General features: G+C 39.4%; 6 protein-coding genes and 1 long non-coding RNA gene across 12 annotated transcripts; 3 read left to right on the top strand and 4 right to left on the bottom strand.

The window, feature by feature from the left end:
• The first annotated feature begins 3,189 nt into the window (after positions 1-3,189).
• Positions 3,190-7,972, top strand: LOC112434902 (uncharacterized). Of its 2 annotated transcripts, none has more exons than XM_076874933.1 (13): positions 3,190-3,401; positions 3,757-3,794; positions 4,095-4,179; positions 4,279-4,369; positions 4,510-4,598; positions 4,718-4,806; positions 4,901-4,952; positions 5,792-5,889; positions 5,991-6,127; positions 6,211-6,276; positions 6,464-6,510; positions 6,676-6,824; positions 7,543-7,972. In XM_076874933.1, exons 2-13 carry the CDS (start codon positions 3,770-3,772, stop codon positions 7,863-7,865), a joined length of 1,251 nt encoding a protein of 416 aa, XP_076731048.1. In that variant the 5' UTR covers positions 3,190-3,401; positions 3,757-3,769; the 3' UTR covers positions 7,866-7,972. The 2 variants fall into 2 exon arrangements, with proteins under 2 accessions (XP_076731048.1, XP_076731047.1); XM_076874932.1 differs by having other exon boundaries at positions 4,679-4,806.
• On the bottom strand, positions 7,879-9,721 carry LOC143412964 (uncharacterized). The gene is made up of 3 exons (XR_013093498.1): positions 9,563-9,721; positions 9,092-9,199; positions 7,879-8,527 (listed from the first exon to the last, which is right to left on the bottom strand). It is a non-coding gene; the product is annotated as an uncharacterized LOC143412964 (long non-coding RNA).
• Positions 9,722-55,526: 45,805 nt separating this feature from the next.
• On the top strand, positions 55,527-87,497 carry cmss1 (cms1 ribosomal small subunit homolog). Its single transcript, XM_024805431.2, has 10 exons — positions 55,527-55,659; positions 84,083-84,216; positions 84,740-84,811; positions 84,939-85,074; positions 85,171-85,230; positions 85,319-85,421; positions 85,508-85,568; positions 85,666-85,753; positions 85,830-85,918; positions 87,241-87,497. The coding sequence occupies exons 1-10, from the start codon at positions 55,611-55,613 to the stop codon at positions 87,322-87,324; spliced, it is 876 nt and encodes a 291-aa protein (XP_024661199.1). The 5' UTR covers positions 55,527-55,610; the 3' UTR covers positions 87,325-87,497.
• Positions 58,396-62,899, bottom strand: LOC101468972 (filamin A-interacting protein 1-like). The gene is made up of 2 exons (XM_024805429.2): positions 62,650-62,899; positions 58,396-61,244 (listed from the first exon to the last, which is right to left on the bottom strand). The coding sequence occupies exon 2, from the start codon at positions 60,920-60,922 to the stop codon at positions 58,739-58,741; it is 2,184 nt and encodes a 727-aa protein (XP_024661197.2). The 5' UTR covers positions 60,923-61,244; positions 62,650-62,899; the 3' UTR covers positions 58,396-58,738.
• Positions 70,087-82,432, bottom strand: LOC143412926 (filamin A-interacting protein 1-like). 2 transcript variants are annotated; one of them, XM_076874801.1, is made up of 5 exons: positions 71,922-72,160; positions 71,320-71,357; positions 71,110-71,241; positions 70,818-70,988; positions 70,087-70,305 (listed from the first exon to the last, which is right to left on the bottom strand). In XM_076874801.1, the coding sequence occupies exons 3-5, from the start codon at positions 71,209-71,211 to the stop codon at positions 70,099-70,101; spliced, it is 480 nt and encodes a 159-aa protein (XP_076730916.1). In that variant the 5' UTR covers positions 71,212-71,241; positions 71,320-71,357; positions 71,922-72,160; the 3' UTR covers positions 70,087-70,098. The 2 variants fall into 2 exon arrangements, with proteins under 2 accessions (XP_076730916.1, XP_076730917.1); XM_076874802.1 differs by lacking the exons at positions 71,320-71,357; positions 71,922-72,160 and adding an exon at positions 82,254-82,432.
• Positions 87,498-87,632: 135 nt separating the features above from the next.
• Positions 87,633-91,877, top strand: tmem30c (transmembrane protein 30C). Its single transcript, XM_024805430.2, has 7 exons — positions 87,633-88,167; positions 88,395-88,511; positions 88,801-88,908; positions 90,460-90,550; positions 90,631-90,774; positions 90,844-91,056; positions 91,183-91,877. Exons 1-7 carry the CDS (start codon positions 87,970-87,972, stop codon positions 91,368-91,370), a joined length of 1,059 nt encoding a protein of 352 aa, XP_024661198.2. The 5' UTR covers positions 87,633-87,969; the 3' UTR covers positions 91,371-91,877.
• Positions 91,878-94,271: 2,394 nt separating this feature from the next.
• On the bottom strand, positions 94,272-115,098 carry dcbld2 (discoidin, CUB and LCCL domain containing 2). Of its 4 annotated transcripts, none has more exons than XM_004551236.5 (15): positions 114,966-115,098; positions 111,124-111,348; positions 109,150-109,287; positions 106,081-106,132; positions 105,924-105,996; positions 103,616-103,749; positions 103,404-103,444; positions 102,635-102,835; positions 100,173-100,297; positions 99,534-99,681; positions 98,446-98,586; positions 98,269-98,359; positions 98,109-98,158; positions 97,890-98,027; positions 94,272-96,167 (listed from the first exon to the last, which is right to left on the bottom strand). In XM_004551236.5, exons 1-15 carry the CDS (start codon positions 115,066-115,068, stop codon positions 95,773-95,775), a joined length of 2,055 nt encoding a protein of 684 aa, XP_004551293.1. In that variant the 5' UTR covers positions 115,069-115,098; the 3' UTR covers positions 94,272-95,772. The 4 variants fall into 4 exon arrangements, with proteins under 4 accessions (XP_004551293.1, XP_004551294.1, XP_076730894.1 ...); XM_004551237.4 differs by having other exon boundaries at positions 97,890-98,024; XM_076874779.1 differs by having other exon boundaries at positions 98,452-98,586.
• Positions 115,099-144,179: the final 29,081 nt, after the last annotated feature.

Genomic DNA, 144,179 nt, shown 5'->3' with positions numbered 1-144,179 from the left:
TTTGGTGTAATCTCAACTTGCGATGAGTTGACTTGTGCTAAGGTGCTGCATAAGTAAAATGAAACTGAATGAAATTATTGTAGGTTATTATAAAGAAGATAATTAAACCTATTTGACATTTTGAGGGTAAAATCCTGAGGAAACTCTAGTCAGACCTTAAAGAGAAATCAGAAAGCCCCAGTTCTGTCCTCATTCATGCCACTATTATTCATCATCTGTCTAACAGATTGTCTCTCATTATCTGAGTTTTTAGGTCTTTTTGTAGGTTAAGAATATAAAGCAATATGAGCTAAAGTAGGTGATGGTGATAATGGATCTTTGAAGAAGGCAGAACAGTTTGGAAAATAAAGTACTGGTGCTCAGTTTGAGATTTTTTTGGCAATAGAGCACAAGCTGCTATCTGATGTGCCCAAAGTCTCTCATCTGTACACATGCTGTTTCATATTCATTTTCATTTTATTTGAAACTTCAGCTATTACCATGTTGGCAGCATCATTTTATCTGTAGTCAATCTTTCGTTGTGTGATCATTATCATAATACCAAAAACAAAGGAGGACACAGAAACCGATGGGGATACAGATTGCAAGTTTTACTGAAGGTTTATTAAAGCCAAGGATTCTCTCAGAATGCAACAGATAAGTGAGAGACTGGAAGGGAGCGTGAACTCTGTTGACGAGGAAACACAAGTTAGTGATCTATGGAAATTAAACAATCAATTTCTTTCGTGTGTCCAGTGATGGATTAGAGTTCTTACTTGGATTCTTAGTAAGTGTAAGTGTATCTCCTTTCTTTCACAGATGTGAACTCGGGTAAATGTTTGCATGCAAAGAGTATGCATTATTTTCCTTTGCACGTGATGAATGGCTTGATAAGTACGCAGCTGTGGGTGTGGGAAGTCGTTCCTGCAAAGCAAATGACTTTCAGGTTTCCAGAAGTATCCAGTCATCGGGGTAAGTTTCACTGACTGAAGAAGTTTTGTATCAAACAGACCTGATTACCACTGCAAGGGCAAAAACAGTCTGGCACAAAGAAGATGTTCAAGAAGGTCCTTAAATACTGTGGATGATGAATGGCAACCCACTGGTGGAGCAAACACAGAGCCAGTCCAACTATCCACCTAAAGCAGGATTTAAGGTTCAGCAGGGAGAGCGCGCAGAGAGCTCTGCTGTCAGAGGGAGGCAGTGTACAAAGCTACAACCGGTCTTCAATCCATACTTGCTTGTGCTGTTGTTGGTCCACTACCACAAAGAGCTAAAATAAGAAAAGAATGTTAAAAATGACGAAAAGTGTCCACCGGACCACGTGTCAGTGCTTTTCATGCTGGATTTTTTTTTATCTTTGGAAGATTTTTCTTAAATTTCCTATTGTTGCTTCCTTGCTTATTCCAGCCTACTTGTCAACCAATCGCCATTCAGCAGATGCATAGGTCATTCGCATCTTGTGACAGGCCGTTACGATACTGGAGGACTGCATGAGAGCACATCTGTGATGGTTGAAAAAACCCTCTCTGTTTGCTTTCTGAACATAAGCGTGTAAGCTGACGGATGCATTTGCAGGACCATAAATTACATTTGAGAAAGCGAGAGAGAAAGAGCTGGAGAGGTGAGAGAAATAGAGAAAAAGGAAAACAAAGCCAAGATATCCCCAGCACATGACAATTTTACTCATCAAATTAGATTTACATTGTATTTTTCTTATGCAGCCCTCATTTGCCTTTTAACTGTCTTTCTGCATGCATACAGTATGTGTACTGAATGTGAGTATCTTCAATATCTTCAACACAAGTTATTCTCCTCTAAGAAATCGATGCTTGCCTTCGTTGATAGTTGAAAGGCATTTTGTCCATGAGGAACAAAACCAAACATGAGTCATAGAAAGTCAATGATGAAAGTCTGTGATGTCCCACTCCCAATGAACAACCAACATTCACACCCATAAACTAATACTTCACACCTTCACAACCAAAGTGACATGCACACATACGCTACGTTCAAACTGCAGGTCTTAATGCTCAATTCCGATTTTTTGATCAAATCCGATTTTTTTTGTCTGCTTGTTCACACTACAAATAAAATGTGACAGCAAACGCGCTCTAGTGTGAACGCTCAAAGCGGTCCGCATGCGCAAAAGAAGACGTCACACACAACGCGCTCTGTTTAGACACAGACCAAACAGTATTGTTTGACTGACGGCCCTTAATATAAAGACTTGTTTCTGACTTTACGTTTCCCAATTTTGCTTTAAGTTATAAAGTTATTTTGTTATTTACATATGGCATAATAATTATCCTTATTGCTGTTTTAGAGGAGCAGTGCTTCAAAGGATAGTTGCAGATTTCTGTCAGAATCTGCAGATTATACAGTGCAAATAAAATGTTCACGTTTCTCCAACGTTGTCTTCCAAACAGCATCATTGACATCTACATGGGATGGCCAGGAAGCGTTCGCGATGTCTTCGCGGGCGCTTCTCCGGCGTCTGTGTTGTGTCAGTGGCGTAAAAGACAGATTTAATGCGACATGACCATTCAAACAGCAGTACGGTGTACATTTTAGGACATCGTCAGGTATCAGACAAAAAATTGTCAGGTGTCAGTTGTCAAAAAAAAAAAAGTCAGGTATCAGAAAAAAAATTGTCAGGTGTCAGTTGTCAAAAAAAAATTGTCAGGTATCAGACAAAAAATTGTCAGGTGTCAGTTGTCAAAAAAAAAATTGTCAGGTATCAGACAAAAAATTGTCAGGTGTCAGTTGTCAAAAAAAAAATTGTCAGGTGTCAGAAAAAAAATTGTCAGGTGTCAGTTGTCAAAAAAAAAAAAGTCAGGTATCAGAAAAAAAATTGTCAGGTGTCAGAAAAAAAATTGTCAGGTGTCAGTTGTCAAAAAAAAAAAAAGTCAGGTATCAGAAAAAAAAATTGTCAGGTGTCAGTTGTCAAAAAAAAAAAAAGTCAGGTATCAGAAAAAAAATTGTCAGGTGTCAGAAAAAAAAATGTCAGGTATCAGAAAAAAAATTGTCAGGTATCAGAAAAAAAATTGTCAGGTGTCAGAAAAAAAAATGTCAGGTATCAGAAAAAAAATTGTCAGGTGTCAGACAAAAAAGTTGTCAGGTGTCAGAAAAAATATTGTCAGGTGTCAGAAAAAAAATTGTCAGGTGTCAGAAAAAAAAATGTCAGGTATCAGAAAAAAAATTGTCAGGTGTCAGACAAAAAAGTTGTCAGGTGTCAGAAAAAAAATTGTCAGGTATCAGAACACAAGGTACCAGAGAGAAAATCTTCCTGCAGGTGGCGCTGTTGTCATGTCCCACCCGAATTGATTTCCAAATACGTCATCAACGTGTGACCGTGGGAGAGCGTAAGGTCATTGACCTCACCGGAGTTTTACCGTGGTTCAGGCTCCTAACGACACAAGGTAAGTTTAACTTTTTCTCCCTTTTGTTCATATTTTTGCCACAGTTGTGTTATATTAAGTTGCAGTTATGTTGTGAAAGTTACATATCAGAGACGGAAAGCCAGTTTTGTACGAAACCAAATCAGTACTATTTTTGTCTGGCTAATTCATTCTAGCTAGCGACAGTGGTGAAACGTGATTCAAATTTAAACTGTTCAGTAATTGTTTTGTATACATTTCAGCAAATGGACAAGCTGAAAGCTCACGAGCAGCCTGCATCCTTTCTGTCGCTCTTTTTCTTTATTTCTCTTTTCTATATTGCTACTGTCGGGATATTTTTTGATCCCGATATGTTTTTTTCTGTTGTTGTTTTTAGACTTTGCTGCAATATGTCATCTGACGATGATGAAAGGAGTATCCGACTCTGGCTGGTTCCCATGACTGTACCAAAAATACTTTTTTTTTTTAATTAAAAAAAGAGCATTAAAAATAAATGACTAAAGTACAACTTATTTATTAACTACTGTTCACCTCTTTCATATCAAAGACGTGTATTTTTTGCTACACATGTTTTATTTGTGGGCACTGAATAGACGATGCTTTTAGTGTAATTGCCACATAAAAAGATTTAGTACTTTACTGGTTAATTACTTATGTTCAGTGTAAGAGGTGGGTGATCAATTAGACTGTTGTTGTTACACTTAACCTTTCAAGATATGATGATAATAACATTGTTCAACAAAGGCTTAAAACAAAAGGAAATCAGCTGTGCACTGAATTCATATGGGCATAAAATAAGGTAAGTCTGCATTTCAACAGTTTCCGTGACAACTCTCTAAAATGACAAAACATGCAGTTTGCATTTAATATAATGTAAGTCTGTGTTGTCTTTTAACAGTGAGAGGCATCTGAGACGAGTTTTAAAACTTCTAGGGTTGAAGCGAAGATGCCCCCAACGACCTTTTACTGAAATCCACAAAGCTGTGGAGGTAAGCGTTAAAACATCAGTGCAAAAAATATATATTTTCCTGAAGTCTGTGCCATGAGCTATTGTAGAAACAATAAATGTTATTTTCTGTAGTGATTAAAAAAAAAAAAACATTCAATTGTCTGTTTGTTTGTTTTTTAGAGTGAGATGAAACAGTGGTCTCCTGAACAAGGAATCAGGGCAATGGTAAAGCGGGTAAGGGATGTCAGAGGAGTGCGGCCTTGTTACAGGTTGGTTAAATAGTGTGTATATGATCAAGTGTTCTCTTGTTTTACTGTTGAGCTCAGAGTAAAATCTATTGTTACTGTAGAGACGATGTTGCGAATATAATGAGGTATATGGATGCAAGTGGTCTTCAGAGGAGATCTCCTGGAAAGAAGAAAATTCCCTGTCGGAATTACATCAGCCGTGGTCCAAATGACACACGGCACATTGATGGTATTTATTTTATCTTTTCAATTAACCTTCCAAACATGTTTTGATGGTACTTCTGTTGAAACAAATTGTAATTATTATTTGTTGTTTCATATAGGCAATGATAAACTGAAGTTCTTTGGAATGTGGATACATTTGGGGATTGATGGGTAGGTTTGAATATGGCATTCGCTACTTAATTTATTATATTCAGTGATAGTACAAAGTTGCTTCAAGATAAGGATGTGCGGTAAACTGAGGTGTTATCTCTCCTGAGTAGTCTAGGGCAGGGATGGGCAAGTCCAGGCCTCGAGGGCCGGTGTCCTGCAGGTTTTAGATGTGTCCTTGATCCACAGCTGATTCAAATGGCTAAATTACCCTCACAACATGTTTTGTAGTTCTCCAGAGGCCTGGTAATGAACTAATCATTTTATTCAAGTGTGTTTACCCAGGGTGATATCTAAAACATGCAGGACACTGGCCCTCGAGGTCTGGATTTGGCCAAGCCTGGTCTAAGGGACCAAGATAAAGTATGAATAGTGAAGGAGGATTCAAGATGGCGGTTTTTAAAAGGCTTATTTCCTGCTAGTCTTAAAGTTCCATTTCAGACTGGCAGTTAATTTCAGGGAGGGCCAAGACCAACACAACAAACAAAACATCCCTGATATAAAGTAAACAGAATTTAACTCCAAAGAAAATAAAATGTACAATTTACGATAACCTACCTAACCAACACATAAACAGGAGAATACAAGGGATTACAAAACAAAAGGCAGCTCTCCCCTCGCGTCAGTCTGAACACAGTCAAGAGTCACATTCAATTCCAAAGGCATGTAAGCCTACACAACTATGGCAGTCAAAATGGCTGGAGGAACCAGAAACAACGCCTAGACATAATACAATGGAAAACCAGCATACTCTTGGGGAATGTAACAAAAACCAAACATAGTGCCAAAACATGATTAAATCATATGTACAAGTGGCCACTTTTCTGTTTCTTTCTTTTCAGATTTTCCAGGAAGGTTCTATGGCTAAAGGTGGGCACATCCAACCGCAAGCAAAACTTTGTGGCCAGATACTTCTTTGAGGCTGTTCAAGAACAGGGTGGTATGCAATATACTAAAAAATGGGGGGTTAAAAAAGATTACATTTTGTTAATAAATTTATTTTTTCATCATTCACTAATTATCTTCAGTTTGTGTCTTTAGGCTGTCCTCAAATGATTCGGGGGGACAGAGGAAAGGAGAACCTTGTTGTGGGTCAAATGCAGATGGCATTTCACATGCGAGATCTTGGGAATCAGGCATGGAGGTGCTTCAGAATGGGGACATCAGTGCACAACCAGGTATGTCTTTAAGCTGGTAAATGACTATTTCTAAAGTAACAACCTGACAACAAAACTGATAATGTCATGTTTCTGTTGTTTAGAGAGCTGAATGTTTCAACAGTATTTTAAAGCGGACATGGATTAAGAAATGGCTGACAACATTTGAGGTAAAGCAAATCTTTCACCTGTAAAACCTATTAACAAAGAGTAGCCATCCAAATTTCGTTAAACATACGATGGATTAGTTTATCTGAAAACACAAGGCCAGAATCTGTGTTTATGTACATCTGTACCTTTTCACTAATGAAATTCTCACCTTCACAACTTATGTCTTTTTCAAAACAACATGCGTAGGCCATGATGGAGTCTGGGATCCTTGAACTGGACAATCCTGTGCACATGTAAGTCAATATTTTTAGACATGAAAAATAATCAAGCAGCAGTATGAAAGTATGTGGTCTAGGAATGCCTTTGTTTTTTGAGTACTGATTAAAATTTAGCTTTTACTTATTCTACCTCAAAGAAGCAGATGAACATATTAATTTTTTAATTCTCCTTTTTCATAGCAACTGCTTGCAGTACTCACACTTGCCACTGCTTCAAAGAGACTTAAAAACGGAGCAAACAGTTTGGAACACCCATGACATCCGCAAGCAACGCAATGCACCTGGTCCATTTGGGAAACCCGACCTTCTGTTTACCTCACCACCTCCTGGTATGTCATTTGAAAGCCTGTGGGGTTTTATTTTTTTGTTTGTTTTTTAACTTTCATTAGTTTACTTTTACTTTGATATAGCACTCTTCACAGGATAAAAACCACAAAGTGGCTTCACAATAATATAAAACAGATAAACATAAAACAGCACAATCGAACATACAGAATAAATGCAATCAAGGAAACGTAATGATGGAGGCAGAGCATTCCATGACCTGGGAGCCACCGCTTTGGAAGATCTCTTGCCTCTGGTCTTCTGGTGGGACTACTAACAGCCATTGATTAGATGATCACAGGCTGGGAGAGGGAGCGTGGGGTTCTATAAGATCAGAAATTAAGGCAGGAGCTTCACGATTCGGAGCATTGAAAGTCATTACTAAAATTTTTAAATGAATTTTCTAAAATATACTGGAAGCCAGTGTAATGAGCGTAAAACTGTTATAATGTGCTTTCTCTTTTGTGTCTTCCGAAGAAGCCTACTTGTAGTACAATAAGAGATTTCTGAATTTCTACTGTCAATACTAAAATGGCTTCATATTGACACCTTTAACTAAAAATTTATCTAAATGTTTGAGTGATATTTCCATCTTTAAGTTTCTGTAATAACATCTGTAAACACTGACTGCTTCTTATACAGGTTCTAGAACAGCTTTGTCATTATTCATTTATTTTTAACATTCAAAGTGAACATCTTTTCAATATTGCCTTTCATTCGCAGGATATGGCAATGTGCTGCACATTGTTGACCCAGACCTTTTAGACTATGCCAAGCAATTAATCTGTGAGAGGGAAGAGCCTTCACTGGTAGCAAACCAGGAATTCAGAGACATGTGCCAGAACATTTTAGAAAACAGCCAGTTTCCCTGCACACCTGATGGTTGCCTTGCTGCATACCTCATGCTAGTCCAAGAGCTCACAACTGCCATGAACAGAAATGCAGTTCCTACACTTTCTACGTTTGCCGAGGCAAATGACATATACATCTTTCTGAAGAGAGAGAGGATGGAAGGTGCACCAGTAAACATTTCCAATGACCAATAAAATCATACAACAGTGTTTGTTAACATTTATTTATCCTTGTTTAAAATCAACAGGTAATTTGAAAACTGTCTGACCAACAAAATGTACAATAAAATGTTGAAATACAATTGACAAGGTGCCATCTTTCATAATGATTCAGTGTTTCATTTACCACAACTTTTGTTAACAATAATGTAGAACATAATTCACATTGAAAGACTTTTGAACTGCAGACTGTAGCAACATTACCACTTGTAGCCATATCGGCTCGTAAGATCAAGGCCTGACTTGAGAAACTTAACAACATCAGATGCGGAAGGCCTTGAGTCTGGGTCATAGCTCACCAAACCACCAAGAAAACTGTTTTTGTCACTGAGATGTGATAGGGCATGTGGTGGGGTTTTGGTGGCCATTAGTGCAGCCAGTTCTCTTTGTTTTTTAACCATCCACGGAGCGGAACCCGTCAGGATCTCCAGATATGTGGCTCCGAGGGACCACATGTCTGTCTGGAACGAGGCCTCTTCAAACATCAGTATGCATTCAGGGGCCATGTAAAGATATGTGCCACCAGCTGGACCAGTAGCCTGGGCAGTGAACTTACTCCCTTGACGAAGCATCACAGTGTCTCTTATGTTTGCCATGCCCCAGTCTGTCAGGACTGCCTTCTTAGAAGGGTGGTGAACCTATAAGGTATACATATGAGAACTTACCAGGTTGTCTAAAATTTCACAAATGTTATCAAAAATGTCATTCCAAAGACCACAGCTCATAATTGGGGAAAAAAAAAAACCCTCAAAGCTTTTAGCACCCAGATCACCCAATCACTGCAGATTTATTCTGAGATTGTTTATTATACCCAACATTAAAATTAACAGATTGGTTAATGATCCAACCCGGTTTTATAGTCCTGTGCATTTTTTAATCCCCATTCCACTTAAGCAAGTGGTACAGACTAATAAAATAATAGAAACTTTCAGTTTGTAAAGCCTAAACTTACAACATGTTTGGGAATTTTGTAGGTGTGCAAGAACCAACATATTAAAGAAAAATTGGACTATTAAAGAAACAATGTAAGGCTTCTTACTTTAAAAAAAAAATCCTTTATATGAATATGCCAGAAAAGTTTCTCATTGTTCAAATGTAGTGTTTAATAGACTGAAGAGAATAAAGTTAAATAAATAATATACTATTTTTATTTTGATCTTCAAAAACAAAGTGGAGAAAAAGAAAAATACAATATGGCTTACCATGACATTTGCTGGCTTTATATCCTGGTGAATGATTCTCTGTGCATGGATGTACTCTACTGCCATGGATAAGTCCAGTGATATGAAACCGGCATCATCCCCTTCAAGCTATCAAGACAATATATAATATTAATAAAACAATGCATAGCCAGGTGTGACAATCTAACATGTCTACCACTGGAAATGTATTACTTCAAATAGGATTAGTATTCAAATGCAACTGCTCGTGAGCTTTCAGCTTGTCCATTTGCTGAAATGTATACAAAACAATTACTGAACAGTTTAAATTTGAATCACGTTTCACCACTGTCGCTAGCTAGAATGAATTAGCCAGACAAAAATAGTACTGATTTGGTTTCGTACAAAACTGGCTTTCCGTCTCTGATATGTAACTTTCACAACATAACTGCAACTTAATATAACACAACTGTGGCAAAAATATGAACAAAAGGGAGAAAAAGTTAAACTTACCTTGTGTCGTTAGGAGCCTGAACCACGGTAAAACTCCGGTGAGGTCAATGACCTTACGCTCTCCCACGGTCACACGTTGATGACGTATTTGGAAATCAATTCGGGTGGGACATGACAACAGCGCCACCTGCAGGAAGATTTTCTCTCTGGTACCTTGTGTTCTGACACCTGACAATTTTTTTTCTGACACCTGACAACTTTTTTTCTGATACCTGACAATTTTTTTTTTTGATAACTGACACCTGACAATTTTTTGTCTGATACCTGACGATGTCCTAAAATGTACACCGTAGTACAGCAGTCGCTTTCTAAAACATCAGATATGTATCGGATTCAGTACCACATACAAAAGTGACCCAGATTGGATTTGAAAATATCGGATTTGTGCCGTTCACACTGTCACACCATGATCGGATATGGGTCGCATAGGGTCAAAAAAGTCGGATTTGATGCGTTTTCGCCTGCAGTGTGAACGTAGCCATAATGACTGGTGATGTGTGATCAACCTGAGGAGCAACAACATACATCAAACCTGCTAGCTTTGTCAATAGCAAGATATTGATTTGGACCCCTGCCCAGGAGGATGATGATGTGTCTGCTTTGTTAAGCCAACTGACAGCAGTGATTTTTTTTTTAATTTCTCTCTCTAGCACCCACTCTTCAGTCCCATACATGCCAGACATCCCGTCTGTCGCCTCTCATCCATCTCAAAGTGCCTTTTCCGGTGTGAAGGGAGACCCGGGAGAGAGCGGCAGGGGCATCTGAGACATGGCACGAAGATAAGGGTTATAGTGCTTAACAGACAGTGTCTGTCTCCAAACCCCTCGGCCAGATGGCCACTGTCTGCCAGGGAGATGGCCAGTCCCCCAGGTTCACACGTGCAAATTCACACACACATGAACACATATTAAAAAAATTAAATATGCTACTGTAAATTGACTTTACAAGTGTATTATTCCAAGAGGAACGCAATAAAAAAAAATATAAAGTGGTGTGCAGAATCTTTTTAACTGCTAATTGGAGCTGCCATATCAGCTGAGCCAAAATTGAAGTCAAAGGTAATGAAGCCCTACACAAGTAAAAGGCATCATGACGTTTAAGCCATATGTGTTTTCGGCAGCCATATGCGGTTTTGTTGTCCATCCCGTCGTTGGCAAGCAATGGCTGTGACATGGCTGCCGTGGAGCGCAAAGCGAGCCTGTGTTTGATGATATCTGCCCAAGACTCCCCACTCTTCCAGGGGGAGATGTAACAGTATGTGAGCCCCTTGGATCCACAGACAGATGGAGACACTCATCTTTTCTCCTCCCCCTCCTCTCTATTCTCCCAGGCGGAGCCGTTCATCCTGCCCCGGGGAACATATGTGCTGCTTCAAGGAGGAAGTGCACAATCGCATACAGAGGCCAGTTTTAGAGATCTGGCTAAGGGCCTTTTTATTGTTTAGTCAGACCTTCTTTTTCAGCGGACAGGGTTGGATTTATTGTCGATGTAGCACACAGCAGGCTGTGACTACCTCTTGATGGCCTGTGACCACCTTGAAGTTAAAGTATATGCAGGCATAAGTCCTGCACTCCAACGTGAAGGATTAGTACAACACAAAGAGGTTATTAACAGTTAAGGTACGGCCTGTCAGGGGATGAGGTAACATTTTTTCAACCCTTTCAGAACACAGTGCAGGTTGTTGGCTCTTTCAGGTAGCTGTTGAAAACCAATTACGCCATCCAATATTCCTTTCACTTTGACAATGGCAGAGGATAATTAAATGTGATTTTCATCCAGGTAGTAGGCTATTAAATGTCTCCACCTCTGCCACTCAGCATTCAACCCTTCATTTAATTTTTCTTAAAAATTGATTGATTGATTGATTGATTGATTGATTGATTGATTGATTGATTGATTGAATCTTTATTTTGAACATGTTGAAAAAGTATAAAAAAAAAAATAGAATTAAAAGAGACAAATGAACAAAGCAAACAAAAGGAAAACGAGCAACCACAACTCCAAATAACGTCCATGTTCAAAAAGGAGCAGGAAGAAGCATAAGCTTATTTAATCCCACCCCTTTTCCACTATCTAGTATCAATAGACTACAGAAATACCTCCTTGTAATTACATTATATGTTATGTGTAATTTTTTTTTTTTTTTTTTTTTTTTTTTTGTAATATATACACATATATGTTTCTATCTATCCATACCTACGTATATACACACATACGCACATATACACATTTTCAATAACCCCATTAACACCTGAAGGATACACAACCTACAATTTTATATATATATATATATATATATATATATATATATATATATATATATATATATATGTACACAAGATCCATAGAGGCTGGGGTCTATCACACCAGGCAAGACCCCAGGTGCAGGCTGTGTAAAGATGCCCCAGAGACAATCCAGCACATAACAGCAGGGTGCAAGATGCTAGCAGGCAAGGCATACATGGAACGCCATAACCAAGTGGCCGGCACAGTGTACAGGAACATCTGTGCTGAGTACAACCTGGAAGTCCCGAGGTCAAAATGGGAGATGCCCCCAAGGGTGGTGGAGAATGACCGAGCTAAGATCCTGTGGGACTTCCAGATACAGACGGACAAAATGGTGGTGGCTAACCAACCGGACATAGTGGTGGTAGACAAACAGAAGAAGGCGGCCGTAGTGATCGATGTAGCGGTTCCGAATGACAGCAATATCAGGAAGAAGGAACACGAGAAGCTGGAGAAATACCAAGGGCTCAGAGAAGAGCTCGAGAGGATGTGGAGGGTGAAGGTAACGGTGGTCCCCGTGGTAATCGGAGCACTAGGTGCGGTGACTCCCAAGCTAGGCGAGTGGCTCCAGCAGATCCCGGGAACAACATCGGAAATCTCTGTCCAGAAGAGCGCAGTCCTGGGAACAGCTAAGATACTGCGCAGGACCCTCAAGCTCCCAGGCCTCTGGTAGAGGACCCGAGCTTGAAGGATAAACCGCCCGCAGGGGCGTGTTGGGTGTTTTATACACATACATACACACATACATACATACATACATATATATATATATATATATATATATATATATATATATATATATATATATATATATATATACACACACACACATATACACATATATACATACATACATACATATATACACATACATATATACCCATACCAACAAACCCGTGCATGCGCACACACATGATAATATTAGACAAGAACACCCTATCAAATCTCTACCTTTTCCCTGTACCCTGTAAAAACCATATCCTTAAACCGCTTTTTAAACTGCGCCATGCTTGGACATTGCTTCATATCTTTACTTAGTCTGTTCCACAGCTTCACTCCACACACAGAGATGCAAAAACTTTTTAATGTTGTACGGATACGAGGATGTTTTAAATTTAATTCCCCCCTCAAATTGTATCCCCGTTCCCTTTTAGAAAACATTTTTAGAATATTGTCAGGAAGCAGGTTATTTATTGCTTTATATATAATTTGTGCTGTGAGAAAATGAACCAGATCTGTGAATTTTAGAATTTTTGATTTTAAGAATAGTGGATTTGTATGATCTCTGTAACCAGTTTTATGGATTATCCTTATGGCCCTTTTTTGTAATATAAAGATTGATGATAGCGAACATTTGTAAGTATTGCCCCAAACCTCTGCACAGTAATTCAAATACGGTGCAATCAGGGAACAATAGAGAATGTGGAGTGATTTGTGGTCCAGAATGTGTTTTACTTTACTCAAGATTGAGACACTTCTTGAAATTTTGTTATGTATATGATTTATATGAGACTTCCAGTTTAATTTATCATCTATAATCACACCAAGAAACTTATGTTCAAGTACTCTTTCAATTTCCACACCATCTACATGAATCTGCACTTGTGCATTTCTAAGGGAATTCCCAAATAAGATAATTTTAGTTTTACTTAGATTTAGCGATAGTTTGTTCCTGTTAAACCATTTTTTAATTTTGCACATTTCTGAAGTAATTGTATCCAGCAGCTCCTTTAGATTCCCCCCAGAACAAAAAATATTTGTGTCATCTGCAAATAATACTAATTTTAATATATCAGATGCCTTACAAATATCATTTATATAAATAATAAATAATTTTGGACCCAGTACAGACAATGGCGTGTCCAGCGGGGTGGCCTGGGGGGGCACAGGCCACCCCCCCAACCAGACTGGCCACCCCAGGTGCCACCCCAAAGGCAAAACAATAAAATTCAATCAAATATCAAATGTCCGATTATGTTTTCACGGTGACGCTCAGATATCCGAGTGTAAGTGAATGCAGCATCGGCTTCTGCGCTATGTGCATCACGTTAGCAAAGGTAGGAGAGCCAAGCACGAAAGATGTCACTGCAGGAAACAATTTTTCGGTGAAAGAAAATGAGGACAGAATAAATGTCCCGGTAAGTAATATTAAGTTTGTTGAGTTTAGTAAACTTCGGCGAAATTAGAATACCAAGGAAAAAATAACACTTAAAGAATTATTGCAGCCGTGGAATATTTCAGACAGTATGCTACAGAGGGGAGCTAACATAAGAGTTATGAGTTATAAGATGTAATCTAAGTCGTAACATTGCTGTATGGAGCTGCAGATTTGGTTGCAGGTTAACATAGCTGGACTGGCCATCGGGCTTATTTGACTTATTTTTTATTTTTTTTGTAACGGCATGAACAATGAGAGGTGGTGGATTGGCCAGATGCAGGTCGATGTGTAGAAATAACTCCGTTGTTTGGTGGTGGCTATGGCGGGGCTTCCACAGAGGCAACAGGTGGATGAGGGAAGGGGAGGCAGGAGGAGAGCCCCGAGGCAGCCGCCAGTCCGAGTGTCAGGTGAACTGAACTTCAGGTAAGAAGTTATGACCTGCAGTCTCTCTGGGTCAGATATGAACTAAGTTTAGGTGGAGTTTATTTTCGTTGTGCTGACTTTTTACTGTCAGTTGCAATAACTCATACTGCGTTCTAGCCAGCTTGGAGTTTTTATACAGCTGTTCGGTTGCTATGATGTTACTGATAGTGAACTTTATTTTATTCATAAGGTTAGTTAGTAGAGTTGCCAACGGCTCCTTAAAAAAATGGAATGGTCCCTCAATCAGAGAAAATATTACACGTTTCGTATTGAGCTGAGAAGAGACGCAGTTTGTCCCGAACTTCAGCTAGAATAGAAAAAGACACAAAGCTGGATTTATTCTGTCGTTATGCTGCACAGCTGCCTCTTCTTCTCTCATTCTCTCCCCCTCCCTCTCCTGTTGCTACTTCAATCATGAAACTGATCGATGATCAGCTGATCGGCTTTTCTCTCTTGTTTGTTTATCGCCCACTTTGCGCCAGAAAGATGAAACCAGCAGATGTCGCGCTAAACAACAGCAGCACGTTTAAGCTTGATCGGCTGTTGTTAGAATTTATTTAATATTAATTTCTAGTATCAGCTGATGTTTGCTGGAGCCACAGCTGTAAAGCTGCTGGTCATGATGTCGGTTTGGATATCTGGTGAGAGGGAAACATGAAGACCACCCACCAGGATCCTTTTTTATGTAGCTGACAGCTGGTAACTGTGCAGGGGCGGGTCTAGCAAAGTTTTGCCAGGGGGCCAGGTAGGGCATTAACAGGGAAAGGGGGGCACAAAGAAATACTTTTCTTTCCTATTCTCATTTAAAATATCTAGCTTTTATTAAATAATTATCTAAATCTTACAACCAAAGTTTTTATCTGACGTAAAATGTATAGAAATCATACATATACCAAAAAGACTGTACATCACTGTCACAACAGGGTTTGTTTTCATTCAAAGGCTTTATGGCTTTAATACCTGGTGGGCCAGTCTGTAGTCAAAATGCCCGATTTTCTGTCCCAGTCCAGCCCTGCAGGTTATACTGGCAGTGTCACCATGCCAGCTGACTGTATTTCATCATCAGCCAGTGTTGTTCTTTATCAATATTACCAAAGTTTACCATAAGGCAGCATAGAAAGTATTTACTTGCTTTCAGGTTTTATTCAAATATTAGTCTTTTCAGTTGTTTCTCCACTTTTTTCCTGTTTCAAAATCAAACACCAGTTTGTGAGAAGATTATCTTCTTTTTTTAACAGGCAGAGAAAGTTTTGCATTGGAATGGCTAATTTGTCAATTGTTTGCTACAAATGTTCGTATTTTAATATTCAAAAATGTTTTTGCCCAAAACATATGTGCAGTATATGTCAGTAAAAATACTATGCAAATATTGATGTCCTTGAATGCTGAGTAAACACTGACAAAGCACTGATTGTATCTCTTGTACTTTATCAACGCAGTATCTAAAAACTTTGCACCGTAGTGGTTAAAATCTCATTCTAATAAGAGTTAAAAGTGCATTTGGTTATTAGGTTTATAGGATTATTGAATTATGGTTAAGGGTTGGTAGAATTTTTTTTTAAAACATTATCTGCCAATTAAATCTGCCACCCTTCTCCAAATCTGTGCCCCTACCTGGCCCCCCCAACAAAAATTTTCTAGACACGCCACTGAGTACAGAGCCTTGTGGAACACCACAAGCAATGTCCAAGCATGATGAGGAATGGACACCCAGCTTCACAAATTGTTTCCGGTCACTTAAATAATTTTTCACCCATTGCAGTACAACCCCCCTAATCCCATACCGTTCCAGTTTATTAATTAATATGTCATGATTGATTGTGTCGAATGCTTTCTTGAGATCCAGAAATACTCCAGCTGCATACTGTTTCTGATCTATAGCATTCGTAATCTCCTCAATTGATTCGATTAATGCCAGAGATGTTGATCTTTTTGATCTGAATCCATATTGACTGTCAGAGAGTAATTTATATTTATCTAAGAATTTGTCTAATCGTTTATTAAACAGGTTTTCTAGGATTTTGGAGAATTGTGGTAGTAAAGAAACAGGCCTGTAATTTGTGAAGTGGCGTCTATCCCCGGTTTTATACAGCGGCACAACTTTAGCTATTTTCATTTTGTTTGGCACTTTTCCCGTCTGAAATGATAAGTTGCAAATATATGTTAGAGGTCCTACAATTCCTTCAATGACCTTCTTGACGATTTTCATGTCAATATCATTACAATCAGTGGATGTTTTATATTTACACATGTGTACAATGTCAATTATTTCTTTTTCCTCCACTGATGTGAGGAACATTGAGTTAGGGTTCCTATCAATCAGGTTTTCACTACAGTCTACTGATGGCAGTGACTCAGGAATTTGTTCTGCCAGTTTTGGTCCAATATTTACAAAATAATGATTAAAGCTGTTGACCTTATCAGCAGTGTTTTCCATAATATTGCCATTATCGATAAAGTATTGTGGATAACTTTGTTGTCCAGAATTATTTTTAATGATACCGTTTAAAACATCCCATATTCCTTTCATATTATGTTTATTGTTGTTCAATATTTTACTATAATACTCCTTTCTACATACACGTATAATATTGGTCAACTTATTTTTGTATTTTTTATATTTATTTTCAGCATCTTTTGTTCTTTGTTTTAGGTATTCCCTATAGAGTGTATTTTTCTTTTTACATGCATTTTGTAAACCCTTAGTGAGCCATGGTCTATCTGAATATTTGTGCTTTCTGTTGTATTTTATTGTTGGACAGTTTTTATCGTACAACTCCATGAATATTCTTAAAAATATGCCATATGCAATATCAATATCAGCTTCTTTGTACACCTTGTCCCAGTCCTGATTTAATAGATCGTTCTTAAATGCAGTCATAGTTTCTTCTGTCCTTACACGTCTGTATCTCAGTTGTTCTTCATGCTGATTTTTCTTATAATTAGTGTCATAAACTGCAAAAACTGGTAGGTGATCACTGATGTCATTAATTAATATTCCGCTCACAATGTTGTTTTCCATATTGTTAGTGAAAATATTGTCAAGTAAGGTGGCACAATGTGGTGTAATTCTGCTAGGCCTGGTTATTTTAGGATGTAAACTCAAACTGTACATAGTGTTTAGGAATTCGTCGGTCATTTTATGCTTTTTTGGATTCAACAGGTCAATATTAAAATCACCACAGATAAACATAACTTTTTGATTTGTTTTAGAGAATATTTCCTCTATGAAGTCATTAAATACTTGAATACTAGAGCCAGGTGTTCTATATATACAGCTAATTATTACATTTTTTTCTTTTTCCTTATACATTTCAATTGTTATACATTCTAGTAAATTATCAATTACAGTTGTCATACTTTCTACCACCTTGTAGTTTAGGTTTTTATCCACATACACAGCTACTCCCCCTCCACTCTTGTTCCTTCTATTTACAAAATTCACTTCATATCCCTCCAGTCCAAAGTCCATTCCTTTCTCCGCATTGATCCATGTTTCAGAAATGGCAATAATTCCAAATGGATTTGTCAACTCATTTAGATATTCCTTTATATTGTTGAAGTTGGCATACAGACTTCTGCTATTAAAATGGATTATTGATAATTTATTTTCCGTGTTGATGGTGTGCTTAAACTGTTCATCAGTGAAGTAGCAGCAGTTACAGCTGATGTTGTAGAAGAAATTATTTTCCGGGTCTATATCCTTTTCTAAGTCTAGAACATTATGGTCTGTGTATCGAAATGTTCTCAGTTCCAGATTATCATAAAGAGAATTCCAATGAGTCATGTTGATATTGTTGCCGGATGCAGATGAAGTTCTTTTGGACTGTGCCATGTGTTGTGTTGTGTGTCACGTCACATGTGTATTCATACCTCCAGAGTAAGTTGACCTCAGTATTTGTCCAGCTCTTCCATATTTCTGATGACCAACACTTTGGCTTGTTCCGGTGTTCCATTGAGTTTAATGAATACTTTGCAGTTGGTGGTCCATGTATTTTGAATTTTTCCCTGTTTCTTCAAGTAACGTGCTTTCCTGGCAATGTCTGCATTTCTTTTTATCAGATGTTCGTTCATGAAGACATCGGATCCTTTCAGTTTCCTTCCTTGTTTTAACAGTGCTGTTTTCTGTTTTCTGTTTGCAAATCTCACAATGATGGCTGGTTTGTTACTGTCATTTTTTCGGGGTAGAGGGTGGCAAGCCTCAATGTTGTTATAATCCACTTCCACACCTTTGGACCGTAGAAAGGTAACCACTTGATGCTCCATGGAGTTGACATCTTCCTCTCCTGGCCCTCCTACATTGTCAGTGGCGACCGCCCGGGCGTATGACCGGGGTTTGATGCGAAGCCCCGTGATGATAACATCGTTCATCCGGGTGTACTGCTCCAAATCCGCCACTCTGTTCTCCAGGTACGCCAGCCGCCGATCCTTCTCGGCGTTCTGGATGCGGAGAGCCTTAACTTCCTCGACCAGGTCCAGGATGGCTTTCTGCTGCAGTTTGACAGTAGAAATCTCCTCTGTCATAAACTCCAGCGACTTCTTAATATCGTCTCCTTCCTCGGCTGACAGAACTTTTTTCGGGCCCATGCTGAGAGACGCTCTCGTAGCTTTGCCGTGCCGTGCCGAAAAATAAAAGGAAAGAACTGTAAATGCAAAATTATTGTGAGGTATGTGCAAAGAGAGTTAACCTAGGAGTCACTATTACAGTGCAGTTTATAGTTACAATTTCTTTTTTCTTATTGAAAGTGTCTGATAATTATTGGTCTTGCACCTTTTTTTTGTCTTCACTCAAATAACATTCACCTTAGACTTAATTTGCAGTACGCACACTAACTGAGTAAGCGCTGATTATGTTATTAGAATGACATGTTCTCTTATTACATTACATTTTATTATGTTGGCAAGGGGCTCATAAAATAAATTTAATGCAAATTATTCTGTTGAGATTAAACTTTTCAGATTAAACTTAGTACTGAAGACTTTGATTATGACTTAAAATATGTACATTTCATTTTTTTCTTCATTTAATTCGGTTTTTGCTGTTTAATCATTTGGTTTTTTGTTTGTTTTTGGATTATGAGGTTGAATAAAAAGCCTCTAAACTCTACAGCAAGGTTTCCTTTGGGGGACATTTAAGTGGTTCCGGTCCACTTGCTTCCTTAAGGGGAAGGGTCAGTGCAAAGTTTTTCTGAGTGACCTTCACTATCATATCAGACTATGCCTCCATCCAAAGGGCATGAACGGTCAGTGAATTAATCATATCATAAAACCTCCACAGTCACATGACCTCAACCCACCTGTGGTAGATTTCAGACTGGCGTGTTACACAGAGCACTCTCGTCACTGCCGACGTCAAGACACCAAGCGGGGGGAACGTATCACAATTTGTGCAAAATGTTTATGTTGCAGGACGCCCTGGAAAAAAGTTCAGTGTTTTTAATGAGCTCCTTCAGGTTAATAACAGGTATGCATTTGCAGCTGTTCAGGAAAGTGAGTGAACATTGCTTTCAAAGGTCAGAGGTAAGACTTTGTTCAGGTAAGATTTCTCTGTTTCTCCAAATGCTTGAGTTCAAGTAAGTGCTCTCTAATTTCCTCAGGTTTGAACCTGGGTAAGAATTCTCCTGTGGGGCTAGAGTGGGACTGGCAGGTTTTTCTAGAAACTAGGCAGGAGGGTACATCAGGGCAGAGTCTGCGATGAAGGAGGACAAGTCAGGTAAGCATATAGTAAAGGTTAGCAGGCAAGTGACATCAGATGACTAAGAGGCTCAAGTAATACTACCACGCTATGTGGCTTAACGATCCAGTGAGGAGGTGAGAGGAGGACTGTGGTGTAGATGGGAAACAAGTGCCAGTGGTATCTGGGGTGGCCACATTCACTTCTGGAAGGAGGTAGGCTGAGTTAATTCACTCACACCCAGACACACATGAGAAAAGGATAGAGGTAGAACAGACAGGGAAGACAGGTCAGCACCTGAGAGGACGGGGGGAACATTTCCTCTCAGGTGCATTTTGCAACTACGTTGTTCAACACAGCTCTGTGAAGTTGGAGGATGTAAAGTAAGTAAGCTGAAGTCCTCCTACTGGCATGTGCTGTTCCTACACACTTCATGTTGGTTTTTTCCATTAATTTGAAATGTTTTTGTGGCACCCGTGTGAGTTGTTAATAAGAAATTTCTGATATATTTTTTTTAAAGTGAAAATGTTTTTTTTTTTTTTAATAAAAGCATTCCTAATCTGCTGAGAGTTATCCAGAATGTCTGCAAAATTGCAAAATGCCTTCTGTAAACAATAATCCGTTCCCTACAATACAATTAATCTAAATAAAGGCGCCCTGGGATATCTGAGATGTCTCTGAACAGCTCTAGCTAATCCTTTCCATTCTACATGTAATTCTCAATTATGGAATATTCCATGTGGTTCAGAAAAAGCATCCACTCGGCCAAATGTTAAATTTCAATTTTTGTTCTGTTTTATTGCTCATGATCAGTGTTGGTCAACTTACTTTAAAATAGTAATTAGATACTAATTACTGATTACTTCTTCAAGAAAGTAATCCCATTACTTTACTGATTATGCAGTTTCAAAAATAATTAGTTACTTATTACTTAGTTAATTTTTAAAAAACACGATACACAACCTGAATACGTTATAAAGCAATAGACCTTTCAGCCCAATTCTATTTTTTCTGCATAATCCACCATATAAAATTAAATCAAAGGAAAAAGTCTATTTTTAAAACTTGTGTTATTAGTTTTAATCTTTTAACTTTATGCATATTGCATCAAGTAAAAATTAAATTATATGCAAGATTCTCTGACCAGAAGATATTTGTTTAACATTTAACTATTTTCTGCATATTCCATTAATAAAATAAAATGCAGTTTCTGACTCGTGCTTCCAAGAAGCAGTTTGCATGCCATTTAAAAAACAAGACAGATGTTAATTATTCCATGTACAACAGACAACTACAATACAAAATGTCTCCAGTCCTGCTTATCGATTTCTCATTTTTGTTACTATTATATGTAAAACAACTATAAACTATAAACTACTCTTCGCATGCTGACCCAAGTTCATACACCAGTTTACAACAACAACCTACACTAGTATCAAATGACCTGATTACCTCCACGAGGGCAACAACAGTCGGGCTCACAGATGATGTTCAAGAAGGTTCTTAAATACTGTGGCTGATTATTAGCAACAGGTGTGACCGCTGGAGCCCAGCGACAACCGCAGAGTAGATTAACATAAGCAGGATGAATTTAATAGAGTGCAATATGTTAAATTACAAAGTTAAGTAATCAAGATAAAATATACTACGAGCTACAAATTAAAGATCATAAGGAAAACTTTTTCAATGTGGCTCAATACATTTAAGCAAAATATTGGCCCTAATACAAACTGAATCATTGATGCTGCAATCAGGACTCTGGTGGAGCCACGCCTTCTGTTAAAGAATGCCTCTTTGTTTAATCGCTGAAGCTAGTTTTCTGTCACTCTGTTGTGTTTCCGCTGAATAAATCTGAGACTGATCAGATGGTATTGTTGCTTGATGGTATTATGTGATACAAACACCTGAAGTGCTAACACTTCTGGACAGTACTGTCCATAATTATAAATGAAGTCAGTCAATTAGTGCTGCATGTTTATCTTTAGCATGCATTAAAATCAATGTATTTTTTGGTAATGAGGGGTTATTGCATAATTCAACAGTGACTTACAGAAAATAAGCATTACCATGATTCTATGTAAAGGAGTGGTTTGGAATATATGGCTGACATGCAAGCGAACACATACAGTAGCCCTTTGCTGTATTTATGATGTAGGGAAAGGATTGATCATTTGCCAGATTGGTAACAAGAAGAACACAGAGTCTCGACTGGGGGTGGGCCTGTGTTGAGCGCAGATCATACGAGCCATCATGGTTCATGACTGAGTGTGATGCTAAGAGAGGAGAACGGAAAATTACCACACACCAAATTAACTTGGCAGAGTGTGATTAAAAATATTTTTTGTGAAACTAATTTGCACTTACTGTACCATAAAATTAAGGGTGCGTTGGAACAGTTGGTTCAATTTTCGGAGGACCATCAGGACTTTTGAAAATTTAATGAGGATCCAAATTGCCTCTTTCTCTCCTATCCACATCATGTATTTGTGACATCCCAATGCCGTCTCTGTCTGTTAAAGACCAAAGAGCCATTGAGCAGAGATGCATTCAGCCCAAGTGGAGCTATTTGGCAGGATTCAGAAAATATTTAAGTTTAACTGTTGTTAGTGCATCTTTTGATTTATTTTAATTGGATTTTTTACTTTTTGGTTTGTTTGTTTTTTAACATACAGAGAGATGCATTAGACAAAATTAGTACAAATATTCAGACTGAAAATCCAAGACTTTCCATCAGTCTTGAGATGACATAGCCATTACATGGATGACCTATTAACCCTTCAGCTACAACATAGAGTGCAGGGATCATTTGTAGCCCCACAGCAGCTTATTAAGCAACTTAAATGACTCCATATATGACTCCCATTTGCTTAATCTTCCTCAGGTTACGAAGGGAAACATACCAAAAGGAATATAATCTGAATAAATATGCACGTAATCAGCTATGATAAGAGAGCTATGCCATTAGAATTCCCGTCATTAAAATAAGTGTTTTGGGTTTTGTTGGTTGTTGTTGTTTTTTTACATATAAGACACTTCTAACCATGGTTTTAGGGATCCATAGCCGAGGTAAAGGCTTTGTGTATGTGCTGCATTGTTCCCTCTTGTGGTTGACACAAAGATCGGCCTACTTGAAGTGAAGGCAGTGGATCTCTATGAGCTTCTCATGATATGGCACGAAGACATTAGGGTGACGGGTGTTCTAACCTATTCTCCTCATGGTCATTGTGTGTTGAAGAGAAATGTTACAAGATGACAGCAGAGAGAGCAAGCAGAATATAATCATCCTTTACCTTTCCATGGCCTCAATCGAGTGTAGCGGTCCTTTGCGTGTCCGCTGCAGACATCCGTGGTCTGTCTGAAATGACAGAATAAGAAGCCATGACTGACTTTGATTTGCTGGAAAAGACACAAGTTATGAGCCCTGGTGGTATTTTTATAGGCTAACCTTAACCCTTCTTACCAATGAACCGTTGCTCACATCACAAATTTTTCAGTCATTCTGTAAGAGGCCAGTATCTGTAGAAACAACCAGACCGGCCTCAGTATGGAATGAGCATTATCTTCCTAGAAAAGCTAGCTAGCTATCTAGCTACATTAATAATACATTTTTTTTTTAAGTGGATACAGAGAAATAGCAAGTTTTAAAATCTTAAACCATCATTTTTTTAAACCACAAAAAGGCTGTAAAAATGCAGTACTGGGTGATTGGTTAACTGTCTGACTAAAGTAGAAGTATGTCCTGGTAGTTTTTGTTACTGGCCAAACCAACACAATTCATTTTCAAGTACAAATCAATCACCAAATTGAAATATGATGTTAGAAATGAGTAAAACAAACTGCTACTGCAATAATGGTAGTATCGATCAACATTGATGAAAACACACAGTATGTCAATCCACGAAGATTAAAAGTCACAAGTGATGAAACTGCATTTTTCATTTAAATCAATGCAAAAATAAATGCAGATCTACTGTGATGGCATCAGCCACACATGGGTAAAACCTGTCCATTCATTCGTTTCATTGGTTTGGTTTGCAGTTATTTCAGTAATATAATTCATTATTATTCTTACTTAAACCTAACAATGATATTATGAAGCGCACGCATAGTAGCATTGTGTGATTTTTAAAGATGTTTTCTGTTATATTAATTATTTTTCTCCTTCTTTGAGTTACCTGGTCTGGGGAGGCCGTTTCCTGTCTGGACAAAAGGCGTGGCCAAGGCCTGACTTTGAAAACACAGGACCAACTAAGTGTTTGTCAGAAACGGGGGCTGTTTTAGGTTTAGTCATGTTATTTTTGCGCTTAGTTGGTATTGGTGTTTGTTTTTGTTTCCCCTATTGTGTGTAAATGGTTTGGTGAAACCACTATATAGGTTACCCTCCTGTGTCTTTGTGTTTAGGTCAGTTTGTGAGTTAAGTTGTGTCTATTTTGTTTGGTTAAGTTTCTGGAAGTTACTCTTTGAGTAGAGTTATATTTAGTTGACCTCTTTTAATGGGCTCAGTAATTATATTTTGAACTTTGTCTTTTTGGGGTTAAAATTTTAAAAAGCCCATTTTGAAGACATTTTTCCTGTTTCCTCTATGCCGTTGCTGCTTGGTCCCTCACACCTACACATTACACAATAGTCCAGGGGAACAGGTGAAAAAATTGTTCTGGTGACAAACATTAACAAACATCATCAGTTCTTTCTCTCTTGTACCAAGACGTCTTGCAGCAGGATCAGAAACACCTGATCTCAGATGCATGGTTGTAGGTAACCTTGTACCTACAGCGAATAAGCCACAGGAGGGGATGTTTCTGCCTCAGGCTGGACACATTTAGTTGAAAGGACTGTCTTAAAGTGACGGATCTGAAAGGCCTAAGCTTCTATGAGGATGTGTAAGAGCAAGTGTATCAAATGCAGTAGACTGCAAGGGGGGAAGGGGTCTTCTCCAGTGCATTTGTAGAATTTGGATTGTTCTGCTGATACCAGATTTGTTTTAGTCTAAGATGGTTCAGATCTAAAACTTCATTGTTCTCAGTAATTTCTCTGAAACGTTATTGCTTTGACAAAACTTTTGACAAAAAAGAACTTTGTAAACTCTTGTACTTTTGCACAGAATATAAAAAGTAACCTTGGTCCTTTTAATGTTAAGATGAGCATTAAAATGACTGCTGCCAGAATTTCTTCTTGTAAGCTGGTAAACTATGATACGTCATGAAATTGATGAAGGTAAAGCTGAATTTGTTTGATTTTCCTATATTTCAGGAGGCTCACATTTGATTCAAGCAGCAGAATCCAGTCTAGCTCATAGCTCCCTGCCACTATGAAGTAAACAAAAAATGGGGAGTGTTGAGTAAAAAAAAAAAAAATACAGAAGTTAGCAGACATGCAAACAACACTAACATAACAGAGTGAGAAGTGTGAAAGTTGGCAGGGTGCATCACTATGTCATGCGAAGAGTGAGTCATGTTAGCATATGACACAGTGCAGTTGACTGCCTAAAGTACTCTGCATTACATAACATTATTATTTTTCCATGGTGATTTTAAGGTATTTTTTCATTTAAAATTGTGTCAAATGTCTTTCTTTATGAGAGGTTTGTGTATAATTTAGTAAAATGTCACTATGAATGGTGTTCCCCAGGGTTCAATTTATGGATCCTTTCTGTATCCATCATTAAATAGAGCCAGGTAATGAGCCATCATCCAGTTTAAATACACATTTGCAGTTGTGTATGCTGCCAAAGTGGGTTTATGGGTCTTGAGTGGGTTGGGCTGTTGCTCAGAAGCAGTGTTGCTAAGATTTTAGTTACACAGGCACAAGAGACTTGTTGGAAACTATCTAGCAACAACCAGTCTTGAGTAAAAATGTGTCTTCCCATCCAGTTGGTGAATGGTTGCTAGAAGTTGCTGGTGATTCCTTTGTTCAATAGCAAGTTGTCATGGTTGCCAGTGGTTAGCATGTCATGTCTGAAAATACAGAGTCACATTACAGTATTTGTATTGTATATATGTATTTGTACTGACATTAGATTACACACAGGTGCACTCCATTTAGTCATTAGTACTCATCAGGCAATGTCTATGGGCAACTGACTGCACTCAGACCAAAGGGGGCTGAATAATTACGCACTCCCCACTTTTCAGTTATTTATTTGTAAAAACAAATGTTTGGAATCATGTATGATTTTCTCACGTGTATACCACTTTGTATTGGTCTTTCGCGTTGAATTCCAATAAAATTGATTCATGTTTGTGGCTGTAATGTGACAAAATGTGGGAAAGTTCAAGGGGGCCGAATACTTTTGCAAGCCACTGTACTTGCGAACAAGCAGTTTTGAAACTGTAAAAAGTATAACACAAATGTTGTCTGTTTCTAGTTTGCATTGCACTTTTTCAAGTTTATCTTCAGCAGAGAAAACAAATGGCAAGTGTTTGTTCAGATTCTATTTCACCTGACTATAACCAGGACCCTCCAACAACCAGTGAAAGAATTCACATTTTTCCCTCGTGACTATGGTTGTCAGATGGTCACTGACTGGTCTCTGGATCTGTGTGACTGAGGTCTGGAGCATTAAATGTTCAATAACACTGAGTCTTGAAAAATGCAAAATAGAATTACCAATAAGCTTTCATCAAAATGCAAAGTCCAAACAACCAATTATAGAGCAGCTCACATACACACTACTTGGTTGCAAACTGTGAGCTACTCTCATACATTCACCCTAAAATGAACCAAAAACAATTGGAACAATTATTCTAACAAATGCTGGGTTGCATAAGTAACAAATTTCCATTTCTTGATTATTTTACAACATAAAGAATTGATTTTGCTTGTCTTGAAGTAAGTTTCTACACTTGGTAATTAAAAAGAGAGAGCAAACATGTACCCCATATTAACTATCTGTGTCTGCCAATTTGTGTGCAAAATGAATCAAAAATCACATGTTAAACAAATCAGTTCATTTGGTTTCAACCTTGACTCGTTGTCATTTAAGAAGTAAAACTGGCACTTCGTACATGCAAAACTGTTTCTGTTTAGTGTGTGTGTGTGTGTGTGTGTGTGTGTGTGTGTGTGTGTGAGAAATATGTCTTTTAAGATAAATTTTATTTTCAGTGGTTAGAGTCTCCAGAAATTCAATGTGACCCAGTATAAGCTGATGGTAATGCATGTAGAAGTTGTTTGTCGACCACCATTATACAACAAATATACAAGAAGAATGCCTTACAAGCTGCCAGACCTCAGACAATAAGGCATGGGAAGATTAACCATTACCACATGAACAGAAGATGCCAAGGTACAAGGGAATTCAGCAAGCCCTGAAACAAACAATCCAATAGTAAATATGTGACAATACATCATTTACATTCAAAATATCTTTGAAGTACAAACAGAAAATGCTCCTGAATCTCTAAAGGGGCCTCTGTAATAATTTATTGAGAAGCTGAATTGTAGTCATTGTAGGGATAAACCCAAACAGCATATATATATATACATATTGTATATTTTATCCAAAGTGCCCTACATTTCGACTCTCATGCACCAATTTGCACACTAATAGTGCAGCAAGCTTCAGTGCCATTCAAGTCATTAGCATAAACATCTGTAGGTTCTCAAGGACACTTTGACAAGACAGAAGAAGAATACTGCAATTAGCTGCTGACCTCTACCTGCTGGCTCACAAAAAGAAACACATAACAGTATTCCTATTCCCTGAACTCTAGTGGTAATATTTATCAGTCAGGTTTGGATAGCCACCACCTTTTCTTCTCTGCAAGGACAGCGCAAGGGCTTTTAATGAACAGTATAGTCATTCGATTTTTAACTAAGTCAAACACATGAACAAAAACATAACAACAAATTACTCCCAATGCATGACTGAAAAGTAAAATGTGCATTTTTTTTTTTTTTTTTTTTTGGAAAAAAGGGGAAGTCTTCATTAATTCAAAACTCTCAAGAAAAAGAAGAAAATTGCCAAATGATTGACTCCCTATCTTCTACATATTTTAAAAGTCCCCAAACCTTTGCAAATAACTTTTGTTTTTCTTTCTGGATATATGTTTGGAGTTTTTTAGTGGAAGATTTGATATTATTTGTCATATCCAGCATGTAATATTTGACCAGTGAGTTTGAATCTAGTGGAATACCATTATGCAATACTTTTTAATAGGGTTAATAATGAGTAATAAGTAATACAATACTTTTTTAAAGTAATCACACCAGCATTGTTGATGGCCTGGATTTTCAGTTGGTACTTTGCGGTACTTTACTACCCTCACTCACCACCACAAAATCCAAGACACAAACTACAACTTGTAATTAGTTTACTGTTAACATGAACCCTCATTTACACCCACAAATACAAAACAAGTGGAAACCACTTGTAGAATAAAAGAACAAGGCAACTATTATGCCTTAACACCATTAAAGTTTAGCTGCTCCGCTGATATCAGTCATTTATCTTCACTAATCATAGTAGGCTAAATTTACAGGTCCCTCTCTCCTCACAGAAGCAGTGGTGTGTCTGAAGACTCAAGCAGTGAGCGTTAACCCACAGCTGCTCTGACTTTGACGCACAGCGCGTGGTACTGCAGGTGGACAGCGCTCCACTAACACCCCCTGCAACTCTCGATCAAACAGCTTTTCTAGTGGAAATTCAGCATTTCTGCAATTGATTAATTTTCAAAATCACGTCTCATTGATTTTTCCACTTAATTCAATAATCTAATTTAGAATATTTGACATGAATAGTTGATAGCCCTACTCTCTATAGCCATGTGTCTCATCTGGACAGACTAATCAAAACATGAAAACAAATGAATCAAAAGATGCACATGAATTTTTGAATAAATTATCTCTCGTGTACATATATTACATGCTCTGTGTTGTAATTTATGCACTCTGTGGCCACTGATAGACTCCCTAGTGTGAATGCCATTGGACCATGGAAGGAAGCAGGAGGACCTTGAGAAAAAGCAAAGTGCCATGCAAATCTTGCCCAGAGACACAGCACAACATGTCAGCTAAAATCTAAATCTTTATTGATTTCCAATCAATAAAATCAATAAAATCAAAATTACTTTGATATATTTCTTTTGTTTTCAGATGAGGGAAATATTGTGAGCTGGCAATAAGGGGTAGCACTGTATATGTGCCTTCTTTCCTTACACTAGCCCCATCTCTGTGGTCTCTAATAACACACTGTCAATACACTACAGTTATGAAGTGCCCCTTAGGGAATCACATCATCCGTCCTTCAAAATAGGTTGTTTGTTTATTGTGCCCATTGACATAAAAATGAAAATAAAGTCATAAAATTCCAGACAGACAGATGGACAGAGAAATATAAAGTTTGGATAGGCTCAAATCTGGGACTTCAAAGAGCTTTTTTCATCACCGGCTTTAATGAAGCCTTCTCAGAAGGGAGTGAGCAGTGAGACTTGCTTTATTAAAGCACAGTCACTAAGGGCCCCCTATGGACCCACATAACAAAGTGTGTCATTAAAAATTAACTTTGGGTGGAAGAGACTTAGTCACAGAGGAGAGAAGTAGCACCCAATCAGTCAGGTCTAAAGCTAAGAGGCATGGCAGAGGTAAAGCTCTAGGTTTAGGCTACGTGAAAATCCCAGATATCACTGTACAGTGCAGAGATTAAAACAGATGAAAGGCTACTAGATTTCTGGAGAACAAAAGATATCTGGAGTAAGAAATAAAGAAGAAACTGGAAGGGCATCTGATAGTCTGAAATCTGGAAAGGGGGCAAGATCAGATCATTTTCCTGTTGATTTGCATGAAAGTGTTAAAATAAAATAGTTAGTACTACTGTTATCACCATGGCAGCATTAGCTTTCTATGAACGGTGCTCTAAGTATATTACTTTCAAAGCATGGGAAACTTTCTATCAAACATGAGAAAATACAAGTTCTGATCTTAAAGGGATATGAAGAATTTTACCAAGAACAAGTCTAAATGTGTCAACCAGTAATAAAAATAATAAACACCAGAAGTGATTTTTTTTCTTTCTTTCTGTTTTCACTGTAAGGCAGGGTTTTCATAATGCTAGAAGAGTAAATATTATAAATAAAAGTCAGATAAAGCACAGATACAGATGGCTCTGTTTGTTCAATGTGCTGGAAAATTTCTGTTTGGAAAAAATTCAGAAAGTGTGTTCAGCTGATTCCAAGCACAGACACTTTTTTGGGACAAACAGGAATAATTCACACCCAATTTCTTTTTAAAGAGTCTCCACCATGGTTGCCATCTGTCTGCACTGCTGTTTACAACTTCACTAACAAATCTATGGAACAACGGTGGGACCGACTAAGCATAAGCTATCATTATATGCTGATGATGCCAGTTTTGTTTTGCCTTATTACAATGTATAAAATGAAGTCAGAAATTTACTTTCTAGTACAAATAAAAGAAGGAACCCACTTGCTTTACTGTTTAATGTCATATAACAATTCCTATACAAATTGTGCCAAACACAGAACAGGTTGTTTGTGGTAATTATGGACCTGTTTTCACTGACTGGCACGTGTTGTGAAAGTTTCAAAACTACCTTCACATGCGTATTTATATAAAACACTGCAAAAGCTGGCTGGTAAGTATATTATTAAAAATTTTGTGTGAAGAGTATTCAAAATAATCTGTCTCTTTGTTAATATAAAGTCCCTTTTGGGGTAACCAGATTTTAGCCCAAGATGAGCAGATGCTACATTTAATTTTGGGTCCTTTGGGATTTAAAAGAAAAAATTTAGAATTAAGGTACAAATACTGTATACTGTTAAGTCGAATTGTTGAATGTTGTCATTGTGTTTCTTAAATTTGTAAAGTCTTAGTTCAAGCAGTAGGATCAAAGACATTCCTTTGTCTCTGACCACCTCCCCTAGCCACTCTGTGCTGGGGAAGGTTTTATTGCAGATACATCCTATCTGACAGATCTGTTTCTTGTGACCCTTTTGGTCAGCAGGAGGTCACACAAACACACCCCCATGACACACACACACACACACACACACACACACACACACACTAAACAGAAACTACAGAAACAGTTTTGCATGTACGAAGTGCCAGTTTTACTTCTTAAATGACAACAAGTCAAGGTTGAAACCAAATGAACTGATTTGTTTAACATGTGATTTTTGATTCATTTTGCACACAAATTGGCAGACACAGATAGTTAATATGGGGTACATGTTTGCTCTCTCTTTTTAATTACCAAGTGTAGAAACTTACTTCAAGACAAGAAAAATCAATTCTTTATGTTGTAAAATAATCAAGAAATGGAAATTTGTTACTTATGCAACCCAGCATTTGTTAGAATAATTGTTCCAATTGTTTTTGGTTCATTTTAGGGTGAATGTGTGAGAGTAGCTCACAGTTTGCAACCAAGTAGTGTGTATGTGAGCTGCTCTATAATTGGTTGTTTGGACTTTGCATTTTGATGAAAGCTTATTGGTAATTCTATTTTGCATTTTTCAAGACTCAGTGTTATTGAACATTTAATGCTCCAGACCTCAGTCACACAGATCCAGAGACCGGTCAGTGACCATCTGACAACCATGGTCACGGGTTTTACGGTGGGAGGTGCTTTTGCTGTGATGTGTATTGAACTGTTTTTCCCAATAAAAGGCAGCGAGCGGAGGCCGGATTTGGGGTCATTTTGTGGTAGGATTCGAAGTGCGTTCCTGAGATACCGACGAGGCCTCCCTTGCGCAAGTAAATCGATGGATTGCTGACTGTCTTGTTTTCTTCATGATGAATAAGTCTCTAAACTAGCGGGGCTTGTGGAAACACAGACCCAACAATACTCTAAATTGTTTTTTTGTTTTTTTTTAATTTCCAAAACTGTCATGGCCCCGAGTGCCCTTCTCACCTTCTTCCTCTGCTCTGTGTTTTCTTGCTCCTCTGTCCTAATCTGTATGGGCAATACTTACCTGCCTATAACATCGCCCCGAGGTGAGTCCTACCTGTCCTACTCTGACTGACACACCTGCCTTTCATCTTCTTCTTTGCCTTTGTGATATTTTTCCCTTTACTTACTGTGGTCTCTCATCTTCCTGCTTCAGGTTCCCGATCTGTCAGCCTGTCATCTGCCTCAAACGTCACTCCTCATCCTCAAGAGTTGTGTGTGTTAGATACCTGATGAAGATCAGGGATTTTGAGTTCTTCATTATCTTCACATTAGCATGTTGTTTGTGCAGATGCTATAGTGGACTTGTTTCATTCCAGAAGTGGGGGCACCAGCTACCATGCCTCCACTTCCATTTCAGCTACGCCTGAAACATGATTACCCCAACACCACTGGATCAAAGCACAGAGAAGACGAGTGGGGATATTATTTAGTGGAGGACAACACATATGTATAGATATATATCAATGAGTCAATAATTATGATCTAAGAATATCATGTGTATGATTCTGAAAATGGCCTTTTACATAATGAGCACATTGACTCTACATATTTTAAGTATATTTTGATGATAAAACTAAACTTTAAAATTTTTCTCACCTTCAGAAAACTATTATAAAACTCAAAGTTATGTTTAAAGTTAGTGCAGCACCATTTTCACATAATAAATATGCAATGGGACACAGAACCTGAACATTGTGCCTAATATTTTCTACTCCGGTTTTCTATGCTGGCTCTTATTTCAGATATTTTTTTTCAATCCTGGAAACACCTGAGTTCAAGTTGTTCAAGTACACAGAAAAAAATGTCTTTTTTTTTCTATCCATCTATCGGATAACTGAACCTCTCTAATGCAAGTATCAATGTACAGGGTGGGCCATTTATATGGATACACCGTAATAAAATGGGAATGGTTGGTGATATTGTGGGGATAGGTTAATTGGATAATCCAAATTGCCACTAGGTATGAATGAGTGCGATTCGAAAGTGAATGCGAATGGTTGTCTGTCCCTGTGTGTTAGCCCTGCGACAGACTGGTGACCTGTCCAGGGTGTACCCCGCCTCTTGCCCTAGAGCTGGGATAGGCTCCAGCGCCCCCCGCGACCCTGAAAAAGGATAAGCGGAAGTGAATGGATGGATGGATGGATGGTTATATTAAAGTCCTGTTTGTGGCACATTAGTATATGTGAGGGGGCAAACTCCTCAAGATGGGTGGTGACCATGGTGGCCATTTAGAAGTCGGCCATCTTGGGTACAACTTTTGTTTTTTCAACTGGAAGAGGGCCATGTGACACATCAAACTTATTGGTAATGTCACAAGAAAAACAATGTTGTGCTTGGTTTCAATGTAACTTTATTCTTTCATAAGTTATTTACAAGTTTCTGACCGCTTATAAAATGTGTTCAATGTGCTGCCCATTGTGTTGGATTGTCAATGCAACCCTCTTCTCCCACTCTTCACACACTGATAGCAACACCACAGGAGAAATGCCAGCACAGGCATCCAGTATCCATAGTTTCAGGTGCTGCACATCTCGTATCTTTACACCATAGACAATTGCCTTCAGATGACCCCAAAGCTAAAAGTCTAAGGGGGTCAGATCGGGAGACCTTGGGGGCCATTCAACTGGCCCACGACGACCAATCCACTTTCCAGGAAGCTGTTCATCTAGGAATGCTCGGACCTGGCACCCATAATGTGGTGGTGCACCATCTTGTTGGAAAAACTCAGGGAACGTGCCAGCTTCAGTGCATAAAGAGGGAAACACATCATCATGTAGCAATTTCAAATATCCAGTGGGCTTGAGGTTTCCATTGATGAAGAATGGACCCACTATCATTGTACCCCATATACCACACCAAACCATCACTTTTGTTGTTCCAACAGTCTTGGAGGGATCCATCCAATGTGGGTTAGTGTCAGACCAATAGCGGTGGTTTTGTTTGTTAACTTCACCATTCACATAAAAGTTTGCCTCATCACTGAACAAAATCTTCTGCGTGAACCGAGGGTCCTGTTCCAATTTTTGTTTTGCCCATTCTGCAAATTCTGTGCGCCGATCTGGGTCATTCTCGTTGAGATGCTGCAGTAGCTGGAGTTTGTAAGGGTGCCATTTGTGAGTAGCTAATATCTGCCGAAGGGATGTTCGACTAATGCCACTCTACAGTGAAATGCGGCGAGTGCTACGCTGTGGGCTCTTGCTGAATGAAGCTAGGACAGCAACTGATGTTTCTTCATTAGTGACAGTTTTTTTGCATCCACATTTTGGCAAATCCAACACTAAACCAGTTTCACGAAACATAGCAAGCAGTTTGCTAACTGTAGCATGGGAGATGGGTGGTCTCGTAGGGTGTCTTGCATTGAAATCTGCTGCAATGACCCGGTTACTGCATTCACCAGATATCAACACAATTTCGATCCGCTCCTCACGTGTTAACCTCTTCGACATGTCAATGGCTGTGAACAAAGAGAAACTTGTAAATAACTCATGAAAGAATAAAGTTACGTTGAAACCAAGCACACCATTGTTTTTCTTGTGACATTACCAATAAGTTTGATGTGTCGCATGGCCCTCTTCAACAAAAGTTGTATCCAAGATGGCCGACTTCTAAATGGCCACCATGGTCACCACCCATCTTGAGGAGTTTGCCCCCTCACATATACTAATGTGCCACAAACAGGACTTTAATATCACCAACCATTCCCATTTTATTACGGTATATCCATATAAATGGCCCACTCTGTACAATTATATTCTTCCTATAGTTACACAGGGAACAACGACTGAAGTTAGTAGAGTACTGTGTTACATTACAGAAAAATGTAACACTTACATTTTAATGTGTTACATTGTAACCCATTGACCATCAGTGCGATCACCAGTGTGGCTGTTTTTATAGTGCTGTCATAAAATCCTTGTTCCTTTTTTTTGGTACAATAGTTGGTTCATATTCCCTGTAGATTATAAAAACTTCATTTTAAGCTGGTTAGCTTACAATATTAGACACAGACTGCAATACTGGTTCTTAATGATGTAGAGAGAACTTTGAAATAAAGTGTAGCTGCTAGTAATTGCTCTCTATTGCTGTGTAGACTTGTACTTCTGTTCCTTGCCAAAATGAACACCTGGCTCTTGGCTTGATGCTGTAATAATGAAGGAGGAAAAAAAAAGACTGCAGCTGTGCTATAGTTGTATTTAGCACCTAAATTAATAAATATCTTCTACAGGTTATGCGGAAATTGATAAGACAGTTTATTGGATGTGTCTACTTTCTTTTCTCCCATTATGAAACATTGTCTTTTTCCTATTCCCTCATTTCTCCATTGAGAAATATAGGGAGTGTCATTACTTAGAGGCCACGCAACAGTGTCGTCTAAGTGACCACGGTACCTGGGAGCTAGCTAGAAAGATGGCAAAGACAGCACACTGGGGCAAAGTTAGCATATCTGCCTTCATTATAACAACCCCACTGACATAATATCAACTCTAATGCATGACAAACACAGGAATTATAATATTCAAGGAATCAAGGTCAAGAGGTCATTATAAGCAGCATTTTCATAGCTATGCTATTTTTTCCTATGGTTTAGCTACATGTTGAAGAGTATAGGAAGAAAAACAGATTGAAATCAGCAATAATATTAGCACAAGTTTCATTTGTTTTGGGTATTTTTTTTAATATATTTTTTTTTGCTTTTGTGCCCACAGGAAGTGAAAATATCCACTAAAGCCACTGCTCTTCAGAGGGAATATCAAATATGGAACAGTCAGCAGAGGGAATGACAAATCTTCCTTTAAATATTTACACTGCACTATCATCTGCACTATAGCCTCATGTACTTTTTTGGTGCTGGACACAGACCTCTGATAGCAATTTCCTGTACACCTTGAGCCTCAGTTGAACAAGCAAGGCTAACTTTGGTCACTTAATTATAATTTTCAGGTAGCAGGTTTTCTGAATAAATTATTAATTCTGTTATTAATCTTATAGAAAATGTTGAACTCTTGCAAAAACATTTTAAACATCCTTTAAATGAAGCTTAAGAATTTGAATTCTTAATTCTACATCTTTTACAATCTTTTATCATAGCATATGATATCAGCTGGTAATTATTTTACCAGTGTCGATTTAAATAATGCTAACAATTATGCGCCTCATGCAGGTTGTGCGCTGCAGAGGCAACATTCTGTCTCCATTTGCTTCATGTGATTTTGCACTCCCTCCTCACAGGAGGAGAAGAGCTGATTACAGTGTTCTCCCTGTCTTTTTCAATAAGCTCGGCACTGTCGCCTCCGCTCACAGTCAAACACATGTGTGGAGTGACTGTCAACCCGCCAAGGCCCATTTACTCCAGCACACACCACATCCAAACTCCCAGTGCTCTCTCTACATCACATCTCCTCCCCAGCTCACTCTCAGCTCATAGTCATGTTCTGTAGCTTTGAACTTTTGAATTTAGCTCACCGCCAGCCTTTACCCCACAGCCCCTTTCCACTTCCTCTATTTCTACTCTCCTCCCAATCTTATAACCACCCCCCCCCCCCACCCCACCCCCCCTCGAGCTGCACTCAGGGCTACATGATAACACACTTTGGAGTGAGCTGCTTTCCCCCAGAGCAGCCCAAACTGTGAGCATATTCACTCCATCATAACAGCACTGTAGCAAAACTGCTGTCACGCCGAGTTTGCCATGCTAATGTGGCTGTAGGCGACACTCGCCTGCCCTTAAAATGCAGTGATGGAGGTGTGGGGCGTGTTTTGTGGGTGTTGGAGGGGAGGTGCGGGGTGTTTGGGGAGCTACATGGCACAAATCAGGGTTTCTGAGGCAATGGAAAGAAATATAATACAGAGAATAAGATGTAGAACAACTCTAATGCACCCATCCAAGGAGTATTTTCTCTCCTAAACAAAAGATGTCTAGTTCACTACTAGATGCATGGCATAATGTGAAAACACTAATAGTAGTTCCGCGCATTCTTTTCCATCTACCCTTTGAGAGCGGTGATAGAAGAGGCTTCAAAGGGCTCGATTGAAACCTGGCAAAGCTTTGAACTATGTCCTTGGACTGTCATGTGGAAAGACAGACACTCCCTTCAGTCATCCACTTACAAACAGAATAGTATACAGACAAATGTACTCAGATCGTACCAACATGTCAACACTGCTTTACCCTTATACCTAAACGCACACTTGTTCAGCTGTGGCTGGAGCCAGGAACTGATTAGCGCAACAAGGATCTTACTATTCTCCAAATGAGCAATTACTTCCTACTGGTAACATGTTGCTGTTGTCTGCAAAATCACTGAGACTCCAATGAACCAATTACCATCACTGCAGTTTTCTGGGTTAAAGGTTCCAGTCTTTTATAAGGCACACGTGGGAAGCATGAAAGTGAGTCCTCCTTTGATGTTTGATAATACTTCTTGAGTTAATGCTTCTCTGAAATGGCTGGTAGCCTTTTTTTATATATGTGTAGAGTTAAGTGATGCAAATAATATTTGGACATTTTGAGAAAGAGACTTATTTGCTTTCTTGAGTGTTTGATAAGAAGATTAGTACCAATCTCATGTCTCCTGCAAATTTAAAGCCAGCAAACATCAGAATGACTTTTATAAGTCATTTTTCGAACGTCCACGTAAGGAAGCTGTTTTGTAACGTCAGGCAACGTCTTCTTTTCCAAGTCTACTGAATTCTATTGTTGACGTCTGTAGGACCTCTGAGCACGGGCTATCTTCAAGATGGCGCAGCTCTTGAGCTAAGTCAAAAGTGAGCAGCCGCTCGGTGGATTTGGAGCAGAAATGTCCGGAGCTTCTCACAGACAGTTTTCAAAATGTGCGTATTGACAAAGACTGTCGAGCAGATAGTTCAGGTTATACATACACACTTACACACTCTTCTCAGTCCTTCTACCAATCACAATCACATATACTTCCTCGTACAAAGCTCTTCACAATAAAACAAGATACCAACCTCACTAAAATAAAAACAAACCAATTATAACTCAAACGGTCTTTTAAACATATTAAACGCATTGTACTCCTTTCTAAATACTTCAACCATTTTTATTTTACACTGTAACATGGATTTCAACATTTTTAATATTTCAGCACTTTTTCATAAATGACCGTTTTAACCTTATTATGAACATTTTCTTTTATTTATTGTAGTTAAGGAAACACAGGAAAAGGTAAAATAACAAAAACCAACCCACATGTACTGAGTAAATCAATAAGACAACACATAATAAATTGTGTTTGTTTATAAATAATCCTTATCGTATCATTTTAATAACAACAATGCTGATGTTTATAAATAAAATATATTACATTTATTAATCAAATTTCCTGCACCTGTCATAGACATCCACATGACATCCCAAATAATTACCAAGTTCAAATGTTGAACTTCATATTCATGTCCAGGTTGGGTCACGATTGGACATCCAAATTTTGGACCAAACTCAGATGTGGTATAGATGTGCAGAATTGGCCATGGACCAACGGACCCAATATAGACATGATCTGCACGTCTATCCAACATCAATATTTAGTGGGTTAGCACAAAGACTAACACAAAAACCAAAACACAAAAACAGCTAGCTCGGTTGTGTCCAAAGCTGATAAAATATGACTGCCGGCACTTTTTAAAGGTGGCTAATAAAAAGAACTAACAGACTTAAAAACTCCTTTGTCCAACACGCCATCAGACTGTTTAACTCCTCCCTGGAGGGGAGAGGGAGGGGAAACAGGAGGACAAAGGAGGGGGGAACAACTAAGCTGTAGTGCCTCTTCACCTCACTGTGCAATACCTTTTGTGCAATACTTTTGTAAATAGTCAACGGTGCAATAGACTCAATACTTGAAATGTGCAATTCACTTGTATTTTTATTTTTTATTCCTATTTATTCTATTTATCCCCTTCGTATATTTTATTTATATTGTCTCTGTATTTATATATATGTGTGTGTGTGTGTGTATATATATATATATATATAATATTCTGTAACTCTGTAACTTCTGTCGGTGCTGTGCTTTTTTGGAAATCGAATTTCCCAGAGGAACCCACCCGAGGGATTAATAAAGTTCTATCTAATCTAATCTAATCTAATCTAATCTAATCTAATTAACATGTCATTTCTCATTTTATGATTTAACAGGTGATAGACTTGGCTTATTCCTGGTTATTTTTGGTAGGGAATTACAGAACTTCCTCTGATACACATAGCTATACCAACTATTTCAGTGTGAGACTCATCTTTCACCCTTCAAACCTAACTTGACTGGAGAAAAAAGACTCTTTAGCTATTGTTCGAGGAGGCTTTTTGAATAACTTTAAATTACCAATCTAAACTACAGCCACCTTTTGCAGAACTTCTTACACAGGCACACCTCTTCTGTTTATTGCTCCTATCTCCCGCTGTGTGTATTTTCCATTCACTTTTCTTTCTAGGGCTACTTCTGATGTTTCCCCCCGCAGCTGTAATTTGCTCCATTTTCTTTGTTATTGTTAGTCTTGAAGTATTTAACCAGATGATTTCCTTCACTTATTGAAGGAATGCCCCAACCAATAACCAGTGTTGGGGAGTAACGGAATACATGTACCGCCGTTATGTATTTAAAATACAAAATATGAGTAACTACAACAACAAAAAAAAAGGTGGTATTTAGAATACAGTTACTTTGTTGAAATAAATGGATTACATGGCAGTATTTTCCTGTTTCATATTGTGGCGGGTCAGGACTGTTTGGGTTTTGTTTGACAGCTACGGCAGCGTTATGGTTGCCATGGTTAGAGGGCGACACGCTCTCTCTGCGACTGTGTGTTTCCTGGGTGAGAGAGGCCTTTTTGTTGTTGTTGTTGTTGTTGTTGTTGTTGTTGTTGTTGTGCTAAGCTATGCTGAGCAGTTTGGTTAGCAGCAGTGTGTTTCTGTTGGAAAATAAACGGCTGTGCTCCCTGGCAACTCAGGGTAGCAAGACCAAACGACACCTCTGTCTCCTCCTTGTCTGAGCTTGCCACAATGTGTTTGGCTTGTTTCCTCCGAAACAATAAGTTCCGTTGGAGCAGCCTTTCAACGCCTCTCTCACATCAAAGTTGACCCAGACAAGTAAAGCTATTTTTCGGCTACGAACCGGACTTATTAGCCAGAGGTCCCTTTACTACGGTTCGGAGCCGCAGACCTTCAGTAATAGTAATAAATCACACAGCAATAGTACATTCATGTAGTTGTAAAAAGCATGATAATATATTGAGTAATCCAAAGTATTCAGAATAATTGAGTAACGTAACGGAATACGTTACAAAATACATTTTGGGGCATGTATTCTGTAATCTGTAGTGGAATACATTTTAAAAGTAATCTTCCCAACACTGCCAATAACACAATTTGTGTGAATATAATGTACCCAAAAAAACTAATGAAATAAGGATTAAAAGCCTGATTCTGATCTGTTCTTAAAAAGAAGACAGGAGCATATATGAACACTGAACCAGGTCTTCTTGCTGTTCTTTCATTCTATATATACAGCCATTTTAAAACCCCTTCCTTTCAATGTAAGTGATGTGAGAGACATTGTGCTCAAACATGTGGTCAAATATAGAGCAAGAAAAACCTCTTTTTATGTCATTATGGGCAACCAATACAAGCAAGAAGCCACAATGTGAGCCTGTCCATTAAAAGAAAATCGAAGTGTTCACAACAGCATTCAGAATTCTTCACAATACAAAAAAAGCATTAGTGAAGTTTATGAATCATCATCTTTTGGCCTCCAACAGTGGACTCAGCTCTCTGCTGGTCCTGCTAGACCGCAGTGCAGCATTCAATGATAGTCACCACGACACATGCGTCCCTTAAGCAATATAATCAAGTAAGGGCTAACATTCATTGCTATACAGATGATACCCAGCTCTCTCTATCATGAAGCCAGATAACAAACACCAGTTAATTAAACTACAGGAATGTCTGAAAGGTATAAAGAACTGGATGACCTCTAATTGTCTAACCAGAAACTTACTCTGCATGGCATAATCTTGACCTCCAGTAACACTTTGAGGAATCTTGGAGTCATTTTTGACCAGGACATGTCCTTCAATGCGCATATTAAACATGCATTTATTACTTGTAGGGTCTACTGTTGTACTTCATTGTTACTGGGCTTTCCTAAAAACTCCTTGAAAAGTTTTCAGTGGATCCAAAATGCCACAGCAAGTACTGACAGGGACTAGAAAACCAGAGAATATTCACCCATATTGCTTCTTTTCATTGGCTCCCTGTTAAATCCAGAATCAATTTAAATCCTTCTCCGCTCATACAAGGTCTTGAATAATTAGGCCTCATCTTATCTTAAAGACCTCATAGTACCCTCTCACCCCAATAAAGCACTTTGCACTTGGTCTACACAATTACTTGTAGTTCTTAGAGTATTTAGAGTGAGAGGCAGAGCCTTCAGCTTTCATGCCCTTCTTCTGTTGAACCCAGTTTGGATTTGGGGGGCAAACACTTGCTATACCCTCAGGTCATCTGGATCCGGTCTTTTATCAGTTCCCAGAGTCAGAACCAGACACGGAGAAGCTGCATTCAGCTTTTATGCTCCTTATATCTGGAACAAACTCCCAGAAAGCCTCAGATCAGCTGAAACACTCAGTTTATTTAAATCCAGGTTGAAGACTCACCTGTTCTCAGCTGCATTTGAATAAAGCACCAAATCCACACTTTAAGCTTAAATTTCAAAACTTACATTTAACTACTGATTTTATCTACTGTTCTGATTTTATCTGTTTTGATTTTATATACTGTTGTTTGTTTGTTTGTTAATTAGTTAGTTAGTTTATTTGCTTGTTTTATTCAATTTTAAATCATGCTTTTTATTTGTTCTTGTTTCTAATGTCTCTGTAAAGCACTTTGAATCACCTTGTTGTTGAATTGTGCTATACAAATAAACTTGCCTTGCCTTGCCTTGCCTATACTTTTAAGATTAGGCTTAAAACTTTGCTTTTTGATAAAGCTAATGCTGGATCAGGTGACCCTAAACTCTCACTTAGTTACACAGCAATAGAATTTGGCTCCTAGGGGCTTTCCGTACTGAGAATTTCTTTTGCACTCATCTCTTTTCACTTTCTGTGTGTTTCTGTGCATTACCGCTCCTCCACAGTGTGTCTTTTGTCCTGTCTCATTCCCCTCACCCCTTGTGGCAGATGGCTGCCCCTCCTTGAGCATGGTTCTGCCGGAGATTTCTTCCTGTAAAAAGGGAGTTTTTTGTTTCCACTGTCGCCAAGTGTGGTCATCTGATTGTTCGGGTTTTCTCTGTGATATTCTACGGTCTTAACCTTATAAAAATAAAGCACTTTGGGATTAATTACTGTTGTGATTTTGTGCAATATGAATATAATTGAATTAAAAATCGAATGGAAACCATCATTTAATATTAGAAACCATTATTAATCATGCATGCCATAAGGAGTATGAATTCTAGACACTGGTGGTGCTAGGGTAAAAAACACTGAGTGTAGTTTGGAATGAACCTACTGGAAGGACCCTTTGGCATGCTGTTCCTGATTAAAACTGAAGGTGAATGAAAAGGAAGATAACTGGCTCACAGGGCTTATGGAAATATCTGACGTAAAGACTGAAGTAAAGATCTGAAGACTATAATGCCTTAAGTCAGCTAATTTATTTGGAAGCAAGAAGGAAAAAGAGAAAAAAATGTGAAGCACCAATATGAAAAACTTGGAACTTTTCCTTTGTGTATATATGAAACCTAAAGGATTTGTTCTTCTCTGTCACTGACAAGCATCAGCTTTTGAGCCAAGGTTGGCGTTTTTACCCATAAATGCATTTTATTCTCCCTTTTCTTCCCCCTTGCTGATTTGTATGAATAGCTAAACAAAGATTACGGTTTTGCTGCAGTATGGACTGTCATCTTGTCATTGTGCTGCCTGTTGAGATATCCTTTCACTCCACTCTGCTGACATGTTGAAGTTTACACAGTGCCGCCTGTATGTTTGTGTGATGCACAAGTGAAACCAGAAGCAGGTCAGGAGTGAAATCAAACCATCAGGTTGTTGGTGTGATGGAAAATGAATGATTGTTAATTCATGTCTGTGATGAATAAGTTATCAGCGCTACAGTTCGGGGCTAGACTTAAAGGCATGGGGCATATGGGAAATGAGGAGGGGCACAGATGCTCCTCGGGGCCAGAGGGCTGATGGGCAAACTGAAAAAGGGACACAGAGAAGGGTGAGGAGGCATTGTGGCAAGTTAAAAACATAAAATATCATGCAAAAACAGCAAGAAACGACATGCTTACTCTGCCTCAAAGGCCAACTGTGTTCTCACTGTGCAAAACTAGCTCACTAACTCAGCCCCAAACCCAATATCTGAAGTTCCAGTTCACTGGAGGGGCCTGCAGAGAGGCTGCTTGAAAAGGTCTATCTTTAAAGTCCTGCGCAACTTTGACCTCCCACATCAGTAAACGGCTCAAAGAGAAAAGCCTCTCCACCTGTGTCAATAACAACACTGCCCTCATGGGAGCGAGACGCAAAAGCACATAGAAAACACAGGTGTCCGTATTAAAATGCTCCCAAATATACCAGCAATAATGGCAAACATGCAGCTGATATTCCCACAGACACATATGTGGACACATACTGCGGAAGCATCGAGAGGATCTCAGCACCATCTGCTGGCGGCTTTATGAAAAATCTGCTCCACAGAGGCAAAGGCAAATCAGTCCCCTAAAATCATTTTCTCCAGCATTTTTGCCAAGCTTCCCGCTTTCCATTTACACCTCTGTCAAGCTGAGAAACTAATCTGATCTGATTAGTTACAGTTTGACATGGCAGCAGCACACTGCATTTTTATCACTCATCAAGACCTTTTATTGTGAAGAATATGCAAGAAGGCAAGGGGGGGTTTCCCACAATTTGATGGGTACCTCATTTCTCATATTACAGCAATACAGTTTGTTTCATTAGAGGCTCTGAGCATGCGCGCCAACTGTGTTTAAGCTGTAAAATAATTAATCAAACAAGAAAAAGGTGGTATTTGACTTCATTGCATAGTTTGCTTATGCACTGATGCTAATTTAAAAGTTCACTAACAGAAATATATAACATTAACGTGAACCTCAAACAAGGACAAGAAATGACCTACTATACTTATATTAGGGGTTTCTCTCTTTCAAACGATTCTAGGCACATGTAACAAAATAATGTTGTCCCCTTGAATAAAGGGAATGCTTGAAGGTGGTATTATTTTTGGCTACCTAAACTATGTAGATGTAGAGCTGTTTTGAGATGGATTCTGCTGGCAGTGTGCTTTTCATATTCATCTTATCGCCTACAGAAGAACAGCAGAATAATAAACTCTTTTGTGTAAAAATTCTCCTCCCAGCAAGAAGAGCTTGTGGGGCATTTAGTTACAGTGGAAACACACAGCTTAGCATTTCAATGTCGGGGTCTCGGACAAAATGCGCAGGCTATCTACACTTTCTCGACTATGTATCCGCCCATAGCAGTTATGGGTCTGTATATGTGTAAGTGTAAAAGTGCTCCTATCTTCCTACAATTACAGACTTATACATCAGTTTGTTATCAATGGAAACAGCTGTTCAGGAGCTGATTGTGAAATGGTAATACGCTTGCAGAGAACAGTGACAAGACAAATCTTTCTCGAAGGAACATCTTTTTTAGAAACCACAGCGTGATCCCTCACAGGAGCTATCTCCGGCTAGATCAGAAAATGAGTTGCTGCTATATGTATAAAGGACTCCCTCGTTCTACTCGCAGTCCTTCAGGACATAGTGTGAAGCAACACACAGGTCCTTCTTTATTCTATGTAACCACAGTGAACTAACGCAGGGAAATGTAATAAGCTTGTTCTTGGTGTTGTTTGCTTTCTCTGGTAAGTTACTGTAATCTGTTTACGTATAAGAATCAAGAGAACATGATGTACTGCTGGAGCAGAGATTTCCTTGATGATGTCGCACCCTGGCATCACAAAAATACACGCTCACACACTCACACATGCGCACACATTTACAGAGGGTGGTAATGAGGGACTAATAGCTTCTCGGAGAAGGAGATCCAACCTAATTTGCGCCATACGAATCCCCCCCGTGGTGACTACACCTAAAAGACGAACATATTATTGCTCAGTGTGTGTCTGCGATGCTGTGGGGAAAATAATACTATACATGTTGCTCTGAGGAACGGAAAGAGACTGCAGTATGTGTATAACGTAAGAGAGAGAGATAAAAACAAAACAAGGAGAAGAGGAGCGAGATGCTATTCAGCGGTGCTAATCTCTTTGATACCCACACTATGGTGTTCTGTACCACGATGAGAAACACCCAAATTATTCTTTTCGTCTTTTATTCATGACCTGCGGGGCATCCTCCCTTGCCCTCTTACTGCTGTGCTCATAGTCTCACTCCTTTCTCGCTATCGCTCACGCACACTCTCGCGTTCTCCTCATTCTTTCATTTGCCATCTTATCAACCCCGTGTGATATCTCGCCAAGCTTATGCATTTATGAGCAATTACTTATTTACATAAAATATATAGTGCAGCATTAGGAGTTTGGGTAAAGCGTGAGCCGAGCATTAGCGAGTATGTTTTTCATGATTAAAATCAGCTCTAATTATGCATTAAAGGTAGTAACATCCATTTGAGAAATTAATGGCAGGTTCATTTAAGACTAGTAAAAGGGGCGATGTTATTATATTATATAAGATGAATTAATGCCCAGATTGATATATTAAAGGTATTATACAGTGTTAAAATTACTGATGAGGGACAGAAAACTTTTTGTGCACAAGAAAATTAGTCAGATTGTGATGTTTTAAATAAAAATCAAGTGGATTTAAAAATAATAATAATGATTAAAAAATCAGTAACTAAGCATTTTAAGCAGTTCTCTGTTCTGTAATCCCTGTTTGTTTGTATTGGACAGACACCTTGCTGTTTCCTGTTTTTGTTTGTTGCTGCTGTTGTTCGTTTAATATTTTATTTTGTTGTGGCTTATTAAATGGACAAATAGACGACTGTTCCTTTTAATTCAACTGAATTCAGCTCATTTGTACTTCCCAGTCACACACGCAGAGGTTCAATGAGCTTCTAAGGCATAAAAACATTAAAAAAAAAAAGAAAAAAAGAACTTTACTGTAGAAGATGCTTACTTGATTTGTTCCCCTGTCAGATGCATTGATAATGGAAGTTTAATGTTTCATTTCAAATCTCAGGTCTGTGTGGAGTTTACAGTTTGCATGTTCTCACTGTGCCTGCATGAGTTTCCTCTGTTTACTCCAGCTTGCTGACATGAATGTCAGGTAACTGTTCATAGCTGGGAATGTGAGAATGAATCATTGTGTATTAGTACACTGGGTGTACCACACTCTTAACAGGCATCGGCTCCAGTGTTTGCATGATGCTAGCAGGGCTGTTAACTTATTTGTTTAGGCTTTGATATTTTTGTAGATTACACCAGTTTAGGCTTTCTTTTCCCCCCTTTTTAATGTGACCTTTTATAAGTTAAACCTTGTTGGTGATGTTGGGAACATAAAAATACCACAAAAGCTAAAGTATCTTTTGCAGTAACATAATTTTAGGTACCAATCTTTTTTCCTTTAATATCCCATTAAATGTTATTAAAAAGTTATTCAAGCCCTTACTTTGGTTAAACGTCTTAACAGTTAAAAATGATATATTATTCCATATAACATTACTACAGTAGCTTCTTAATACTGATGCATCAGTGCTTGAGTAATATTTTGCTGCTGCTGCTTGAGATGAAGCATTAACTTCTTTACATACACTGTACAGTAGTTAGCTTTTGCACTCCAGTGGTTCAAATCTTGGTTTTGTGCCTCTTCCAAGGGATCAAGGCAGAATGTAGAGCCTCAGAAGGTGATTAATAGGAGAGAAAAGAAGAAGTAGAGGAGAAGAAACTTCTCCTGCATGCATTTGCATTCATGTTTCAACTTGATGACTTTGGACGCTGTGTAGACAAACTCTGCAGTAAGACTTTATTATGGCCACTTACACAGTACAAAAGAGAATCCATGTTTTATGATATTTATTATTGTATTAAACCTTATAGTTCCCATCCTATATGTAGTGGAATAAAAAGGCAGCTAGGCACTATAAATGAAAATACCGTATAGAAAAACTGTACAGATACTAAACTAAATGTTTTTCTAGCAGTGCCCTGTTCTCACTGTATTTTAGATTGTCTAGATGCTTGTTTTTCTTAGCACCCATGTTAGCTGAAAGCTAAAGGTTTATTGTTGACCCTGGATAGCAGTTTTTAGTAGTTGTAAAAAGATTTATCAGACGGTGCTCAGTATGGAAATAAATAGTATAATAAACATTAAGTAACTAGTATTTAAACAAAGTAAATATTTAGGAGGGAACGTGATCACTCATTGATTACTCACTTTTTGGGGGGTTTTTTTAATGTGGAAGTGAAATGGGCTGGCACAGTCTGTCCCGTTTATCGTGCTACAAATCGTGGTTGAACAGACAAAATAAATTCAAAGTTCTGTAACAATGGAATGAATCAGAGTAGTGAAAATGTCAGCTCTCCATTGTTAAATAACAATCAATGGCGGCAGACATTTGGAGCATTTGGTCTTTTCAAGGCCTAAGTTTAATTCAATAACATTCACACTGAGTTCGTGAGCAATTGCTATTGATGACCACTGAGAGCCTGACAAGTTGTACAGACTGTTCTGCAGATTTGTTGCTTCTGATGTGCATCGAGCAACACGATTTTTATTTATGGTTGGGTTCACTTTGGGGTCTGTTTTTTTCAATAACATTAGCTACAACATTTGATCAGGTTCCATTAGTACACATTTTGCTCACTTCTCCACAGTTTTGCGATAGAGAAACTACACAAAGTGTTACACTTTACAAGGTAATGCTGGACTTCTATTGAAAGCAAATTAATTCAAAGCATTATTAAGACTGCACTCAGAAACGTCCAAATACTGATACAGAACAATGGACATGAAAGTCTAAATTGTGATAAATAAAACACCATCTGTGCACCTTTTATTCAGCACTTCACACAGCAGTCTGCATCCTATAAGCCTCGTCGCACTTAGCTAAGAACACAAGTGTTTGTTTCTTCTAAATGCCCTGGCCTTCTTCTCCTCGGTCACATAACACCACACATGTTGCAAGGACCTATTTGACAGGTGCATTACGTAGCAGTCCCTTTTCACCTTGTTTTCTTCCTCCGTGTCCTTTTGGTGACGTACGTGTCGAGGCCAAAATATGCACGTGTCCCTAATCTCCCAGCTGTGTGGCTGGCTCTCAGCCCTTTAATGCCATCACTTCTGCAGCTAACAACAATCACTCTTGTCACTTATCCTAATTAGAGAGGGGACACGATGTCCTGTCATTCTTCCCACACAGTTGGTTCTGCTGTCTGCACCATCCCCGAGCACTCAGAGGTGTCACACATGAGAACTGATGTTTTGCTGCATCTGTTGGAGAAAAAAAAAACCCTGGCATGAATGAGAAGACAAATCCAGCAGAACAAAGACTCATTTGATAACAATTGCAACAGACAGCTGAAAGTTTTGACAGCACATTTGTTTTATTCATTTACTTTCATCATCTGGAAATGCATTAACAGACCAAATTCAAAATAAGTATGACATAACACTCATTTCAACTCGCATAATACTTGACAATGTAGTGTAACAACTACAGCCTATGCTTATTCCGAGGGCTGTACTGATCATTGTGATACAAATCTAATTTGAAGATATAGATATATAAAGCTAAATATAGAGACATCTCTCGGCTGAAACTATTCATCTAACAGTGCAGAGAAAAAAACTGAAATAACATTTTAAACAGGCAGGGGACATTTGCAGAAATATAACAGTTGCGTGTTTAATGCTATTAGCAGCTATCACGCCTCAAGCTGAGTTTAGGAGTAGGCTTAAACTGGTTCTGTGAGCTCACTTCTTTCTAATTCTACACCCACATTTTTCCCAACTTTTGGTTTTCACCCCAACCAAGGTTTACTTAAGTGAGATCACTTGGAACCATATGAATTTTAAATAGCTTGCTCTGGAACCGCAAATGACTTTATGACATTTTCAACATATTACAGGCACCAAACACCTTATTAGTTACAGCTTGCTACTACTGGGTTGGCTTCCATTGTTCCTTGCAAGCCATCTGGTGACTGTGGATGCCATTTGAGTACAATGATTTCATTGGCACATTTAAGAAATCATTTTGAGCTGGACTGGGTTAACATGTTGGAACAGCATAAAATGGGTAAACTGTAGTCAACAACAATACGCAGATGAGCTGTGATATTTAAATAATGCTCATTTGGTACTAAGAGGTCCAAAGTTGATCCATTCTGTTGTGTTGTTTATGCCAAATTCTGACCCTACAATACAAATATCATGCCAGAGACAAAGATGTTCATCAGATCGGGCAATGATTTTCCCTTTTTTAGTCTTCTGTTGTGCAATTTTGGTGAGCTTGTGTGAACTTTAGCTTAAATTCCCTGTTCTTAGATGAGAGGAGTCACACCTGGTGTTCTGCTGCTGTAGCCCATCTGCTTCGAGGTTCTCCATGTTGTGCAGTCAGAGATGCCCTTCTGCATACCTTGGTTGTAAAAAGTGGTTCAGTTACTGTTGCCTTTCAGTCAGCACAAAGCAGTCTGGCCATTCTGCTCTGACCTCTGGCTTCAGCAAGGCATTTTTTACCCAAAGAACTAACGCAGGATATTTTCCCTTTTTAGAATCATTTTCTCAACTCTAGTTATGGATGTGTGAGAAAATTACTCAAGATCAGCAGCTTATGAAACACCAAGACGACACAAAAAAAGCATCACATGTTCAAATCACTTAAATCACATTTTAATTCCAAATCTGATGGTTGATTTGAACTTGGGCAGATTTTCACAACCCTGTCTACATGCATAAATGCATCAGGTTGCTGCCATGTAATTGGTGATTATATTCTTTTACATTAACAAGCAGATGAACGAGTACAACTAAATAAGTGGTCAATGAGTGTATTTGTAGTAGAACTACTCTGGACTTGTAAATGAATACTGATGTACAATCAGTGACATGGCCCTTAAATCTCTTTTAAAAGAGAAAAAAGTTTAAGTTTGAACTCATTATAACTTGACATGCAGGGCCTGGTGGCAGACAAACATGACTTTCTAAAATCCTACAGCCCTGTTTTGAAATGCCAGCAAATAAAAAAGTTGGATGTCATGTAATGCTGTAACTTCTAGTCCGTTGTCTTCCAGTACACTTTGCAGAGCATGCGGTCGGACATTTGGTGAGGTTGACAGTAACTGGGACCTTTTGGATAATGTCATCTGCACTGAGATACCTACTGTCTTACCTTTAACCCCCTGACACATCTACAGGAGGGCATTTGCTTGCTAATCCTATCCGTGGTCGCAGAGAGACATGTATAATGTGACCAAACACTTACAAACCCTGTCACATACCATCATTCTCTTGCATAGTATTCCACTAAAACTCTGCTTTGAAAATGAGATTTTTGACATTTTCAGATGTCTCTAACTGATATGTATCATTAATGCTTTTCAGATTTTACTGCTGCCTCAAACACACATAAAGTACAAAAAGGAAAATCAAAGCAAACAAACAAATAAAACAGATTAAAACGTACCAGTTGCTTAAAATGCAGCTCATCTCCATGCAGGTCAGGCTCAGCCAGATGCTCATGAATACAGTTGTAAGTCGCAGACCAGCACGGGTTGCGTGTTGTGAAGTTTTCGAAAGCTCAAGGTCACTTGCGGCTCTTCTGGTCACAAACTTGCTGTCAAGGCACTGACTGTTTTTTTGCCCCCCCTCTTCAAACTGTGGCATAACGACATGACAGTTACTGTATTTAATTTCATATTCGTTTAATTCATCCCCTTTTTTCCCCCTCACTTTGACAGCACTGTTGTACTTTTATAAATATACGATTCTCCTCGGATCTCCTGGCCACTGTTTGCACAAGGTTACTGCACAATTAAGCAACAAAGTTATTCAGTGAATGTCATCTCATCGTTCAACTGTTAGAACATCAAACTGAACCGCATATTCCTCAGTGGGCAAAACAAGGAAAGGGAAATCTAGAATGAGCACAAGTCTTAGGTAAAGAAGAGTGTGTTTATCACTGAAATCACGTGGCATGATGGCTTTTGTATAGTAATTAGCTGTTAACTTTTGAAAGACATAATTAGTCTGTGTCAATTCTTGTTTTGTCCTACCTCTCCTCTGCTGTGTTCAGAAGGGGGGGAAAAAAGAGAGGCAGCCAAAGAAAATACAACCAAAACCACATCCTCTTGTGATCATTAAAATGAAAAAAAAGGAGGAACAGCTGCTCAGAACAAAATAAACACATTAACACCAATGTTCCACAGTGTGCAATCACACAGGCCCGAAGAGACAGCTGCCCGCTTTTAATTACACTAGCCTGACGTTTGTCTTCTCTTCTGTTGTTTTTTTATTCTGACAACTTTTCAAACTTTTATTGTCTTTATTTTTGATCTTGTTGCATCCCAGTTCTTCCCTATGCTACAACGAAATTGTTCAAACACAGATTCTTTCCTCCAACAAGAGCTTGATCAGGTCTTGTTAGGAGGTCGTATGGCTGCTCCCTTGGCCAGAGAGAGAGATTTACGTAAGAGATTTTGAAATCTACAGGATGTCAGAGGTTATGTGGTTCAGGTGGTAGAGCAGGCCATCTACCAATTGAAAGGTTGGATTGACTCCCGGCTCCTCATCCTTGAGTAAGATACTATTCCCTAAGTGGCCAAGATGCAACCATCGGAGTGTGAATGTTGGATAAAAAGGCCTTAGGTATAGATAAAAGCACTGCATGAATGAAAGCGCTTTGAGCTTTGAGACAGAGTAGAAAGGCATAAAGGTTAAAAAACTTCTAAGTTCAGAAAAATTAACTTTATGTGGACTTTTTATAAGTTTCCTTATTTCCTGCCATGTCTGTATATCTAAATACAGTATATTGAAGAATCAATGTTTTTGCAAGTAATGTCTATGAACCAAAACCAGCCAGGCTTCAGACTGACTTTATTCTATACAGTTTTTCTATTCTTGGCTCCATGTGCTGTCAAACAGGATTCATATCCTTAATATGTAGATCTCAGGGGTAACCAGACTTAAAGAGGAGCTAAATTGACTTGATTTACACCTCAGTCTTACATGGCTAGAGACCACTCCCCACAGCTACCTCTGGTTGCTAGGGGAAAATGTGTATTTTTTTTAACCACTTGCCAAGTGGTTACTGCCTGTCACTACAATCATAAAGAGGATGCTGCAGCAAATTGCAGATTGCTAGCAAATTGGCCATAGTTTGCATGGAGGACACCTACTTGTCTGCACGCACTATAATGTAAAAGTTTTGCCTGCACACTGAAACTAATACATTCTGAACGGTGCTGCTTTTATTTTGAAGGCAAATTATTTCTGTATGTGTTTTGCATCACACTTTTAACAGTTTCACTACGACTTAGCGAACAGTTGCAGACTTTTAGACAAGTTGGTATCTCGTATACAAGTTACAGGCGATCGCTGCTATAAACTCGCCACTAAAATCATTGCAAGATTTTCAGTGCAGCACCTTATAGCTCTTTAAAATGAATTTCACCTAGCAACTGCCAGCAATCTCCAGAAAACCACTCCCCAACCAGGCGGGGAAATACAAATGTTTCCTAGTGACCAGCCTCTTGGTGTGTTTGTCTAATTATTGACCAATTATGCTCATTTTAGATCCATTTTAAGGGAGATATTGGCTGTAGCTATTTTGCTTTTACCCAGAGATCTGCCGCTCACACATGTTTTTTTGTTTTTTTTTTTAATTCTCAGTAAATCCCAAGTTATCTGTAGCTTCTGAGATACTAGGCCCATCTGGAAATATATAAATTTACTATAAATAAATAAGATAATGCTTTAAGTCCATAAGTTCAAATATAAAATTTCTGAAATCTGAGATACAAAAAAAGGCCTTAGCCGTGTTTTTCTGCCATTGCTCTTTTTCTCCTTCAAGTTTAAAGTGGAAATGTCCCTTTAATGTGTACCTGGAGATTAAGGGTGATATCAAACAGCACAACATTTTGCTTCTAAAGTTTAAAACAAAGTCTAGCTAAATTTGGATAAAATATACCTATCTATATTTTATTAAAAACATTTCAACTGTGTTTATTCAAACAACGTCCTCAGAGTCATTTCGAATGCATGAGCGCTCATGCATTCGAAATGACTCGTGCAAAAAAAAAAGAAAAAAGAAAGCTCCACTTTTAAGTTCTTCACCGTCGTGAATTTTCCCTTTTAAAATGCATCTCATCTCAGACAAGTTGGCTGATTAACACAGGATTTTTTTTTAAAGTCATACAGGTTCCCCAATGGCCTAGAAAAGATTGGATTGTGTGTGTATGGGTTTGTTTTTTTTTTACAGCATTGTTTCCCTTGAAAACGCAGCCAAACAGTGAACAGAAAGAATGACAAATGAGGACGAGCCCTGTGTTTTACAGGAATGATTCTTAATTACATACATAGCTGCCATTTAGAGCCTATTGTCCTGCCTGAAAGTTGGCAGACATTAGCACAATGTGTTCACTGCATCCTTCCTTTCTCTGTCTTTATTTGTTTTTCTCCCCCCATTTGAGGGTTACACAGCACAGCCATTCTAAACCCTCCATAATTTCCACAGTAATCAGTCTGTTCTTTTTTTTGCAGTAAAGCTTTAATCAAACATCTCATACCCTATACCAGGCAGAAATGTGTTATTCTGACAGAAAAACAAAAAAGCATGCAATTACTCCCAGAGGAGCCGTCCCTCCTCTCCACTACAGCTGCAGGAACGAGGGCACTATTCCAAGCGCATCCTCCTCCTTTTTCCTTTCACTTCTTCTCTGTGCTGAAACTCCTCCTCCTCCAAACAATAATGACAGAGGATGTAAAGACGTGTTTTGTAATGTACACAAAGTAAAAGAACAGTAAGATGGCGCTCTCGTCCTCAAGAGAAATGTCACTGTGTGATTAATAATGAGGGTTTATCCTGTAATTGCATTCGTCATTTGTAAAATTTATTTCGCAAACCTATTTGTCATCTTTATTGTTCTCCCATCCAACAAAACACCCGTCATCTCGAAATAGTAAAGTACTACCTACTGAAAGGATAACAGCCCTAAAAAGAAAAGCTGTTTTTGATGACTGAAGAGCAAAAGACAAATGTATGCCGAGTGAGGCACGAGTGTTTGCCCTCAGTGGAAGAAAGGATTTTGGAGCTTTTGTTAAGTGCTTAAGCAAATCTTTACTATTAATTGCATGATAAACAGATTATCATTATCACCCAGATAAGAAAGTCAGCATGTGGGAAATTAAAAAAAAATTTTTTTTTGTTTTCACAGGAAAAGAGGAAGATCACAGAGAAGATGTCCGGATGCAGCAAAGGAGGACGAAGAGAGTGTTGGTTTGACAGAGGAGGATGCTCAAGGGGCAGATGACCCATTGCCCACACAGAAAAAACCATAAATCACCTAAATGATGGGTGTTGTGCATTGTTTTTAAGGCGCCTGCCAGGTAGGTTGCTCAAAGCATCTTGAAGAACTTCCCACTGTCCTGTGGCAAGGCTGTCTCAGCTGCTCATCGACACTATCTGTTGCTATAACCCCTTCTTGTAGCTGATAAGATGCTTTATGTTTTTGCATTGCTGCAAATTTAGAGTTGTTTTTATTTGTGCTGAAGAATAAATTTGAGGCCAGTCACATGTCTCCCTCATGATACTGTGTGATGTATCTAAAGTGCCAAAAAATGTTGCAGTGTTTAATCAGAAAATACTGCACTGATTTCTTCTTGCAGCTGTTTCTCAGATTTATAGTGTACATATAACTTATTAATGCAATTTGCACTACTTGCTTGCACAGTCTTACTTTTTACTCCTCCTTAACTTGATCTCATTTTTATTTCATATTTATATCTATCTTTTTTTGGCCAGTTATTATAGTATTACAGTGAATTATAGTAATTTTATTATTAAATCTCACTTGTTCATTAAAAAAGCAATAGCAACTTGCTTAATGCATTGACTGTCACTGCATCGGGTGGCTCCCAGACACATTTTTATGCGCTCTCTGATAGTTAGGGATCCTGAGGCCGAGGCCCCTTCACTGTCCATGTGTACACAAGTAGAGACCAGTTTTGTTTTGTTTTGTTTCCCTGGTTGTCGTATGTTACCCACCTTTATTTAAGAGTCCCAGATATTATTTAACAATGAGCCACTTGGTAATCTTGTGATGAGACAAAAACATTTAGCATAATTTGAAATACTGTAACATTTCAATGGGCGTTCCACCAAGTAAAAATAAATGTGCAAACAACTGTAACTTCGAAAAATGTATAATTATTGAATCTGTATGTGTAATCAATACACATGTATGCCTACAGTATAAAGTGTGTCAGCTAGTATTTTTGTTAGTATTGTATCAGTTTGTTACATTTAAAAATCCTACTGACTATGAACGCAACCCTAGCTTGCTCTCTTAGCGGTATATTTGGATTGGACGGAGTATTAGCTAAAGAAAATGGGTGACGACTTGGGTGACGAGTGGTGGCAACACGAGTACAAATCAGGTATTTGGGTTAACCATGTACATTTGACTTATCTTGTTGTATTGGAGGTCCTGGTGTAGTCTAAGGAAACACAACGGTAGCTTGGAGCTGTTGCAGAAATTGTCGGCTATAGTAAGCTAACGCTAGCTAGCAACAATCGCAGCAGTCTGAGTTACTGTTAACCCCTGGGTACATTCGTGCAATATTAACCTAAAGTACACATAGCGGCAAGTGAAAAGACAAAGCAGTGCTAACTGTGACTTACGTCTGGTTAGTTATTATCCGCATTGGTCGCAGTAGTTATTATGAGCAGGGGGTGTATTAACACGTGTTTTTTTTTCACCTGTTTTTTATGTGCGGGTCACTGCAGAAAACGAGGTTATAGGACAGGTAAAGTTGCTCTAATGTCCCCTATCGTGCCCTTCGCTTTCTTTCAACTTAAAAATGAACTGTCTTACACGCATAGGTTTAAGCATCCAGTGGGCTGTACCCACGTTTCTTGCCACATATCAACACAGGAAGTTCCCTGCGGCTACTTCTGGAACAGCTTCATGCACTCTGCATACCAAAAGAGGGCAGTCGTGCTGTTTTAGGACGAATGACCTGATTGTGTAGCGATCATATTGGAATGTGAGCATGATGCTGTATTTTCGAGAGTCATTAGCAATTTTTAAGCTAAATATGTTCATTCACGTTTTCTGCATTTGTTGTCTCCGCACATGCACGCAGAAACGAAACATAATATGCCAGGTGTTAGTGCACATGTCAGTAAAATATATTGAATTGAGCCTCAGTTCAATTTCTGATCCTTATTACGTTAGTTATATAATGCAATATACCGCTCTTTAATATTATACAGGTGTTAACGTTGCTTTAAAATAATAAACATCTGTGTGTTTACAGATCAGCGCAGACTTTAATTGATTAGTTGATCTATTACTTATATAATACATATATTTTACTTATATATTAATTTATTAGAGTTTGCCTATTTGTTTACTACAGTTTCCTCTTGGGGCTGATTGACCACTTCTGTAAAATCTGCATTCTTTCATAAAAGTTGGGATTTGTTCATGATGAAAGTCATGACCAGGCAGTGAGAAGGGTTCTACAAGTTGCCTGTTCTCCATGTGTCCTGGGCAATGAGCTGTGATCACTTTGAAATGCTTCAGCAGAATGTATTATCTGCACAGGTGATACTCTCCAACCTTTCATGCTATTACTTATGTAAACCCATGTGTGTTTTTATGTCCAGAGATCTGTGCAGCGCTTTCTTTTTGTAGGTTTGCCCCTGGCATAACCGTCCTTCCGTGCGTTCATATCACAGAGCTGCTTGACAGAAATGGCTGCAAGGCTGACAGAAAATTGACAGGGCTGTAAAGCAGAATTGAAGTCTGTTAGACGGAGGATGGGATTGACTTTGAAGTCTTAAGAATAAGGCAGCAATTTGCAAGAAGCAGTGCAACTTTTTCCTGCTTTTTTCTATATTTTTTTTTCTTCCTTTTTTGCGATGATGTGTCTCGTGGCCAAATTCTCAAACCAATAATAAAGGGTCTCACAAGAGCCCCTGTCAAGTTGCACATTAATATTTCTCTGCAACTGTTGTTAGATACACACTATTTGTAGGCTTGCTGCCAGCGTCTCTCCCCCCAGGACATGTAATGGTATCCCCCAGTGTTGTCAGCTAGTTTCCTATTTGGATGGCACAGCTCATCATGACTTGGTGACTAGATTTCATTTGCTGAAGTGTCTTAGGCTATTTATTTCTGCCACACTGTGTAACTGTTCATTTTGTCATGTTGCACTTAAAAATATCTAATAAGGGTTGTGTTCACTTAAAACAGCAAAGGCTGCTGTTATGGTTTCAGGGTTGATGCGAGCTTATTTAAAGGAATCGGCTGACCTAATTAAAAAGAATAAATTGATTGCTGTTGTTTAACTTGTGTGTTTTTCCAGCCTTATTGAGCTTTTGCAGAAGTTATCACTGTGCTTAATGTGTGAGGATTATCTGTGCTATTTCGGAAACTAAGGCAGTAAACTGTATTTTCTCCAAGATAAACAATAATTCCTTATTCCTGTGCATATTTTTCTTTCATAACAGATTTAATTTTCCATTACTTTTTTCAACAGTACACTTGTTTTTTTTCTTTTTAGCATTCTTCATCTGAATCTTAAATAGGTGTCTTGAAAGCAACAGAATTATTGTTTAGCTGAACTTTGAGAACCAAAACTACTTTTGTCTACATCATACAGGCTGTAGAATCATAAAGTAAGCACATCAGTATGGTGACACAATGCCTCATTAATCTATAAATTGGGATATTTGTGTGGCAGGAGAAGGCACATGCTGAATACTTTGGGGGGTCTTGCTTGTTTTCACAGCACAGGAAAGCAGTGGAAATGTATCTATTAAACCTTTTTAAATGATTTAATTGGATCACTTGTCACTTTGAAATTAGTTAAATGCTAATAATAACAATTACAGTTCATAATATTTACTAAAAAGTAAATTAGTGGCCAATTCACAATTAAACCTGGACACCTCCTCCATCACCAAGTGTTCCAAGTTTCCTTGCATTAGGGGGGAAAAAAGGTTTTTGAGTCGAACCCAGCTCAGCAAACATATAAAGCTTTTTTTTCTTCCAGTAATTCATCAAACATCAAAGCACTGTTTTGCACTCACTTTTTCCCAAATCCAGCTGTTTTGCATTTAAACTGGCAAGCGACCCAGTTCCTCTGAGAAGTATTCAGTATGAATACATAGAAAACAAGATAACTTTTAATGAACAAGGGAAAAAAAGGAATGTTATTGAAACACTGACATCTCATTTATGTCTTAGACAGGCACTTGACATTCAATGAAGGGTTGTTAAAGTCAATAAATCTTGAGACAGTAATCAAATAAAGTAAGCTTTACAAAGGCTCTCATTAAACAAACATGACGAAACATTCAAATACATCAAAATACTTTTGCATTTGCAGAATTATTTTGGTTGTGTAGAGTTTAAAATGATGACTGAGGACATATTTTTTGCAAAATACATATTATATATTTGTATTTCACCTAAATACAAAGGCTGCTTATTGTAACATTTAAGGATTATGATCCTGGCGAGCTAGCAGGGGATATAGTGATGCTACTTGTAATCTTTCCAACACCTTTTACATGACAGCCGTTAGTGAGTACTTGAGTTCTTTGTTCATGTCGAACATAGTATGGCCCAACGGGCTGTGGGAAATTGTGGGTCATACCATGTCGGGGCTGGAAATATGGGCTCCCCAGATGGATGTGGATCTTACTGTCCTCTGTTGTGATGATACTGGGACTTGAGTCAGGGGTACTGGACCTCGAATGGTACCAGCCGTTCTGCTGTTCAGGTGTCTTGCAGAAAATAGTCTGATCTGTAACCTCTGCTGGCTCCGGAGAGCAACTCCTGACAGTTACGATCTGAATAGGAGAGCTGTTGTGGTCGGGTGTGACAGAGCGTGAGCAATTTGGGCTCAACATTCGAGACATGTTCGCACCGTCAAGGGGGGAGATGGCACGGTCAGGGTTGGAAGTGGGGGTCTTAGGGTTCTGGATGATGGTAATTCTCTGCTTAGGTGAAGCTCCACTCGTCGGGATTAGGGCTGTGCTGGTGTATGATGACGCTGTCTCTCCAGTTGGGCTACTGATCTCGAGCATTGCTGTGTTGAGGACATGATGCGGTGTTACTTTGATGTGCAGTGGCTGACCTGGTGTGTGTGTTAACATCATAACTTCTCCATTAATTGTTGGGTGCATTTCTGTCCCTGAGTGGCTGCTGTCCTGGCTTAGGTTGTTATTTGTACTGTTTAAGCTGTTAAGGCTGTTGACAGGAGAGCTCCTTTTGTTGACGATCTCTACATTATGGTTTGGGTCTGTGTCACCATTTTGTTCATCTAGTTTCTTGCTGTGCCTCCGATAGTCAGGAAGCAGGCTCTGTGCAGGCTCAGTTTGTACCTCTCTGGTGGTCTGATCATGGACTGCAGTGTGTTTGCTGGCACTGGGTTTCACACTATTGATTTGTCTGTATCTGTCTAGCTCACCAGTAAGTTCCTTCATCTCTCTGGCCAGCTCTTTGTTCTTGGCTTCTTGCTGGTTCAGTTTTCTTTGCAGTGCGGATTGATCCACTTGCATCCTGCAGATGGATTCTTCTGTTCCCATCAGCTTCTGGAGTTTCTCTTTCAGGCTGTCTACTTCTCTGGTTAAGAGTCTAGATTTAACCTGCTCCTTCTGAAGGCGGCAAAGGAGAAGGTGCTCCTGGTTGACCTCCTGCTTCTCTGCCTGCTCGTACCTTGAAAGCTCTCTCTTTGTCACTTCCAGCTCCTCTGTTAGAGCTTGGGTCCTCGTCTTTTCCTCATGGAGCCTCTTTTCAAGACACTCAAAGTCCTCTTCCAGTTTCATCAGTTCTCCCTCCAGCACTTCCTTATCCTGGAGTCTCTTTTGCAGCATTTCTAACTCACGGGTCAGTTCTTTAACTTTGTTGTCCTCAGTTTGGCAGTAATAGGCAGTGTTATTTGGAATAGAGGTGTATGAGTATTTGTCCTCTTTTTCTTTCCTGTTCTCCAAGACCTGTAACTTCTTCTTCATTATAGTTACCTTATTCTGTAGTTCTCTGTTTCTTTCCTCCTCTTTGTTCAGACTGTCCAGGAGATCATCTTTTTCCTTTGCTATGCTCTTTATTGTTTCTTCCAAGTCCACTTGAGACCTCAGTGCCTGCAGCCTGTCCTCTCTCAGCTTTTCTGTCATTGTGGCCAAATTGCCATGCTCGTTTCTTTTGCCCTCCTTCCTATGTAGTTTTTCCTCAGTCTGTCGGAGTCTCTCAGCCATAGTTTTTCTGTCCTCCACCAAAGCTACAGTAAGTGACCTGAGCTTGCCAAGATCTTGTCTGACGACCATTTCACTCTTCTCCAGTTGGCTCTCAACGGCCTCTAGATCTCTTACCTTTAGCCTTAAAGTGTCAAGTTCATCAGAAAGCATTTTGCTGCCCTGTCTCTCTTGCTCCAAGCTGTTTTTTAGGATGCTGCAGTCCTGTTTGCTCTTGCCTAAAGCCTCCTCCATCCTGTCCAGTTCACTAATTCTGCTGTTGAGTTTATCCACTTCAGCTTTCAGGCTACGGCAGTTGCTGGTCTCCTTCGCTAGTCTGCTGTCCAGGTCTCGACATTGTTCCGCCATGCGTATCAGCTCTTCGTCTTTTCCCTCCATTTGCACCACCCTTCTCCTCAGTACCTCGACCTCTGACAGGAGGCTTAGGGCTGTCATGTTGTTCTGGCTTTTGTGGAAGAGGGAAACTTGATTGTGGCGCTCAACCTCGATATGCAGAGATTTTAGTTCCTCCCCCACCTTTGCTCTTCGTCTAGGAGCACTAAGCCTCTGCTTGATATGGTCAGTGATAGCCGTCAGTTCTTTGGTACAGCGTTTCTGCTCCTCCAGCAGCTTGCTCAGTCTCTCTTGCTCCTTTACAACTAGCAGTGCAAAAGCCTTCAGCTCGGTCAGCTCCTTTTTTAGAATGGATGCTTCTCTTTCATGTTTCTTCTCTTTAATTTCCTGGTACTCTCTTTCCTTTTTAAGCAACAGCTTGAGTCTGCAGAGGAAAAGAATTGAAATGTATTGTCAAACAGAATAATGCAGCCAAGTTTTATTGTGTAACTGACTCATTTCAGCCCCCAAAGGGCACTTTTTATGTTTACAGCTAACCTCTTGAACTCACAAAATGTCCTAAGTTGTGTATTTCCAGCATAAACATTTATTTTGTTTTTCAGAAGAATCTGAATAACAGTTTGTTGCCCACTCAGTTTCCCCCAGAAGCAAAGGAGGCTTTTTTTTTTTTTGCACATCTGTGTATTCCTGTGAAATGTACAACATGAGGACATGTGTGTATATTTCTTTATGTTTGTGTGTTTCTTTCAAAGCAACAGCCATTCTGTGGGATGTTTTGACTCACATGGCAGATGGTCCCTTGGCAGGGAGTATTGGTTAATTAAGAAGTTTCTTTACCCTTGAGTACCCTCAATGCTGCATCCAATCACCCTCCTTCTGTGCACCTCAAATGTAAACCCCACTTTAAGCTAAGAGAGTCAGGAATTCCCCTCTGTTCTTAAAGTAATTACAGACTGGCTACTTTTACCAAGTGCTGTCACTCCTCACATTCCCCCAGATGCGCACGAGTTCTGTACAAGCATTAATTCATACTGTGTATTTTGTCATCTTAGTGCATGAGACATATGCTCCAATGTGATCTGTCACCGGTGTATTTTTACTATTCGGAATGGGAGAGTTTGGACTTTTTGTGTCATGCTATTTTGCACTCTAGAGGTATATCCACAGTTCACATAGCAGAATCTTTTAAAACAAGCACACATTAAAAACAGTGACAGTGTAGTCCAGACATTTAGCTCTACTTGTGTATAATTCCAGATCCTCTATATTGACTTGAAACTAATGAGTTTTTTTGTTTAATTTTTTAAAATATAAGGCTACTAATGTTAAATCTCAAATACGAGACTGAACATTGTGTTTGTGAAAAGAATAAAGCGCGCTGTTAATTAAGATGTTTCTCTTACAACTTTAATCTTGGAGTGTGTTTTGAGTGAGTTTAATTAGTGCAGTTTAAATAGTTGTAAGTGGAACAAATGGGTGGTTATGAACTCGCTGTTAAGTATTTCTGTTTTTAATAAGATCATTCACTGATGAGTTGTTATATTGTTTCTCTTGACTTTGAGTAATGTGTTGATTCCTTTTAAATGCAGAAAATTGCAAAAAGCAAAATCTTCAAAATAATTTTCTACATCTAAATCAACACCTTGGATACCTTTTGAACAGCTCTGTTGCAAAGCAATCTCTTTGTTTAATCTGTGTAGAATTAGCCAACAGTTACGTTATCCTTATCAGCTTATCTTGCAGTTGTAAATCGGGTTTTAAATTGGGAAACGTTTCTAAATGCATGTCTGCATCTTTTTGCTGTAGAACAAAAAATTTTTCGTTCCTACCTGTGCAGTTCAGCTGGCCCGTGTCCTTTTTTTTCTTTTTGGAAAAAAAATCCTCAAAAAATAAATTGCCTCCACTCTTTTACCTCTCCCTTTCCCAGAGATCCCAGTGATGTGGACGTTCCATCCGGAAAACCAAACATTATGAGAAGTGCTCTGCACAGAGACTCTCTCGCACTCAGTGGCGCCCATTACATCATCAGCAAGTCCTTATATGGGACTGTACAGGCTCTACTTCTGTGTGTGTGTGTGTGTGTGAACATGTGTGTTTGTGTGTGTGTCTTTTTTTTCTGGAGTTCAGCCCACTGCAGATGAGGTCATTGTGTAGCAATGCCAAAGAGGCTAATGGGAAGGAGTGTGTGTGTGCGCACGCAAAGAAAAGTCTTCAATCACCATTCAATCTGCAAGGATAACACCCTCAGTTTGCAGGATTAGTTTAACCGAACATTTAACCATAACCATGCTACATAAATTCTTAACCTGCCTTGGCGTGTCCCAGAAGCATGCAGACCAGTTTATATGTTGTGTGCTTGGAGTTTGAATATACTTCAAGAAGAAAAAACATGTTTTGTGAGTTGTAGCAGCTTTGCCTGGGGCCCGATAACCTGACTGGGAGATGACCTCATCAGTTCATCGGCCCTCAATTGCATCCATATGTCCCTCTTTTTTTCCTCTCTTTCTCTCTCCTCAACACATTCTCTCTTTTGTGAGTTATTTTCTCTTTCTACATTTTTGCTTCTAGTTATGAAAATGCCAATCTTTTTTTCCCTCTCATGCCATCATCAACTTTCACTTTATCTATATCTTCTTTTTGATTACTCAAGTCGTGAACTGCGTGCTCAGTATAGCGTGATTATACTCCTTTATTCTCGCAGTTAGTCTCATCTGTCACAGGAATGAAAAAGATAATAAATAGGTGTTAATGTTTAAGCTTTTTAAATGATTGTGCTAAACAAAATCAAAAAAATATAGATTTTGTTCCATTTATTTGCAATGTTTTTCACTGCTAAATAAACCTGTGGTGGTACTTTCTTTTTTCCCCTCTGTCGAGCAAACTCATGTAGGCCTCAAATAAAAGAGGCCTTTTCCCTCATGAGGCATGTCGCAGTCTCACAAGAATTTAGAAAACAGGCAAAAAGGTGCACTTAAACTTCGCTTTTTAGATATTTATGTTCACAAGCTTTTTTTTTTTTTTATATGAAGCATGCCAAATTAAACCCCACTGAAACTACTTAGACACAGGTCAGGTATAGAAACAAGAAATCGCACATGCAATGTGTGTGCAATGCACAAGAATATTTAAGCTGTTTCTGTCAGCAGAGAATCCATCTCGAATCATTTGTGTCATAGTTTAACATGTGAACGTCTTCCATTTAGAGACACAACCTCCTCTTCATAACAGACTCTACAAGTTGCATAACTTGGTGATGTAAGGCTGTATTCTGTGCCTGGTTGGTATTTGCTTTAATCCCTTAATTGCTTCATGGCAACTGTGGCTGCCTGTTCTAAAGGCATAGATAGCTGTGGTTGATAACATTTCATTTCTAATTGTTTTTGGTTTGTAATGGTGATTACTTATTGTTGAAGAAGATTATCATGTTTTATTAAAACACAGAGTGGCATTTCTAATATTTAGTTTGCCCTTAATTGCATAAATTGTAACTTTTTTCTTCTTTTTTTACTGCAGGATTAATAGACCTCTTGTCTTAGGCTCTGTTTTAATGAAATGTAGCTGATAAAATGGCAGCAGCTAAGCACGAGTCATCAGACGTTTTTGGTCTGCAGTGGTCATTATAAAATGTACTGTGCCACTGGGTAATTAACGTGACACAAGCAGAATTTTAATTTAAAAAAATTCCATGAAGCAGCCACCTAAGACACACACAGCCTTGTTGTTTTTTGCTTTATTTCTGGGTCTGAGATTTACAGTTATTTTCCTTTAACCCAAATGAAATGAAAATAATCTGATAACCAAAATGCAGAAAGTTAAAGTTGAAAGTCAATTTTCCAAGTTTTAAAACTTCACACCTTACTTGAAGCCCCTTAGTGGGAAACAGATCTTGCCCAACTGGGAGGATACCCAAAGTGGAGTCACAGGATTTGGTTGATTACAAGTCTAGGCACGTATGATGATTTATTATTGACTAATTAAGGTACCTTTGCCATCTTAGAATATGTTCACTATCAAAAGTGGCCTTTTATGCTTTGATATGCTTTGGAAATTACAACACTTAAAACAACCTTTAACTTTTGATCAAAGTAATATTGAAATGATCAAAAGCCAGGCCAAGTTGCATTGCTTGTGTTTTGCATTTTTATCAGTAAAACCATTTCAACTACTTCTACCTCCATGGAAGACAGTGACACTATCTTAATTATATACTTATACTGTATTATATACTAAATACTATAAGATTCAAACTTTCTTTTTGCCATGACCTTTATAATTATTTTGCCAGGAAAGAGAGATTTGAGATATTTCTCTTGTGTGAGAAAGATCCTCCTCATTCCTTTGAATATCTATGCACATACCAACTCCCATATCAGAGTTCATGAGGTCCTCTTTTACATAGAGGAGGAGTTGGCATTTCATCCAGTTCTTGAAAACTCATATTTGGGGGTTAAAAGAGCGCGCGCACACACACACACACACACAAGAAATGCCGATATGTAATATGTCTCTTATCCGAGTGTAGCACTCTCCTCTGTTTTCTTAGCTCCTATTTTCATGCAGAGGTATAATTTTCTTTTTCTTCTTTTTTAAGGCTGTCACATTTGACAAATCCTTCTTTTTTCTAAGAGCGCTCATATAAATGGCACATTGAAAGTACAGAAAGAAAAGCAGCTGCTTAGTCAGTCGGTGTTGGCTTTCTTCCCTTCATTTATCTAAATGTTTAATAAAATTGAAAGTATGAATAACTGACCTCATCTGCTCACTATAGCTAATAAATGGGCCCAACAGCTTGTGATCGGGGCAGTGCTTCTTCTCTGAGTTGATTCACTGCCAGATCCTGATAATTTATGAACATCTTCTGACACTTCATTGGCTGAGCAGGCAGATGGCGAATGCGTTTGAGTGAGGGACGAACAGAACATCTGCGGGTTTCTGCTTTGGCACAGCCGTGTTTATTGTGTTGCTTTTCTCTTGGTTCTCTAGTAATTCAGGTAATACAGGAATAACATTTTCAGTTCTTCGTACAACTATAAAACGTTATACAAGGATTGCCGCGGGTCTCATTTGCAACAGCACATCTGTTGCATGTATGTGATATGAAGTTCTGAAAATTTTTTGTTTATTAACCATGTAATACAATACCTCATTAGTTAAAGAGTTTTCATTATGACCTGAAAAACTTGGCTTGAAAGCAAATGTGAAGTACAAATATTCCTCTTCTCCTCTTTGTGAAAACTTCAAGTCTTTTTGTTGAGTTGGCAGCCAGTGCAATTACATTTTAGCCAGTGTTAAATTAATAAAATTAAAAACAGAAGAGGCTATTCAGTTTCTTTCCAGTTGTGTATAATAGTAATTTATCAAACAACTCCTTTTGTCTACAGACATTTTACACATGAGGCTGATGCTGGATTAACCAGTTAAGATGCATTGTTTTGACTGGGCATCAAGGCTCTGCTCTGATGCTAGCGCTAATGGGATCACAGTTTCACCGTCTGGAGTCAAGCTGTTTAAGAAAAGGGACTGGACAGTGTGTGCCAATTACATGGATATCACCCTTCCCGCCTGCCTTTTATTTTCTCTGCCAGAGTCCTGAAAAAGGGGTTGAGACTGATAGTTGAGCCTCAGTTTTAGGCTGAATGCTGGTTTCATCTAGGCTGTAGTGCAGCAGACCAATGTTTTACCCTCCTGCGGTTTTTGTTGCACTGAGGAGCCTTGAGTTTACTAAATAAGTCTACATGTGGTATGTAGACTAACAATGCAGATTCCCCAAGGGTTTCTGCAGGGCTTTCCACAGAGAAAACCAGGGTTTGCCTCTCCTTGCTATACATTGCCTCAACCCTTGAACTGAAAGACGTGTTTACTTTCTTGGCAATAATTTGGACCTGTTTATTGTGTGTGTTGAACTTTGGCCTAGGCTTGATCTTGCCTCTATTACTTTTTGTATATTTTGTAGCCAGATTTGAAGGCATAGAAGCTGCGAGGAAGGAAGGCATTGAGCAGGTGATAAAGCGCCACCATCCCAGGAGGACTCCCAGTACTCACTTAAACAGTTTGCAGCTGAGTGTGCTGCAGCTGCAAAACACATCAGCGTCTTTAAACCCGAGGCCACAGTTTTCAGTTGGTAACGGATGTTATTATGATGCTAAAATGGACTAAATGATTAGAAAAACAAAGAATGAAGGAAGAAAACCAAAACTGTACCAGATACTCAGGTTGACGTAATTCTTGTTGATTATGCTAATTTGATAGAGTTACGCTGTTCAGCTCTCCCGTCTGGTTAGTCTCCTCCTCCTTTGGCATTTCAACACAGGAAAAGAAATAGCGGAGGGGGGGGGGCTGTAGTGCTAATTGGCAAACAATATAAGCTAACACCCTAATCTAAGGTGATAAACATGGAACAGTTATATGTATGCATTGTCCCTTTGAGCATATGACATGAACATGTTAGGATGAAAGTATTTTAGCTAACTTGAGAATTTAACCCAAAGGACTAAAGTGTACAGCCTCATAGGGCTGTTTTAAATAATCCTTTTTAGATCATGTGCATTCCTTTCCTGCATCTGTAGTGCTCACTGATGATGTATTGATGAGAAAGCCACATCAGTTGTAAAGTGAAAACATGATAGCTCTAAGAGTGGTTTTGGGTAAAGTCTATGAAGAGTTTGTGATTCTGAACTGAAATGGACAGATGAGAGCATTGATGTCCCTTGTATGTTGAACATGTGTGTGCGGTTAATGCTGAGATGCTGTCATCCCAGTAATAAACCATAGAAAATACGCACAGTCTTAAAGCATGTTCTGATAGCTGAGGTTGGAACAGCCAGATTGCTGCAATGGCATAGTGACGTGAAGATGTAATCGTCCTTTGACACATACTGTTGTGCAAAGTGGTGATACGATGTGTGTTGAATCTTCTGTATTAAATTATGGCTAAAACAAGTCATCTGTTGAGCATATGGCACCTGGTGGAGCTACTTTTCCAGGGAAACGAGGGGGGAAAAAAAGTGAGGGGTGCCGATTTTTAGCCAGGCCGTGTGGTTTTCTTGGCCTGGAGCATATACTTTGAGAAGAAACAGAGTGAGATTGAAAGATAGTTGAAGAGGATTTGAAGTAAGAGTGGAAATTCTCGTTTAAATATTTAGGCATCTGCAAAGCAAGAAGCAAAGAAAAAAAAGACTGGACTGGGAAAGAGATGAAAGGGACAAGCGTATCACCATGTGCCTTATGTTGTTTACCCAGGGGATAAATGCAAGATTTAACTCAGCTCAAACCTATTTAAGCCAAACTCAAAGAAGCTGAAGTGCAGTCAGGAATGCAAAGAAGGGCAATAGAAACCTGTGCATTTTAGACAAACTATATCTTTGGAATACATAATTCAGCAGTTGGACAGATACCCAGCACGTTAAACATCCCTAGTTTGAGACCAGCCAGAGACAGAAAACCCATCCTCAGGGAGTCTGAAACTGGTGTTCTCCTAGTGCCTGGATAAATGGCAGGGTTGCGTCAAGAACCAGCATAAAATCTGTGTTAAATCAAATATCTGGCTCTATCCGATGTGATTCACCACTGGGATTTAAGAGTAGAGCAAATTTTGATGCTGTAAAATGCTACAAAATCAGAAGATTTTACAAGGTAGATTTTAGCATTTAGCCTAAAAGCAGACAGAAACACCTAACCGATTATCAAAATGGTTAAGTATTCTTTTAACTGACAAATAGAGCCTAAAAGCAAGGGTAGGAAGTGAACCAGACAATAACCAGTGTTTCCCACACAGACTTTAGTTGGACAGTGTATCCAGGTATTTTAATTCCTGGCCAAGAACATTTGGTGATTCAGACTCATAATTTCCATCACGTCATTCCCTGCCAACTGGCTTGCTGACCCGTCTCACTGTTGTCGTGGCCCTCCACCATCATTCGCCTACTTCTCCAGAGTGTGATCCTGCAGATGAATGAGCTCAAGCTCCACCGTCTCACAAAGGCTGCAGATCAGAACAAGGACTACAAGCACTAGCTGCTCCCCATGACAGCGGAATTTGGAGACTTGACCAGGGCGCGAGGGACTCACTGGAGAGGCAGCTAGCTATTTTGCTCCTTTTTATGGTCTCCTTCTTTTAAGATCATTCTTTTAAGACAGCGTAGGTGTGTGTTCAGTCGGATTATGCTTTAGATTATTTAATAAAGAATGATGTTTTAGATATTTAGAAAGGAGAGCGGGCAAAGAGATGAAAGAACCTGTATGTTATGAACACTCAGGAATAAATGCGTCACACGGGGCTACAGACACACCACAGACATGCCATGTACTCATGTATTAATCATCATTAGGCCAAGATGAACCACATACTCTTTAAGTGAATATGTTTTTAGCTTTCCACATTGTGTTTGAAGAGAGAGAATTCTAGTGAACTTAATCGCTCTACTGGTATGACTATTTTTGGTCTTTAATTGCATATATGCCTGTGGTGGATCAGTAAAAGCCTTTTTTCAGTTTGGCATGCAGAAGCAGACAACTAGTCTCCTTCCAAGGCTGCAAGCCCAGTGCGGGTCCAGTCTCTACATAGCTAGATTACAGAGTGGACGCTGGAGGTACATGAACCAAGACAACCGGGAACTTCGACAAAACGACCTTTAAATTGCATGGGAGAACCAGTCACCACCTTTATGTTAGACCTAGCTTCACCCGTAGGCCACATCTAAATACGGTCTCTATTTGGTAAGGGAACATTTCTACCCACCAACAAACCCTCAGCACATTTCCTTACTTTAGAAGAAACCTTTAGCCTATACTGTGTTGTGCTGTTGAATGGGACATGAGAGCGCCAATTTAGCCTCTACATGTAATTGCAAGTGAGTGCATGTTTATGTGTTTACAAGGGGGAGTGAGCTGAGCCAGGTTGGCCACAAAGTCTAACCAAGTCCAGAACGTAATGGACTGTGTCTGAGTGGAGTAACTCCTAAGTACTGTCTTAAGGTCATATGTGTGTATATATAAATGCTGAGATGGAGCAGCCACTCACTCTGCCATGAAGAGCTTTACAGACCAACATAGACTAAAAGAATTTAAGCCTTCACAAGTGTACATCAGAGCTCAGGTCCGTCCCATCAGGTCTTATTCCAATGTACTGAAATACTTTAATCCCTTAGCCTTTCCTAGCTTGCTGTAACATTCCCTTCCTGAAAGGAATTGGTGGATATTTTTATAAGCCTAGCCTCAATATAGGCCAGCATGGGAGTATAAATATAAAATATCAGTGTTGTCTTTGCTTGGGCATACATTTACATGTGTTGGGTTTGCTGCACAAACCTCTCTCTGTCCTGCCTCAGCAGAGTGGTAAGGCTGTTGCTCTTGTGGATCAAAGCCCTGTGGCTTTTCTCTTGTTCCTCCAGCCTGTGCAGAGCCTCAGAGTGAGAGAGGGTAACCTCCTGAAGCTGCTTCATCATCTGTTTTGAGGAATGCTCGTGGGCTTCCACCAAGTGTTTGAGCTAAGAGGGGGGGAAGGGAAAACAAAATGGGCATGAAGAGTAAAACTTTAGTTTACCTTGACTTGCTGAGAGTTAACCACAGGGAGAAAGCTCTCTCCTGTTGCTGTTCTGAAACCAAGACCGAATCCACAAGACAATCATCCGTGCTTACAAAATGCAACATAGTATGTAAATCTGATGAGTAAAGCTGTTATTATGTAAAAGCAACAAGAATTATTCTGCCCACATTATAATAATAGGCATTTTTGATGAGCTTCTTCCAAGATTTTTGCTGCCACCCAGTCCACTTTGCTGTGGTAGAAATTAATTGAAAAAGTGCTCACTTACAGATTTTGTAACCATGGCAGAAGGATGGATTCAAAACATGCAACACCTGTACTGCAATTTAACAAATGTGTGCAATGATGCAGCAGTAATAGACACTCTTTTGTCAGACTGTAATGCATCCATCTCATTAAATTTGATTATCTCCTCCAGATGGTGTCTACATTCTTTCTGTTGGCAGTTAGTACCTCAGCATTAGGTCTTTCATACACATCCTGTAAGTGGTCCTGCTGGGCCCAGAGGGAGTCTCTCCGCAGGGCATGAAGCACCATCTTCTGTCTGCTGAAACCATAGTGGGTCCTCAGTAGACCTGAATCTGTCTGCTCTGATTTCAAAACAGGAATTACCTCATCCCTCGCCTGGTTCAACAAACACAGCAGAAAAACAGTGGCTTTAATTTCAGTTTCTTCTCATGAGTTCACAAGAGCTAGAGTGAACTACAAAATAAATGCAAATCCAATATGAAGTAAATCATCCTACCTGTAGTTCCCCCTCCAAAATGCTGAGCAGAAACAGCAAGTCATCACAGGACAGGCCTTCTCTTGTGTGTCTTCCCTTCCACCTCTCTCTCTTCTTTGGCATATTGTCCTTTTCAATTATGATTATCAGAGCCTGGTTAGGTTAAAAGACAGCCGTTTAGGTATTTCTTTATACAACCTCGAAGATGGGAAGAAATGTTGCTGCTTTTACCAATGGGGTATGTGAAGTCTGTCGTGGAGCTGGAAAAGCTGAGAAATGGGAAATGATTGGAGGTGACAGCTGAACATTGGTGAAAAAGAAAAATACATGCTTGGCATGAAAGAAGTTAAACAAGGTCATGAGTTGTTTTTACAGTACAAGTGGTTATTGTGTTGCTTTTGTAAGTGATGCAGATCATATAAGCTTTGATGAGCTAATCCAAAGTCAAAGGGGTCTCTTGTCATAACAGTTAGTGTTACTGAAATAGATAGGCCTGCGCCTGGCATTACTTTGCGTGCAGCTTATGTCATCTCATAGTCTTACTCTTAGCACATTTACAGCAACTGCTGTTAGTTTGGCTGATAAAATGGACTAAATGTTTCCATAAAGTAGGACAGTGATTACTGACCATATATCTAGATACTGTGTGTGTGCGCGTCCGTGTGCGCGTGTGTGTTATTAAAGCTAATCACATAAGTTAAACATTGTTTGCCGGCCAACTTTCTGTATGTTCTCACCCGAGACACAGAAAGCAATCAGGTTCATATTAGTGAAAGATGATGTCATCTCGCTACTCTTCAGCTCTGCTTTTCAGGCCCAAGTTCTGCCTTCACTTAAAGGAAGGTGTCCACATTGAAGTATTTTTCTCTTGCCCTTGGTCTGGAAACAGAGTGAGTGACAATCTCAAACTCTCCCCCCTCCTCTTGATGCCTTCTCTGTATCAATTAGGAAGACAGATGAAGCTGTCTGGGCTGTCGATGCATTTCTTTTGTACTTCCCTTGACATTTAGCTACAGAAAAGGACAATAAAACCTCAGCACAGCTGTTTGGGAGTGTAGATAAAAATTGGAAAGCTGAGTGCTGCAATAAACACGACTACAAAGTAGAGCTAGGCGATATATCGAGTTTTTAAAAAATATCGATATATTTTTATACGAGATATAAGATGTGACAATATCCTTTATATCGATATAGTCTATGTTACGTTATAATTATACTTGTGGAGCCACAAGTTTGCCTCTCTTTCGTCCACTTTCGTCTTTACGCAACGTTACTCGGCCTCGCCTCTCCTTCACTGAACACAACTCACCCTCCTCCCCCATCGCTTCACCTGCAGGAAGCGACAAGATGGACACGGCAAATCTCCGTTAACGAGTTACTGCGCATCGCCCCGTGCGTGGGGCTGGACGGCGTCAACGTGTTAGCTAGCTAACCATGCTAACGAGCTAACCACGCTAACGCCATGCAGCCCAGAGGGGCTGCACGGACTAAAATCCTTTCATTTTCTCAAAAGTTGACAGCGCGCCTTATGTATGAATTCTGGTTGTGCTTGATGGCCGCGAACCGATTTTATGTGGAACACGGCGCTCAGCAATCTGTCAAAAAATGTTTTAGTACGACTTTGGTAAGCTACGGAGCTGCACCGCTTGATGGATTGTCGGAGCATTACGGCTGAGCCTCGCGGAGTGATACGTACTGTGCTTCAACGTAATATTACCCTACTGTGTATAAGGACCATAAATGGCACCTGTTAAGAGACGTGGTTGCGAAGCGGATTTCAAACTCCAGGCTGTCAGTCACGCAGTACAAGTTGGGAACAGAGCATCTGTGAAATCTGTCTTTGTTATTGTGCTCAGCATCTTTTAGTTTACATTTTGACTGCACAATTGTGAGCTTTTTGTTATGCACAAAAACAACATTGTTTTCTTTTATTTATGGAGCATTATTATTTAATAAATGCTCATAATTTATTTATTTATTTATTTATTTATTTTATTTTTTTTTTGGAGGCATTTCTTTATTTTGTGATATTTGTTTACTTTTCAGTCATGTGACCACACAGTCATCAGTTACAGTGGCAACCAGCAAATGTTTACGTTGTCAATAAGTTCACAACAAATTAAGTGTTTCATAAACTGTGTTTTAACAATGACACTCGTGTTACTGTAATTTACAGACCAGTTATTTCACTAATTCAGAAGAAAAACTGCTTCTCTTCATGATGGACTGTGTCAAACACACGCTGTTGTTCTCAGCCTGATATTTTTATTAAAGTTTTTGCATCGACTTTTACAAAAGACAAATTGAACAATATGCCGTTTTCTTTTTAAAGAACATAAAGCAATATAAGACATACACTCCCACCTCATAATTATAGCAGTACCAGTGGGTGTACAAACAGAAAAAGGAAAAAATCCAATCTAATAATACTAGTAACAAACCCTAGGGTACAAGACAACAGTTCCTGAGTGTACAAGGGAGATGTGGAGAGTATCCAAAACCCCCACCTCCACACAGACACATAAAAACCAAAACACACAAACAAAAAAGAAAAAAAAAAAAAAAAAAAAAAACCCCACACATAATAAATGGTCAACTTAGTTATAGGGATAAATCAATTCTGTTAGAGAAAAGAAATATGTATAAAGTAGTTAAATAAATACCATCATAGAACGCAGGCACAATAGAATCCATATACTTAAACTTAGGCCTCTTACTTGAACATAAGATAAGAAAAAATAAAATACGATAGAGTCTGAGCTGGCTAATTGGGAGCATTGCGAGACCGCAAAGTCTGAACATGATCAAAAAAGGGTTGCCAGGTCTTAAAAAATTTGGCCGTAGACCCGCGCAGGGTGAATTTAATCTTTTCAAGTTTGCTAAAATGCAGAACGTCTCTGATCCAGATTTCCCAGGATGGGGCAGAAGGGGACTTCCAACATAGCAATATTCTGCGTCTTGCCAATAAGGTGAGAAATGCGACCAGATCCGCTTGAGGCGTCGGCAAGGCAACTGAATCAGGAAGAACCCCAAACAAAGCAGTTAAGGGCACAGGTTGGAGGGTTAGCTGAATGATCTTAGATAAAATCAAGAAAATATTAATCCAGTATTGTTTGAGGGATGAACATGACCAAAACATATGCATTAAAGAGGCAGGTGTTTGATGACAACGGTCGCAGTCAGGGCTAAGATTGGGATATATTTGAGCTAGTCTGGCCTTAGTCCAATGTACACGGTGCAGAATCTTACATTGAATCAGCCCATGTTTGGCACAGAATGAGGAGCCATGGACCCGGTAAAGAATTTTATCCCAAGAGTCATCCTGGATCACACACCCCAGATCCTGCTCCCATGCCAATTTAATAGCCGAGATTGAAGAGTTGCCAAAGGAACATATTCTCCCATACAAACAGGAGATCAGGCCCTGTAATGAGGGCGGAGGCAATAGAAGGTTATCAAAGTCATGATAAGAAGGTCTAGATGGGAACTGAAAGGATTTCTCCTTAACAAAACTCCGGATTTGTAAATAGCGAAAAAAGTGACTTTTTGGAAGGCCAAATTTCAATGAGAGCTGTTCAAAGGAGGCAAATGTATTCTGAATGTACAGATCAGAAAAAGACCTGATACCCAAAGAGGCCCACAAATAAAAAGCACCATCAGCTAACGAAGGCTGAAAAGAGGGATTTTTCAAGATGGGTGATTGAAGGGGAAAAAAGGTCAACTTAAAATAACGACGAAATTGATACCATATTTTCAAGGTAACTTTGACAATAGAGTTATTATAAGAGCCTGTACTCGAAGGCTGCTTTTGGGCATAAATCAGGGCTGGTAAAGAGGCTGAGACACAGGAAGAAGTCTCCAAACTGAGCCAGGCCGGGGCATTATTCGTGTCTTCCCCCTGTAGCCAATACCTGAGAATACGAATATTACATGCCCAATAATAGAACATAAAGTTTGGTAAAGCCATCCCCCCCATCTTTTTCGGTCTTTGAAGATATGTCTTGCGTATTCTGGGTGTTTTTTTGTTCCAGATAAACCCAGACAGAATCTTGTCTAATTTAACAAAAAAGGAAATTAATTTATTTTTGAGTAAATTTTATGTACATCTGCTCTATGTTAATAAAAGTGCCTGTGTGACATCTGGGACACAGCTTTGACTAAGAACTCTCTTTTTGTTCTTTCTTTATGGCTTTAAAAAAATATATCGAGATATATATCTTATATCGCCATCCAGCTAAAAAATATCGAGATATGAATTTTGGGTCATATCGCCCAGCCCTACTACAAAGTTATCATATCCTATTATAATTTGATATTATTTGTCCTGAGGCCCAGATTTGAATGATGGAAGGAATTGAGTTTGTGCACTAAAGGGAAAGTTTATAACTCATCTTGAATAGGTTCAGATAAATGCAGAGGGTCTGATGTGAGTTAGTGAGCTTTGGCACATATTTTCTATGATGGCCTGGGGTCTGTGTTCCTTGGACATGAGCATTAACATATTTCTTGTTCCTTTTGCCGTCCCGTCCTACGGTGCTTTTAATGTGTGCAAGTCGAGTCATGACACGTGCTGCTGTTTCCTTGCCCTTGGCACTCAATTGATTAATAGCGATGGGGCCGGAACGCCTCACTTGCTCTCTCTTGCTCTCACTCTCTTGCTTTCTCACACACACACACACTTACACACACACACGGACACGAGCCAGGCTGTGCTTTCTTTAGTGCCCACACAGTGTCTAGACCAGCACATGCTTACTGATGTCTAAGCACACTCGCACACAATGCCAGGCATGTGAAAATACCTCGGTACTTCAGTTGTGGCTCAGAGCCAAAGTCAGCCTTAATAATGGTTGCCAGGTCTGCCCTGTTGAGGACAGTCCGCTGGCAGGCAAGTTGGCAGCCTCACATGTGGCTGTGCCTCTGTTTGTTTATCCGAACACCACCGGGGGCAACATGCCTGCACCCCTCCTGCCCACTCCTTTCTACCCAAGAGGGCACTGGCTGCCCTCACAATAGACCAGTACCATTTCCTAAAATTAATCTTATTCACAACACCTTGTCCTGGCCACAAGTGGTCACAGGCAGATACAGGCAGTATCTTTGCAGCTAATTTGTCCACAGACCAAAAACAATGACCGTTCACCTGTTCCTTGGTATTATCCAACCAGCTGTGTAATTGGCCTCCAAACTAGAGCTGCATTCACACATGCGGCACAGCCCTGGACTGTTCTAGACATTACCTTGCCGAGGCGAGAAGGAAAACGAGCGAAAGCATGTTCCATTCATGTGTTAAAAATTCCTTAAGGGTGAGGTTTGTCACATATATGCCACTTTTAATGAAGCTTTGAGTGGACTGCTTTAACTTTATTTCAGACACACAGTTTAGTTATTTTTTTTAGCACATCTTTTGAGATTCTGGACATTCATCTTCTTTCCATTTATCTGGAGGCAATTTGTCATGTCTGTCTCATGCCTGTACCCTGATCATTTTTCAGTAAAAGTCACAGGTATTTGTTTGTTGGATTAAAAATATGGTTTTCGGTGTTAAGATTCATTACTGCCCCATTTCTGTATATGGAGAGGGGTTTGTTACCCAGACCGAGGATGAGTGCTGCATGAGAAGCAACAAATTGTCTGTTCTCTAACCTTTTCTCTGGCTGGTGACTCTTAACTTAAGTTGCTTTAGTGGTCACAGTTAAAAACATCCATTTTTACCCTGCACAGTCATATTGAGCAGCTAGTTTTACAGACAGCTCTTTTATAATGGAACCCTACATGGCTACAGTTTTTGGCAATACAACCTGGTCCGTAGCCCCCGGGTAATTTAATTTTGACGCCCTTGCTTCAGCTGCTCACTCTCACCAGTTAGCTCACATCCATTTTATATCCACCTGTCATGGGAGGCTGGATCAGTCTGAGTGCTGGAGTCCTCTTTGGCCTTCAGTTTTCAGGGTCAAGCTGGCACAGCACTCTATAATTCATATTCGGTATGGTTGGTGTGTGTTTTGGCTAGAGCACAGTACTTCAAGAGTGGTATAACTGAGAAATTATACATTTTGCAAGCCAGCTAGATGGAGGGGTGCGGAGTGCTGAAGAGTCTGTAAATCAGTTTCGTCACAAGTAATGCAACTGTTGTGCTTTATGATTATGAGTGTGGTTAGGCTACATATGCTAAATGTTTTAAGCATGAAGGGCGTTTAATGTTTTGTTTTGTGACTGATTTGAATTACTGTTAATTTAAAATGCTTTTGGACATAAGCCTTATCATAGTTCTTCACTTTTATATACATTTTGTGCCATTTGATATCACATACCTATCTGACTGCATTTAAGTCAGTTTAATTATTGTGATGCTGGTCAACTAAAGTGAGAGAGTGTAGTAGACCCTTCTAGGGCCATGAGGTAATGCAGCACTGTGCTGCGAGTTCACATTTTACACTTACTATCCTAAATAATGTTAATGGTGTTAGTCTTCTTTCCAAATCGTTGTTTTGAGTTGTGTTGCTTTATGGTTTAGCTTTTGTGGGTGGTCTTCTTACATAACAGTAAACGATCAATAAATCAAATGGTAACCATAATTGCGGAGAGCAAAACAACAGCCATTTAGTAGCCAGTGGTTTCATAAAATACAGTGTACATTATTTAGTTGTGACGTAAACCGTGTCCTTCTGGAGTCATTTTTGTTCAACGAGACTCTGTGGTAGTGCAGGATTGTTCAGACAGACAGACAGCCCCCTACCCTCATTCTGAGATCAGATGCTAGATTCCTCGTGCACCAAATCAGTATTTTATTAATATATATGGTGATTATTAATATCGAATAAATGTAAAGATCGCCCTTGTGATACCGGCCACTGAGGTATCTAGAAGCAATAAATGATTTTTAACTAAGTACAGTACCAGTATAGGTTGCAGTATGTGGTCCTGGTTCAAAAGAGGTTTTCTCATTTGGTTCTCGTAAAAGCTTAAAAGCTTTGCCTTATTTACATACCCTTCCTATCTCTGATTAGCAATATCCTCTGGAGCTACAATCACTCTCTGCCAGCCAGGACTGGCTTCACTGAAACACGTGCACGTTGGTCTTTCAGAATAACTTTGAACATTAAACTACACAGATCAGTCAGTCAATTGCTAGCACTGAAAATGAAGCCTCGCTGACATGAGGTAATTAAACATTTTTCATGACTGACCACTCTTCTAGGACAAGAGACAGTAGAGGTCAGAGTAAAGACTCTTTAATGAATTAGACACTTGATTTTTTTTTTTCTGTAATTGAGTCAGATAAGACATGACAGTGATCGTTCCTACACACACAAACACACATATCCCACATACTGGTGACCGAGTTCTCTTAACATTAAGGCTGGTTTTATGTAAAGGTCAAGTCGAGCTGCCTTGAATGCTGGTGAACATCTGTTCCCTCTGAAGGCAATAAATACCAGATTGTGTGTGGGTGTAGCTGTTCTTTCATTTACTGATCCAGATTTCGTGAGCTGGGGGGGGGGGGTTGTGAAGCATGTCTTGCTTTGTAGACCTAAACAACTGTAAAAATTTCTGGAGAATTTATCTTTGTCAACCTCACTGTGCACCCATTACTGCTCCTCCTGGCGATATTTAATTCCTGCCACTGACAAAAGGTTAAATGTACTAACAAACCCCTTCGAGACATATGTCCACATGTTTTAGTTAGTTCTACAATCCAATCTTTTACTTGCAAACAAAATGTCAGCGTGTACCCAAACGTTCGAGTGTTGGGATAATGCACTGATTGAACAGGCCAGAAGTGTTTGAGGCAGAACACCAGTCCCTGTTCGGTATTTGCTGTCTTTGACCAGTCCACTTCATTTTTAGCCTTCTGTCTAAAGTCCCCATTGATTTAATGGTAACATATATTTAAATTGTGGCTTTAAAGAGGAAGTTGTTGGCTTTCAAAACCAATAACTGCTGTGCCCGCTCACCCACCGAACCACACAACTCCCAACACCTAACAAGCAGCCTTGAAATAACTTATTGATCACTTCAACATGTCCCGAATTGATTTCATGGAAAGTGTCTTATTGTTTTTATAGAAACATGAACATTACAAGAAAATTGCCCCAAAGTGTCTTTGGTGGTGGGGATGGAAGTTCTACTGTGTAATGGAAGTATTGGGTTTGGAGTATGGTGAAAAGAGTAAATACTTTGGATTATGAAGAGGGATCAGACAAAGTGCTGTTTTTATTCAAACATATAAAAACTGAGCATTTTAAACTGAGCATTTCTGGGTTCATGGCCAACTCGGTTTTATGCAGTTCTGTTGGCGGGGTGCTTTACTTGAGTAACAGTAATTCTGGGTGCCATTTGTCTGGAATTGAAACAATCAACTGTTTCCTGGAGCTAGTCAATTGATCCTCAGCCAGCGCCATTGACCACCCTTTAAGACCAGTCATCCATATTGATCGGGCATTAAAGATTACCAGGCAGCCCCATTTCCCCTGCATGTGATTCTGCTCCACAGGCATTAGCTTTCACTGATCTCTGGTTATGTGAGCTGTAACCTTACTGTGCTCCATTCATCTGAAAGCATGCGTTTTAATCGTTACTCCGTCATATTGTTTGACTGTGGCAAGAAGGCAATTGAGAGTTGGGGGTTCCTCAAGATAATTACCTCTTTCAGATGATGATTGAGACTGAGAGGGGTTTTTTTTCTCCTCACTCATTTTATAGGAAGTTTTATATTCAATAATCATTTTTGTACTGATCTGGTGTAGATGGAAGTGGCCTCACAGTCTCCCTTCATTCACTGAGTTCACTTGAGGTATATATTCCTTTCCAGGATCTTTTCTTGAACTGAGTTTAAGAATTTCATGTGACCATGAAATTAATTTATGTAGACCACTAAATTTTATGTCCGACATCTTTTTCTAAGTTGTTTCATTTGGAAACAATCTATGAATTCAATATTACTCCTAACTTTTTCCTAACATTTGACGAACTCATCTGCACCGTAAATGACAAGTTTTGACACCTCAATGTATATCAATAAAGACCTTGTTTGACAACTATTGGAACAGGTTCCAGGTTTTTCCAAGGGTATCCCTAATAACTAACAGACTTAAAAACTCCTTTGTCCCACACGCCATCAAACTGTTTAACTCCTCTCTGGAGGGGAGAGGGAAGGGAAACAGGAGGACAAAGGAGGGGGGAACAACTAAGCTGTAGTGCCTCTTCACCTCACTGTACAATACCTTGTGCAATACTCTTTGTAAATAGTCAACAGTGCAATAGACTCAATACTTGAAATGTGCAATTCACTTGTATTTTTATTTTTTATTCCTATTTATTCTATTTATCCCCTTCGTATATTTTATTTATATTGTCTCTGTATTTATATGTGTGTGTATGTATGTATGTGTATGTATGTATATATATATATATATATATATATATATATATATATATATATATATATATATAAAAACAATTCTGTAACTGTAACTTCGGTCGTTGCTGTGCTTTTTTTGGAAATCGAATTTCCCAGAGGAACCCACCCGAGGGATTAATAAAGTTCTATCTTATCTTATCTTAATAAACTGTATAGTCAGAGATCACCCTCACTAAATTTTGATACACACCCAGTCATTTTGTTCTGAAAGCAGGCCTGAAATATGACAGAAACAGCTCCGTTTAAAAAAGAGAAATAAGGGTTACCTATAGTAAGCATTCAAAGGGGGAAAGAGTTAAGGTACTGAATTAAGTTTTTTTTTAGTGTAGTCTGTGAAAACCAGTGCACTATAAAGATGGGAAATATTACCTAAACACTTTGAGTGCTCTGAAGAAGCTAGCTAATTCTCAACTTTCTGATAACAACCTCAACATGTCCTTGTGTTAGCTGTCATACTTCATCTTGCATTTCATTAAGGATGAATTGAAATGTAGAAATGTCATCATGCGAAAGAAAAAAATGTTAAAGCGATAAATACGAGAGAGAGAGAGAAAATGTTAAAAGTACAGGATGAGCCAGAACAGAAATTACTGCATGGTTGGCTTTTTGTAAATACAAATGTTTGTTGGATTAGGAAATTGTTTTTTCTTTTTAGTTTTTTGTATAGGTTTTTTTTTTTTCATGAATATGTCAGAACTATTTTGCTCATTTATGGGTTTGGTTAACTTCTAGCATCGATAATAAGTAGCTACATTTTTTAAGTAAATTTAAGCACATAAATCCTGTTTGTGGACGGCGCAAATATTCGGAAATAATAGCAATTGAAAAGCAATATAATTACAAGATTTGTTTTCACAAGATGAACAAAATTTGAAAAGTTTGAAAATGTTCATCATCAGTTCCTGAAGCAGAAACAAATATGCACGCATAATTTTCTGAATGACTTTGACCAGCGACAAAATTATTGAAAACATGGTCAGGGCATCTCCACAAGTGCTACCAAAATTAATACAACTGATGACAGAGGCTCAAGGTTTCAAAATATGTGTAGGAAGAGAAGGCTGGCTGTGATATAAAGGTCACACAGAGCATCATAGTTTTCACCCACAGAATGCACAGAGTACTCTTGTTGGCTGTCACCAACCACCTCAGTTGCTTTAAGTGGACATGCAAGTGTCAGATTTGAACAATATAATGATCTACGTGATGTTTTGCTGAAGACCTTGGGTCATGTTACTTTGACATACATCTCCCACATGAAAATTGTAGGCCATGAACTAGTCTTCATGGTGACGGTATATCCTGTTTGTTTTGACATAACAAAGAATTCAAGAAGTTGACTCAGCTTCCACATCCCTCAGATCTCAGTTCGATCACACCATCTTGAGGCTCTGTCCTAGTACTTACAAGGATCTTCTGCTAAAGTCCTGGCAGCTGATACTTGAGGACATTATCAGAGGTCTTATGGTATCCATGCCTCGGTGGATCGGGGGTATTTCAGTGGCACAAGGGGGACCTACTTAAGCTGCAGCTGGTTTCAATGGTGTGTTTTGTAGCTCAGTTTAGCTGCCGTGCTTTAGGGCTCAGTAGTTATTACATTCACCTTAGACATGAAGCCAGGAAGAGATACAAACCAGTCTCAGGTGACCACAAGCTAGTGTACTTCTAGTCCCCCTCCTAACTAACCCAGTGCCAGATTCAGATTGCTGTTAGCTGTACCAAAAGGAAGTAAAGCACTTACTTGTTATGGGACAGGTAGAGCGTCCCCTTTTCATATATAGGCCTGGATTTTGCTGTAATTATGGTCCATTTACATCCAGCATCTTGTCATAAAGGCTTCCTTGCCTCTGTAATTAACCTTGCCTTTAATTGTCTTTCCCCTCATCCTCCGGCATTGTCCTTACAACCGTCCAGTGCAAGTGTGAGAACAGGGTGAGAGCCAAGAAGAGTAGGATGGGGAATGATTGGCTTGGTCCATTAATAGTGGGAGTGGTCTTTCAGATGGAGGAGTGCATTGCTGGACAGATGAATGCACAAAACAAGGATGAATGAAGGTCTTGTGAGGGATAACATGTAAATGGGTGTGGTGTTTGAATGATTGAGAGAGACCCTTGAGAGAAAGGGAGAGCAAGATGGATCAATGATGCCGTGTAGAGTTTCCTTTTTAAAGGATCCTTGAAAATATTTAGTTGTATTTAAAACACACACACAGTAGTGAGGAAGGAGTTAATGGTAACCACTGCAAAATTGATTGTAAAATGGGAAATCAGAGAACAAGGCAGAAAATTTGGTCAACTGTTCGCATGCGGTGTGCCTTTTGTCAGTTCTCGTGGCCCGGAGCAGAAACCCGCTGTGGCAGATCAGAGACATGCTCAAGTGTCTCAGCCGTATTATATGAGCATATCCACACGCCCCTTCTTTCATTTCAGCTTCAAAGAGCATTGTAGCTCCGAATTGGTAAAAGTTGTAATGCTTAAAAATCTGTAACCTTGGCAACAAATTCAATGTGTTTTCTGTAAATGCCTCATTATAAAAGCCTCCCAGCAGCAATGAAGAGAATGAACAGTCAACATAAATGTATATATCAAGTAAAGAAAATATACATTGGATAGCAAGCTCTGTTATTTCCTTTGAATCCTTTACATATGTGAAGCACCTTGAACCCAGTAGAAGATGACAAGATGCAAGTACATATACTGGTTAGTGCTGGAAAATGCTGACCATAGTTCCACAAACTGTCCAATGAAAAATCACTTTGAGGTCAGCTTACATACACACCAGAGTTCTCGTTTTCACGTTAATGGTAAAAGGAGTTTTGATGGTAATGATCAGGATTTGGCAGAGGTAGCATGTGCCTTATTTATTATCCACACAGTCCGAGCGATGTGAAGTTTTCAGTAATGAAACACTGCCATGTAAAAGCTTTGGCTCAAAAAAAGTCTTCGATATTACAGAGCCACAGGAAGAAGTGCAATGGCACCAGTGTGATAAAACAGCACATTTAGGATAGACACTGCAGGAAAATGCTCTGATTTACTACTGATTTCACTCCAACAGCTGTTTTAAAGGCTTTTCACCAAGAAACCAGAAATGCCAAAAGATCTAAGCGTGACCCGTAGCATGAGATGTGAGGAATGCACAGAGAAGTGGTAGCAACAGGGAGGCTAAATATAACCAGATGCGTTGTTTGAGATCTGCTGCATTGTTGTTACCTCAGGTAGCATTTAGATGTGTAGTTCTGACTGAAACGTGCACTCGCAGCCACATCTGATGAATAACCCAAAGACTTGAACACACTTTGCAGATCACTGGCCCAAGGATCAAACTAAACAAGCGTGGTGTTGGCCCTTCTTAGCAATTTTCTTCTTGCCATAGTGTGCACAGTTACAAATTAACCCATAAAACCAAAACTTGTAAAGAGCAATTTGCAAATCCTTCGCATTAAATGTGCCCATTTTACTCTGCTGACAGTGTCTCTCCTGTTCCTCACCTGAACTAAATATAGTTTGAGGTGTGGACGCATTTGCTCTTTTGCCAGTTTAATGAGGAAATTCTCCCTCTGTTTCCCAGATGCATCTGAGGTGGAGGAGGAGGAGACGGAACAAAAGAAAAAGCCAGCAGAAAAAACAAAGACTAAACCAGAGAAGAGGAAGATTGTAACAGAGAAGCCTGCTAAAGCCAAGAAGAAGAAAAATAATGAGCAGGTTGTTATGTCCTTTCTCTACAAAGGCTGCCTATTTGATGTTTTTACAGTTTTTACAGTGTGTAAGAAAATGTATCATATTAATAGGGCAAAAGACTGAGCCTGTCCTTGTCATTTTGTAGTCAACCAGTTCACAGGCACAAATGGTCATTTCAACAGTCATTGGCAAGGAAGAAGAAAGAAGTCAGGATAGATGAATGGAACACCTTCAAAATAAATGTCCACCACATACTTATACATACACCCTCATTCTTTGAGACAGTGAATAAACCAGAGTGTTAAAAACAATTATCATAGTAACTGATGACGGAAATTGAAATCCTTTGATTTTTTTCCTAGCATTTGGACATTTTGATGTACTTTTACTGTAATATAATATAATTTGACACATTTAAATTTTATTATAAAATGTGCTCTTTACATCGGAGGATTATTAGGTTTTATTTTAATTTGTATTTAGAATTTCAAATGTTCATTAACATAAATTGCCTGAATTGTGTTTTCTGCATGTACTGTTGTCACAGAACGAGCAGATGATCCCTCCAAGGAAGGAGACTCAGGATGAAAAGTCTGCTAAACCCCCCAAAAAGAGGAAGGTGGGAGTGGCGACACCTGGTGTTGCAAATATCAACTACAACAGTGTGCACTGGCTAAAGTGGCGCTATCATTTGGCTGCTTCTGGGGTTCTTACTTGTGTGTTTGTTTGTTTTGTTTTTGTTTTAGAAAAAGAAAACAATAACAGATGTCTTGGCCACCTCTGAGCCAAAACCAGGCTGTCCAGCTGACCTGCAGGATCTGGTTACGCAGTACTTTAAAGACAAGCGGTCTGTAATCGAGCAGGAGGAGCTCAAAGTGCAGGGTGAGTCAAGGCAAATCACCCTAAGCTTGCACATTCAGTCGATATCTGCTGAAATGTTGACTCACAGAGATCAGCGTGTCCTCTCCCATCCTCCAGACTCCTTTTTCCTGTCCAGTAATGACTTGACACACACCCTCTCTTCTTATCTAAAACAGAGTGAGTGCCGTTGCAAACTTTGACCAAGTCTTCCATTAGATTCCACTTATAAACACCCATCACTTTAATTGCTCTGTTTTCCTCTTAGTTGCTCCCAAGTGGGCAAAGATTCAAAAGCAGCACACGGAAAAAAGTTCTGTGGTTCTGCTTGTCGTCTGCAGCTCTGCTCTCCGAACCATCGAGCTCATTAAGTAAGTGACAGACCACTGATGTTTGTCGTGTTTCTCCAGTTACCACTTTCAAATTAACGTGACGGGAATGTTTGTGTCATCCACAGGCAGCTGACTAGTTTCAAGGGTGAAGCCAAAGCTGTGAAGCTTTTTGCGAAACATATCAAGGTAGTGGAGATGACTGTTAATCACAGGCGGTGTGTAGATTGTGAACTGTGAATGATTTCATAGAATGATTGTCTGTGTCATTTTTTTTTTTGCATAGATAGAAGAGCAGGTGAAGCTGCTGCAGAAAGGCATCTACCACATAGGAGTGGGGACACCAGGGAGGATCAGCGCTCTCGTTGAGAGAGGTGTGTGTTTGTGATCGGCCTCTTTCGTTTAACTTCAAAGCTTTTGAAGTCTTCTCACTCTGATTTGGTTCCCCAGAGGGTTTGAGCTTGCAGGCATTGAGATACCTGGTTCTGGACTGGAACTGGAGGGACCAGAAGCTCAGAAGGATGGTGGACATTCCTGAGGTGAGCTACTGCCCCCTGCTGGGCTAGAAAAATGTGTTTTTATTGCTGTTACTCCACTTTGACTTGGAGCTTCTTTTTCTTTTGTTTATAATAATTAACATGCAGATTTTCCCTGATCATTGTTTCTCTGATCTCACCGTAAAGCTGCGCTTAAGATTGGAAACGTATTTCTTTAGTTAATTAACAAAGAAAAAGAAAAGAGATCACCTGAAAAAATTTGTCTTTTTTTTTTTTAAGTAAAAAAAAAAAAGAAATGCTAAGATTGAAAAAATATTGATGTCAAAAAGTGACATTTTTATGTATCAGCACGTTACTCAAATTTGAAATCAAATGTTGTAATAATTTGAATAACTGGATTCCTGATTTTTATGATCTGTAAGTAATAATCATCAACATTAAAACAGAAAAACCTTTAAATATTTCACTCCTGTGTAAAAGTTAACTTTTAAAATACATTATGAAGAAAATTAGTTTAATTATTTGTGATGCACTTTTTTTATTTTAGATTTGGCTTGTTGTCTACAAGAAAGGAGGAAGAAATTAGTGGAGATCTTTTAATTGAACATATACTTTATGAACGTGGGATGTTTTAAACCATTATGACTTTTTTCCAGCGGTTAACCCTTTAAAAACTGGACATATTTGTTTAGTCGTAGATTCTGAAGCCTGGCTAATTTGACTTTAGTTTTGTTTTCCTAGAATTCCCGTCTCCGGCAAAAACAGTGTTAAAATGTGAATCGTTTCAAATATTTCCATTATTTTAAATATCCTAAACATTTATCCTGAATTAATATTTTGACCTTCCATTATTTTGTGTGTGCAATGCACTGGGTGTATGCTGTAAGCTGATGACACTGTGGAGGTGGCACAGAGCGTGGGTTAAGGAGCAAGAAAATGGCTGTGGGGGGACTTCCATAGCTGTGTTGTCTGCTCTTCTCACCTGATCCATTTGATACTTTTGGTTAACTAATAGAAGTCACAGATGCTCCTGGTTATAAGTGATGTTTATGCAAAGTTTCATTCAGATTGATGCACCTGTTAAAGAGGTGAGGTGGTACAAGTTGACATATAGATATGCATATGCTACAATTATTATAGTAAGAAAAGACTTTACATTGAAATTCAGTTCATTTTGATTTCATTTACATGGCACCAAATCCAGCAACTGTCGCCTCAAGGAGAACCTACAATATTAGATAGAAGGAGCTAAAAGTTATTCAATATTGAACCCTATTTGCATTGCAGAGTAATCTTTTTGGAGAGGATCTTTTAGTTTTTCGTTCCCTTTTAATTTCACTTCATATTTGCCTCTTTTTTTTCAGATCAAACAGGATCTTATGAAGCTGTTGGAGAGTGGCGTCTTGGCTCGCTGTAAGGAAGACAAAGTCAAAATTGGACTATTTTAACTGACTGCTTGACATTTAAAGGGACTTTGTCTTCACTATTCCTTGTGCTGATCCTGTCACGAGCTTTTAATATTTCCAGAGCCTGTGTGAAATGTACGGCATTGTTTGTTCACTTTTGTGACCAACACAATGTCAGGGAGTGTGATGAATGAATAAACAGACTTCAAATTAAAGCCACATCCTTTTTTTGTTTACTCTGACCTTGGAAAGTCCCCCCGACTGACAATGTGAGGTCATGAGTTTACTTAAACCACCGGGGAGCCCCATTCAGCATCCTACAGATAGAAAGGGGCCCAGAACCACCCCGATATCTCCTGCAGCCAGTGACGATATAAAATCCTGTTCTGTACAAGTCTGTGTGTTGTAGGACAGAAGTACACAATCTTGTGGTAAATTGGAAGTAACAGAAAGAGGTAGTTGAGTAAAGAATTGCGGTTAATAAGTAACAGGACACAACGGTCGCCCCCACGATGCAAAGCCTGCTGGGAAAATCCCTTGGCAAGCAGAGGGGTGTGTGAGTGTGTGTGCAGAGAGATATCGCTGAAATAAAAAACAGGAAGACAAGAGGAGGGCTGGTTTACACGCAATTTTTGAGTCTCCAGCTGTCAATCAAGTTCTTCTTCTGAAGCCAAAGCTCTCGCTCTCATGGGGAAGGTGAAAGGCAAGCCCGGGCCCTTGGCTCGGAGACCCGACAACTCTGCTTTCAAACAGCAGCGGTTACCTGCCTGGTCTCCAATGCTAACTGCTAACACCGTGCTGCCTTTTTTCTACTTTATGGCTTTGATGTGTCTGCTGTTGGGAGTATGGCTGCTTCTCACTGTGCAGAACACCCAGGAAATGAAGGTGAGTGAAAACCACATTTGCTTCTAAACACTCACTTTCAGTTCTAGAAATTTGATGGCGTAAGAGCGCTATGCATTTGTCTTTGTTCATGTCAGAGAGGCCCAATGCCTCTGTGTGCAATAAAAACAGGGTGTGACAACATCAGGAAAGGTCGAAGGTTATGTTTGAAAAAGTTTAAGATCAAGTTCACTATCAGCACTTTCCTCTCTCTCTCGTTGTCTTTTCAGCTGGACTACACAGAGGCTGAAACCTGCAACAAGTGTTTTGAAATGCGTAAAAATGTGAGCAACGCAAACAAGCCCTGCACCTGCACAGTCAATTTTAGGATCGACAAACCATTTAAGGTAAGAACCTCTCGGCACAGAGTGACAACATAATCCTAACTTGAGGGCCACTTATAATCTTACTCCAGAGGCCTCAGTAGCACACGCTAAGTATGGCACAAAGCTCTGAAACAGCTTGGAAGCGGGTCTCGTGTGAAGATTATTACTCTCACACTCTGTATCTAACAGGCCCCACTGTCAGTGCTTGCGTTTGTTGTCTGTGCTTTGAAGCTTAAAGCTTAAATTCATCTTAGGATTTGTGGTTCTACACTCATCCACTTGACGATGTGAATGTGTGTGTGTGTCCCAGGGAGATGTCTTTTTCTATTACGGACTCCGTAACTTTCATCAGAACCTTCGCAGATACATGGACTCCAGAGATGATGGGCAGACGGTTGGAAGGAAGAAAAATTTAAAGGTATCATCGTCATGTCATCAGAAATGCTGACAATGCCAAGAAATAAGTATTTGCCCTCTTCCTCATATCTTATTTTTCTCCATATTTGTCACGCATGCATGTTTCAGATCAAATATCATCTGTGAAAAAGTAATTGCCCCCTGAAACCTAATCAATGGTGACGCCACCGTTGGCAGCAGGAACTGTAGTCAAGTTTTTGTATCTGGCGTTGAGTGTTTCACATCACTGGATGAATTTTGAACCACTTGTTTTTTGCAGAATTGTTTTGATTCAGCCTCACTCGAGGGTTTTCTAGCATGAATGGCCCGTTTAAGGTCATGCCTTAAGTGTGGATTTTGATTAGGCCACTCCAAAACATTCATTTAAATGTATCTGGAGTCATTCAGAGGTGACTTTCGGAAGTTTCGGATCATTGTCCTGCTGCATAACCAAGTATGCTGGAGCTTTAGTGATCGCAGAACATTTTCCTTCGGGGTTTTCTGGTAGAGAGCAGAATTCATGTTTTCATCAACTACAGCATTTCACCATTGTCCTGAAGCAGCAAAGCAGCTGCAGACCAGCAGGCAACCACCACCATGTTTGACTGTTGGTGTGATCTTTTATGAAACGTGTTAGTTTTACACCAGATGTAACGGGACTCAAACCTTCCAAAAAGTTCAACTTTTGTCTCGTCAGTCCACAGAGTATTTTCCCAAAAGTTCTGGGGATCTTCAAGACGATTTTTGGCAAATGTGTTCTTTTTAGTCATCAGTGGTTTTCTTCTTGGACTCTAAGAGTATTAATTCCATACTTGTTTATGTGGGGGAAAAGCACATCATTTCTCCTTTTATTTTATTTTTTTAAATCAGCTGCATCTTGATGGGCGCAGTTGAAAGAAGTTGAAGTTATTTTGGGTGTGAAGAGTACTGCCTGTATATAAAACTGACAGCGTGCACTGGGCAGTACCTGCTGTTTTATTTCAGTGGTCAACTTCATTTGACTCTGAGACAAAATAAGATGTTAAGTTACATGAAGTTTCTCCCCAGTGTGATGCATAAAGCTGCTGGGTCACCTTATGCATGGAGTGACAGTTCTGAATAAAGAGATGGATCCGTCTAACTCCAGAGGTTAAAGAAGAGGCTGGGCAGCATTAGGAGATGCTCATCTCCTCCCACAACACGGCTTCTCTGAGATGTTCAGCCCCAAAGAGCCGTTATAGAAACAGGACCACACTAATCATGCAGAAACTTTGACTTGTATGGTCACTAAAGCTAAGTCATGTCATCTGTTGTACTTGGTTTGTGAAGATAAAAAAACAGAAGTACGGATGAGCCACACCCCTGATAATGCTGGGTGATTAGTGGAAGCAGCGCTTTCATGTTGTTGGCGGAGTTAAAATTAACCTTCGGTAGTTGAATCTATGACAACAGACCTTATTTTAGTGTGTTTCATGTGTTTCGGGACCACATGCATGAATCTTCAGCTACCAGACATGCGTTGTAGTGTTTAAAGCTGAAGAAGCTTGAATTTTACTTGAATGCTCGACTTGATTAAATATCACATCTTCCCTAGGACCCAAGTTCATATTGTGAGCCATTTTTGAAAGATCCCAGCGGACGCCCGATTGCTCCCTGTGGCGCTGTGGCCAACAGCATCTTCAACGGTAAACACAACTCAAAACACACTGCATCAGTTAGCTGCTCTACCCTTCCTGTCACTCTTAACTTGCATGTGTTTTCCCAGACTCCTTCGTCCTGTGGTATCATCATCCCAACGGCAGAGGTGAGGTTCCTTTGATGCGGGAAGGCCTCACGTGGTACACGGACAAATACATCAAGTTCCGCAACCCAACGACTGACAACTTGACTCTAGCTGAAGTGTTTGAAGGTAAAGGAGGAATTTTTTTTCTTTCCTCAGAAATCATTTTGTGTCACATTTTAAATGTTTTCCCCACAGGAACGGCGCCACCTCCATACTGGCAGAAGCCCGTGTACAAGCTCGATCCCTCCAATCCCATGAACAACGGTTTTATCAATGACGATTTCATTGTATGGATGAGGGAGGCAGCTTTCCCCAACTTCAAGAAACTTTATGGAATCTTATTCCGAAACGACAACCCCTTCACGAAGGGGCTTCCAGCAGGCAATTACAGCATCGATATAACCTACAGTATCCTTTCACTGTGTTAGAGGCATCTTAACTCCCAAATGCACTTTCCCTCCATCTTTTGTTATTCAATTTAAACATGCTTCTCTTTGATCAGATATTTTTGGCCTTGACCTCCTGCTCTTTCAGACTTTCCCGTGCAGTATTTTCGAGGCAGAAAGGAAGTGGTGCTGACAACGGTGACCTGGTTTGGAGGTCAGAACCATTTCCTGCCTATTGCTTACCTCATAACCAGCAGCCTGATCCTCCTGACAGCTGTCGTCCTCACGGTGGTCTGGTGGAAGTTTGGAAAAGATGGGAAGAACATGAAGGAGTGAAGAAGAAGAGGTGCTTCAGGAAACTAATGAGAGGAATGCTGGGAAAAACTTACAAGCAGATTAAAAGAGATTATTGCTGGGTTGATTTGAAGTTTTGTTTTGTTTTTTTTAAGAAACAAAAAGCTAAGTGCTAAACATTTGTGAGTAAATGATGGATGGGGAAAATGGTTTAAATAGGAATGTTGTTTTCGATTTTGCGGCAGCACGTGAAGGAAAACTGCTTTCTTTTTCAGATCCACGCGTGTGACGGGTTTATCGTGGTGCTGCTGTGTTTACACATCTGAGCTGTGTTTACTTGATTTTTACTTGCTGAAGTTTGCTTTTATAATACACACCATTTCTCATGTACTGTTAATATGTATAAATATTTATTAGAATTCTTACATTAACAAAAGCACAGATCCAACTTTTATTTTCCTAATGCAAAGTGTATTCTTGCATCCTTGTGTGCAAAAACTGTCAAAGTGCCACATCTTAAAATTGAATAAAGGATTGTAATTAAAACGACCTGTTGAATCAAGTGTTGTTTCTGTCTTGGCTATAGCTACTTCACACCACACCATCATTTGACAGTACTAAGAATCTGCAGCCTAGCTAAATGCAAACATTTACAGGTTCAGTTGTTAGCATATTGCTGTACCAAGTTACCTTCAGACTAGAGCTGGGCGATAGAACGATAACGATATGTATCGCGATATAACTTTTACTCGATAGAGAAATTAAGCTATCGCGATAGACCTCGCCGCTCTTGTCCTTTTTTTTTTTTTTTTTTTTTTAAAAGGTCAGCCAATCCAAATTAAGTAGCGCAGAGCCGAACCAATCACAGCCGCAGCGTCACGTCGCGTGACTTGTTACATACAGCACAAGTGCCAAGCCGCACGTGTGTTTGTTTGGGAAGCAGCCAGCGGGTAATGGAGGAAATGAGTGTGCCGACTAGAAAAATCAACCGAGCGTGACCGAAGAGAAAACAGATGATGGTTCCAATGCCGGAGAGATTGTCGAATGGAAGAGCCATAGAAGTTCCGTAGTGTGAAGGTATTTCGGCTATTTCAAGTCTGACAAAAAACAGAGTAGCGTGCACTGTAAATTGTGCCGAAAGCAAGTCTGGAAATACAATAAACTGGTGCATGCGTCACACTGTGCGCCACGTTATTGTTTCGGTGAAATGAATTTCTACAATACTGTTACTGTTAATTCTACTCTCTGCAGTGTTTAAATGCTTACATATACACACAGTTACTGTCCCTCCACACTTAACGACTCGGTTCTGCTTCTATGCCCCAGCTTTGTTTACTTTTTCCCACCGAGGCTTCTAGACTTCTGATTGGCCAACATTTCTTCACGGTTAAGAATCTAGCGCCACCTGCTGCTTTGGCATGTTCATAGCAGCGTTTTCCTTCATTTCTGCCTTTATGTGTGGACGGGATTATTTTTTAAAACGAAAACGGAAAATCTCCGTTTTCAAAAATACCCGTGTACGTGTGGACGTAGCCTCAGTCTCTGACTGGAAGCGCTAATTCGTCATTCGGCTTTTGTCAGACTAAAGTAACTGTTAAAACTGTTTGAAAAGCTCAGCTATACAACAAGGAGAGGTTGAGAATTTCCTTTTAGTTCTCAGTTTATTTGATATTGACAAAAGTTAGTCAGTTTTGTCTGTTCTTCTGTAAAACAAACTAAGATTTATTTTTAGAATTAATATGTTGTTTCTAAGTGGAATTGACAATTTAGTCTGTTTCGTTTGTTCTATTTTGAAACTTAAACGCTTTAGCGGCTGCCTTTTGTGTAGTTTGCAATATTTGCCTTTATTTATCTGAAAAAGTCTCATGTTCCTTAAGTACATCTACCCTGTTGAACTTATTATGGGAAATATTTAAATAAAAACAAGCTGCTGATTATTTCACATTTTACTTGTGAGCAACAGCACATTTAAATCTTACAAATATAGTTATTTGGCTTATATCGTGATAGATATCGCCTGAAATGAAAAAAACATATCGTGATATGAAAAAATCTCATATCGCCCAGCTCTACTTCAGACTTACAAATTGAGACTACAAGCATGGGCAGGTTGAAAAAAAGTGGGTGTAATTTTGCAGTTTTTGTCAAACGTACTGAAGGTACTTTGGCCCCTCTCTTATTTCCCAACGGGTCACCGCAGCAGATTGAGCCACATTTGATTGTAGATTCGATTTTACACAATCCTGTTTATCCAGGCTTGGGGCCGGGAGTACTCTAGCTTCTTAGACTGGGATTTTGTCTCCTGCCAGTCTTCCGTGTGTTAACTGCTACACTGGCAGTCCAACACACTGGACAAGCAAATCCTGAGGAAGTAGTTTGATACCCATGTTACTCTTTCTGGGGTGGGGAGAAAACATGAACATAACACGTGGCAGTATTTAGCAAGTTGATAGCTCACAGTTCAGACTAAAGGGGGAGGCATCTTTTATGGTGTGGGGTTGTCACGTTAAAAAGCTTTCACAAAAAAGAACAAAAACAAAGGAAAAACATCCATCCATTCTCTTCGTTATCCAGCTCGGGGTCATAGATGGGATGGAGGCAATCCAAGCTGTCATAGGGCAAGAGGGAGAGTACACCCAGGACAGGCCACTAACCTGTTGGAGGGTTAACACAAAGACTGTTAACCCTCCAACACTCGCATTAACACCTATTGTCAATTCAGAGTCACCAATTAACCTAAACCCATGCATGTCTTTGCACTGTGGGAGGAAGTTAGAATACCTGCAGAAGAACCCAGAGAACCCACACAGACAACGAGAACATCCAACTCCACACAGAAAGGCCGCCGGGCTGGATTCAACCCAGAACCTCTTTCACCAAACATTAAACAGAAACAGACAAATAATTAGTAAATCTTCTTGAAAAATGCCAAGAACTACAACATTTTCTTTTAAAAACTCTTTATTTCTATATACAATCAGTGAGAGCCACAAACTCAACCCTTCTGTGACCAGGGAGCACCTGGAGCTCTGGAAAACTGGTTACTGAGCACGATCAAAGCGTGACAGTGGTACAGCTGTTGGAACAACACCTTTAGGATCAGGTTGTTGTTCTTGTAAAAGATATGAAGCAGCTTGTTCTGCATTTCTCCTCCACCTGCACATGAGTAGCACAGGCGAAGGAGAGGAACGCAGGTCTATCGGTGCTACAGACGACGTCCTACTATAAGCCACACTGTAAATTGTCCAAAAACCCCACAAGGCCAAAATATGACGACAGCTTTACGCACGTACAGACACTGATGCACAGAGATACGAATAATGGAACAAGTCACAACACCCAATTTCATCACCAGACAATCACCACGATCCACAAAACACGATCTAAGAAACACACAAACTATAAAGTTATCACAGCTGTAACATGTTTGCTCATCTACCGCTTTTTACTTGTACCTTTTCTTTCATCCAACAATGTAGAAAACAGAAAAAAATAAATCATTAAGACTGCGCAAATGTTTATTTGGCTAAACTTGGGATGTTGGCACGATTGTGAAAGTCGGCTCTGTTGTGAATCAACATTGCATAAACACAGAAAAGGCAACGTTTGGTCTCCCAATACTACAAAGAGTATTTTCAAAGGATTTTTGGACGTTCACTGGATTGATTCTCCTGACCTTTTCTTTTATACATCTATAAAACAAAATTTATTGTCAGTCAGGTGTCGATAACAGCGCGTTACTGAGTGGCGGGATGCTTACTATTAAAGAGTCTCTCCTTATCAGCAGGATGTGAAATAAAAAATAAATATTCATAAATCATTTGAGTTTTTAAACAGGATTGCAGTAATGGAATTACTAGAACTATACACAATTTCAAGTCATGCTTTTAAAACAAAATAAGACAACGACGTACCGTGGAAAGCAAGAGTCTCGCTGCAAACGAGAAACTCCTCAACATGCAATTAATTCAGTACGAAAACCCTCAGATTCGATGGATGTAAATCATCGGGTACATTTCAGTTGGATCTAGTTTAGTGTGTAACAGACAGCGGCAGAATGGAAATCACAGTTTCACAGGATGCAAGACCTTTAAAAAGAGAAAAATAAAAATCACAAAACAGGGACAAAGTCTTTATCAAATAGTAGTCAGCTTTCTTCTTTTCACCCTCCACTCTTTCCGTTCATCCATTTCCGACTCACGCCTGGCACGAGCACATTCATCTTTGTGATTTCAGTGATAGGACTCTAATGGCACTACACAAGCTGTTTGTGGCCATGCAGAAACAATTAGGAAACAGACATCTCCGGATGAATCTAAAGCGAAGGTAGTGTTCATTCAAGACTCAAGCACAAAGCTCAACGGCTCTCAACTCAACCCCATCTTTATCCTCTGGGTCGCGTTGGTAGTGAGGGGCAGATTAAGGCCATGTGCATTCAAGCTTTTCAGCCCTGTCCTGTTGGCTTTTGAGTGCTTTTTTGAGGTACCTGATAAGTCAGATCCTCAGTGGGTGTGGCAAGTTCAGTGGAGGTTTTGGGTCTATCGTATGCAGTGCTCCCTGACTGGCCACTGTCTGTCCACGGATGCAGTGAGCCGGGCCTGGTGCCCATGAAATTACACAAAGTCGAGGGCTGCTTCAAACCCATGTCAACCACAATGGGCGTAGCGTATTCAGATCCTGAAGATGGCAGGGGTTCGGCGTAGGCGTGGCATAAACCTGAAGAGATGGGGGCGTCATACAGGTCTGGATCAGAGTATCTTGGGGAAGGCCCATCATCTGGTTTAAAGGTTGACCTTGCTCCTAATGTTGTTACGCCACTTACGAGTGGTTGGGCATATTCTGAAAGGAAAGTGTACAGTAAAGAAATATTAAAAATCAAGGGCATCATACAGATACCAGGTTACTTCTTGAAATTGCTCCCAAATTCTCTAGAATGCTAAGCAACTAAGGAAACCGATTAACAATTGAATTTCTATGTTACAAAAGCCTTTAACTTTCTAATTTTATAGAAGCAATCTGCAGCTGCACAGAGGTTTGTAGCAGCAATCCAGGATGTGGGAAATCAAACCGCTAACCCTGCAATTAGTGGAACTAATTGAATATCTAATCTCTTCAAAACTTAACTCTGCCCTGAAGTGGGAAAAACTGGTATATATAAAAGTATGTTATTCAATCCTTTTTTTTTTTTGTTTTAGCCAAATACTCTACAGAAAGAACAAAACCAACATTTAACTGATAAAAATAGTTTAGACATGTTAAGAAGTGTGATTTATTTAGAGGACATCAGATAAATACCACTCAGATATTGAATGTGTGCTACAGACAGGAAGTGAAAGTCTTTGATTCTGGATTTGTGTGAAAAAGAAAACACTAGATAGAAACACATTTTACAGTGTTGTGAATAAATATTTGCCCCCTTCCCAATTTGTTATTTTTTTGCATATTTGTCACACTTAATTGGTTCAGATCAAACCAATTTTAACACAAGTAAGCACAAAATTTTGAGTTTTTAAATTATATCATTTATTAAGGGGGGTAAAATACTATTTCCCCCACTTAACTGTGATTAATGACATTTTTTGGAAACCTGTGGAAAATGTCACTCTCCACAACCAGACCTGATTAAGACCTGTTGAATCAAGAAATCACTCAAACAGAACCTGTTGTACCTTTCGAACCTGAAGCAGGCTAAGAGATCTCAAAAAGCAACACATCATGCTACAAGCTAAAGAAACAGCTGTGAAACAAAGTCACTGACAACTATCAGTCTGGAGCTAAAGTAGAAAAGGGCTAGAAAAGCATTTCTAAGGTTCCAGTGAACCACACAATCCACAATAGGAGAAATTTCAACAAAACTTTGCACATCGACAACTCATCCAGGTCAAAAAAGACCCCAGAACAACATCAAACCAAGAGTCAAACATGGTGGTGGTAGTGTCATGGACTAGGGCTGCTTCAGGATAACTTAACTGCAGTCATTGGTGGAATCCTGAATTCTGTTTTTTTCCGGAAGTCCTTGAAGCTCACGCACACCTGGGTTACGCAGCAGGACAATGAGAAGACCTTAAACAAGCTGTTCATGCTGGGAAACGCTTCCAATGTGTCTAAATTAAAACAATTCTGCAAAGAAGAGCCGTCCTAAATTCCTCTGCAGTGATGTCAAAGATTAGTCGTTATGTTACTGCAAACATTTGGTTATAGTTTTTGCTGCCAAGGGTGGCACAACCTGTTATTAGGTTTAGGGGGCAATTACATTTTCGCGCAGGGCCAGGTAGGTCTGAATCACTTTTCCCCCCTCAATAAACGAAATCATCATTTAAAATCCGCACTGTGTGTTTAGTCTGGTTTTCTTTGTCTAAGATTAAAATTAGTTTCATGATCTGAAATGTATAAGTGTAACAAATATGCATAAAAACAATATTTAAAAAAAGAAATCAGGGTGGCTGCAGATGCATTTTTCCAACACTGCATGTCAATAAATACAAACCTAATTCGACAAAATTAGCACTGTACTAAGAACGCCTGGTTACTTCAGCAGCTACTGCAGGCGACAGCATTTACCTGCAGGTTCAGCATGTAGCCCTGGTACGACACCCCTCCCCGTTAGCCGGCTGACTTCACTGCTGCTGTATCGCACCGAATCCTCCGTCTCCACCATCTTGGAGGGCAGTAGCTGCTTCATGCTTTTCCACCAGTCTGCTACAGATGCACAGAGGTGCAACAGTAAGTCCACAAAACACATCCAGGCAAACTGAGCTGTCCTGCACGGCGATGACGTACCTGTGCTATCCAAGTGAGGAAGATCATACGTTCCCTCAGAAGTCTTTTTCCTGCCAGAGACGAGTAAAGTCAAAAGGGCAAAAAAAAAAAAAAAACCCAAAAAAAAAAAAACCAACCCCCCCCCCCCAAAAACAAACACACGAAGAAAGAAGATGAATACCTGTTCTTCCAGTGGCAAGCACAGCACACAATCAGTATGAGAGTCACGACCATGACCAACACGGGAACCAGGACTGCTGCCAGAGTCACATCTAAAAAAGGGGGGGGGGGGAGATGCACAAAGTTATTATAATATAAAATACTTTTTTTAAGTGTTGTTGTCAAAAACTGCACGCACCTTTACCAGTGTGGGGAGGCATGGTGGTGTTTCTTATGTTTGGGGTAGGTGTTGTTTGGCCAAGGTGAGGTGGATGTTTTGTGCCGCCAGGAGTACGACGGGGAGGGGACATCCTTGGCCTCAAATCTGTCGTGCGCCTTTCTGCAAGTAAATGAATACAAATGTACTTCCAGTACGGTGCTAATGTCTCAAGCCACCCTGCAGTTCTTTATTTGTTGCTGGGAAAATGGAAACATTTTTTTCTAGCAAGTTCATGAAATGTGGAAATATTCAATGGAAATCCACAGTTTGTACAATTCTAACGGGCTTGAAAGTCAACATTTGGTATGACCACCTTTATTCTTCAACACAGCCTGAACTCTACTAGGCAGCATTTGTATAATCTATTTAAGCAGCCTTCAGGAATAGCTGTCCATCTTAAAAGACATTCAAACCTCTTCTTTGGATGTTGGCTGCCTTTTGTTCTGTTCCATCAAGATGATTCAACACTCCTTCAGTAATGAGATCCAAGCCCTGGGAGGTCAATTCATGACTTAGGGGTGTTCCATTGTGTTTTTTTTCCCCCATTCAGATATGTTTTTACTGCACCAACTTTGACAACACCTCTAGCTGAAATACAGCCCCAAACCATGAAAGCAGCTCCACCATGTTTTACATGTAAAATGGTCACTGCTGTTTGACCTCCCCTTCCACTGATTTTTTAGTTTTCTTATTCTGTAATTTGGCATCTCTTTTCTCCATGTTTCCTTTCCTTAAGACTTCAGGTTTCGGGCCAACCACTCTTCCTCTGAAACCATCTAGTAACTAGTAACAAAGATTTTAAATTTAAATCTAAATTGAAAATTGGCTCTTTGGTTAGTTTGAGACAATTATAGTTCATCCGAGTTTGGTGTCGTTTTTTTTTTTTGGCTTAAATTATTCATATGACAGTATTAAGTAGTTGAATAATAATCAGGTACAAGAAAAACTTTGGAGAGAAAGCCTAGCAAAATATAAAGAAATGAGTGGTGTCTCGAAACGTTTGCACAATACATACATCTGTGTTGATCAGCTCACTTTGCTGATCTGCCAGTAAACACCCCATTTACCTGAAGGAACTTGGCAGCCAAGCAGCTCCAACTTGAGTGCAATTCTCTTGTACCACGAGATGGGATTGATCCTCACAAACCGGGCCACGATTGGTGGAATGAAGTTATTCCTCACCTCGTCTCCGTAGTTGTTGTTGCCTTGAAAAATCTAACACAAAATAATAGCAAGCTCTCTTATTTGTGTCAGAGGTTTGAACCCAAGTGTAGTAACAGCTGCAGGAACAATTCAGTTTGAGGACAAATGCACTATAAGCTGATTACTTTCCAACTTGGCAAGCTAATAATTACTTTCCTCCACACAATATGAGACTGAGAATCCCAGTAGAAAGGAACTGATAGACAGCAGTTTCAGCCCAAGAACTCTGCCACTAAATCCATATCCATCCATTATTAATGCCCGAGTGTCCAGACTTGTCTACCACAGCACTTAACTCAAACCACTGACTGCTCCAATTTCCTGCCATAAACATCTCTTAGTCAATAGTAGCTGCTCTGGTAACAATCCATATTAGTGTCTCTGCAGACTTCTAAAGTGATATTTTGGTCCATCTGCACCAATTGGAAGAAGGGGGTTACGTCATTTTGCTTTGCACTCTTTTTGTTTTTGTAACTGTTGAGCGAGCAGGGTTTATTGATTACCTTGTTTTGTACAGAATTTGATTCTTTGTAGCCGGACCACTGCTTGCCGTCGTTACTGTACAGGACCCGGTATGCTGAAACGTAGCACTTTTCCTCGCTGAGGGTAGAACCAGTGGTGATGATTCCTGGACGCATGCACAGAGAGAGGAAACAGGAAGATGTCGTACAGCTGACTCGACTGAAAGCTCAGGACTGCGGCTGTGTCCAGAATCACTCCCCATTTACTACATCCTGTATTTACCGCCTGCCGTTTTTAATCAGAGATGAGAAGAGATACTGAGTTCTATGGAAACCACAGTCTTGCATCAGGCATTCTCAAGCGCCACATGCAGTAAATGGTTTACATGGAATGCATTTGTTGTGAAGCTTGAGCTCTGGTATCTCTTAAATCTGTTTTGATGCAATCATCATCTCAGCTTTGATCAAGTCTTTGCCTCTGTTGTAAATGAGATGGCGTACCTCCCCTCACTATATAGAAATTATATTATAACATAAGTAGTAAAAAGTCATGATATTGTAAAATTGTTTATTTCATTAATGTGCAAAAGGTTTATTTTATTTTACGTATATAGTGCCAAATCACCACAACACTTCCTCAAGGCACTTTATATTGTAAGGTGAAAACCGTACAATAATAAAGAGAAAGCCCAACAACCAGACGATCCCCTTTGCGTTAGCGCTTTGCAACAGTGGGGAGGAAAAACTCCCTTTTTACAGGAAGAACCCAGCGGCAGATTTAGGCTCAGGGAAGGGCAGCCGTTTGCTACGACCAGTTTGAATTCTATTTTTGATATATATATATATTTTAATATTTTTTTGTGGCCTGCCAGTGGTGCAACTGCCCCGCCCCTTTTATAGAGGCTCTGAAGTAAGCAACTGCCTTCTGAATTGAAAACAACAATAATGACTCATAACACAAATGTCTGGAAGGGGCTATAATTGTGCCCATGGCATGCACAATACATATACACAGAAATGTTCAAACATTTTCCTAAAATACTGATGAGGAAGCTCTGAGTGGTATCTGAATGTCCATATAGGCATTCAAAGCTGTATATGTACATATGCATGTGAGTGTATGTACATATGTGTTAGGGCTGTTCGATATATATCGGATGACAATATAAAAACGTCTATCGTATCATTTGCTATCGTTTGTTTCGTGGTGTCGCAAAATAAAGTTTCGGGCAATATTTTTTTCATGGTTTTGATGGTCACTGTAGTGGCTATATTAATTTCTTAAAGTTCTCTCTTTCTTTTATATTTAATATAACCACGCTACAGACGGACAAGCGCCTGTTTTTATGCGTTGTGGTTAGCAACAACAACGGTAAAACCATCGCATGTCCGCTGGTTTATTTTCCACATAAACCTTTCACAATAAAGCTCAAGATCCTGTTGACACTTTTCAAAATAAACTGAATCACGTGAAAGAATCTGCAGAGTATTTACGGATGAGAAGCAAAAAAAGAGCCGCCAGGTGGTAAAAAATAAACAGACTCAAACGTTAGAACAGGCTTTTCCCCGCATCACGCCGTGTAATAAATACTCACAAAGAAAACGGCGGCCGTTACAACATATCTAAAAATGTATAGTTTCATGCATCGGTTAAAACATTCGACTCCAGGTACACGACGCCCAGCTGGAAACACTTCATGCAAGTCGAGCTGCCCGAGATTTACAGAATTTATAGAAAATGTTACATTTTTGTGATTTATATCGTTATCGGGACGATAGAAGTCTTATATCGGGATATGAGATTTTGGTCCTATCACACAGCCCTAATATGTGTACATGAATACATTAATACGTTCACTCTTTACATGTATATATCAATGGATAGGTATAAATGCACCTGTATGGGTATGTGATTTGAAAGTAAGATATTATTGTGATCATTCACTAGACAGGAGGGGGAAGGATTGTATACGTTAATACTTCTTTCTACTCAAACATTAAATCTAAGTTACTTATATACAGTTGATTAAAATAGTTGGTGTTTTATTTTGTTGAATGTCTGTATATGTCAACTGTAGTTTAGTCTGTTAAATGTTTGAAATAAACTGATCTAACTGATTTGTGATAATATTACAAAGCAACAATGCATATAAGAAAAGAGAAATTTACAGATATGTAACTCAAAAGCTGCCAAACTTTCTTAAACACTGAAGCCACTGCTCATAAAGGTTTGCAAACTTTATCAGCTCGCCTGAAGGTGACCTTGTTTTGTAAAGGTACAGATTAACTATGTGGTCACAGTTTATCCTGAGGATGAGGTCAACGTTTGTGTAAAGGAAGGTGTCACAAGACAACGTCAGAGAATCACCAGCCAATCATCCACTGAAGCCTGGTGAGATTTTACAGCTAAGCCTATAACCTAAATTAGAGACAGTGGCTATAATGTATGTGTATGTGTTGTGTTTATTGAATGAACATAACTTTGTTATTAGAATTTTGTTTACCTGTGATCCGCTTCTCCTTCTTGAGATCTACCTGCAGCCACTGCTGCTGGTCACTCTGAGAAGAGGCCCATGGCAGTCCCTCCTTTTTGAGCCGTGCCCCTGACGGTGCCCACACACGAGTGCTCCAGTCCAACACAGACGAAGCACTGAGCTGAGTATAAGCAACGCCCCCAGATGCCAAACCCAGCGTTCCATAGCAGCCTGAAAGCACAAACAGACCCTTAGCTTCAGTAATAAGAACAGAAAATCTTTAAGAAATGAAATAAAGTTTGGGTTGCATTACATTAAAAGGTAACCTTCAAGATTTACATCCTAGTTGATAATGCCTGTAGCAACAGAAATTCCAGGGGAACGTCCCCCAAAATATTTGGATGTCCAGTCTCTGACATAAGATTTGGAGCCCTGTAGAATTTTCCAGCTCGGACATTGATATTTTCTTTACAGACAATCACATTTTAAAAAGCCCCCTGACAAAATAATGCCATACAAGCACCTAAAAATACCCCTACCAAAATAATGACAGTAAGGAAGTGAAATTCATCATAATTCTTTAAACAAGTGTCTCTTTCCCTTGTTTTTCCCCCGTTTGATAAACTGAGGATGTTTCTTAAGCAACCTATAAATCATTTAAGCAACTTACTTACAAATCAATTTTAAAATTGTATCTTGTATTTCTCACAAAAACATGTCATCGACAGCAAGTGAACAGAATCTGAAAATCATGTCCTTAATAGGAAAAACAATACAGCAAAGACCCAGGATGACTCACCGTTGGTCGTGAAGGTGAACAGGCTATCTGACCGAGTTCCTCTAAGGAGTAAGAAAGAAGATCCAGCAAATATTATGATTACCAAACTGTCAGAATCATTTATATTTGCATATATATTTAACCTTCTCTAGGACAGAGACCAAGTACATTTCGTTTAATAAGAGGAGCAAACAGAGAAGAAGAGCATGTGTGTACTGTGGTGAATCTCTTACACAGTGGAAGTGACATTGTTAGCCAGTGTGCCCTCATAGTGAGAGATGCCTTTGCTGTTGACCACACTGATATTCCCTCCTGCTGCATTGGACACCACACCTGCATGGATTGCTGCCACACACAGAGAGGAGGACTGTGGAACGAAAGGAACAAAGGATTAAACTGATATATTCTTATCATTATGTCCTTTTGTTGTTACAAACCAGATCAGATTAACTAAAGAGTAAGTGAGTCAGATCTGACTCACCAAAATAAAAGCTACAACTAACATCTGAAATGTACTTTTCACGAGATTAAAAACAAATTCTTGCTATTTGTAAATCACTCAAGGACATTTAAAGAGGTTGAAATTTGAATGAAAGTTAAACAGTGTCATCTCAGAGAGACTTTGTTTTCTACTATAACCACTTTAAATCACCTAAAAAGTCCACTTCTTTCACCTTATCAGACCTCGCAGGTCACAAGAGAAACATCCAGTCTTGAGGTTTCTGTTTTCTACCAGTCGTTCCTGTCTGCATGAATGCTGACCGCATGTTGTAGTCTTGTGACTTGTAGTCTGTTGGGCCATTGTCATTGATGTTGTTAATGTACGACTGGTCATATTAGTTTGCAAAGATTTTCAGCATAAAGTCTGAATATAGAGTAGAAACAGACTAGAAAAAGGCTTTCAGATGCACCCCGCCTCTTCCCCTGTGATAGCTGGGACAGGCTCCAGCCTCCCAGGATAGGCAGAGGATGGATTCCCCCCCCAAACAGAGGACCCACAAGTTGTTTCATCAATAGAAAAATGCTTGATTGAAAACCATATCTTTACTACCTCCCAAACACAGACTTTGAAGAGTTAAACTTTTTGGAATCATGAAGTTTTGGGAAAGGAAAGACAATCTGAGTAGTAGTGGCGTTCCTATGTGGCACACATGTGGTGCCATTACAAATTTGCTCCATTTTCAAGCTGCTGAGTGGAAACAGGCAGTACCGCTTTGCAGCATAATCGCTTAACCTTCAAACCGAGGGAGATAAAGGCTGATGAGTCAGGATGATGTCACTTCTGTGCACAGAGGATAATAAGTGGCAATGAAGGTAATGATTCCCTCCCAGCTGCATTCCTGTCAAAACCTGGTGCCACATCACTGAGAAACTGACAAAACCTGATCCCGCTCTGGCCACGAGCTCCTTCCGATGAGCAGCTGGTGGTGCAAGGGGGAAAATCGTCTTACGGGAAAGACCCACGCTGGCATTGTGGGGGAGGGGGGGGGGGGGAATAGTGACAAGCCCACGCATGTATTCACAAACACACGTAGCAGTTAGAGGCTGCCACAAGCAATCAACACTTTCCGTGTGACTCTTAAACTTCCCCAAAAACACATACTGCATCCTTAAGAGAGCCAGCCAAAACCCCTAACACAAACACAAAGTAATGCTCCAAACCACAGTGCCCTGCCTCCAGCAGAGGAAACCACGCTAACACGTGTTATAAGTGGGAGATGGGAATTTTAATAAATAAATAAATACCAGAACATGGATCACCGAATAAATCTGTGAAGTAAAATTATTAAAAAAAACTAAAGTCAGCTGCAGGATTATGATCTGGGTGTAGAAACTGATCCTTGTGAGACGCACACACACTCACCATCATATTCCACACTCCCAAAGACACAATCATGAATGAATCACATGCACACAAGCAAAAGCGGCTCAGGCATGCACATACACAAAGGGTTTCTCCAACCTCTAATCACACTGATTCACTCTTCAGGCTTTTTGCTCTCCAAAAAACACAAACACACACACACACACACACACACACACACACACACACACACACACACACACACACACACACACACACACACACACACACACACACACACACACACACACACACACCCCCTTCCCCTGCAGCTGGACTGGATTACAAGGTTATTATTTTCAGCCAAACTATTATCTCACCTCCCTTTCACCCGCTGACCCTGCCCCTCCTCTGTTCCTGTGGGGCGCCTCGTTCCCTGAAGCACAACCCCACGCTCCTCCCTATCCTCCCGTCAGCCAGCAGCACCACTCCCTCTCTCGCTCCCTTCCTCCCTTCGCTCCTTATGAGACATCCTCAAGCTCTAAACATGAGGTCATCAACCAGAGACTTAGTGCCCGTGACCTCACACGCAGCGGGAGTGCTGTGAGGTCATCAATCCAAGACACGTTTGAGCCACCGCTCCTTTCGCCTCCTTCACAAAGATAACTTGTAGCTAAGAAAACATAAATAAAAGCGATGCACGTGTATGTCTGTGCATAGACGGGGCGTGTACCCACCTCTCTGTAACCATTGGGTATAGTTCCAGAAATCTCCTCTGTAGATGTCAAGCAGCCTGCCGGACAGTACTTCCTAAAAAGAGAGCGGCACGTTCACAGTTCATATCCACCAGTATAATCAGTGCGCCGACATGCACAAAAAGCAAACTCTGTTTACCTGTACTCTGCCTCGGTGAAGTTCATTCCCTTGTCCACGCAGGTGATTAGATCTGCAAAGGCAAATAAACAGCATCAGAACTGGTCTCTGCATGTTCTTGATAAAGTATCACCCACTTTTATTTTCTTCTTAAATCCACCCTTTCAGTTTCTTTACCTTTTGAACCGTTTACCATATCCAGCTAATCATCATCGTAATTGCTGATTAATGTTAAACATACATTTCGACAAATCCAACGTTCTGACTAAATTTGGCCTCACGGTGACAGTGAGCGAATCATAAGCCCCACTGGGATTCCTCGGAGTGCCACGAGGGTGGGTACATTAAACATTAAACAGCTGTGAAGCAAAGTGGTGAGATGGACCATTCAACAGAGTGCACCGCTGCTAGAATGGCTAAAAGCAACCATCCAGAGCACTCAGGTTGAAATGTTTTTTTATTTATTTTGTGTTGTTCAAGCGAGCAGATGTTCAGTTCACTCTCACTGGATCACAGCAGACAAATAAACACAGCAAAGTAATTGCATTAAGTAGCTGGAATCAGATCATTTTGGAGCAATTTTGGTTGTTTTTCACATCCAGGTCGAACACGTTAAAGTCATCCAGTGAAGGATGTGTGTTATTGGAGAGGTATGTCAGTTGGGTGTGGACGTGAAGTCCAACAGGATGATGTGGGCTACTAAGAAGTGTAAATAAACCTCGTGGAGATGGTCAGTGTGTGGGAGTCTTCACCACATTACAAAGAGAAAAATAAAACCCTTTATCTGGCAGACCAACCAATGAGTCAAAAAAATGACAAACACCCCCAATCACCATGGTTACTCAGTTACTTAGCTGTGCAAACTGTCCACCCACGCTCATCTGCATGCATCAGTTACAAGACGACATCACGCACATCAGCGCCTTTGTGGAAAAAGTGGCTGGGCGCACTGATGGCCTTGTTTGCCTTGCAGTGATTCAGTCGAGCTGAGATAACCGCCAAGACAAAAATATTACTGCATCGCACACACGTCACTGCTGCGGCTTTCTTCTTGTGGCTCCAATTATCCATTTATCTCCAAAGCATCCACATGACGAGGCACGTCTTCAGAAACAAGGGAGATGCTTACTAAGGAAATAAATCTCTAATTTTAAATCCTTGGTAATTAAGCTAACGTACAGCTTTGTCCCCATTGTCCCTGTGCAGAACTCTAACATGAGTGCCTTGGATCGAGCTGCCACCGGCTGTTTCTCGTGTCCGTTACAATTCATCTAATCCTGCAACCTCACTACTGTGTAATATATCACAGTTGAGCTCAATTAGGACTTTCTCACAGGATGCAAGTCTTACAATAAAACCACAAACCATGAATATTTTTTCAATTACTCTCACTTCCTTTTACCCCTCAGTGCCATTGTGGCTTCACTGTGGCTTTGCCCCTTTTCCACTTCCCAAAAAGTCTGGATTTTCCTTCACCCCCTCCCTGCTACTTTCATTAACTACACTCAGCTTTAACCATCACAGCCCAGTGGGAACACATCCAGTAAGAAAACAGTAGATTTACTTTTTTCCCCCCAGTCATGGCATGCTGCTAATTTTCAATCTGACTAAACCCAAAATTGTGCACATTCAGTGGTTAGCATCTGCTCATGCCACCCCTCGCTGTTCTCGCATTTATGTAAGAAAAACAGCCATCTGAAACGATGCCCACTAGCATGATCACCCTGCACATACTGCAGCTGGAATTCCAGACAGTCACAGCAGAGCAGCTCCTTATCTTTGCTGCATGTTTAAATTCGTATTCAGCGGTGAGCAAACACCACATCGTAAAAAGCCTCTCATGCGGCCTCGAGCGCCGTCGCCACAGAAGTGAACACACAGTTCTCTATTCAACTCCCACCTTTCTTTTTTTGTGTGGTCTTTTTATCACCATGGATATCGTTTGCATATAGGATAATGAGGCATGCATGTCATCTACATTGGTCCTGATCATAAAAACATTCAACATACATATAACACTGTCAGTATGAGAACATATTAGCCGGTGTGTGAGAAGGGGCATTTTGCACAAACACACAAATATTTAGAACCATTTTCTTTTTAAACTGGGGGGAAAAAAGCCAAAGGATCTAAATCGAGCAATCACATGAAAGGATGTTCTGCAGCCTCTAATTGACTAACTTGTTGCAACTAATATATGATATTAAATATCCAGGCAATACAAAAGCACTAGTTTTCAAATATGACTTAGAGTGACACTGTTTTTAAGCACAGTGGACATTGAAGAAGGGTTATTTCCCAGAAACTAGCACCAAGAATGTGCACAATGGCCAAATATCTATTTATTAGCATGCGCGTGCTTTCAACTCCATTACATCAGTTTGTTATTTACCAAATGGAATTCTTTAAGAGGCAGATGATTAAATTAGCAAAATAAAATGACGAGTCACCCTCCCTGCCCAGCCCCATTAAAGATTCTCTTGGTTCCAAGTGTTTGGACACATCTGAATTGGCCCAGTGGAAAAACTGCATGCACAATCCTCAAAAAGATGTTTAAGGCAGCCATAGAAAGTCAGACCTGTTCCAACTTTACCCATTAGAAACAGAAAACTTAGACAGTCCCATCTAGAGGTTGCAGTGTTGGCCAATTAGGTGTTAGGTGTATCACTTTTGCCCGGACTGATCGACTGACGTTTTCATCCACTAACACCGGCAGGATTTTTGACAAACATAGAGAAAACTGGATGATCCAACAGGAGGGAGATCTGCAGTTCTTACACACCAACAGTAACAGGTTGCCAGCTTTTAGACAAACCCATGTGTTACTGATCTGCGTGCAAGACTTTTCCAGAACACCCAGATTACTTCAGAGCTGTAAAAATAATGTGAAGGTGCAGAACGAAATAGCTGTGATTAACCCAAACTCACAATCGCTGAATCAAGTCTTATTCCCCCACCCCCGGGGCCGAAGCAGACGTGCACACAAGCTCAAACTTGAGATTTCTGAACCACACGACTGTTACTGCAGGCTGGGATGATAAGAAGACAATGAGAGACTTCGGCGTGGGTGAGCTGAGAGTCTGCCGTTACCTGCGTGTTCAGTGGTGGAGTAGGACAGGTAGAAACCGCGTCCAGTATGGTGGGTCCCACTCATGAACTGCACAGTGGCCTGGTTGCCAGTGGAATTGAACAGATGTTCAACCTTCAGACCCAACCCGCAGAGCTTCACTGTTAAGCAGAACAGGGAAACAAAGAGGCTGGTCAGTTACACAAATTAATGCCCCAAAAAAACAAAACCACAAAAACAAGATTTCATCAGTTTCATTAAGTAAGATGGACTTGAGGAGTGTCTCGGATATATTCTGGGAAAATTCAATCTAATTTTCTTTCTCCAGGATTCACCAAGTTAAATGCAGGTCTTTATAAGACCCTTCTGATAAAGAGCAACCTAACACCTCCTTCATGGTCATAATGGCCTAAATTATAATATAAATATATAATAATAATAACAACAACATATATGATGCAGACTCGTCAGCCACAGACTGATATATTTGTTGAGATATTCATGTGCACCATCATGTATTATAATACACTTTCCAATGCTTTACATCCATACATAGCAATATTTTAGATTGATATAAGGCAACAGTGTTTCCAAAAACCTTGGGACAATGTCAATCTGGTTATTGAAAATTTTCACAATCAGGCAGCAGCTCATCCGGCTCAATTCACAGGTTATTGCACGTAAAATGACAAATGTGACCTTGACCGTGAGCGCAACATGTGCACATTTCACTAGAATTTGACCAATATTCTAGGAGGCATAAACTTGTTGCTGAGGCTGTGTGAGATGAAAGCAGAGTGCAGTATTTTGTAAATCATTTAAAGCCAACATTTGATTGGAAATAGCACAAAGACATAAGAAATGTTACAACTGATTATTTTAAGCATTTGTTACTTTAAATCTGATATAGCAACACAAACGTAACAACACATTCAGACGGGGGGGACGAAAGATGGCTGGCTTTGGCAATGAAAACGAGTTTTGCTCAGTTTATACTAAATATAACACTTGTGATAATAGGCCAAAGTTTTCTTATTGCTCTGATAGCTTCTGATCTACCAAGGTTAGACGTCTGATGGTAAAAATATGAGAAACTCAATAATAAAAAGGCTCAGAGACGCTGCTGTGCATCTCTATTAGTAGTATGTATTAGCACCTCGTATTAGCAAAGACCAATGTTGGAAACAAACGCATGACCTTAGCAGGCTTTATATTCCCTAAGCATCATGCAATGACTCTGACTTTAGCGTATTAAACTGCCCAAAAACACCCATAGCTTAAAATAATCCACCCTTGGCTGCGATCAGGGCAAAATCTGCCTAATAACTTACAATGGCGAGGTTATAACAGTGAAAGACAATAGGTCCTCCAATTTCCTGACATTTAACTCCTTTAATGTAATAACCACATTTCTCCTGTGCCTATAAACAGATAATGTTCATTATCTGCTCATAAGACGCGTTTTCCAAGCTCATCTGAAAGAAGAGGCGTTTGCAGGCATTTCAAACGTCCGCACACAACATTGAAGTGAAAAGCCAGACATCATCAAGAAAAGGAAGACGCAACAGAATTAAGATAATGGGTTAATAACAATGACACAGTCTCTTCAGTAGTATGGCAGTTCATTATTTGTAAGAAGAGTGACAGAAGAAAGGAAAGCTAGAGAAAAATGATTAAACTGTGGGTACAGTCTCTCTCATCTTTGGACACCGGCCAATCATGACAGAGTGGGTGTGAATGTTGAACTGTCGATTTCAGAAAATTGTTAGACTCTGACACCCAATAGGCAGTGTTAGAATGACGCACAGAGAAGGGCTTTCCAAAGATCAGTCCAAAACCTGACAAAAACCTATCACAGACTGATCTGCTGCTTTATATAGAAACAAGCAGGATTCCCTTACTCTGTATTGTTTACTGCATGTTTATTTTTAACAACAACTTGGATTTGCCCTCTACAAAACATTAAGTCTAGTTTAACATCCGCCTGTCACCCTCACCAATCTCGCTCCTGTTTGGACCGATGCCGTTGTACAGGCGGAGGTAGTTGACCTGGCAGTCGCTGTCTTCTAAGTCCAATAAAGCAAAGAGAAAATGGATCCTCTTGTCATGCGGCACACTGATCTCCCACTCGCACACAGTGTTGTTCGGATACGTCCTTGGGTATCCCAGAGAGGACAGAGTCCCACTCTCGGGGCCAAGTACACTGGGGCCACAGCCATCACCTGTGGAACAACAAAAAAAAAAAACAGTTTGGGTTTCAAGAAACGCAAGAAAAAAAAAAAAGTGGGTGTGATTTACACCATCTAAAGTATAAAAGTAACACCACATCTCTTGGTTACTGGGCAAAAACTAGCTTTTGTTGAGTTTGTGTTCATGGTCACTGAGATCTTGTTGCAATAGAGGATATATTTACTCAGTTTCACTTAAAACAAGCAAAGATATGTAAGGTTTAATGTTTCCTTAAGCAATTAAATTGCAAAAACGTGACAACTGAGGTTTATTTTAAGTCAGTTCAACTTGCACTGTCCTGCTGAGTTACCCCGCAGTTCAAAATGATCCCCAATACAAGTATAAACAGGCAACGAGCTAGCAGCTTATTGCTTCACATCTGGCTGGGGCTTTACCTTTAGTCTGCTCAAACTGAATTAGCATTTTGAAAAAGTAAACAAAATAGTTGTTATACATAAAATGTTTATATCCATAGACCGTATATAAAGATGGCTCTAACCACAATGACATCATAAACTGGTCAGAAAAGTTCTGATGCGATTCTCTGAATTTTATGGAGAGAATTTCTAGGAGCAGCCAAGTAGGGGAGTGGCTCGACTTTGCTGGTCTCAGGATTGCTCTCTTGACTTCGTCAGGTGATGCTCTCGACGTCACACTTGGGCGTTTTGCAGCGTGAAGCGGAAGAACTAAAGTAGTGTAGTAATGTAGATGTGACAGTAAAACTGTTGATTAGCTTGTCTGTCTACATTCCTACCTTGTGCTATGGACACAAGCAGTGGGTAGTGACTGAAACAATGACGTTGCATACAAGCAATGCAAATGAGCTTCCTCCAGAGGGTGTCTTTGAGAAAAAGGTGAAGAACTCGAGGCAAGCATCGCCTTTAAAAGGGGCTAACAATGACAATGCATGTGAACCCTGGAAAATGTCGAAAGCTGTCCTGTTCAACATATCGATAACACCATTATCTCATCAGGCAATCACATGACTGCAGCTCAATGCATTTAGACAGAGAAATTGTAAAGTTGACCAAGCTAAGAATCATAATGAGGAATTAACGTAATTTTAGGGACTTTAAACGTTCTTTTTGTTGCCCGATGGACTAGACTGAATTGAATATTTCAGAAACTTCTGATGTACTCTGATTTTCCTGAGATCCATTTCTTGGGAATATAGAGAATGACCCATAAAAGAGAAAATTATCCAGTGGGTGGCAGTTCTGTGGGCAAAAAATGCCCAGATGATGTCAGAGGCTTGACTTGACAGGAAGGCAAAAGTAATTCAAATAACCATTCATTACAACCAACGTGCACAGAAGAGCATCTCTGAATGCCTGATACATGAAACCTTGAAGTAGCGGGGCTACAGAAGCAGAAGACCACACTGGGTGCCACAGCTGTCAGCTAGGGGCAGGAAACTGAGGCTACAACTCACAGACCCACAAAATAATGCCTGGTCTGTTGAGTCTAGGAGGTAGGATCAGAATTTGGCTTAAACAATCAGGAAATAAATGATCCATCCTGCCTTGTATCAACAGTTCAGGCTGTTGGTGGTGGTGTAATGGTGTGGGGGATAGGTTTTTTTTTGTACACTGCCACCTCAGCACCAACCGAGCATCATGTACCTGAGTACTACCTTTGACATCAGTGACAGTGTAGCCATCTCCTGCAAGATAAACCACCATGTCGCAAAGCTCAAATCATCTCATACTGGACTCTATAACATGAGTTGACTGTGCTCAAACAGGCTGAACAGTTGATAGATCTCAATCATGTCAATATGGACCAAGATCCCTCAGGAATGCTTCCTTGGTTTAGCTATGCCATAAAGAATTAAGGCAGGGGTCCAATCGAGTACTTAGCAAGGTGTAGCTAAATGTTGTGGCTGGTGAGTGTATGTTGACCAATATGAACTAGTATCTTTCTTTCTTTTCTTTTTTTTTTTAAGCAGAGCATAATACAGAAAAAGATGTTTGGGCTAATTTAGTGAGGGTGTCCTCACATAACCCAGCTTGCTTTCCAGAGCGACTGATTCCTGTTGTTTATAATGACCTTTGCGGCACATGCAGAAGTGTCCAGTGCTGCTGAGTCCAGCAGGGATTTCACTGTAAGTCGCCCACAAGCTTGTGAAACACTTATAGAATGACCAGTTTCTCACTTTAACATATCTGCCATACTTTATGCAAAATCTATACACAAGAAATTCAGATGTAATGACACTTGAACTTCTTACTTTTTGAAAACTTATAGCATTTGGTCAACAACAAAAACAAAGTTTTTAATGCTGCCATACTTTTAATAACAGTGCCTGTTAAATTATGTAATCCAATGCAGTAATGGTGTTCAGTGAAGAAGTATTACTTCTTGTTTAGTTTTTATAGACAAAAAAAAAAAAAAAAAAAAAAAAAAAAAATGTTGGCTGTTCTCCAGAGAACAACACATGAACCTGAAAGTTAACGATTACATGTAAGATGATTTAGAGACTTTTTCAAAAATTAAAAGCTGTGTTTCAACAGAGCGTGTGTGTGAGAGAGAAAGCAAAGCCTCAGAGTCTGTGGATGTTGTGTGTGGCTCTGAGATAACACTAAGCAGTCACGCTTCATGGTGCTAACTCGATGTTCTGTGGACCTGCAGTTACGTAAGAGCCTCTCAGTGGACATTATCCAGATGAACAGGACAAAAACAAAGCAGCTTCCCTCACCCTGACTCACAAAAGTTACCGAGCAACTGTATGGTGCTTAACAGGAGTGCAGATTACTTTCATAAAAGGAGAGCTCTCAGGCTCAAGAAACAATACTAAAAGCAAATGTCTATCATCACACCCATCTATTAATGTGAATGTACAGTTAACGTGAACTGCAAGTTATGACACACTATGTCCACGTGTTTACAGCATTACCCCCACTGCTACCCCACCCCCAATCTGAGGCCACCTGAGGACTGTTGACTTTAAAATATATATATATATATATATATATATATATATATATATATATATATACACATTTAGCTATAATATAGCGCAGGTTAGCATCCTCCAACCAAAATATATTGTTACCCGGGGTTGTTATGCTAGCTTTAAAGTAAAAATTGGGCTACCTGAAAAAGGCAACAAGGCCACAAGCACCCAAACGTGCGGTCCTCTCGTAGAGACCTCAAAAACCAGACTCCATTAAAAAAGTCTGTCAATTTAAAGAGAACAGGGGCACCAGGAAAAGCACATAAGCAGCATACTGTTGCTTTCAACGTTAGCCAAAACATTTCATGCAGCACGTTAATTCGGTAAGCACCCGTTTTATAAGGCGGCAGTTATTTCCCAACAGTATCAAGTTTTTGTAGGAACCGGTTTGCCTGGTTTTACTACAACCGTCTCACACCAAAAAAGAAAAACATCACGACGGGCGGTGGCGAGCTGTGCTCAATTCCACGTACACGCGCACACACACAGGGCCATGTAAGGTAGGTTTAAGTTTTGTTGACCATGACAACACACTTTAAACATCCCACGAAACATCGACACGTCTGTGTTTACACTTTAAATCGGCATGGCCGCGGGTTTCCGCGGTCACACACAGCTCGTCCAGTTGTCACTGCACTGCCGAGTGGTACAAACCTTTCTGCCCTCCACAGCTCTCCGTGGTGAGAATGATGAGTATCGACAAGACGAGAACCCCGGCCCCTGTCGGTCCCCTGCCCACCATTACCGCTCTGCCCATAGCAGCCTGCAGTCTGAATGCATAATGCTTGCTTCCTGGCCGGCTGATTCAACCTGTACCGTGGAAATAAAAAGAAAGGCAACCCTTCATCTCTTCGAGATACAGTCCGCGGGTGGTGTCTTCCTGAGGATTTTTTCTTTGCTTCTCTTTTCTTATCGCTCAATAGTCCAGTGGTTTGCGACAAACACACTATGGAGGTAAACGCTCCACACGCACACACACTTATCCAATCTGTGGAGCTACTTCCTCCACTCCACCGAGGCTCCTCCTCCTGGACTGGGATACCCGAGTCCCCCAAGTGGTCTAAATGGTCTTGTACTGCCTGCAAGCACCCCCCACCCCAACCTTCAGCACCTGCTGCACTCATATAATAAAAACGTCCACCCCCCAAAAATCCACCTGGTCACCAAAAGGAAACACTTAGACAACACCCTGCAGACCCTACAATCCGTGCTTCTGTTTGCTTCTTAAACCACACTCTCCCAGTCTTAGTAAATGCGAAATGAAATCCTTTATCCAGGTAAAAGTCCTGCAGAGAGTAGTCTACTCATGTTTCAAAAACAAAAGCTCTCTTTGTGAGAATCTCTTTTTCGCACACGTTTGGACATGGCAGAGCAGGAACAGCACAGGTGTCAATAATAACTGATCACATCCTGCAAGGGCAAGTCAGAGGATCTGCTGTATAAAGCCATATTGTTCTATTCCATTATTAAAACACTGAATAGGATTTAAAAGTTGAAACAGGACCAAATCATGCTGGGTTTTACGGATTAAAGTGCTCAACACAAAGGAGGTGCTATTTAAAAAAAGATAGACAATGAAACGATAGAATTTACTGCTTTTAACATTTTATTAATTTTTTGCACACTTTTTATTTCACATCTCACTGTGATTTTATTTTTCAGTCTTCATCTTAGTCTTCTTCTTTTTACAGAGTAAATAATAGTAATGTTTAGGATACTGTGATTGTAACTGCAATAAAGCAATACATATGACAATACTAATAATCTAAATGAAAACAAAGTAATAATTCTTGGAAATGGAGCTTTAGCTGTCGGAGTTCGTGGTGGACTCAGTGACAGCAAGGCATCCAGGTCCTGTCAGTGCAAAACAACCCCCACTCATCATCCCTCCACCGCCATGCTTGACAGTTCGTATCAGGTGTTTGTGTTAATATGTCATGTTTGGTTTTCTCCAATCACGACACTGTGTGTTATTGACTTTGTTACAGCAGTCTTGTGGTTTGTTCAAAGGCAAGTTTGCATTTGAACAAAAATCACCTGTCCTGCCATGTTGTTTTTAAAGAAAACGGGCTTTCTCCTGGCAGCCTTTCTAAATAAAACACTACACATATTCAGCTTTTTTCTAATTTTACTGTTGTGAACATTAGTATTTAACATGTTAGCTGAGGCCCGTAAAGTCAGAGATATGGGTTTTGGTTATTTGCAGTTTCTCTGAGCGTTGCTCAGTTTGACCTTGCTGGGATGTCAACTCCCACAAAGATGCAGTATTGTGTTAACACACACCTCAAAGCTCGAGACCACCAAACTGTGAGAACTTCTGCTTTCAGTGGATGGCAACATTCAGTGACAATGAATTAGTAAAATGCATTTCATTAGCACAATTTGCTAGCAAAATGGTGATGCACAGGTGACTGTACACCTGTACATACATTAATTTAATATCAATTCTATATCACTGAATCTATTGTCCAATTAATTTAAAAAAAATCACCTTCTATACTTATGGTGGTGGTGAAAGAAATAATAAAAATAAATGAATAGAAATGGGGGAATTCAGCAAAGAAGGGGTCCACCTTCTAGGAAGCATACATCATCTATATGCAATTAAACAAAATAGTAGAATTAGCAGAGGGAAATTCAAAATGACATAATGGTAAATTTTATGTAATTTTGCTATGAAACTAATACAAGGTGCCTCACACTTCCTGTTTTTTTCCTTTTCCATAAACTAAACACTACAATTGATATAAGTACAAGGAGGTTAAACTGCATTTTTATGCACAATGTAAACAAAGAAAATACTAAAGCACTCGACTGAATATGCATTGCTGGTGAATCAGCAGTAATCTAACCTTTGATGCAATTTCTGGGACTTAAGGGGTCCTGTGTTTTCCTGGATCTGTGTGAGCAAATGACCTTAGTGTCTTTTTACCCATTTACCCATTATTTATTACACCATTAGTGTATCGTCTGAAAACACACATCCCACACAAGAGAATTTGCATAATGGGAAATCCGATTATCAAGGAGATTTTATAGAAAGACACTGATTAAGGTTGATTAATGGGTGGGTAGCACATACTGTATCATACGCCCAGGCTTTGGCTGGACACTGCAGAGAATTAAGAAATATCCACTTATCATTGTTCTCCAATACACCCTCACTTGGCAGAGAGCTCAAATGTGAAGGAATTGTCAGAGTAACCAATAGTTACATGTAGCAACAAACACAGTTTTTAGCCTGTAGTATGTGAGTAATATGTTGGATGATTCAGAATTATTTCTCCCCCCTCTGGCTGGATAGGCCCATGTGTGTGCTGTAGACCATAGGCAGATATCATTGAGGGCGTATAAAAGTATACAATAGCTAGATAGACCCTTATGCTGAAATTATTCTTTTCTGTGGGTAAATGAAGTGGATTTCTATCCACTTCTTCTACACATGGCCCACCCGCTCTCTCCTTTGCATTCCTTATCTGTTTTTCTGTGAGACATTTGTGCACAAGGGGGAATTCCAGTATATTCTCAGTGGCAGACTTATCGAGCTGTCCCTTAGAGGGACATGCTTACAAATTTCCCTAGAAGCTCAATATAGATTACATGCTATATGAAGTTTGAGGCTGGAAGGTGAATAATTCAACCCAGTGGAATACAACAAACAGCATATTTATAGAAAATAGATTTTAACCCATGATTCATACTTGGGCTTCATAAACTCAGTGCACTTCTGATTTTTAATTCACCCCATTCAGTTAAACTGTAATGTCAGCTAGCTGCATACTCATTTTTGTTGGCAGAAGAAAATAATTTCTACATAAAATTGCTCAAATGTTTTGTGTTGTTTTACACTTTGAGCGTCACAGTGAGATAGCAATTTAGTCCAGTTTAGTCTAAAAAAATTGGGTCACCAACATCAGTACAGTCTAAATGGGTTCATTGGCCAGAGGGCGAAAAATAAACATGTATAATTGACTGTGAGGTGCAGTATCCCTTTAAAACCATTACAGAGGGTTTGCTGGATATGATACTGAAATGTGTTTCTACAGTTATTCTAATAATCGGCAGTCCAGTTCTACACCACTACTAAATAACCAACAGTGAGCCTAAAGCCTAAAAGCAACACCTCTCACATCACATAACAACACTGAACTTTATTTTTTCTCTGTAGGTTGGATATTTGAGTTCTTGTATTGGGTTGTGGTTTGTGAGTTTACAGGCGTATCTTCTAAAAATCTCACTAAGTGTGAATTACTTTTGTTGCTTTAAAAATGTCTTTCACAGAAAAAAACAACGGTTTATACATCAAAGAGAAACAAACTCCATTTTTAGCATCTGACATGCAAATTTAAAAGTCCAACAACAAATCTACAAATAGATTATTGGCACAGCAATCTAATTAAAATGTGACTTTAACAGCACCCTGTGCAATGCATCTTTTGTTTCCTCTCCCTGCATTGTGTTATCTTCTCAAAATCCTGTTTATTTGCATAAGTTTAGCAGAAGTCAGGAAGTATCCAGAATAAATCAACATAACAGGGGTAAGAAGTGTGACACGTGTTGACTTAACTATGCAGTCTGGTGATCTCTGAGTTTATGGTGGTATTTATTGTACACATTACCGTTCATAACATTTTATATATCAATAAAATTAATGATAATTTGTTTCCACACTTGATGTAAATATGTCGTTCTGTATGGACAAAATGTGATCTTTCTGTTGACCAGAGATTGCTAAGTATATGATTTACTCGACTGGAAGTAAACATTCATAGTACTTTCTCTTCCTTGGAGCTGCACTAGTGTTTCCTGGATTTCTGCACTGCTGAGCTTGTTTAAAGAACTATCAAACATTAGTTATGTTAACCGGCTGGTATTATAAAAACACTGATAAACTGCTACAGAGAGGACCCCTGCTGGAAAACTGCATATTTTGAGAGAAGGCTCATCCAGTCTAACTACTAAAATGATTGCGCCACTTTGTGGTCACATAGTATTATAACAAGTTGGCAACAGCTTCCTTTTGTTGTTTGGATTTTTCCCTGTGGAAAAGTTATATTTTCTGTGATATTTCTCTGGCTAATTCTTTTACTGCCCTATATCATATTGGTATAGGATGATATCCTGTCATCACATCACATGACATGACATGTACTCATCGCTGAATAGTACATGTCAGAGCAACCAAGTAGGTGGTTGTTAAGAATTAAAATATATAAATCCAGAATTTAAACTGATACATTTATAAATACAGCATTGACAGTGCACAGTAGCAAAAACACAAAAAACAAAACTTTTCTCCGTAACAATTTTGTAGTATGCCACATTTGTTCGTAATGTTCCCTCTGTACACGACCACAGTACATTTAAAATCACAACAATCGGAACAATCAGGATATATTTGAAGTATCCAAATACTTATACAGCCAGCTGTATGCCATACAGGATGTTTTGTGTACAAACAGATCAGACTGCGCATAAAACATGACATCACCCCACATTTTTGATAAGTCCATAATATCCGATGTGGTCTTCTGCTGCTGTTGCACATCTGCTCTTGGTTGTAATAAATGGTGATTTGAGTTACTTTGCCTTCCTTTCAGCTCAAAGGAGTCTGGACAATGCATTTTCACTCAGAGAACTGCCGCTCACTGGGTATTTTCTGTTTTTTAGATCATTCTCTGGAAACTCTAAGATGTGCAGGAAAATCCCAGTAGGTCAGCAGTTTCTGAAATACTCAGACCGTATGACACCTACAACCAATGCCACATTAAGTCACCTTTCTTCACCATTCTGATTGTTTAAACTTTAGCTGGTCATCTTGACTAATGTCTAGAGGCCCAAATCCACAGAGCTGCTTCCATTCAGTTATCTGATTAGATATTTGGACAACAAGCAGATGATTGTGTTTACCTAGCCTGGAAATAGCCTGTGAATCTAATCTTCTTTCTTTTCTTCTTTTTTCCTTTCTTTTCTTTTCTTTTCTTCTCTTCTCTTCTCTTTTCTTTTCTTTTCTTTTCTTTTCTTTTCTTTTCTTTTCCATGTCAGACAATGTAATGAGGCCTTGGCAACCCATTATTCAGGGGGGGAAACCAGTTTACAAGGAAGTGAGTCATCACATGTAAGGCTCCTGTCTGTACAGGTTGTCTGTTTGAACAGCAAGCATACGATCAGAATTGCCAACACTAAGATTAAATTTTTTTATTATCAAAACTGAGCAAATACCGTAATTATATAAATGTTAGAATCAGAAGCTGAGAACTATCATAATTCACACATTCAGTTAATATAATATTTCTACATTTTCAGTACTTAAAGATGATTTATAAGGTTATTCTGCATAGTAAGTCATTTTACTTATATTGTAAAACTAATATGTTTGCCCTTGTATTCAAGTCAATTCATATCTGCATGTCTCTATGTGATATTGATCTATTTGTTGAGGGAAGTTCATGGAATTTCCTCCAGATATTTGAAGTCTCAGCATGTTGCCATTCTCGCCCGCTGAGCTGAAAAATATCAGCAGATGCAGTAGAAAGCTGATGGTATTCTAACACACTCAGCTGTAAAAGGAGGCTTTGAACTTGAAAGAATTCAACCAGGAAGCTATACTGACCACAGGGTCACAAGTTTCCAGTGACCCTACCCTCAGGGCACTGTGTCATGATAAACCACCAGTAAAAATCACATTGGTGTATGAAATCCATAATAAAAAATTCATTTTATTTAGTCCTTTGTGTTGACAAACCGTGCTGTTTAAAGTTATCTGTTTTAGTCCCAGACATGAAATCCATGCACTTCATAACATCTCCACTGGGAGTCAGCATAGGGCACGAGACGTGTTTTAACATGCTACAAACATGTTAAAACATGTGCTGGAAATATAAAGATATTTATTAATAGCATACTTATGTTATGTTCCAAAGTGACAATTTATCAGCAATGCTTCATAATTTCTGACTACAAGGAATACAAATTAGGCTTAGAGTTGTTAAATGTTGTATGAATGCAGTTATGTGAAGAAAAAAGATACAAACGTTTTCTCACTGTTTTAATTACAATATATTATAAGGTTACACATCACGTGTAACATATAAAATAAAAGTATAAGATAAAATGGGACATTTGTATTCAAACAGTGTTATAGCTTGTGAAGTTAAAATCCATTCTGACAAAAGCAGTAAAATTAAGTATAAGTGTGACCTGAAGGTTGATATCCTATGGAGTGATATGGGTTAAAATACAATAAGCAGAGAGTTCAGATGGTTTGACTTTTACTAATTTTCATTCTCATTTCTCTGTTTGTCCTGACAAATAAAGCCGTCTTTTACTTTATCTTCTCCTCCTCCTTCTCCTCCTGCCTGGCACTTCCATATTTAACGACCTTTGACCCATATATACACTATCCCTCCTCTGCATATGTCCAAACCATGTTAGCCTTACCTCTCTAAATTTGTCTCCAAACTGCACAACCTTAGTTGTCACTCTTATATACCCATTTCTAGTGTTGTTCATTCTGGTCATTTCCAACATCCAACAGCTTAACATCTTCAACTGTGCAGGTCTCACTACTATTCCCTTTCACTGCAATCCGTTGCTGCTATACTTCTGCCACAATTCACCCCTGAAATTCTTGATTTCCAAAGTCGTCCGATAGACTATCGTCCAGTGCTGCTTAGCTTCATTCTCCCCTGCTGTCTTCCAGTCTCCCATCTCCTTCAGGTTGCATAAGATGTAGTCTACATGTGTACCTTCCTCCACTCTTGTACGTCATCCTAAGTTTCTGTTTCTCCTTCTCTTTGAAATATTTGTTCACCACAGCCATTTTCATCATTTTCTCAAAATCCACTAACGTGCGTCCTTCTGCATTCCTCTCCCTAACATAATATCTACCCAACAATTCCTGGCATCACCCGTGTTCCCTTAACCCAAATCCAATCCACTCTACAACTTCATCCAACTCCAGAATTATTTTTCCTCTTTTACGAACATCCAACCTGTGAGACATACGCAATGACACCATATTATTTTATATATGCAGATATATGTTCTGAAGATATATAAAACATGTTTAGCAAATAATACTTGTATTACTATTGTTTGGGAAATGAAAACTATATTATATTAAGACTGTTTAGTATTTTTAACATAACTTAAACCCTTTTATAAATCTATAAAGGTAAATTATAGTGATAATTTTGAGTCTCACACATTTCTTACTAATGTGTGGATCTGGTGTTTGTGTGACATGACGTTTTAGGGATTTTTGTCCATAGATGATTAGAGAAGATTATTTCAAATGTCATTAAGAGCCATATTAGTCTGATCACTAGAATAGAATAGAATAGAATAGAAAAGCCCTTTAGTGTCATTGTAGATGTACAAAATAATTGTACGGTGAAGTGCTAAAAGCCTTATTAAGAGACTTAAAAGGCTAGTAGGTGATTTACTATGACCACACAGTACAGGGAGTGCAGAATTATTAGGCAAATGAGTATTTTGTCCACATCATCCTCTTCATGCATGTTGTCTTACTCCAAGCTGTATAGGCTCGAAAGCCTTCCACCAATTAAGCATATTAGGTGATGTGCATCTCTGTAATGAGAAGGGGTGTGGTCTAATGACATCAACACCCTATATCAGGTGTGCATAATTATTAGGCAACGTCCTTTCCTTTGGCAAAATGGGTCAAAAGAAGGACTGGACAGGCTCAGAAAAGTCAAAAATAGTGAGATATCTTGCAGAGGGATGCAGCAGTCTCAAAATTGCAAAGCTTCTGAAGCGTGATCATCGAACAATCAAGCGTTTCATTCAAAATAGTCAACAGGGTCGCAAGAAGCGTGTGGAAAAACCAAGGCGCAAAATAACTGCCCATGAACTGAGAAAAGTCAAGCGTGCAGCTGCCAAGATGCCACTTGCCACCAGTTTGGCCATATTTCAGAGCTGCAACATCACTGGAGTGCCCAAAAGCACAAGGTGTGCAATACTCAGAGACATGGCCAAGGTAAGAAAGGCTGAAAGACGACCACCACTGAACAAGACACACAAGCTGAAACGTCAAGACTGGGCCAAGAAACATCTCAAGACTGGTTTTTCTAAGGTTTTATGGACTGATGAAATGCTAGTGAGTCTTGATGGGCCAGATGGATGGGCCCGTGGCTGGATTGGTAAAGGGCAGAGAGCTCCAGTCCGACTCAGACGCCAGCAAGGTGGAGGTGGAGTACTGGTTTGGGCTGGTATCATCAAAGATGAGCTTGTGGGGCCTTTTCGGGTTGAGGATGGAGTCAAGCTCAACTCCCAGTCCTACTGCCAGTTTCTGGAAGACACCTTCTTCAAGCAGTGGTACAGGAAGAAGTCTGCATCCTTCAAGAAAAACATGATTTTCATGCAGGACAATGCTCCATCACACGCGTCCAAGTACTCCACAGCGTGGCTGGCAAGAAAGGGTATAAAAGAAGAAAAACTAATGACATGGCCTCCTTGTTCACCTGATCTGAACCCCATTGAGAACCTGTGGTCCATCATCAAATGTGAGATTTACAAGGAGGGAAAACAGTACACCTCTCTGAACAGTGTCTGGGAGGCTGTGGTTGCTGCTGCACGCAATGTTGATGGTGAACAGATCAAAACACTGACAGAATCCATGGATGGCAGGCTTTTGAGTGTCCTTGCAAAGAAAGGTGGCTATATTGGTCACTGATTTGTTCTTGTTTTGTTTTTGAATGTCAGAAATGTATATTTGTGAATGTGGAGATGTTATATTGGTTTCACTGGTAAAAATAAATAATTGAAATGGGTATATATTTGTTTTTTGTTAAGTTGCCTAATAATTATGCACAGTAATAGTCACCTGCACACACAGATATCCCCCTAAAATAGCTAAAACTAAAAACAAACTAAAAACTACTTCCAGAAACATTCAGCTTTGATATTAATGAGTTTTTTGGGTTCATTGAGAACATGGTTGTTGTTCAATAATAAAATTATTCCTCAAAAATACAACTTGCCTAATAATTCTGCACTCCCTGTACATGCTTCAGTTTCAATATTCAAATAAATTTTGTTCCCTTCAGATTTATGTTCACCAAAATAAATGTAGCTTTGAAAGACATCTGACGTTTAATTGATCTAATGTTTTCAGTGTGTTTGCACTTGTGTTTGTGTGTTCATCTGCATGATATGTCTTTCTTCATCCATCATTACAGATGTTGGGCAGAAGAACAGGACAGCTTAAGTATCCAAGGGTCTGTGGTTTTGTGGAAGGAAACGTGGTTTCTACTAATAATCTTTCTTCCATTAAACAAACGTACATGACCTGATGAGTCAGTATCCTGTCTATGGTTGTATGGGCGTCATGGCTGGTGGTCCACCTATGTATGACCGGTGTCTGTTCACACCACAGCACCCTCCAGGGACACTCAACACAAATACATACATCACATGCTGAGCTTCCTACATGCCTCCTCATTCAAACAGACAGTTTATGGCAGACAAACCAACAGTGGTAATCAGACCCAGTGCACAGATGGCTGTCTTTAGCTTGATGAATTCGCTGTAGTTTTCATGGGAACCTTGGAAACAAATTCTTTGATTAAATAATTCCAGGACTTCCAAACCAAACCAGAGATGAGTGTAACTGAGGGGGTGTCCTTTGCCTCCACATTCGTCACATATTTACGGGAATAATAACGCATTAAACACCTGAACAAGGAGCTCACTCATTCATGCACAGAAATAATAAAATATCCTATAACGATGTATCAGGTACATGCAGGAGATATGATTAATCACTTTATTACTTATTACTTGTATTTAATCATTGGCTACTTCCTATTAAGTACTGTCCACATTCTAATTCACATAATTAAACTTGGTTCATTCTCTCTTAATCATTATGTATCTGTCTAACTTGTCCTTGTATACAAAGCGGCATTCAGTCTCTGATCCTTTTGATATTATATATCACTTGATTCTCACACTCAATATCGTGGCGTGCAATAAGGAGTACATCAAGGTTCTGTTCTTGCCCTATTTAACTTCTTAGTAAAAGTAATACAAAAATGCTATACATTTCCATTACTCCTCTGATAATACTCTTATTTCTTTAACCTAATTCTCAAGTTAATAAAATATAGGCTCTCCTGATTAGTCACATAGATACCAGGAACTCTGAATATTTGTTAAGGTTGCTATGAACAATGGTATGGCATTTGAAAGCACGGTGTTTTAACCTCCTAAGACCCGCACTCCTCTACAACATTCATTTTTAATTTCTCTTTGATATTTGGTCACATTGGGGCCCAATGAATGTAAAAACAAAGAATTACCAGATTTTTTTTAACCTTATTTTGTTTTTAAGAAAAATAAGAGCCACATATGAGGATATTTGTTTAAAATTTTGATAGAACAGTAGCAGTATAATGTCCTCGTAAGTGGATATCAGGCCCTTGTAGAGCAAAATTGAGTATTTTGGTCTAAATAACCCAAAGTGTGATGTGGACGCCAGGTCCTAGGAGGTTAAAGATGACCTTCTTTCCATTTTTATTATATAGATCACACACATGTTTTTCTGCTAATACGGAGCTCATCGTGGCTTTGTTTTGTATTATATGATAGTAATTGCCAAATGGTTTAGAATGATCCAGCTAGAATAATGACTGAAACTAAGATGTCCTATAATACATATCTGTCTATCTTGAACGTTGTTTTCTGTATCATTTTACTTTTTTTTTTTTCTTTTTTTTTGTGGACGCTTCATCTCTTTGCTCTTAAATGCTTTGCTTCTTTTATTGATTTTTATTGATTTTTATGCTGATTTTTTCCCTTTTTTCCGTATGAGCTTACCTGCGATAGCTTCTGGACACTTATAGATCATTAGGACTAAAGTGTTCTTAACAGAAACAGCAACATTTTTATAGTTACCTTATCCTCAGCGCTCCGTGTGTCTGTGGCCTAGACACAGCTGAAGCCTGATTACAGCGTCTGGGCACCGAGCAGCCTCAATACCCTGGAAAGGTGCTAACCGCTAGGCTAACTAGCAACAAGATGCCTTCCCTCTCCACAGATGACTACCTCCTGCAGAAGATTCCAGTACTGGAGACAAAAATTCATCGCTTAGAAGTAAACGTGGAGGTAAATGGACTGTGTGGAAATGAAACAACCTTGCCTTTGATTCAAAACAATGGCGATGAGCAAGCTAGTACACAGCTAAGGAGCACAGATAACATGACCAAGAAAGTAGACTTTGTGCACTATTATAAATCCTCAAGCTATAATCCCCCCTTGGACTGTCTTGGTGCAAAACCAAGACATAAATCATGTCTCCTAGAAGGGGGAGGACGTATCACAGGCAGGGCACAGCGAGCTGAAATCGAGACAGAGAAGCTCTTCTACCCCTGTATACGAGAGGAAACAGGACTGGACAACTGTGAATAGGAAGGTTAACAACAAACCTCCAAAACAACTGAATGTGAAACTGCAGAACAGATTTGCTCCACTATCAAAGGACCCTGGATCTATCCATCCATCTAAAAGCAGAGAAGTAAGGTCCGAAAATCTTTTCAAAAGTAAAAGGCCACTGGGAAAGCTAAAGGCTAGGCCTGAAACTCTGATTGTGGGTGACTCTGCCGTAAAGGATGTACAAAGGATGTGCGGTAAGAACACTAAAGTCCTCTGCTTTCCTAACGATATGGTCAACAACCTGAAGGAGAGAATTCTTCAAATTGCAGAGGAATATCCAACTGTGACAAACATTGTTCTGCATACAGGGTCAAACGATGTGTCCAAACAACAGTCGGAGGTTCTGAAACGGGACTTTACTGGATTATTAAATACTGCAACCTCGCTGAATGCAGCTGTATTCATCAGTGGACCTGTACCGCCGGTCAGAGGAGGAGACGAGAGATTCAGCAGGTTGTTTACACTGAATAAATGGCTTATATCAACATGTGCTGACCACTCAGTGCATTTTATCAACAACTTTAATATTTTTTGGGAACGCAGGCATCTGTTTAAAGCAAATGGATTTAATTTTAACAAGTCAGGGGTGAAACTGTTCACCTCCAACTTGTTTTATTCCATACGTCATCCATCTGTGCTTGGTGCCAAGGCTGAGATAAACGAGGAGTTATCTCATAAAGAGGAACAAACAGTACTCCAAGAACAGACAAAGCCCAGCAGAAACCTTGAGGAGGAGCTCCATCTGCCCCCACCCGGGAAGAGCCTCAGAAAGGAGAGACATCTGAGGCAAGAAGAGGGGTCCCTATTTGCCTCCAACTCTCTCAACAACACCAACGACCAGGACCAGGACCAGGGACCACGATCTTCCCCAGTCCCCCAAACCCCTGACAGGCCATCACCCCCATCACCCTCCTCCCCCTCCCTTTCTCCCTCCTCCCCACACCTGAAATTCACTGAGGAGATGATGGAGCGGGTCAATGCTGGGCTCAGATCTACCCCCCAGCCCAATCCCTTTTTGTCCCCCATAAACCCCCCACCAGAGCGGCCAAAGGTTCGCCATCGAGCCCCACCCTCAACAGAGCAATCGAAGTCACATTGCTCAGCCTTGCCCCCCTTAGTTCCTCCTTACCACCTTCATGCCCTGTCTCCGAAGTCTGATGTGTGATGTGTGGAGGGTCCGGGCTGCGAGGATTATGGCAGTGGTGACTTTTCCCAAGAGAAGCTGGGACCCTGTTTACTAGAAGGTTTTAAAATCTCTGTACTTTTAGGTGACAGAAGGAGACATGTGGCCTGGTCAAAACACAGAGAGCTGCACTCTAAAAGATCTTTAAACATAGTAAACATACCTTGTGTGCCACAGACTGCTCCCAAACACGAGGGGACAAGTAATACCTCTAAAACACTTAAGTTGGCTTTATTAAACGTTAGATCTTTAGCTGGGAAAACATTTTTAATTAATGATTTAATCACTGAGCACAGCCTTGATTTTAAGTTTTTAACTGAAACTTGGTTGGACCAAAGTAACAGTGGAGCTGTTCTCATCGAGACGACCCCTCCTAACTACAGTTTTATCAGTGAGGCCAGGGTGAGCAGGAGAGGAGGAGGGGTTGCTGTCCTATTTAATGAATCATTTCAATGTAAGCAGCTATCCCCTGGAAGTTTTCAGTCTTTTGAATATGTGGCTTTACAGCTGAAGGCCCCATCCAAAGTTGTGTTTCTTAATGTTTACAGGCCTCCCAAATACTGCACAGACTTTTTTAATGACCTCAGTGAACTGCTGTCTGTGATCTGTGTTGATTTCGACTGTGTAATTATTGTTGGGGATTTTAACATCCATGTGGACAACCCTCAGGACAAAGGGACTAAAGATCTGAGCAACACTTTGGGCAACTTTGGGCTGACTCAGCATGTAACAGAGGCCACACATAATAGAGGACACACTCTTGACCTACTGATATCCAAGGGCCTGAGCATTTCAAACATTACTGTGTCTGATGTGGGCCTGTCTGATCATTACTGTGTTTTCTTTGAAAGTAAAATCTCAGCCCACACAAATATATCAACAGCAGTGATCACAAAACGGTGTATAACTGAAGACAGTAGTGAGATCTTTAACCAGGTCTTCCCATTAACACCTGACCTGTCCAGAGGGAGCTCAATGAGCTCGTCAATAGCTTCAATTTAAAAATGTTAAAAGTAATGGATACAATTGCTCCCATTAAGGTGAAGGTTATCTCTGGAAGGAAAAAGTCTCCATGGAGAAACTCCACACTAGTGAAAAATGAAAAAAGAGGGTGTAGGAAAGCTGAGCGCAGATGGAGAAAAACAAACCTCCAGGTTCACTATGACATCTATAAAGAGAAACTTCACAATTATAATTTACAACTGAGGAATGCAAGGAGGTCCTACTTCTCTGACATCATCACTAAAAACAGTCATAATGCTCGGGTCTTATTTTCCACAGTTGACAGGCTAACAAACCCTCCTGTGTCAGTGGCAGCTGAACTTCATTTGACCATGGCCTGCAATGACTTTGCCAAATTCTTCACAGAAAAAATCCAAAAGATTAGACAAGCAATTGGTACATCAACAGCAGATCCAGAATATGTACTTTGTCCACCGAAAAACAGTTTAAACACCATAAAACAGTTTCACCCTATTAACAGCAAAGACCTGGATGACATCTTAGGTCAACTGAACTCCTCCTCTTGCTGTTTAGATGTCCTGCCAACAAGTTTTTTCAAAAAGGTCTCAAAGACTTTGGAGTCAGACCTGTTACGGATTGTCACCTATTCTTTAATGTCAGGTGTGTTTCCAGAACCACTAAAAACTGCTGTAATAAAACCTATACTGAAAAAGGACAATCTTGACAAGACACAAATGAACAACTACAGGCCGATCTCAAATCTCCCGTTTTTAAGTAAGATCATTGAAAAAGCAGTTTCTCAACAGCTCAGTTACTTCTTAAAACAGAATAACTGCTATGATGCCTTCCAGTCAGGTTTTAGACAGAATCACAGCACTGAAACCGCTCTGACCAAAGTGTTCAATGACATATGTCTGAATACAGACAGTGGAAAAATGTCAGTCTTAGTTTTACTGGATCTCAGTGCAGCATTTGATGCAGTTGACCACAACATATTACTCAAACGACTGGAGAACTGGGCAGGTCTTTCAGGAACTGTACTAAACTGGTTCAAAACATACTTAGAAAACAGGAAATACTTTGTATCAATAGGTAACTTCACATCTGAGCAGACAAGTATCACATGTGGAGTTCCTCAAGGTTCCATCTTGGGACCCCTTCTGTTTAACATTTACATGCTCCCACTGGCACAGATTATAAAGAACAACAAAATAAACTACCACAGCTATGCAGATGACACACAAATATATATCACAATGTCACCAGGAGACCAAGGCCCTGTACAGGCTCTTGGTAAATGCATTGAGGAAATTAATGACTGGTTGTGCCAAAATTTTCTCCAGCTAAACAAAAACAAAACTGAGGTAATAGTCTTTGGCGCCAAAGAAAAACGATTACAGGTCACCAGAGAACTTCAATCTATACACCTAAAAACCACAGACCAGGCGAGAAATTTGGGTGTAGTGATGGATGCAGACCTAAACTTAGAGAAACACATTAAGACAATAACAAAATCAGCTTACTATCACCTCAAAAATATTTCGAGGATAAAAGATCTGATGTCTCAACAGGACCTGGAAAAACTAGTCCACGCATTCATCTTTAGTAGGCTTGATTACTGTAACAGCATCTTTACAGGTCTACCTAAAAAATCAGTCAGACAACTACAGCTCATTCAGAACTCTGCTGCTCGAGTCCTCACTAAGACCAAAAAAGTGGACCACATCAGTCCAGCTCTGAGGTCCTTACACTGGCTGCCTGTCCGTCAGAGGATAGACTTTAAAGTTCTGATGCTGGTCTATAAAGCTCTGAATGGTTTAGGACCAAAATACATCAATGACCTCCTGACCCAGTATGAACCTTCCAGATCCTTCAGGTCATCTGGATCCGGTCTTTTATCAGTTCCCAGAGTCAGAACCAGACACGGAGAAGCTGCATTCAGCTTTTATGCTCCTTATATCTGGAACAAACTCCCAGAAAGCCTCAGATCAGCTGAAACACTCAGTTTATTTAAATCCAGGTTGAAGACTCACCTGTTCTCAGCTGCACCAAATCCACACTTTTAAGCTTAAACTTCAAAACTTACATTTTAACTACTGATTTTATCTATTGTTCTGATTTTATCTGTTTTGATTTTTTTTATATTTCTTTTTTACATACTGTTTTGTTTGTTTGTTTGTTTGTTTGTTATTTAGTTAGTTTGTTTGTTTGCTTGTTTTAATCAATTTTAAATCATGCTTTTTATTTGTTTTTGTTTCTAATCTCTCTGTAAAGCACTTTGAATCACCTTGTTGTTGAATTGTGCTATACAAATAAACTTGCCTTGCCTTGCCTTGCCTTATTATCAGTTTTTATTATTTTCATTTTTGTCCTTTTCCCTCTCTTTCTCCCCTTCTTTAGTTTCTTTCCTGACCTCTGGTTGTCCCCTACTATTTATTGCCGGCATAGATGAATTGCGTTTGTTCATCAGGGTTATATACACTGCTGCCTTTTCAACCAAGAAAGAGTCACTGCAGAATCCAAATACACAAATCAACTGCTCAGTCCACAACATAGCAGTGAAAAATGTCGCCCCAGGCAGTCTTTTTTGTCAATCATAAAACTGAAACCTGTTCCTTCCATTATTCTACAAGTGTTTTTTATTTTCTTTTGGAGTTTTTAAAGCAGATGAAAATGCAAATATAAGAAACAGTTTGTATAATTAGTAAAATGATTTGTGACTCATGCACGGGGTGTATAATCCCTGCATGACCTCTGAGGCCTCTTTTCATTTGTTTGCTCTGACTGAAACAAGGGGAATATTCATGTGTTGTGTTGTGTTTGTTTCATTTAATATCAATACCACATGTAATCTGGTTCTCATATGTGGTGATTTATGTCATTTATTTCAGCCTTCAACTGCTTCCTGATGCCAATTATTAATATTTATGCTAACTGTCCCAGTAAATCATTGTACAGAGTGTAAATGAGAGGGATCAGGGCTCCAATCACCTTGCTATATATGTTATAGTCAAACTCTGTATAGTACTAACATAAAAACAGTGCTCAAAATAATAGAAACACCTTTTCCTAAAAATGAATGGTTAAATACAGCCATGGTAAAAAGGAAGTACACCCTCTGCCATGCATAATTGTATATATAATAAGACATAATAATAATAATAATAATAATAATACGGATATAGATAATAATCCATACCAAGTGTTAAAATTACACACAACATCTTACACTGTGTCCTTTTTATTTAACAAAAATGAAGTCAAATGAGGTTGATATGTTGTGTTGTGTCACTGTGCGTTATAGACAAGAATCTCTACTTTGGCCTCATCTATACAAAGAACAGTGCTCCAGAAGTCTTGGGTTCATTCAGATGCATATTTGTAAAACTAAGTCAAGCCGACATGTTCTTTTTAGAGAGAAGAGACTTTTTCCTTTCAACCCTTCCAAACAAAACATATTTGTTCAGTATTTTTCAAATTATAATGTCATGAACTTTAATATTTAAACTACTAACTCAGGCCTGTAGAGATGCAGCTCTTCGCTTTTCTCCAGTTTCTCTAAGGATTGCATAGGTCTAAACTTTGGGTGAATTTGCTGTGACGTCCACTCCCGGGAGGACTGTTGACTGTCTTGAATGTTTTCCATCTGTGAATCTTTCTCACTGTAGATTAAAGGACTTAAGATTGTTTGGAAATGACCTCATAACAATTCCCAGATTAATAGAGAGAAAAAACTGATTTCTTGTGTTAACTGCCTAAACCTTTATGGAGGTGCTCACACTTGCTGATGATCATTTAATCAAGTTCATTTGATTAGCAACACCTAGCTGCTGCTCGACCTCTTATATTTCCTTGGGAGTCGTACAGGTGTACTGAATTCTTTACAAACTGTTTCTGCATTTTGATGTCATTTTGTTTACATAAATAATGATACTATGCAACATGTCATGTTCATGCTCATCCGAAACTGTAATTGTCTAATTTTAAGGCGTGCTATTTTTTATTATCTCCTGATATAGCAAATCGTAGAAATGAAAGTAGGTATGCTTTCTTTTTACAGTGACTGCGTATGATTTTAGTTTGTTATTAACGGTGTCCTGGAGCAGTGATGCTTCAGTTTTGTGGTCCTCATTGAGGCTTGTGATGTTCTAATGCACACTTCAGTTTTTCTGGCCTCTCGGCACACTGCAAAGATTTTAAGCGCGCAATCGAGGTACTGTAATTTTTTTTTACAAGCTGTGGTCCTGGTTTGGATTCAAGACAGGAGTTGATTTTGCAGCTTCTGGAACGGAAACAAATCAAAGTGTTCAGTAATATGTTGTCTTGGTTGAAGGCCTGGAGCTCTTCTTGTGGCTGAAATGTAGCTGGAGCTGAATTGGGCTAGATTGTTCACTACCCAGAATGCTTTGTTGGATGTCAGAACACATTCCTTGTCCATGTGCTGTGTATTTTCTTTTTATTCCTCATGAGCCTTCCATGTAAACCATCCCTGGCCAAATTCATTCATTATTCAAGCATGGAATAAAAGAAGTTTAATCTCTTTGCCAATGAGCCCTTAAATGTATCTTGTTAAGATATTCCCGTAGAGATATCCCTTCTAGTCGTTTACCCTGTTTTAGAAGAAACAAGAAAATAAATATTATATGTTTTTCCCTGGCGTTACCAGGGTACCATTTTTAGTGACTATAGGATGTTTTGGCACTAGTTTTAAATTGTGGAAAAAATAAATATTTTATAGATATTTTATCTTCCAAGACAAGATAAATAAACTGCAGTAGATACCGTATTCTGGGCTTCAAAGATCAACTTGTAGGAGGTCCCTATAACCACAGGCAACTTCCTTGTACAGTATATGGAGCATATTTGTGGGTATGTGTGTGGTCTGCATTTACATTTCATATAGGGTCCAGGCCACCCTGTTTACATTACAGGTATTATTTTAAAGTAGCAACCATGCAGCACAAGAAGACATTGGTAATCATCTTCCTGCTGAGTGACAATGCAGGAATGAATCAGACAGTAGCCTCCTGCTCCTGGTGATGATACATTCCTGATCCACATTTGTCAACATGTATGATTGGAGATACAAAGTGAATGCATTTGGTCATGGATAGATTATAAGAAAATGGGCCATGTATGTTAAGATCTCCCAATTTAAGCCAGTGAGAGGCAAGACAGAAACAACCATAAAGCAGGTCTCCATATGCTGTGGCATTTTTTATTATTTTTTTGTCTATACACTGTATATCTTCCAGGCGTTTTGCATGATTGTACATCTAATTGTGATCATCATTGCCTCTCTTTGATCTTTTCTTCTTATTTGCTCCAATCTGTGTCTGTAATTTTTGTATGTCTTCACAGTTGTCTTGTATCACATACTTGTCATTTTAGCATCGCTTTGTGGGCGGGTGCATTTCGTTCTGGTCATTCTGGATTTCATTTTGACCAATCTGTGTAGCTTTTTGTTGTATGTTTGTATCTCTTCGTGTGTCTTTTTCATCTCATCTTGCCTGCTAAGCATCTCTTTGTTCGATGCCTCTTTGAGATATTATGTTCATTACTCTTCCCTTCATTTTATGTCTCTTATATCTCTTTTGGTTGTTTTGAGTTTCTTTCTGGGAGATCAAGGATAATCTGTCAGTGGTTTCAGAAGAAATGTCTGTCTTGACAGTGCAAATGCTCTGAGAACATATGTGGTAAGTTTGGTAGAAAGAAGCCTTCAGTTTATATCTAGATGTTTTGGCTGATGTCATTCATTTAATTATTATTTCTCAATGTTTTTACATAACTGTTGTATTTTTCAGTTTTTTATCTGCTGTTCTCCTCTGCCTGCATTTCATGCCAAAAGCATCACCTGACCTGCACTTCCTCTCCTTTCCGTTGCTCACCTCATTCATTCATTTATTAACTCCTTCAGTATAGCTACTAATCCATCACAGGCTTTCAACAGTCTGTTATGGCTAATGATAAAACTGGGCCCAGCAAACAGCTTTTCTTCTTCATTATCAATTAACATTAACATATTTCAGTTTATTTGCTGGTTATGACTTGTTTTAGGTCTAGCTCAATAAACCCTGAAGAGCTGCTATCATCTTTAATCTTACACACAGACCCATGTCAGAAAGTGTATTTCATGTAAAGTTTTTCCTGTGACGTTTCTATGCATTAAAGTACAGAAGCATTATCACAACAAAAATATTCCAAATTTTTTGTTTCACATATTAATTTTGATAATAATTTTGGAAAAGAAAAGAAAAGAAAAGACGATCTTGCTTTATCTAAGCTTATTCCTTCTCTATTATACCAACCCTTTCCGGAAACCCCCCCGACAAAAACAAACAAAGAGAGAAATGTTGTTGATATTTTACACATATCTGACCTGCCATGTCAGAAATGTAATATTCAATAATGGCTGTGTTTGGAGGAATAACACAGAGTATTGCAGCTGGCTACCTAACATATAGGCCCTTTGGGACTATGTGGACTCCACATTAGCTATATAGGCTACCTGATCAGTGCCAACACTCACATTATTATAGAGATTATTCCAGTGTGCTGTCACTCACATGGGTAGATATTAAATAGTTCTTTTGTGTGTGCTGAGCCCTGATTGACTTTAATTGTAGAGCATAAAATGCTTGAAATAAAGTGAAGCAGACTGCAAACTCACTAGTTACGTGTTGTCTGCATGTGGCACTGCTCCTGACTCATTAGCAGAGAAGAGTGGAATATAAAAACTGATTTATGATATCTTCTTGTTTTTTATTATGCACTAAAGCTGAATGTTGCTTCAGGGGCACAATTTAATTACATAAATATTTTGCACATATTTTCTCCTTCAGTTGAAATTTCCTCTTGTTTTGAGTGCAACAATAAAAACTTTTTTGTTCACTGTGCAGTAAGCACGCTCTCTTTAACTATGATTCAGGCTTCACTTTTTGGCTTTAGTTACCTCATGGGAGGCTGAGCCAACTGTCTACCCACATGCTGTATCTCAGATTGCTCTGTGTTTGTCCCAAGTCAACACTGAGTCCTATGAGCATTCCACACATAGTAACACCTCACTGCAGAATACCCTATAATGCATTTCAGAATGCATGTGTGTTTATGGCACAATACCAAACCAATTAACCTGGAGGTGAATGTAGTGCTATTTTTGCACACAAATAAATACAGGAATAAAATAAAGGTCGAAAGCAAGTGCAGGCAGCAAGATTAAGGGTGTATGTGAGTGTGTGCAAGATGAAACTAAATTATGTGTCAGTGTTTGGCTGAATCTGAGCAGATCCAGAATTCATCCTGCTGATTCTGTTAGCAGTGACATCATCTGTAAACACTAGTAGCCCAGTTCCACTGGCTGCCATACATCCCCCCACAACGTGCCATAGTCATCAGGGTCGCTTTGTGTTTTTCCATGACTTACGTGATTTCTTGTGTTTTAGTTTGGCTCTTTATGTATATTTGTTTGGTTGATAGTTTCCTTGAGCATTTGTTATGTCCTCTGTAGTCCCGGTTTATGTTCCAGTTCATCCTCCTGGTTTTGTAATATTCAGTTATCCCATTCCCCAGTCATGTCCCCATGCCTGTCTTGTCTCTCTTTGTCCTGTCCCCATGGTTGTCTGGTTCCCCTTTTGTATTTCCATTCTTTTCCTTCCTGTATGACTGTGTTTTATTTTCACACATCAGTCAAACATAAACATAACTTTATAAAAATCTACATTTTATCTACTGGTTTTCCTAAATCCTGATCTTGTGCACCCAAGTCTTGTTTTTATTTATTCAAAGTCAGTTGAAGATGCATGCTGTGCAGTCATTCAGGTGTGGAAAAGGAAGCGTTCAAAGAAATCATTAAAAGCCCAAACTTACCATGAGCCTCTGACCATAACTGCATATATCTCACACTATAGTGCTCTCCTTCATGTTGTAACTTTCACAAATTGAAGATTAAAAAAAAAAAGCAAAATCCCACGTTTGTAGAATCAGTTTTACCCCTGCACTACCACCTTAATCATCCTGATGCTCACTGATGCATCATGAAGTTGCAGTCCACTATAATTACATCAAAATCAGTCACCAGAGCAATCATCCTGTTTCTGATCACACTTGAATTAGCTTTGTTGCTAATTTCATTTCCAAGGGAGACGAGTCTACATACAGAGACGAGGTGGAGCAGCTGACGTCATGGTGTAAGGCCAATAACCTCCTCCTCAACACTTCAAAAACCAAAGAACTCATAATAGACTTCAGAAGGAAAAAGGCAGAGATCCAACCACTATTCATAAATGGGGACTGTGTAGAAAGGGTGGCAAGCTTCCGCTTCCTGGGAGTCAATATAGAGGAGAACCTTTCCTGGAGTGTGAACACCTCCGAGCTGCTGAAAAAGGCCCAACAGAGACTGTACTTCCTGAGAATTCTCAGGAGGAATAACATCACACAGAGACTGCTGGTGTCCTTCTACAGAGCCACCATTGAGAGTGTTCTAACTTACTGCATATGCATCTGGTACACTAGCTGCACAGGGGCTCAGAGGAAAGCACTCCAAGGGATCATTAACACCGCCCAAAAGATCACTGGCTGCCCTCTCCCCACACTGGAAGTTCTACACAACGCCCACTGTTTTAAAAAGGCCCAAAACATCATAAAAGACACCTCACATCCTGGCCACTCCCTGTTCGAACTGTTGCCCTCGGGCAGACGGTACAGGGCAATCAGAGCAAGGACTAATAGACTCAAACACAGCTGTTATCCAACTGCAATAACACATCTGAATACTACAAAAAAAATGTCCATCACGCCACTCTTGTGTTAATCTATGCACGGTCTGAAGCATGTGTGTGGGAATGTATGTGAATGTTTTACTGTTATATCTTATTAGTATTTTAAGTATTCTATCTATTTTATTTATTGAATTTTATTGTTTTATTTATATTTTGATATTGCTAGGGATGATGCAATGATCGGGGACCATTCTTAATTTCGTTGTTCTCATGACAATGACAATAAAGTTTCTGATTCTGATTCTGAGATGCCTTCCTCTACAACACTGTGGAAAGCCCCCAACTCCTGACTGCAATGAGCTGTTTATTATGAATTATCAGTCTGTAAAAGTAAGCCACAAAGTCACGTATGCCTTTTTTGGGGGGGGGGGGGATACACATGAACAATACCTGTTTACAGAGTAGACTGAGAATATTGTCGTTAAAAAGGTAGTTTGCCTGCCTGTCAACTGAGAAAAAAAAGGTCTCCTCATAGATAATAGATGTCATTTAAAGGCAGCCTTTTGGTTTTAAATTCTTCTTCAGCAGGAGACGCACACTCACTCAAGCAGTTAATAAATCAGATTGTGGGTTAGAGGTAAAAGCAGTGTGTAAGAATTCGCACAAAGCTATGAAACGCATTAATCACATGAGGCCAAAGTTTTTAAAAAAAATGCAGTTGTGACGTCCATTTGATTACATGTGTATGCTCATGTCTGACTGGCTCCATGCTATAAATCTCTTTATTATCCAAAATTAATGAAGAAAATGAAAGTAAATAACCCAGTGTCAAGTCAAAGGTCATGCAAATGAGTAAAACTCATCAAATATCTAAAGCGTGTGGGAAACCTGTGGGAAAAGAAAAGGCTGGAATGATATTAAAGGAAAAGAAGGCAGACAAGAATTTAAGAACATGTACTTGAAGAGTGAAATATTCTGACCCTGTAATATTCTCATATTTTTCAGACCTGTATTATAATCCTATATTCAGCTGCAAATATTTTTATTTATCACTCACTTGTTTTTCCCACCCACTGCAGAAATCTGCAGACTGCCTGTCTCTGTCTGCCATGTCATACAACGTAACGCTCATGAGACGCCGTCTGTTTGTCAAGTTGTGGATGCTGAATAGGAACGCGGCAGTGAAACCACAGGACAGAAAAATCAGAAACTGGGACAAAACCTAATATGAGCAAAAAATAAATTAATGCTAAAAGATTTTTCTTAAATGGGGAACATTTTTCGATTCTCAGCATTATATCATTTAGTTTGTATTTTCACGCGCCTTGTAAATATTTTCAGTTATGGACTTATATGTCCTACATTTTCTTAATTTGCTAATTTTTCAGATATATAAAAAGTAGTGAGTCCTGGTCCTGGATATTTGACCCAGTGTTTTTAAGTCTGGTCTGTTTGATTCTTAGTTTGCTTACATAGACTGTATATAAGAGATGGTCATAGCCCCTGTGATAGCCAATTTTGAAATCTCAACCCTCTGTACACACAGCAACAAATAGGGAATAAAAAAATCATATCTGACAAATTTCTGAAAAATGATGCTCACTTCTGCCAGACCTCAGGGATACTGAGATGAGTTTTTGAGGATTGCCCAAAGTTTTCAGTCAGTAAGCACTGTTGTTTTGGTAAGCGCTGCTATTCAGTAACACCACTATTAGCCTACAATAAACCTGATTTAGCAATGTATTTTACTTTAAAAGGGACCATATTTAAAACAAACAAAAAACAAATACATTATGTACACCTGAAACTATCAACTGAGGCCATGAACTCAGTTTATCAAGATTATTTTTTTTTTTAATAAGGTCATAAATCATGTCAGGACTCAGCAATCAGAGGTGCCACCCTCTGTTGGCCATTTGAAAGAAGTGCCAAGGCCCAATAGGTGCAGTTTTACATTTTTGCTGTACTAACCTCTCTGCTTGAGGTGTTGATTCCACACAGATTGATTCCACACAGACTGTTGACTCCCCACAAAAATACCTCATGCATTGTAAACATATCTCTTTTTGCACAGTGATAATTGGATAGTCGTTGGTGAGAGTTACAATGTTACAGTCTGCTGACTGACGCAAAGGTTTGTGGGCCAGGTGCTGTATGTGTGTGTTTTTTACCCTTAGACATCATGTATGAGGCTTTGCTGCGACACTGCTGTGTGAAGACGGCGAATGCCAGCTGTGAGTGGGGGAGCATGTGGGCCTCCTGTACATTCACAGCAAACTCCCAAAGCTAAACATTAGAGGCACAGGTACAGGTATAGCTGGACTGTTACCAAATGGTTTGTATTGCTTGTACCATTAGCCTGGTCAGGCTACCAGACTTAGTGGAGACTCTGTTGTTTGAGGTGATGATGAATGGCTATGGTGATCAGGCCTGTGATACATTACACATTTAGTTCCACAGTGAAAAAACATGTTTTCCTGTGTGTACATGTGTACACTGTACACATGATAGATGCCCGATGCTACCAGCTCAAGTAACAAAGCAAGGTTAGAGAGTTTTGACCTTGTTAGAATGGCTCTCTCTTTATCATCAGTGATGAGATTGAGCTCTCTGTGCAAGGGATGTGGCAGTACAAGCCCTGGCAGCCTAAAATTTGTGAGAGACAAGCTTGTTTTCTTAAAAAACTCAATAACAAACCTCTAACCTTGTTGGTGGCGAGAGAGGTGGTTTTAAATGGCACAGGGGGCTCCTAAAGTCAATGATTCATTGCTAGAACACATGGTAGGGGGCAAGAAAGAAGAAGTATGTTCTGAGCATGGCAGGTGTGGGGTGAAAGGCTTCAACAGTTCGATCATCACAAGCAAGGATGAGGGGGGAAGGGATTTAACTGTGGCAACTGTGGATGTATGGTAAATGTGGAAACCAGCAGGCTGCGCAGGGATACCTTGTATTTAACTGGCTGAATCTATTATATGTTAACTGTTAAAATGCTAAAGATTTATAGATGGAAAAACCATATTACGCTAATTGCCTGTTGGGAAATTAAACCTAAAGAAAATATTATGCAGTGGTTCATTATAATGCAGTAGGCTCTTTAGTTGACATTTACAACATTGCCTGGGAGAAAACCTGGCAACAAATTCTGAAGGTGAAAAAATGAATGTTGCTGAAATAGTGATTAGCAGTTAACAGGCTAACTAAGTTGATAACTTCTCCACTATTGTTTCCAGGTATGGTCGCTTCACTTTGATAGTGTTTCTGTGTTTCTGATCAGAATAATGTGATGGAGCAGAAATGACAAGCTAACAGTAAACAGCTAATAAAAAACATGTATCTGCAGCTTTCTCATATAATGATTAAAATTATATACCTATGATGTTTGTGACTAAAACACAGTAACGTGTCTTAGTGCATTTCGTTTACGTAGTCCTAAATACTCAACTTTCACTTCATGATTTTTTTTTTCATGCTTTTTTAGTTTTTCCAGCATTTTGTATTCGCTAGTTACAGTCCATTTGACCTCTCAGGGCCACCATATAATAACTTTAATATATACTTTATATAATAACCAACCCCCAATGCAATAAGGAGTCATAAGCACCAGGTGCTAACGTGATAGCTGCTTTCTGACTTTAGGGCATTGGATGCTCTTTAAGGCCATCAACAAAAACCTTGTGTTTCTTCCAAACACATGTAGACATCAAGGTTTTTATCTTAAAATAAGAATGAATAAAGCAATATTGTGTCACCAGCATCCAAAAAGTTTCTAAAGCAAGTAGATTTTGAGAAATAAACTCACAAAGCTGACATGTTTTGGGTTTTTTTAATTGTTAAAAAAAATCAGATGTAAGAGCCCAGTAACAGATAAAACCACAACTTACACCTTGCTTGTTACATGCTCAAGAGAATGATGTTAAAGCACTGACATTTAAGAGATGTAAGCAGCACAGCACACAGTACTGCTGAAGCTAATGGTGATGTCATTGGTGTTGGTCTTTATCACTAACCAAAGTAGCTGTGATGCAACAGGTGTGTAAATAAATGTATAGCAATCAGTCAAGACCTAACTGCCTCGTGTACTATAGTGATGGTTATTCCTGACATAGTTTAGGTTCTCAAGCAATGTGTCCTAAAATATCTCCAGGGAATGTTCATTGTGGGGTAAGGATGGTCAAGGTTCAAAGCTCTGGCCACTGAGGGCAAAGGGTCAAAATAGTAAAAGTCTAAAATGAAAGAGGCTCACACGCTTGCTGAAAAGCTTTGTATCACCTTGATTTACTTGCTGACCTCTTAAAGAATCCCTCGGTAGGCCGGTGACATCACAAAGAGGTAAATATTAACTTACTGTGAGATCAGAATCAGCAAAGGGCTATGTGTTTTAAGACTTTAGGTCTATATTTAGGTATCTAAGTGTAATCGCGGAGGAACTTTTTTTCATAAAAAGCATAGAACTGGTTCCACGCCAACAAGATTGATAAACATAGCTTGCTGATCACATGTTGGTGATGCCTAGTGATCACAAGTATTTTGGGGTGCTTCTAGCAGGTCTAAATTCCACAAGTCTTTGTCCCTATGAATGAGGTGACATGGACACTTTCAGATGTTTACTCCTGTTTGCACTGCAAATTCCAAGATTGCCTCATGGTGAAGAAGGAAGGAGTAAGGAATGTGGCTGCTTTACAAACTCAGATGCCATAAACTCATCTAAAATTGTGACCAAGCTATCGGATGGCAACTGTTAAACTGTTAAAAGCAGATTCTTAACAGTCAGCTCCTATGGTGATGGGCTTTATAACTGTAAAAAGTACACTTGCGGCCCTTCAAATATTTAAAAATGCATCGACAGTTGCCATGTTGAATTCAGTTGGTGGGATGTATATGTACTGTGCATGAACTAAACACAAGTATTCATGATTTGAAGAGTAGAGGTCACACATAATAGTCAAGAAGTAAGAATGAATGGCAGAATGGGCACACATTGGTTACATCTAATAATTAAGGACAGCACATTTCCACACAATACTACTGTGTCTTCTGTCTAGCTACCATTCTATGTGCAATCTACTCGCTTTTACTGTTAACAAACTATATCCTATATTTGGGCCAAATGAGTGTTTTAATTAATTGTCTAGGTGCTTGTCCCTCTGGAACTCTGTTAGGCAGAAACACAAATACTCAGTGCAACTCTCATCAGGGGCTTTTTTCAAAGTCGTGCATAATATGCATCATAAACTTTCTCAGAGCACAAAGGGAGCTTGCCAGCAGGTGGAAAAACAAAGCCACTCTATCTTATATACTGCATGCAAGTCAGTGTTTGTCTGAGCAATGAGTCTCCTAATAACTCACTCTGCAGCCACTGTATGATAGAGGTGGGACGGTCAATCCAAATATCGGCGTATCGATACCAGCGCTGGTATTGGTGTCACATTGATACTAGTGTGATAGAATCGATACTTTGTTTCTATCCTCTATGTTCATGTAGCCCACTTAATTGTGTTAATTTAAAAAAATAAAAATAAAAAATACACCTCAAACATGAACTATGAAAAAATGTCTGAACCTTTTTTTCATAGTTCATGTTTTTTCATGTATTTTGAAACCCAGTTTCAAAATACATGAAAAAACATGAACTATGCTGAAAGGTGTGTTTTGTTCTGTTAACTGATTATTGTGGAAAGCAAACACCACAGTGATTTAGTGGTCATTAAAATGTATTCTATCCAATGAATGAATGAATTCATAATTCATGATTAATTATTGATGATTCAAGGCAAATAAATTTAATAAATCATGACACAATGCTCTGCCCTACATAAGCTGCTTTTATAGGTTAAAAGTATCTGTATCGCTATTGGAGTCGGCAATCTGCATTTACTTGGTATCAGATCCATTTGCAGTATTGCACAGCTCGACTGTCAGCTTTCATTTATTAATGTGATCATGAGGAGCTTCCTCAGTGTCCTTCCCAGCTCCATAATATAGTGAAAAGTAATTTCCCCTCTCATTTTATTGGTCTTTACATTTTTCGCTACTTCAGTGAGTTACTGATTTTCCAGTCATTAGCTTGTGAAACAAGTGGTGGTGGTCAGAGGGCCCGTTGACGCCATTTGGCGCCTGTGTCCGGCAGCCTTGCCTCTGTCAGTGCGCCCCAGGGCAGCTGTGGCTACAACGTAGCTTGCCATCACCAGTGTGTGAATGTGTCTGTGAATGGGTGGATGACTGAATGTAGTGTAAAGCGCTTTGGAGTCCTTAGGGACTAAGTAAAGTGCTGTACAAATACAGGCCATTTACAAAAGTGCCTCTAAAGGAGGAATCGAAGCAAAATTCAAGTTTTTTGTTAACTTATTATATATTATGTGCAAAACATCCAGATTTACTTTAGTCTCATCTCTTATCTTTTATGGCTTTCACATGGCAAGTTGAGTGTGAGTTTCAAAAAATGAAACATATATGTGAGCAGTTTATGAATGTACTGGGACTTATTTAAAGTTTCCTGTGTAGATTATTTAGTAAATTAATAATACACAACACTGGTAGCAGTTTTACTGC

This window comes from Maylandia zebra, linkage group LG16 (genome assembly GCF_041146795.1).
Source record: "Maylandia zebra isolate NMK-2024a linkage group LG16, Mzebra_GT3a, whole genome shotgun sequence".
Lineage (NCBI taxonomy): Eukaryota > Metazoa > Chordata > Actinopteri > Cichliformes > Cichlidae > Maylandia > Maylandia zebra.
Note: the sequence above shows the minus strand (reverse complement) of the source record. Positions and strands in the feature narration are given on the sequence as shown.

Bases quoted from the DNA above. Each gene is read 5' to 3' on its own strand.
- LOC112434902 (XM_076874932.1), top strand. From the start codon at position 3,770: ATGTCATCTGACGATGATGAAAGGA. The intron at 6,128-6,210 runs GTATGTCTTTAA...TCTGTTGTTTAG, and splicing joins GGACATCAGTGCACAACCAG to AGAGCTGAATGTTTCAACAG. The intron at 6,825-7,542 runs GTATGTCATTTG...TTTCATTCGCAG, and splicing joins GTTTACCTCACCACCTCCTG to GATATGGCAATGTGCTGCAC.
- cmss1 (XM_024805431.2), top strand. From the start codon at position 55,611: ATGGGTGACGACTTGGGTGACGAGTGGTGGCAACACGAGTACAAATCA. The intron at 55,660-84,082 runs GTATTTGGGTTA...TCTGTTTCCCAG, and splicing joins GCAACACGAGTACAAATCAG to ATGCATCTGAGGTGGAGGAG. The intron at 85,919-87,240 runs GTGAGCTACTGC...CTTTTTTTTCAG, and splicing joins GGATGGTGGACATTCCTGAG to ATCAAACAGGATCTTATGAA.
- LOC101468972 (XM_024805429.2), bottom strand. From the start codon at position 60,922: ATGACAGCCCTAAGCCTCCTGTCAGAGGTCGAGGTACTGAGGAGAAGG.
- LOC143412926 (XM_076874802.1), bottom strand. From the start codon at position 71,211: ATGCCAAAGAAGAGAGAGAGGTGGAAGGGAAGACACACAAGAGAAGGC. The intron at 70,989-71,109 runs GTAGGATGATTT...TTGTTGAACCAG, and splicing joins TTTTGGAGGGGGAACTACAG to GCGAGGGATGAGGTAATTCC. The intron at 70,306-70,817 runs GTACTAACTGCC...CCCCCCTCTTAG, and splicing joins ATGAAAGACCTAATGCTGAG to CTCAAACACTTGGTGGAAGC.
- tmem30c (XM_024805430.2), top strand. From the start codon at position 87,970: ATGGGGAAGGTGAAAGGCAAGCCCGGGCCCTTGGCTCGGAGACCCGAC. The intron at 88,168-88,394 runs GTGAGTGAAAAC...TTGTCTTTTCAG, and splicing joins AGAACACCCAGGAAATGAAG to CTGGACTACACAGAGGCTGA. The intron at 90,775-90,843 runs GTAAAGGAGGAA...TTTTCCCCACAG, and splicing joins TCTAGCTGAAGTGTTTGAAG to GAACGGCGCCACCTCCATAC.
- dcbld2 (XM_023154935.2), bottom strand. From the start codon at position 115,068: ATGGGCAGAGCGGTAATGGTGGGCAGGGGACCGACAGGGGCCGGGGTT. The intron at 111,349-114,965 runs GTTTGTACCACT...GTTGTTCCACAG, and splicing joins GAGCTGTGGAGGGCAGAAAG to GTGATGGCTGTGGCCCCAGT. The intron at 98,360-98,445 runs GTGCGTGCAGTT...CCCCTTTTTTAG, and splicing joins GCCTCCCCACACTGGTAAAG to ATGTGACTCTGGCAGCAGTC.